This window comes from Netta rufina, assembly GCF_964035555.1.
Source record: "Netta rufina genome assembly, chromosome: 1".
Classification (NCBI taxonomy): Eukaryota; Metazoa; Chordata; class Aves; order Anseriformes; family Anatidae; genus Netta; species Netta rufina.
In genome coordinates, this window is record NC_140123.1 from 164,834,025 (window position 1) to 164,955,920 (window position 121,896).

Genomic DNA, 121,896 nt, shown 5'->3' on the forward strand with positions numbered 1-121,896 from the left:
TATTTCTCCCCAAATTACTGTAGTATATCAAAGCTTATAACATTTAAAAGTCTCCCAAACATTTACATCAGTCCCATATTACAGAATTATTATGCTAACCAAACAAGTAATAGAAAAATTATTCCACTCTTCATGCTCAAAAACATGTAAGGTTTCTAAATAATTCAATAATCTCAGGATTTCAATCTGTTTTCCTTCAATCTTCAGTATAAGACTAATTATAATTATACCAAAATTATTTTTGTGCTACACTACTTACGTGTGTTAAATGATTTTACACCTCGGATATGTCCATTTTTTAGAGATTCTATTGTAACATCATATGTCTTATTTTCCTCCAGAAGAATTGTAGTACTGACAGGTTTTTGTTCAAGTTTAGAAATGTTTCTTACATTCTGTAATTTAAAAGAATTTCTAGATAAGGTGAAAGTAATAAAAATACAATTCATAAATGATCTAAAGGTTTGATAATAAAATGATGATAAATTGTAAAGGTTTTGAAATGGACATCTGATATTGCAGCATGTCACACTTAAGGCTACATTTAAGCTGCAAAATAGCCAATGCATTTATAATACAACCTTTTAGAGATTGTTCAAGCTATTAAGAAACACCTCCGCATGAAAATCCTTATTTTCTTTAAGTTCCGGGACATCTTGTGCGCAAAATAAGAACAATACTCTGACACAAAGATCCGGGGGTAGTTTTGTGCCTCTCCTAGAGAAGCTGGACTCCTCATCAAACCAGAGAACTTTGGAAATTTTACATATTCTGAACTTTGAACATATGGTTATCTATTCTTATTCAAAATACAGAAGGGTATTTTAAGTCCCACTGGCTTCAAAAGGACTCTGTAAAAGTTCACTTATACTATATGAATAACAGAATTCAGTGTAATTTCTCCAAAGTTTCTCTTTATTTGCCATTTCATATTGATCTTAAAAAATACTATTAATTACATATGTACAGCTTAAATACATTTGTAACTACTTCTTGCGTGTATTGATGATATTTACTTTTTGATTGAAAGCATCTGTGAGCTGATAGGTTACAATATAATAGTCTGGATCTTCTCCTTTGGGAAATTCAGTCCACTCCATCAAAACTACTCTATCAGGCTTTTTCACTTGGTCACAGTCTAGACTCTCTGAGCCCTGCAACAGAAATATGCATGAGCGCAACTTAACAGATAATGAAAAAAAAAAAAAAAACAAACAACAACAACAAAAAACTTTTAATTACTTTATTGTCTGTATTAACTACTTTTACCTAAAATTTGTCAGCTAGTTTTAGATTTTATATGGACCAATATTACCAGCCCTACTATGTGACACAGAAGGGCTTCATGATTTTTACACACTTTGCGGCTACAGGTGATATTTTCATTCTGTCTTCTGAGGTGGCCAAACCATGTCAGCTGGGACCCAAACACGTTCTACTAGAAAGAAAGAAATCTATCATCATTTTAGGAACAAGTCTAGAGAGTGCACTTTCAATGTCCATGTTTCAATCACAGTTAATTGTCAGTTGGGAGTAGGAGGCCTCAGCCCTACTCTCATGTTCCACAGTCAAGAATGTAGTTTAGTGGCATCACTTTCACAACTGCCATACATCACAGAAAAAGAAAAAAAAAAAACAACATACAAGGGGTAATAAAATAATTCATCCTACACCTCCTTACCTATCCAATTTAGACATGGCAATACAAATTTCTGAATCACACCTCTAAAATTAACAGAAATTTGGTTGGGCATGTGATGCCAATCCCTACCACATAATAATTATTTAAACATTGTAGTCTTTTCTGTCTTTTAAGTCCTTTTAAGTTCCATTTTCATTTTCTTTATGAATTTGGAAGACAAATAAACACCATCATTTAGCAATGAACTCAAAATGTAGTCAAAAAAACAAAACAAAACACACACTGTGGGAAAAAAAAATAATAAAAAAGCAGAGGATCTTAATGTTCAGTTCATACTTTTTAAAGTATAAAATTTATAAAATTTATAGAGTGTTTAGCCTCTATAAATTTTATAAGCCCCTTCTAAAAGGATACATACTACTTCATGGAAGCCCCTGAAGTGACATACTAGACTAATACTGATGGCATACATAAAAGTGCTTAAACATAATAGATGTTTCCAGGAAAAGTAACAGGCTGTTAATTGATGGATGCATAGCTGGCTTCCATTCCTCTAAAATAATCTGGTCAAGACAATGCAATCCAAAGGGCAGGAAAATCTGCTTTTAAAGTTAATAAAAGAAATGTGCGATTGCCAATAATTGACTTAAGATATTTTTTAATAATTTTCCACTATCGGGATTATTGTATGCCATTTTTTATTACACATACATATTGCTAGACCTAAAACTAACAAAATCTGCAAGTGTACAGTGCATTTTCAGATTTATCAAATAAGATGAGAGGATTAAGAATGCCCCTTTTTCTTGACAACACCTTGCCAGGTGTTGCCAGGTCCCCGTGCAAAGAATGCAGAAATACAAATAAAATAAAATAAAATAAAATAATAATAATAATAATAAAGATCTTAAGTTGACCACAAAGAGCTAAGGTTCAAATCTGTATTCAAATCTATATTTAGGCTAGCTGCATACTAGCTAAACAGGTGTCTTCCTAAGCAAATATCCATCAACCTGTTCTGTAGACCATTTCTTGACAAATGACTAAAGTAAACTTTTGTGTCTGAAAAAGAGGCACAAGGGGAAATATAAAAGAGGTCTATAAAATCTCAAGTAGTCAGAAATGAGAAAGGATTGCCTTTTAGTTGTCTCTTTCAGTACAAGAAGTGTGAAAGACCAAACGTAGCTGGTAGGGTCCAGATCCAAATCAAACAAGGCAACTTCATAGGATAGCGTATTTGTAGATCTCCTTGCCAAAGTCTAAAACAAGTACTAAATGCTTGTATGAGCTTCAGAGGAGGCTGGAGTAGTTAATACAAGAGAACTACGCTAAAGCTCAGTAAATGCACTGAAACTACATCCATCTCAGGAAATCTTTAAGCTACAAATAGTGGGAAAGTAGCACAGTACAGGTCACTCTCATATTATGCTGTTCTTACAGTCCTTGCCAAAGACCCGCTTTTCATTGCTGCTGGAGAGTTGATACCAAGCTAACTGAAGCTTTGATTTCACCCCATATTACCATCCTTAAGAGGCTGGCATTCTCAACTTCTCCTCTTGAAACTTCCCCAGTTGCTGCGGATCACAGACTGCTGCATTATGGACTCCACTAAAAACATCTCTTCTTGAGCTCAAAACTGGCCAGCAAAAATGGAGTATCTGGATACTCTAGAGGAACATACCATGAGGCTAAGTACAGTACAGGCATCTCACCACCCCAAATACACTGCTCTCTTCCCTAAAGGAATGAGTGGTATTCATATGAGAAGCTGACAGGACTTCAAAATCACTTTTGCCACAAAACACAGTAATCTAAATGTAAGAGAAAGATTACATACACAAAACCTAAACATAGATAAACATGAATAAAACTACTGCAAAATGTACTACAGAGGGAAGCAGAAATATAGTAATGTGGTCCTTACATACGCAGTTCTTATATTAATGTTTCTTAAAGCAGTAGCCAGAGCATAACCCTGTGTACCAGAACTATCCTGAATTTTCAGCATCTTAGTGTCCAAAAGCACCATGAGTTAGTTGAGGACTTGAAGATGCTGGGACCTGTTACTTCTTCTGGGGATCAATATAATGCCAGAAGCAGCAGACAACAGAGCAGATTAAGGCTTCCAAAAGAGCTTCCAACAAATTGGGAAGAAAGTAGACTGGGAATATTCAGCAACAATAAATGAGAGCTCCCTGCAACTGTCAGAATGACAAGAAAGCAATCCAAATCAACATTCAATTAGTTACCTTCAAAAAAAGAAAATAGTTTTCTTACCTGAAATACATATTTTAACAAAAGCAGGAGAAAAATTACTTGATCCATAAAGAAATTATATAGTCCCAGTGTCTAATTTGTGTTCCAATCACAACAGCTTCAAAACAACATGAGAAAACTAACATGCATTTATACTGCACATAGGTGTAACTGCAGCCAATGGTGTGCCCTAGATTTGTTTCTACACTCTGGCCCTGCCTCTTCTTCCATGCCCTGATGCAAAGCCTACTGCAATCAGCAAAAGGGTTTCCTTTAACATTAGTAAATTCCAGGTGGGCCTGTTGTTTTATCAGTAAAAAATCCCTGAGTCAAATATGTCTTTTTCTTTTTTCTTTCTTTCTTTTTTTTTTTTTTTGCTACTTTTTTTTTTTTTTTTAAACTACTGATTTCAATCCATTTAAACCCATAGAAGCCCTTACACTTTCTTCAAAAGAAACTATTATCGATAGTACCTATTTCTAACAAGTTGTCCCTCTGACAGCACCCAAAATAAGCCCCTAAGTCCTAGAACCATTTTCAATGGAAGTACCAAGCAGCCCTGCACAACCCTCTAGCAGTACATTCCTAGGATGTTCAAGAAGAATTAATATAAACATTATACATTCATGACAACTTCTGTTAAATCTGTTCATCAAAAGACAGGTGTACACTAATATTTCCTGGGGAATTGCATGAGCACTTATGAAATTCCCTGTGGAAAACCACAAATCCTACTTTTGAGAAACACAGAAGCAGAGCTCACAGATCTGCTACCTCCCGCATAACCTACCTGTTTATTAGAGGACTTCTTAAATTTCGGCTCAGGAACGCACAACTGAGAGAAATCCATGAAACATCAAAAAGCCATAAGCAGGAGAGGCAAATCAGCGGGATGTCACTGCTCTCCCCCGCCTCAGCCGGGGACCCTACGGGTCATTTTACCGCGCCCGTTGCCTCAGGCGGGAGGGGAGCGCATCCCCCGGTGACCCTGGGGAGGACAAGCAGCCTCGGCTGGCCCTGTCGCCGCGCCGGCTGCCTTCTTCTCCGTCCCATCCCTCCCCCCACACACACACACCTGATGCCGACCATTCCTGCCCTCGGCAGGAATGTGGAGCCGAGAGGTCCCCCGGGGCTCTCTTCACGCCGCTCCCCGCGGCGGGGTGGCGGTTGCCCGCCCGCCCCTGCCCCGCTCCCCGCTCTGCGGCTCTGCTGCCCCGGCCTCCAGCCGGGCGCTCATCCTTTGTCATTCCTGTCATGGTTCCGTTATCCGCTGTCCTGGAACACGGACCCTTCTTAAATTCGCCACCAGCAGGCGTTCTTCAACTCTCCTTCTATGCTACAGCAGTGTTTGGGGATTTGTAAATAAGCACCTGCAAGGTGTGATGCTTGCTCACGCCAGTTCTGGCTTTCATTTGCTTTGAGAAGATACTTCCCAGTTCAGTATTATAAAGTTTCAGAGTACATCTGTGGAAAGTATTAGTAACAAATACAATCAAAACAACTATTACTAATTCCTGAGTTTTATCTTTTCAGCTGGCTGGGCTCTAACAATTTTAACTTCTAGGTGGTACTTGAAAAGGGTTAAATCAGACAACTTAGAAACAAAGTTGCTCTCAGAACCCACACATTTCTCCTCAATATAACACTGGCTTCCTACATCATCCTGACTGGAAAACACAGATGCAGATTTCTCCAGAGGAGAGCTAGACATCGAAACCTTGTCACTGTTGTACTCTCTGTAAAGATCCTAATTAAGTTCCATGGGGCAGAATTTCTTTTCTCCATACCAAGTTGTTGACCTCTGTACTGAGATCCTGAGTGAAGATATCAGAGCAAGCATCTGAAAATGTAAACATACAGCAGAAGGCCCAATAGACAGGAGTACATAACATCAGGACCACTGCTTTATTTTCAAAAAGCTACTAAGCAAGGACAGCTCAGACAAAAACTGGATGGTGAAAGCTCTTGATCAAATCTGAAGCAGTGAATTCAGAGGCAAACCACTCAGTATAGATCTCAGTTCCCTAACCTTCCCCAAATTAACCTTTTTAATAGAAAACTAGCTCTCTGCTCTGTCCTTTGAAATTAAATTAATTTAATAAGCTGATAAAAATGTTTATAAACTATTTCCAGACAAAGTAGTCATAGAATACACAAAAATTAGTGCCATTGTGAGTTTGGACCATAAAAAAATGAGCAATGACCATCATATTTTTTACTGTATACTTTTTAGGTAGTATAATGGCACAATATATTCTTTTTCTTGAGATAGCATCTTGTTCTTCAGTGGGCTGCTCTTCATTTTTCCTAAAACCTGTGTGCAACTGAAATTTGAATTGTGAAATAAGGAATAAAATTTTTGATTGGAGCTTTATTTAGAACTTCTAGTAAAAAAGGCAGGCTGAATCACACCAAAATAAATAAATAAATAAATAAATAAATAAATAAATAAATGTATATAATAATAATAATAACAATAACTTTTTATGTAACCCAGGTTCAGAGAAGGTCACAGTAATTCAGAAGTGGCTGCAAAGAAACCCCTTATCTCCAAACATTGAGTCAGTCTGAGACACACACACATAGAGAGCATGCATGGGCATAACACTTGAATGCTGCTTCAGCTATGAATGCCACAAGGAAGCTGCTGCACACTCAGCTGTTTTACAAAGCAGACATACTGAGCTATTTTCCAGAGCACTTTTGTAATCACCAAGCACATGAGGAGGCTTTATTAATGTGGTGATTTTCAGACAACAGTAAGAGTACTCTCTTTTTTTAAACTTACTAAATCAAGTATGTGGCACATTCCACCTTAATCAAATGAACACTCCCCAAAATGTAAACATTTTCCTTTTATTCAGCATTTCTAGTGATTAAGTTTTACGATCATTAACTATTGGTTTTCCCCAGAACACAGTATCAGTACAGATCAGATGCTTCCTATGTTCCTCCTGTTTTTCATACAAAAACTACTTGAGAATTTCCATGATTATATCTTCCAGTTCATTTATGTTTTGTCCCACGTACATCTGTGGGATTTTACCATAGGACATAAACCTGTGAATGATTACATCGGCAGCATAACCTCAAACTAATTTCTGGAAAAGGATTTGATGGGACAGAACTTGAAAAATTCAGTGTGAGTCAGTGTTTCCCACTGTCAGATTGTAGTTACCAATCAGAGTTTCTCTGATTTATTTGGCACCTTTTTCTCACATTTATTTGGCACTAATTTTTTACACAAAGGCTAACCTCTAGATCTGTACATTGGTCTTGTCTTTTAAATTCTTATAAAAAGAAAGAAGGGGGGAAAAGAGAGAGAGAGGTGGAAAAAGCTGCACAGAATTGATGCCCAATAAAAAAAAAAAAAAATCCAGCAGTATAGAAGGTCAAGAGAAAAAAAAATGGATTTGTGTTAGACAGAACTAAGTGCAAAAGGAAGGGGAGGAGATTATCACTTGTAGCAGCATTTTGTGACTGCTTAAGCATTTGTTTTTCTGGAGTGGTTTCTTGTAAATGCCTCCATCTTTTACTGAATTATTTTGTTTGTAATTCTTTTTAAACAATATATTTCAGGCATGATCCTGCTCTCAAAAGAAACTATCTATAAAGACCTCAGTGCTTTTTCACCACTGGTATACAGATGTATTTAGAAAGATGCCTGCAATGTGGAGAAGTAATAACTCATGTAAATGCATTGTTTTACTTTCATTTTTAGTACACAGATATCTACATTCTAGGTCTTTTATTTTATTAATAAAATCAATAAATGACTTAAACACAGTATTAGAAGTTGTGCTTTTAATTCTAATTGTTTAGTTGGGCAAAAATGAACGAGCTGATAATAAGACAATGGTATTATAAAAAAACACATTACAAATAATGTGTCAAAAGTCTTACTGTTTAGTAGAAGCGTATTCACTTACAATTTGGTTCTAAGTGCTGAGAATATTTATCTAAATACCTAAAAAAGACTGCATAGTTTAATGGTAAACACTTTACATGGTGTAATTCCATTTGTAAGCACAAATAGTACAGAACCACAAAAAACTAGGGAAGAAGGAAGGTTTCAAGCAGCTACAGAGGGGAGCAATGACATGGCACACCAGGACAACAGAGTAAGGCATATGGTAGGTCATGCACAAAGCTTCTCTTAGTTCCTTGTGTCTTCTGGTGGAAGTGTGGGAGTCAAAGAAAGGCATGCGTTCCCAGACTTTCTCTTAGGGGAGTAGAAATTGTTCAAGTCTTAGTTTCTGAAGGGGTAGAAGGGAGGGAACTCTGTGGATATTAAAGTTCTTTTAGTCAATAATAAACAAACTAATTAATTTTGGTATTTCACAAGCTTAGATCTGAGTTGGATCAGCTGTCAAAACCAGTTCACAAGATACTTGCACAAACCAGGTTATGTGTAATTCCTGGGTGGGGAAGACTGAAGCAGGAATGCAGAGTTGGAGATGGGGAAACCTAAACAACCATGGAACTGTATCTACACTTATATAAGTTACAGACTGAGAAGGTATTTGGAGCAGAACAGTCCTACCACACTGCAGGCTCATGAAAACCTGATATCCATTCTGAAGGCTGCAATGGTTAATTCATGTACGTATAATATACCACATAATACTAATTTCATCATGGAGATAGTATGGGTGGAGATCTGTCTAGAAAATGATTAATGAGTTTTAATAGACATTCATTCTCTGTCTAGGCCAAATAGAATCTGAATTCTATTTGAAGTATGAATTTGAAGTTTAGCTGTAAAATGAATCTTAGACTCTGTTCAGCTCCACCAAACACATAAATAATTTTTTGTATGGTTCAGGAAGGCCCAGTTACTACCGATTGTAGCACTTAAAAAAAAAAAAGGCTAAGTGACGCATGATATCATGGATTTAATTTTAAGTTTGCCTGTTTTTAATTCCAGGTTAATCTAAGGTTCTGCATTATCATCAGTGACAAAGGTAAATTAAACACATCAACACTGACTTGTTAACATATACATGATTCTGCAAAATAATGTTTATTAATTTCTCTTTAATTACAAATACAGTTCTAAATCTTACAAAAGCATATTGTTTACAAAAAGCAGAGCTGTTCAATCAAAACACTGTAAGTGTTCAGTCACCATGTGTAATAGTGCTATCTTGCAGGAGCTTTCTGAAGTCATTTTTCAAATGCTAAATTCATTAAGAAGTTTGGGGCCAAAATCTCTTGAAGTAAATGTAGAATTCCTATCTCCATGTTAATGAATCAAGAGATCCTAGAGATATATTTTTCTTTGAATAGTTGTCCTTTTATTTTGCTGTACAAGTACTCAAACTTTATAGCTATGACAATTATTTAATTTCCATTTCTGGCCTGTGTGGAAATTTTCTGTACACAAATTCCAACAATAATGTCAAAGAACGTTTTGGTTCTAGGCCCTTGTATATATTCTTGAAATATCCACCATGGAGTCATAAAAAAGTGCAAATAAAGCATATGCTTTCTCAAAAAAAGTACTTTGTCTTGATCGCTAGGTGATAACTATTTCTTTATAATAGCTAAATATTTTAAATAATACAATGGATTTTTCTTTCATTCTTAAACCAAGTCACTATTTTTAAGGAGATGGCTGTGTAGAGGAGAGTCTTCTTAGTAAAGACAAATTTCAGTGTGTATACTATTTTTCTTAATAAGCAATCAAATTGTACACAGCAAAAGTTTCAAGATTTTTCACAAAAACTATCAAAATAGCTTTAGATTTTTTTGAATTTTATGTTGTTTATTTTTCTTTGTATAAAACAATGTATTAATCTAACATTTTGTAATTAAATGATGACAGTCTGCAATAAACATTGTCCACCAAAGAGTTGTCAGAGTTTTAAACAAACATTTTAATTCTGAAATAATTTATGTGTTCAGGATCATACTGACCCCACTGGGTAAGTGGCAAAACTCTCACTGTCATCATTTAAGCCTAGTTTGGTAACTTTATAAAGCAAAATAGTCTTCTAAAAACAAGCCGAAAATTGTATCCTCAGTTTTTAAGATACGGTTACATAGAATCATAGAATCATAGAATATCCTGAGTTGGAAGGGACCCTTAAGGATCATCAAGTCCAACTCTTGACACCGCACAGGTCTACCCAAAAGTTCAGACCATGTGACTAAGTGCACAGTCCAATCTCTTCTTAAATTCAGCCAGGCTCGGTGCAGTGACCACTTCCCTGGGGAGCCTGTTCCAGTGTGCAACCACCCTCTCTGTGAAGAACCCCCTCCTGACGTCCAGCCTAAATTTCCCCTGCCTCAGCTTAACCCCGTTCCCACGGGTCCTGTCACTAGTGTTAATGGAGAAAAGGTCTCCTGCCTCTCGACACCCCCTTACGAGGAAGTTGTAGACTGTGATGAGGTCTCCCCTCAGTCTCCTCTTCTCCAGGCTGAACAGGCCCAGTGACCTCAGCCGTTCCTCGTACGTCTTCCCCTCCAGGCCTTTCACCATCTTCGTAGCCCTCCTCTGGACACTTTCCAACAGTTTCATGTCCTTTTTATACTGTGGTGCCCAGAACTGCACACAGTACTCGAGGTGAGGCCGCACCAGCGCAGAGTAGAGCGGGACAATCACCTCCCTTGACCTACTAGCGATGCCGTGCTTGATGCACCCCAGGACACGGTTGGCCCTCCTGGCTGCCAGGGCACACTGCTGGCTCATATTCAACTTGCTGTCTACCACGACCCCCAGATCCCTCTCTTCCAGGCTGCTCTCCAGCGTCTCATCGCCCAGTCTGTACATGCAGCCAGGGTTTCCCCGTCCCAGGTGCAGGACCCGGCACTTGCTCTTATTGAACTTCATGCGGTTGGTGATCGCCCAGCTCTCCAACCTGTCCAGATCCCTCTGTAAGGCCTTTACGCCCTCATTTGAGTCCACAACTCCTCCAAGTTTGGTGTCATCAGCAAACTTGCTCAAAATACCCTCTATTCCTACATCCAGATCGTTTATAAAAATATTGAAAAGTACCGGCCCTAAAATGGAGCCTTGAGGGACCCCACTGGTGACCGCCCGCCAGCCTGACGCAGCCCCATTTACCATAACCCTTTGGGCCCTGCCCGTTAGCCAATTGCTCACCCATCGTATGATGTTTTTATTTAGCTGTATGGTGGACATTTTGTCCAGTAGGATCCTATGGGAAACCGTGTCAAAAGCCTTGCTGAAGTCCAAAAAAATCACATCAGCTGGTTTCCCTTGGTCCACCATACGGGTGATCTTATCATAAAAGGAAATCAGGTTAGTTAGGCAGGACCTACCCTTCACAAACCCATGCTGGCTGGGACCAATGACTGCTCTGTCCCCCAGGTGCGCCTCAATAAGTCCGAGAACCAACTTCTCCATGATTTTACCAGGCACTGACGTGAGACTGACAGGCCTGTAATTGCTAGGGTCTTCTTTCTGACCCTTCTTGAAAATTGGCACAACATTTGCCAGCTTCCAGTCTACCGGGACCTCTCCAAATTCCCAGGATCGTTGAAAAATAATTGAAAGAGGTTCCGCGATGACATCCGCCAGCTCTTTCAGCACCCGGGGATGAATCCCATCCGGACCCATGGACTTGTAGGGATCCAGGTGGAGTAGCAAATCCCGCACACGTTCAGGGTCAGTTGGGAGTTTGTCATCCCCACCGTCCCGGTCCTCCAGCTCAGGGCACCCTCGGTCCCGAAGCCCATCATCGGCATTGAAGACAGAGGCAAAGAAGGCGTTAAGCGTCTCTGCTTTGCCTATGTCATCGTCTGTGAGGAGACCTTCCCTATCAAGGAGCGGCCCTATGTATTCTTTAGTTCTCCTTTTTCCATTTACATATCTAAAAAAACCCTTTTTATTTTCTCTCACAGACACAGCCAGCTTCAACTCTAGCTGTGCTTTGGCCACTCGAACTTTCTCCCTACAAACACGAACAGCATCCCTGTATTCTTTCCATGACGCCTGGCCCTCCTTCCAGTAGCAAAACACTCTCTGTTTCCGCCTAATCTCCATTAGAACATTCCTGGTCAGCCACGCCGGCCTCCTTCCCCGCCTGCCTGACTTGCGATATTTTGGAATTGCCTGATCTTGTGCTTCTAGGAGGCATCGCTTAAAGAGTGACCAGCACTGGTGGACATCGAGGCCTTCAAGAGCAGTTTCCCAGGGGACCTTGCTGACTAGTTCCCTGAGCAGCCTGAAGTCCGCTTTCCCCATATCTAGGGATGAGGTTTTGGTGGCACTTTTCCTTCTGTCACCATAAATATTGAACTCAACCACTTCATGGTCGCTATGGCCGAGGCGGCCACCAATCACCACATCTCCCACCAGACCCTCTCTGTTTACTAGCAACAGGTCTAGGAGGGCACCTTTCCTAGTTGGCTCCGTTAGCACCTGCACCAAGAAGTTATCATCTAGGTGCTTCATGAACCTCCTGGACTTGCTCGTGTCAGCTGTGTGGCACTCCCAGTTAACGTCCAGCAAGTTGAAGTCCCCCATAAGGACAAGGGGAGTTAATCTCGAGGCCTCTCTTAGTTCTGTAAAGAATAATTTATCGGCGCTATCGTCCTGGCCAGGCGGTCTGTAATAGACTCCCACAACGACATCCCCTTTATTCGTTCGTCCCTTGATCCTTACCCAGAGGCTCTCAACTTTGCCATCGCCGACCTGAAGTTCCACACAGTCCAGCCCCTGCTTCACATACATCGCCACCCCACCACCTCGCCTTCCCTGCCTGTCCCTCCTGAAGAGCCTGTAACCATCTATCGCAACACCCCAGTCACAGGACTCGTCCCACCAGGTTTCGCTTATGCCGATGATGTCGTAGTTGCGGGACTGGGCCAGGACTTCTAGCTCATCTATTTTATTCCTCATACTGCGTGCGTTCGTGTAAAAGCATTTCAAGTGCGTCTCCTTACACTCAGCACCTTGTGGAGCTGACCGAAGGACCTCACTGGCACACAGCCCCTCTGATTCTAGCGTACCATAGTATGCTTAATACAAGTGAGAGAACATATTCAGCTTAAGGTGCTGAATCATGGAGATTTGCAACCTGATTGAACACTCATAGCTCACCTAGGCCCTTCAAAGCATATTTTACATGGATTTTTTTTTCCTGTATAGAAAAATTGTGAAACCTAGATTCAGTCAATAGCCCAAATCTCTGTATATATATATATATATATATATAAGTATATGTATTTATTAAAAATATACTGAACACAAAATTTCAAACTGTCAAAGGAAGAAACTCATTTTGAATAGTTTAAATGTCTAGTTCCCCCCTTTTTTTATAAATATATGCATACATAGAATCTTATTCTACAACTAGTAGACAGCCAATTTCTTATTTGTGAAATCTGAAAAGTGGATATAAAATAGAACCCTTCACATCAGAAACAGCTTTTAGATATTCGTAAAAAAGGCACAAATGCCTGAACTCTTCAGCCTTTGCCTAGTCATGCTTCATGCTTATAATATATACCAAAATTAAACAAATGTCAAAGGTTTAAGGACATTCTTCCTCTATACGATCAGGTGATACATGTACTTACAATCCACAGTCATGGTGTTTCTCAATGATTTCCAGTTTAAGCAGAGTCCAGTCACTGACTACTGCTTAATGGACAAAAGATAGGCCTTTCAGTGAGATAAAAAATGTTTCAGTTGGACTGACTTTTTTTTTTTTTTAAGTAATTCAGTCATTCTCAAAACCACAATATGCATCTTTTCTATTTAAACATTAATTCCAATGATGAAAATTCCTCAAATGAAATTTTCTAACCAAAAGGAAAAGAACCACTCATAAATTCCAAGTTTTGACAGGGAGCCATAAGCCCAAATTTTAAAATACTGGAAACATAGACATCAACAACTCATTGGAAAGCCATTTAAAAGTAAACGATGACTAAATTACACCTTGCTAAAAAGGATTTCTCTCTATACATGTACATGCTAATATTTAAAAAGGAAATATCTGAACAACAACATAATGTCTACTAAATTTGAAAAGTTACATTATAAAACATAACTGGTGCCTTTTTTTTTTTTTTTTTTTTTTTTTCTGCAGAGTAGTATATCCATCCAAGGTGAAAAAATAGTGTGGTGAAATGAAACACATTTCAGTTCTTCAGATAAAATCATATCCATGCAATGCTCAGTTCCATTGGCATGAACATTCTATAGGTTCTTGAATGACATACATAATTTCAGTGCCATTTCCTGCACAGTGTAGTGGCACAGTCAGATTACGTGTTCCATTTTCTCGACAACATTTACAGAATCTTAAATGGCTATCAATATTGACATTGAAAATTGTTGCGGACGGGCATTTTCCATCACAAGAAGCCACATTTATCTATGAGTAAATAAAAAACTGTAGTTAGACATCTCAGGTTTTGTTTTCCAGATTTCAAACTTCTTTCTGATTAAAATCCATTTTTATACTTGAAAAGAACTCTGGTTTTAGAAGTTATCTTCTAAAATTCATTCATTCCAAACGGAGATACATTTTTTAAATAAAGCATTTTGGTTGTATTCTGTCTTAACATTGAGCAATACTTTGTGCTGTGGATACCAAAATTGTATCCCTAGTTTACAAATGAATAATTTCAAAGCAGCAAAACAAAATTCATGCCTGTTTCATGTTCACTGCTGAAAAGTTACATTCTAAGCAAAACAAAGCATAGTCTGTCATTCTTTTTGAAAGTTCAAGAGGAGAAGTATATCAGTGCTAAAGCTTTTCCTTTCTCACTCATACTGCTCACAACTAAGAGCCCAACAATATTAGATGTGTCATCACTGTAACAAATATATTTGCAAAGTAGATTTAGTATCAAACAGCAAGGGGAGAAACAGGCTATAAAATTATTTGTTCTGTAGACTTCATCCGAGCTAGTCTTTCACTATTATATTACGTGAAGTCTTCTTAGGTAATATTGTAAGAGAAAACAAATTAGTATTTTTTAATTAAAACTTCAAACTACATTGATATAGCAGGAAATTGGAAGGAGGCCATATTAGACCTAGTTTTTTTTTTTTTGTTTGCTTGTTTTGTTGTTGTTGTTTTTTCATGGTAGTGTTTCAATCTGATTTCTTATTCAAGCAAAGCCTGTGAAAGGTAAACTGATCCACACCCTATAAACAGTGTCTAAACAAATTAGATCAAAAGGTTAATCTTAAGACTTTCATGAAATTTGACAGGGAAAAAATCATATATATTATAACAATATATATACATATACATAATAATATATATACATATACATATATATATATAATACATAATATGTATATATATTCTATATATAATTTTATATATTTATATATATATATAAGATCTTGTCCAAATCATTAATAATCTCAGTTACTAATTAATTAAATGTAATCATGCTCAGCCATATCAGAAGTTTGACAGCATTAATCTGCTCAAAGAACACAGATGTAGCTCCAAACCAGCAACAGCCACAGCAGATACTGCCATTTGATAGGCCAAAGTCTTGCAATGAAATAAGGTCCCAGGTGTTTTTGTGGTAGGGGAACTGGAAGGGGATGGATCTGAGCTAGCAGCAATAAATTAAATGGGAAAGAAGATGCTGTGGAAAGGGGCTTGTAAGATGGATGGAAGTGAGATAGGGCTTCTTTCTAGACAATGTTTATTAGAAGGTGCTTGAAGGTAGAAGGAAAGATAAAGAACCTACATGTATGGTAGCAAGTCAGAAGAAGCAAGGCTTAATTACTCGTGTCATTTATGGAATGACTCAGTGAACATTCTCATTGTCCTTCCCTGAACCCTCTCTAGTTCTACAGCAATGTAGGGAGACCATAATTGTAGAGGACTCTTTTTTTGCACCATTATTGGACTCTTTTATTGCACCATTGGCTCATAAGAGACACTAGAATGAGCTTGTTGCCATTCCCTGTCCTATTCACTAAATGTTGCAGGAGCAAGGTCCTTTTCAGCTACTTTAAAAACCTATGAGTTTTGACTACATCTTTCTTTTTAATATTATTTGCTTTAGTCAACACTATGTATTTGTTCTGTCATATTGGTGTCCCCTAACCTGGCTTGCTAAAGTAACTGTGAAGGTCTCTACAATCTTCTCTGCTCTTAACTATGGCAAACAATTTTAATTTCATCTATAGACGTATACTCCCTCATTACCTACCTTTTTTCTAAAACTAAATAAATACACCACACACGCTTATTCCTCCAGTTAAACCTTAGGTATGTCACTGTTGTACTTCTGACAGGTTGGAAATTAACCTGCCCATCTTTCAATCTGTGATGCTGTTTCACATCTTCCCTTATGACTAGTTCTTCAGTAGAATCTTATCAGAGCCATTACAGAAGGCTCAAGATATGGTGTCGATTGCTTCTCTTTTAAGTGCTACATGAGAAGCCCATTTGCTCCTCAGACATATCCTGGGTTTTATAGATGGGGCTACATCAAAGCTGAGAAATAAGATACATGAAGCAGACTCATAAATAAACGGGATCATGAATTTATGATATAGAGACAGGCTGTGTGGAGGAGAGGACACACAGAGTAAAGGTCTTCAAGGAGAAATATAGCAGTGTTTCCATCACATCCTAAGTGGAAGCATTTCTACTCTTGAAGAGTGGGATGTTATTTCATGGTGAAGAGTTCAGTGCCTTTGTTAGTTATAAGCAATTATGGTGTGTACTTTTCATTTGAAGACAGATGTTTTTCCAGGTAGGAGGACTCAGTCTTTCAGCGATAGGAACAGCTAACTATTCCATTTATGAGTAGAATAACATTCCTGGGGTCAAAGGTCTGCTTTTGAGAAGATAGCAGCATTTTTTGTTGCTTGTTGATAGGCATAACCCATTTCTAAATACTTGGATTGGTATGCCATAGGCCCAGCATAAAACATGAGTTTTTTTTATGCTTACCGGGCTTTGACTTATACAGTCATTTTTTCTTATAGTTGTCCTTATTGTCATTTTCTGGCAAATTCTTTCTTCCTTTTTACCTGATAAAATACAAAAAGAAGGCATATTGAATCAATACACTTTTTGCATGACATTTTTCTTAATAAAATGTTAATTTATTAAAATAAATTCAATGATTACACATTAGCTTCATTAATGTACACAATGAAACTATTACTTTTATAATTATTATTTTTTTTTAGAAAAAAACTCATATATTAATAAATAATTTCAGGAATTATTGATTTTTTAGCTGGCACATATGAGGCATCCACCTGTGCATTAATCTATAGAGATTTTATAAATACAAAAATATTAATGTGGTTTAAAATTGCCCATATGGCAAGATAAGCATAATACCAGTAACCAAGAGAAAGATCAAGTAATTTTGAATAGTGATAGAATTAATTCTCTTTTTAATGGGAATATGAAAAGTATGATTTTTTTTTCCTGCATTTTAGAAGATATTCAAAACTTGACATTTGAAAAGATAAAGCTGTGAATGTGATTACAACTTTGATGCTACTATGACTGCTTAGAATTTAAATAGAATAATATCCAATATTTTTCTGACAAAGAGGTCCTTGAATGAAGCTTTGAAAGAGAAAGATGCATATATTTCCTAAATACGGTGCAGCTTTTACCATCCAGAACTGAACCTGGTCAGCATATAGATCTAGGATTATGGAAATACTGCATTTTATCAATATGGTCTGGGAGATATTGATAGGAGAGCTTTTATTTGAAAAATAGAGCTGTACAGTGCAAAGCCATTTTTTTTTAACATAATAAAAATCATAATATAATACTGAAATAATTAAACATAAAATCTTCCATGCTGCACTCCATAGCAGACAGTTTGCTATTACTATTTGTGTAACAGAAATTATTTAGCTCTCCAGTTCCAGTAAGCTAAAAAAAAATCATCTATTTGTTTGTCTACGTGGACATTCTAGGCATCCAGTTTATAAAATAATAACCACTATTCAGCAGAGTCTCTTCACCTTTAGCACATGCCTGCATGGTCAGGTATACACCTGACCATAAAAGCATAAGTTTTCTTCTGAGCATTTTTATAAATTAATGAGCTCTGAGTAACCAAGATATTCTGCAATCATAGCTCCAGTGGGTATCTGAAAATTAGTCTGGCTCCATAATACATCTAGTTTTTATTCTAAGCATTGCAGAATCAAACAGTATTCTCTTGTGGAGCTAGAAGATGACTGTAGGACCAAAACTGCAAATTCCTACAGTATCTTGCTTTTCTTTCATCAGCAACACTAGACAAAAAAGTATTCCTATTATTTTTCCCTTAGAAAGCATTTGCCATCATGAACTCATACAGATATATGACGTTTCAGCATATAAGGTGCTTAAGTCTAATGAAAACTTCCCTGCTGCTATATTTTCTCTCTTCCACTTTCAACTGTCAAAAAGGTCTTCATTCAGTATTGGATGTACTTGTTTCACTTGCTCCTTATTTGAGTAAGGAATCTTACTAAAATTTCTGTGACTTATCATTAAAAGCAGAGTTATGACCATAATGCAACAGTTCTGTAACCTCCCACAATTACTGCTGTAGAGTATTTATTAATGCATGATTTTACTTTGAGGATTGTATGGTTTTTTCCCCCAACATTTTCATAACTTTGCAAAACGTGTTATTTGTGACAAAGAAGTACTGTATAAATCCATATCTACAAAGATGAGATAGGGCAGTAATGTGCACTTTTGATCTATTCTAAGGCAAAAACAGTTGAGTTATTAACTTCAGAGACATAAACATGAGATCATTATCTCTTAGTAGCAGTATTAAGGATGATGATGTTTTAAAAAGTAAAATCATTTCTTATTATAACTGTATATTATATAATTATTTCTTATTATGTACTGTACCCTGTACAGTAGGTCCATTTAATAAAACCAATTTTAGAAACAAACAGGAGGAAGAACCATCTTCAGCGTATAACATAAATGAATGAACCTAATTCTGACAGGTGTTGAGCAGTGAACCCTAACCAGGTTTTAAAAAGTCACTGATTTGGGAGGTCAGCAGGGGTTCACCGTCTCTCAGCATCAGGCCAATACCATTAAATACATTTAATGATGATGACAGCTCTATGCATATATACAAGCAGTGCTTACACTACTATTAAAATAAGAAAATACATTATTAAAAATAATACCTGGTTCACAATTAATACTATCAGTAGGCACTACTGGACTAATGGCAAAGGGTAATAGACCCAATCCAGAACCTGGCAGAACCATTAGGAATGTAAGTTTCTCATGAAATAAAAACATATTTATATAAATGACATTTCATTAATTCTTACACTGCCAATTGCAATTTTTCTTTTAGCAAAAGATGATGAGCTTTCCTGTTAGTATTCGAAATTTAGAAACTGTAGCTGCTTCAAGTATCACTAAAGATGTCCTAAACTTTATTACTCTCCTGATTAACACAAAACTGGAATGATGCTTCCTTGTAGACCGAACTTTTGCAATGAGTCTCTCTATGGCAAGGTAAGAATTAAATATATGCACTCACTTTGCATGCACTGAATCAAGCTCTTCCAAAAAGACTATTTGTTCCCATTAAAACCCCAAGGTTTTGCAAGCTCTATTTACACATACTCTTTTTATCTGCTTCACCACTGGGCACATGCTTTTAGTTAAAAACAAAGCAAAAACAAAAATAAAATAGCGTATAAGTGTATGGATCATATATCTTTTTAGCAGCCACCTGAGTAAGAATTTCTGAAGTATAACAACACCTTTCCTGAGGCCACAGAATATGGCCAAAATTATAAATCGTCCTAGTCAACAGAAAGTCAGTAGCCATTAATTCTTTAAGATATTTTTCTAAATAAAGCCAACCCATTTTTTCTCATTTCAGTTAAAGATTTTTCAACATAGCTTATTGCATTGGAGAAAGAATATTGATTCATAAGATTTTAGCAAATTCTGGTGTGTTACTTTTCTCTGCTGATTCTCAGTCAAAAAAAAAAAAAGTATTTTGTTATATTAAAATAACTTCTATTTTCTATGCTATGCATGGTATAGAGCAACAATATTTGCAGATAACTTTCAAAGTTTTACATAATTTGGAAACTGGAGTATTGCTCTGTATTTTATAAATATGAATATTTCCCCTTATATAGCCAAATCATTTAGCATACAAACACATGTGTAGCTACTACATTGCTGAATTTTACTTAATACCAGTGCAGTATACTTACAAGCCTGTGACTTTCTATTCAACATTATTAAAGCCTTGTTTAAAAAAATAAAAATAAAAAAAAAAAAAATCCAAAGATTACTTTTTCTGTACATTTTAACTCTGATATTGAACACAAAAAGATCAAAAAAGGGAGGTAGTAATTTCTGTAGCATTCAACAAGTTCTTGCTCTATGTAATTAATTTCACAGAACAGTGCTTAATTTTTATGTCTAGATGATTATTGAACTTGATCAGAAAACCTTTCCTAAACAAAACTGCAGAGCAAATCAAAGATTGTTCTCAGCCTGCTTTTAAACTTTAAATAATGAAGACTTCATGTGTTCATAAACTTATGTAAACATAGGTAAACATGCATCACAATACATTCATCATATTTTAAAGTTACACACACAGAAAATGTGGATGTATTTCCAGATATTAAAAATTCAATTTTATATAAGAATTGTTAACATCAATACTACTCAACTCCCAATGACTTTTCCTCATTTGGGATTGAAATATATTTTCTACAGCAGAAAGAAATAATTTTCAAGTAAAAAAAATTATTTCAGTATTTTGGCCCTGGAAAATACACAGCAGTGAAACAGAATAAGTAAGTATGTTTGGAAACTTAACATCAAATTAAGTATCAATTTTAGATGGAAAATTATTATATTTTATGGTGAACATAATTTAGGCAATATTTTAGGCAATCTTTTAATTATTTTAATTGAGATAACTTTTTATCTTCTACAGGTTATATTTGGAGAGATTTGGTTATACTCCAGAATATTAACATTAAAAACCACCAAGTCAGCAGCCAAATGAAGCGAGACCATTTAGTAAGAGTAGTTAAGTAACTATAACAATTTTGATTTGTGTAGGGACAGCATGCTTTTTCCTTCTTTGTGTCCCAGCAACAGGTTAAAAAACACAGCCCTCCAAAACCAAAGCCAAACTAGCATTTACTGCAGCCTTCATCACTTACAGGTCTTGCAGCAGCCATCATTATATGTCTGCACAATTCCTCCGTTCTAGAGAAATAAAAGAAGAATATATCAAAAAAGACTGTGCCCAATGCAAAGGTATATTGTATCTCAAGAGATTCCATGTTTTAAAGATGTCCAACTAATAAAAAGTAATATCTAAATCAAGAGAATTGCACAAATATGCATCAAATGTTTGGTTCATAAATTCTTTAGTCTTTAACACTGAAAATGGCTTGTCCCTGGTTATCTGACCTTAACTAGTATCCTTTGAATAAGCCACTTGATTTCTATAAGCTGTTTTTTATATTTCCCATTATCATCTATTTCACCACCAGTGAGATTTAGCAGGAAAGTTTAAAAAATTCATTTATGTAACTTTGTGGATGATGTAAAAAGGTTTACACTGCTTATATACCTAGCAGAAAATTAGTACCTAATAAGGAGCTATTTACAACATTAGAGATATACGTGTATGTGCAAGTACGTATATATACATATACACACTTTTGAAAGAGAACATGAATTGCAGAATTTCATATATGTTGATGTGCTCAATTATTTTTTCTCAAACAATAATAGTCTTTGCTATTTTATTTTCTAAAGTCACTTGTCAGCCAGAAAGTAAAAATGTATCAAAGTGGAGAAAATTTCCTTGTGAAATTAAAACAGAGTGCGAAGGAAAGAAAGACAGAAAGAGAGCCTGCCGTCTCTCAGAATGTGTGCAAGGAAGAAACATGTGCCCACAGTTTTATTGCACAGCCCAGAACTGTGTGTAAAGCAGACAACTGAACATCAACAACACTTTTATAACAAAAGACAAAAGCTTCCATTTGTAAGGTTCCATTGTTTCATGCATACATGCATTTTTTATCTCATTACAGAAAAATTACTAAGTTGTTCAAGAACTTCTTAGATGAGCACTTAAACTCAGCCTCTTAAATCTGTATTTGTTTCAAAGTTATCCTGAGCAGACTGTCAGAAGAGCTTTCTCCTGGCTCAAGTCTACGTTTAGCATCTCTGAAAAAATAGGTCAGTCAGGAAATTAATTTTAGTGCTCTGTTCATTACAATCGCAACTAGAATTATTAAGGAAAGTTCCTAATAGGTAGTGACAAAAGGATTCCAAGGAAGAAACTCAAGGATAAAGTTAAAGTGGAACAGGCATTAATTTTAGATTGAATGCCTTCTTCATGACTGGAAGAAATAAGGAATTTTAAACAAATGCAATGGACACATAAGAGCTGGGCTAAATTTGTAATGTGTAGTCAAGACAGTGATGGTACTTACCCTCTCTACGTGTTTTTTTGTTTGTTTGTTTGATAGCTTATATATGGTTTGGTATACCACAAGTGCAAGAACTAGAAATATGAGAAGTATTATAAAATTAGGGAAGTACCAAATTGCAAATATCAAATTTTCAAACAAATTTGTAATGTAGATGAAGCATCTACAGTCTTTAAAACAGCTTATTGGGCATGCCAAAATTACCTTTTTAGATATATGGTGTAGGTAGATAACCTTTCAAGTATGATAAATACTTTTTGTTATGTCATACAAAGTTTAGTTTAAGAGATAATTAAGTTTGTATACACATGGTCATCCTTCTAATCCTTGCATTGCTTAAGTAATTTTTAATATAGTTTGCATTTATATGCAAGATTTCTGAACTGCTTCATCCAATTTATTTAATATAAACTTAAAAGTATTATTCTGAACTAAGTAAGAACTAGTGATTAACACTTTATATAGCAGTATCTCAAGCGCAACACAAATTCAAGAATATTTCAAAAGCAGTCATTATTAAAGCCCAAAAGGAGTTTCTGTGCTCCTCACAGATATTGTTAGTCAAAATGTAAACAGAAAAATAGCAAACAACACTGATCACATTGATCACTTACATCTTGTAACTTACCACTTTTTTTAAGTTTAAAGAAAGCACACAAAGTATGTGTGCATTTTCAAGTGTAGGCGAAACTCCATACTGACAGATGAGTTATTGTTACTTACCTCACCCAAAGTACAAACCTTTGTACACTCAGTGTCATTGAAAGGGGGGCAAACTACACCAGAGCCCAGTATCATAGCCCCCGCAGCAGTCTTTGTACACTTGTAGTTTGTGCAGTTGGAGCTCCAAGTGCTTCCTTCCTGAACATGTAATACAAAACCGTTGTCAACAAAGAAACACATTTCGGCTATATCTCAACTCCCAGATGTCTGTACAAATCTTGCCTTCACGCTGCAGTATCTACTGGAATGGAAATTTTGTTGCACGCTTACCCACACCAGCAAAGACCATCCTGGAGGTACTGGGTGTACTAGAGCAAAATGAAGGGGGTCTGTGCCAGAAAAAGGGAGTAATTCTTTTGCTCTAAAAGCAATGGAAAGCATGAACCAAGCCATGGCCACGTGTACATTTTCTTGTATGTGGCTGCTGGAATGCAACAGTCAGATTCTGAAACCCAGTCATTCTGTTTGCACACTTGCATGCTGTAGGAACCAGAATGGAGAAAAGAGTGACCCTGAGAAGGGGGGGACACAGGAGTCCTGATGTGGACCCAGAAGCACAAAAGTACTGCCAACTCTTCCCAATCACAGCATATGACTTAGAGTTACAATTCAACCTCTAACTTTCACTTAGAACATATCCAGCCTTAAGTAAATGACTACATTTACCTGTCTTTGTGGGGGATATTACAACCAATAAAATGAAACACAGTATTTATCTGCTGTGAAATGGCAAGTCTATAAATAAACATAATTTTTCCCTGTTATATCATTTACCATAAAGAGCCTCCAAGTGCATTAGCAACAATAAGGAAGTATGAAGCAAGACTCACTGCATGAGTTTACTAAGTGACCATCAGACGTCTGTGCTTATCATGTCATTATACTTCTGTCCCTCTCCAGAGGCACTTACCTCATATACGATTTGTGTGCCATTCTCAGTGTGAAAAAAACAGGACACATTTAGACAGGTACCACAGCAACTATGGTGACTTGGGGAAGGAATATATATTTGATGCTAGAGGAAAAGGGAAAAAAGAAAGAAAAAGACTTTTTTTTTAAAAACATACAACTTATAAAAATTCATTGAATTCTGAAAATAAAAATACCAAGACAAACAATATGTATGTATGGATGAATATATTCACAAACACTATTAAATATCACCTCTTAAAAGAAGCCTGGAGTCACAGAAGATATACATCATCACTGTTAAGTTTTCAAATTCTTTCTGAGTAAACTAGACTAACAAAAATCTGCCCTTTAATTTTTGTCCTAATTGTGAAGTTGTGCTTAAAATTGCATCATTCCATTGTTTAAAGTATACTTACAGCTTCACATTGCTGGGAACAGTTCACTGTTGTAAAACGCATGGCATTGTATCCTGTGTTGTGATCTTTTTCTTGTAAACACTGTACAGTATAACAAAGGTCTCCATCCAAGTACTGAATCACTGATTGTCCAGGATTCAGTACTGTTACTTCTTGGAAGATGCACACATCATCCTTTTCTGACACCAAAAGAAAAACATGTTACAAGTGAGAAAAAAAAAAAAAAAATCATCAAGCAAGTTAAGAGGATCTCTGTGAGGACAAAAGTAGGGCAAAGTCCTATTCACTGCAAAAGGCTTCCAAGTTTTAGATTTGATCAGTTTATGCACTTAGTTACCAAAACAAAGGAGGGAGGGGGTATAATTCAGCTCAAAAAAAAAAAAATGCTACAAAGTGCATAACTGACTAAAATTGACAATATTGCTACTGTGGATTTTTTTTTAAATAATAATAATCTATTGTTCTTTTTTAAAGAATTCTGTTTTTTAACATTGGGACAATTAAATTACATGAATTATTCTGCACATCATAAAATGTAGCACTTTTTTGTCAATTAATAAAGCATTCCTACAATTAAATGTGGGACATTAATATGTTCAATCTGTACTGTAAATTTGTGCTTTGCTACCAGAGGCAGTTTAGCCTGGGCTCCTGTCAGGATTATGGGATGCCTCATGAACTCCCATAGACAGTGGGCTGTAATCTAGTTTGCATAAGGTAAATGAGTTACAGAAGGGAGCAGAAATCTGATCTTAAAATTGGGCTCCTACCTTCATGCTGGCTCATTTGAGGTTAATAGTGTGCAGAAGAAAAGAAAGAAAGAAAGAAAGAAAGAAAGAAAGAAAGAAAGAAAGAAAGAAAGAAAGAAAGAAAGAAAGAAAGAAAGAAAGAGGGAGGGAGGGAGGGAGGGAGGGAGGGAGAGGGAGAGAGGGAGAGAGTGAGACAGAGAGAGAGAGAGAGAGAGAGAGAGAGAGGGAGGGAGGGTGGGAGGGAGTATGGACAGTTTTAATACACTCCCTATGCCTCTCAAGACCAAACACAAAATTGATGAGTTTGCAGATGAAATACAATATTAAGTAATGACAGCATAATTCTATATCTTGGTAGACATCCATAACAGAAGATTGTTAAAATTGAGAAAGTGATTATCACCCTATTTCTTCTTTCTTTGTATGCCCTTTTTAGTAAAATTTAAAATCAAGCAGACATAAATAAAAAGTTACCACAAATGTAGTGAGTGCATCCACAAGCACTGTAAATGTTACTGTCTATTTTTTTAACTTCTCCCTGAGTGTAAAAAAGATAAAAGAATTTGCAGTCATACACAAATGTATATCTCTAAATTTCTCTAAAAATATAAATTATTGCTTTCATCACTTTCACCCATGTTCCATAAAAGAGTAAAACTGCAGTGTCCTCAAGAAACAATAGCATATTCAAAAATATTCAATGTATTTATCTCTTTCAATAAGCGCAAAATACTTCATTTTCTCTAGGAATGAATATAAACACCAGAGTGGTTGTAACAGCAGTTTTTCCTGAGATAAAAAGTTATTTCAATAATGAACATATCAGCAAAAGAACGCCTGCTATGAATTTTCTTCCCAAACATAGGTAAAAGCTATTAAAATTTGCAACTCCTGTTTACATATTACATTATCTTTCTTCACATAAGAGGAAAAGGGGGACAAACTACAAGCATTTAATAGGGAAAATGTCCCTGATATTAGAATTTTGAAGATTCACCTATCATTATTTTCCAGCTCACTGTCCTTGCTGTGGGAGCATACAAGGAGCAAAGTATTTATGACTTTTCATATCTAAGCTAAGATATAGCTAAGTTCAATAATGTTAAATCATCCTAATTTAAAGCATAAATGCTTAACAAAATAACACATTTCTCCAGATGATACATATGATTGTAAGGGTCATCACTCATTAATTATTAACAACAATTAGGAATTATTTAAGTGGGGAAACTTCTAGCATTTTGTTTTGAGTCAACATTGAACAGAATAATATTACAGTTGCTTTTCTTCTTTTGTCATCCTAAAACACACAGAATGAAATTTCCCCAGGGAACAGCTGACAGCACCATATAGAAATTTGATCGAGTTACACGCTTGAGCTGGGAGCTGAAAGGCAGAGTCCTGGCCTGTCCAAGTTCAGACTTATCACCCTTTATAACAAATTAAACAAAGAATGGAAAGGGAGGAGTAAGAGTGCAGTCCATGATTAATAAAAATATTTAAAGGGCAGCTCTTACCAATTTGCAAGTCACCATAGTAGCATTTTCACAGCTACATTCTGAAAAGAGAACAAGAAAAGCCTATCAGTCAGTTACCTAATTGCTTTTATTAACTACAGTGACTAAGGAATAAAGTAATAATTACCACAGTGCCACTCTGGACAACACTGCCCAGGTATTTTTTCCTTCACAAGTTTCATGTCATCTGTACAATTAATAGGAGGATCAGAACAAAGGTTTTCATCACAAACTAAATGGGAAAAAGAGACAGGTATCAGAGTACTAATGAAGAGTACAACAGAGGTACAATGACATAAACGCTGTCTATTTTATTATAGATGTTTTAAATGTATGGATGTATATGAACAATTGTATATTTAAACACTAAGGATCAGATCAGAATCCAGATTAATGTATTGGTATCTAGATAGCCCTGAAAGTAACTTTTTAGTGTTTGGTGAACTAAATAAACTCTTCAGATTCCACTGGCTGTTCTGGTTAGACCACCACTGAGTATACCAAGAACTTTGAGCCTATCTCAAATGTAGACACCCTCACTTAGAGCCCTTAATCTCTAGCTGAAGCACATCCTAAATGCTGCATCAAAGAAACCTCCACACACATTTCCTGTCATTTTTATTAAATTTGGTAACATATTGAACTAACAGTTATACTCACCACAGTAGTAATGAGGACAACAGTAATGTATGGTATTAAGGTCTACAGTGAGAATTTCCCCTTCGTTACACAAAGGAACAGGCTCAATACATGATTCACAAACTAAATGAAAAACAAAACAAATATTTACAAATTTTAGATAATAGAAAGTTAACATGCACATTTTATTTATTACTACAAGTCTTATGCCTCTTACTTGGATAACATAACTTTTATGGACTGGTATTCAAATCCAGAAAGATGCAGTGCATGTAGTAGTGCATACACTTAAGAGTCAGGACTTACACTAAGTTATAGACAGCTTGGTGTTAAGGAACTACTGAGGCTCAGCTGTGATCCATGATATGGCACACTGACAACACAGATCATATAATTCAATGGTGAAGATCACTGTATGATAAAATTATGTTTGAAATGAAAGATCCCCAAACCCAAGTGTAATTCATGCTCCAGTTAGCCTGGCCTGTGTGAAATCCCACTGATGTCTTCAGGAATTCCTGGTTAAGTTATAAGGTTTAAAAATATATACTACTTTTGTAAATACTTAACTATTCCTCGGTTACCCACAAAAATAATAGATTTTTTTTTTACCACAGACATAAGAGAAACAACAGGGATCTTCCTGTTTTGCTTCAACAATGAACTGGTCTTCTCTGCAGTCCAGCTGAGAAGCATTGAAACAAACTGAAGGATCACATTCTGTAGGATATGAAATAACCAGTATTTTAAAAAGAGTCAAAGAAATCATGCTAAAAAGATAAATAAAAAGAAATCTTCTTTTGCTTATTAAAAAAAAAAAAAAAAAAAAAAGACAGTAAATCAAAACTGGCACAAAACACAAATACAAAATAATATTGAGAATTTGAAATAGATATACCATTGCCTGGAGCTATTTACAGTGTCCCATTCTACTAAAAATCAAAACAGCCTGTAAGGCAAACTTTCTTACTACAGACAGTAGAAGCCTGGAAAGTGTCCCAGTAATTGTGTTTTTGTATTTCCCTTACCACATCGGTATTGTGGACAGCAGGACAGAGGGTTGTAGCCTACAACCAATTTTTCATTGGTTTTGCATGTTGGAATAATGGCATCACATAATGACATGTTACATTCTGTGGGATAAAAAAAAAAAAACCTGCTTTAACATTTACAAACAAATACAAGTGTAAATCCTACAGTTCAAGCTATTTATACCATTTACTAGGAGATCCACATACTAACAGCAGTCCAAGGCAGCTTGCAGTGCACTGCACATCGGCACGTAAGCCTCCCGGCTCAACCCAGGGCTGGTATAGCTCTGTTCATGTAGCACTGTGCAAGCACAGTGTACCTAAAGCAGGTACTTACTTTGCCCTGCTTCCTACAAATGGAGCCAGCTAAAGTGTCCCAGTGAAAATGTTCCTTAAACAAATCAACAACACAGTGTTAGTTACAGGTAGCTAAGGAACAAAATCACCAGATCTGCTAGACCATTTGTTCTCTTTTTCCCTGAAGACGTTATGAAGAAGGAAGTATCTTCTGCTTAACATTTTTAGCAGCAATAACTATATTCATTTTGCTACAAACCAGGGCTGGGTAGAATACAATCAATGATCATATCATGGAGTAATGTTTTCTTTGAAATGGCATGAGGTCAGAGGATTTAGCACCAAGACACTCATAAGAAATGCAGATAGGCTTGGGTAACTGCCCCAACTACCAAGCTACTTCTTTCATTGAGTATTTGTTAATTTCTTTTGAAATTCTACTGAGGAGCTTAAAAAATCATTTTTTAACAGAAGGTTTGTTTCACTAATGGGTGTGGAATACAAAATAAATAAATACATATTTCAGTGAATCACTTCTTACATAGAAGAGAACTTTGCTTTGCTGACCCAACCAGCCACAATTACCTAAAAATCACTTCTCAAAAATGTCACCTTGAACCCTGCCTAAAAATAAACCTCTGCCAACAAATACTAAGCACTTAACTTACACTTATGTTACTGAATACGTGTGCAGCTGGGTACATACCACAAACTTTCTTGGGACAGCAAGCCCTTTCTTCAATGACATGGATGATAACTTCTCCTTCTCTTTCACAAGCTGGTGGTGGATCATCATTACATTCAGGTTCTACAGCAACAACACTTCCATTTTCTAAGCAGTTGTATATGCAACAACCTCTCATGGACTCATTCCAGATCTCCCCAGCAGAGTGGGGTTGGCCTCTGTTATCTGTACATGCTGAGAGAAAAATATCATATCCCGTTGACAAGAAGAGAGTGCAGATTTCCTGCAAGCAACTATTAGTTTGTCATCTAGGTGGCCATACTGCACAAAATAAGAGTGCTGCAGAACATTACAATGAAGGAGCCCCCCCCCAAAATGATGACATTAAAAACCCCAAATGAACAAATGATCTGCTAGGGCTGGGAATAATCAGTTGATGCAGGAGAAAGAAGCTGTCCATTCTACTCATTCCTGAGTACTCTAGGAAAGAAAGCCTGGGAACTATGGAAGGAAGAATGATCATCATTTTTCCTGTGCAGGGTGACATCAGCAAGTGGAGTTAAAGTATAGACTGCTATAGCTTGAGATTAAAGATAGGTTCTGCAGAAGGGAACTATACCAGATTCACACCTACTGAGGACTGAAATAGAACTTAAACATCTCTTACACTGGTCGGTGGTCAATATTAGCAAGTATTTGCCTAGCTCTTCTGTCTTGCTGTACTTACTACATTTTTCTTCTGGAATACAGAGGTCAGAGTCTGTTCTATGTAGAATAGTTCCATTTTTACACACACAGTCTTCCCTTAAATAGGAGCAGGGAGAATCTTCATACAACCACTTATTCAAGCATGTCTTTGCTTCACAGGGTTGCACACAAGGCTGGTATTCCTTGCCCTCTGGACAACTCAATGCTGCAAGTCATAAAAAGAGGAAACTGAGTGCTGGTATCATTCTTTCAGAATTTCATTAGGTATACAGGTAGTAGGAACAATAAAGTATATCACAGAAAGCGTATATTTATATTGTTAGTGGTTCTTTAAATAAGCTTCTTGTTCAATCAAGATTAAAATTCTTTCATGACACTAACTGGTGGTACATTTCAAGAGCTTGGACTGTGGCTTACTAATACTGTGATAAAATGAGACAGCACATCCAATAGCAATAGGAAGAAATGTATTTTTTAACTCATCTAAACACTGCAGCAAGATAAAGTCACATCAGAATATAGAACATTGTTGTTTGCTTACAGCAATAATCAGATGTCCTCCATTTAATGCAGATATTGTGCTTGTTGCATAATGCCACATATGCAGAAAGTGCATCACACTCATAATTCCAAAAATGAGTGCTGTTGATCCACATCTTTTCACAAAACTCCTGTGGTGAAACCTAGGGACACATTGTGATTGAGAATTAACAAGTAGAAGAGTTTTCTGTAGTTAAAATTAATCATTAATTACAAGAAATAACAGAGCTGCAGGGGAAATAAAATCACAAGCATTCTCCAAAGTAGAAAATACTTTTTTTTTTTTTTCCAGAACAATCATTTTGCAAAACTCAAATTGCCAGAAACTTATTCTCATTAGTAGGCATGAGACTATAATGCTACTTACAAGAACTTTTGCAGTACTGTCTGATCAGCTAAAAATCAACAATCTCAATTAAACGTTGCTGCTATATCTTCCATAAATTCCTGCTGAGTACTCCTTTTGTGTGTGTATAGGGCCTGATTGCCTATGATTGTCTAAATGCAGGTTCCAAACTATCTTATTTACATTGTTTTTCTTTGCCTAAGTTTACGAAAAAGGTGGGAGAAGTCAGAATTTGTTTTATTCTGCCTATCCACTACTGTGCAACAACCCAGCTCTCCTGGTGGTTTCAGCCAATCTTCAAGCTGTTGTTCACTCCTGCCTTATAGTTTGTTACACAGACGATTCTGTTACCTATCCTTCTCCAGTTGCTTCATGTCTGTGAAGCACACAATATGCACCATCCAGTCTCATTCTGCTACCATAACGTACATGAAAGAAAACAAACTTTGTAACGGATGAACATGCTATGTCAGGTTTTGATATAAGCCAGGAAGATAAGCAATTGCATTGCACCTGAGGATATGACAGTTCTCCTGGAAACATATATGGAGTAAGTTCTGACTATTCAGATTAAATTATTTCAAAATCAGATATGGTAAAACAATTATGAAAAACCTATTGCTGCCCACTGATGCTATTCTCCCTTCTTGATTCCGCAGTTCATTCCTTGCCATTCAGCGTCTGTGGCAGATAGCTATAAAATCTCTTTCAGCCATGTTTTTAGGAAGACTTCCCTCCATTTTTTCTACCTGGGAAAAATGAGGAGAGGACTTGGAATTGCCTACAATCCCTGTAACAGCATTTGTCTATGATGAAGACCACACAGAGTCATACAAAGCAAATTCAGGTTGGAGAGGCAGAAGAGCTAGAATTGAATCAGGAATCTAGACATGTCCATCTCTGAGAAATATAGGGGCACTTGAATAATTAATCCTTTTTATATCGAATTATGTGGAGAAAGTCAGTGCTGAGAGAGATGGGCTTTTTCATTTCCCATTGTGGGAAGCAGCTCTGCTGCTCTAGTGGTAGTCTGCATGCTAGAGATACATCTCTGTTTGAAAGCACAGTTTCCAGAAATAAATTATTGTGATTTCTGTAAGAAAAGCTACCAAACTGTCAACACAATAGTAGCAACATTAAAAGCCATTTAACAGGAAATTTCTTTAGTCCAATCAGTCTTAGACTACATGAGTTGCTGTTGTATACAGAAGAAGCATGAGGCTTTCATTTGTAGTGACTGTTGTCAAGCTTTTATTAAAAAGCTATCACTCTTCAGTAATATACCTGTGTTGACTAATCAGTAATTTAAGACACAGAGTTAAAGCACAAAGATCCATACAGATGCACTTTTCTTTTTATGTTACATCACCTGAGGAATTATTTACAATAGACAAGATGACAAAAGCATTAGAGCCACCCTGTTACAAACTCATGAAAATAAGCAAAACATAAAAAATGTGCATCTCTCTTACTCTTTTCTTAACAATGCAACTTTCATTTAATTTGCACCTGGAATTTCTTTGAAAATTGTACTCACTTTCTTGTGACAAGGAATGAAAACACTTCTGTTTAACAGTTCTATGCAGTATGTGCAGTTATCTTCAGTACAGTTTCTTACTGGCCTCCTAGTTGTTACATCATGTGATTTCTCAATTGCCCAACTCTTAATGAACATTTCAATTTCTTCCATATTTGTAATTATGGTCCTGTTTTGCATTTTCAGGTCATCAGAAGGGTCTCCATTACACACCCCTGGAGTCAGAGCATCACATTCAAAGTAAAAACAAACAAACAAACAAAAAGGTGTGTTACTTCCTTTGAGAAAGAAAAGTGCACTTGGTAAGATTAACATTGCATCAAGTTCAGGTGTGAGACAGACATTTGAATTAATAAATCAGAGCAGCTACATGTTAACTGTAGATCCAACTGTCTAGATATTTTATCATTAGCTTAGCAAGGCAAGCAGATCATATAATACAAGTAATAATGCTTTTCCCAACAAAGAATGAACTTTTAAGAAAAACTGTCACTGAAATATGCTGTTGAGGGGGGGAAAATTCATTGACATGGCACCAAATTCTTTTCTGTTCCACTGAATAGCAATCATCTGCATGGGGGTAAGTGTAAAAGATTTTCAAATTAATTGCACATCGCTGACAATATGATGCTTTATTGAAATTTAATTGGACATTCTAAATGCAAGAAGTTGTGAAAGAAGCCTTTTGATGAACAAATTGCATTCTTAATTGAAAATATTTTTCCTAACCGATTTATTAATACAAAAGCATTCAAAAAAGCACTCCCCAAGCCCCAAACATCCATTGGCTACCTGAATTAGAGTGCAAATAGAGTGTATTTGGTTAGTTAGTTAGTTTGGAAATAGTGTATTTAGTTAATTTATCAATGGAAATACGTATCTGCTATGAACATACAAGAAGTCAATAACTTCTTTCTAACACCTTTTTAATTTTCATAGTAGTGTTTTAAATCTCAGAGACAGAATACCCAAAGTTTCTGTATCCTTTCTCCACTTTGCTTCTACACGGCTAATCATAGCCCAAGTCTTCATGCTTCCAGCCCTGTATATATATATAGCTTCCAGGGAACCTGGTGGGCTAGGCTGGTGTGATTGGTGTGATAGGCCCTGCTATTCTCTCTGACAGCATGGGGAAATACAGGAGATGGTATGTGCATGATAAGAAGCACTTGATGGTAGCACTGCTTCTTCTTGTCCCAATGCCACCCCACAGTCAGTACTGGCATTAGAATTCTGTAAGATCACCCTATAGATCATCAGCAGCAATACAGATGTAAAAATAAAACCAATTTACCACATAGTCCAACATTTTATTCAGTATGAAGGGGAGAGGACAGAATTCCAGATGGAAACAAACATAAGATAACAGAAAAAAAAAAAAAAAAAAAGAAAGAAACAAACAAACTAACTAACTAACTGAGGCTTCATATTTTTTGCAAAATACCAGGTAGAGCAGCACTGTTAAGTTGAAATTGGATTTTTGTGCATATTCATCTTCCTCCTGTCTTTTCATGACACAAAGAGCAACTATTCTATAATACTTTCTACCTGCAATCTCATCTCATCACAACCTTTCAGGTTTGAATAGAGAAGATACTGGGCATGATACTGGGAAAAGGTGCAGTATCTGCCACAGCCAGCATTCCCCTTCCCTCATAAGATGTAGGAGAACTTTCCTTTTGTTCAAGCAGAATACGGAAATTGATTTTAAATACTTAATCTGCTTAGAATGAAAATGTAAACCATACCTGAATTATTTTGTTTGCTTTTAAAACTAAAAGCAGATTGAAATATTTCAAAAAAAAAAAAAAAATCTGATCAATATGGGATAGATTTCAATAAAATAAATACACTAGAAAATGAACATTTATGATGCAATTAATGTTACTCTAGAATACCTGCTTACGTTTTTCCATAAAATTCATACTGGCAGAGTTATAAAGATATTATTAGGGAAGCTTGGAACATGCAAAATTTACTGTCATTGTAATTTAAGTCTGAGATACCTCAAACAGTCTTTGACTCTAGATCCAACTGTAACACGTCTGGATTTGGATTCACCATCCTTAGAGAACTCAGACCCTTCCCAAGTTACACCTTTTATCAGTGTTTGCATAGCACTAGCTGACACTGCCAGCATCCTATAGTTATCCCTTTCTCCTATAATCATTGAAGCATACTCTCTGTATTTGAACTTCAGCAGTCACTTTTCCATATAAAGTTTTGCCCTTTTCTTTGCTTGGCTTCAATGATATTCTTAGCACAGGAAGAGATGAGTACATTTAAAAAAAAAAAAAAAAAAGATAGTTAAATACAGTGTATTGATCATTACTTGTTCTGAAAACTGCTGTTATCAATCATTGCTTTCAAACAGGATTATTGATTTATCCCTGTTAATACAAATTCACAAGCCTACCTCAGATATGATTGTCAGTGTAACTACTGTGAGTCACAAGGAAAGCTATAGGGATAACAGATCACAGACACAAAAGGAAGGTGTAAATTGTAAACATGAAAGTAATTAATTGCGACCATAGCCTCACCACAAAGTCCTTCTGTCTTCATTGATGTGTTAGAGTGTAATCCATACTGTATATCTATGATGCCTGTAACATGAGCCCACTTGATGCTAATACCAGCTGGGGTATTAATTACATACATTGCACCAGTATCCTGAATACTCAGTCCTTCTTTTGAAAATGGTAATGATGGAATTACAGAATCCAGTACTACCTACAATAAACCAAATACATTTTAGGGACAAAAGCAGATTGCAAGGATGTGTTTTATATTTATTTGCATCTTAAAGCAAAAGATAATTTTACAGTGTCTGCCACATACAATAGCAGTAGTCACTGTGTTTATATCACAGTGCTTCCTGTTAGCAACTCTGTAACTGCAGATGAAGTAGGCATGAGAAAAAATAATGACATGGAAGTCTTTTCTAATTAAGGAAGCAATAAATATTATTTATCCTATATCATCTGGTAAAACAAAAAAACAACAACAAAAAAAAATGATTATTCTGATTATTCGAAGTTATCTGTTCTAATCTGTTATTGTCTAGCAGAAATGACAGCCTAAATACTTATCAAATCTTGCAAAAGTATTCTGTTCTAGGTTTTCTGGAAATATTGTCTCAAATATAAATGCCTTTTGTAGCTTCTTTAAAATCTCAAATCACTTTAATCACTTCGTCGGCTGAATATGAGCCAGCAGTGTGCTCAGGTGGCCAAGAAGGCCAACAGCATCCTGGCTTGTATCAGGAACGGTGTGACCAGCAGGGCTAGGGAGGTGATCGTCCCCCTGTACTCAGCTCTGGTGAGGCCGCACCTCGAGTACTGTGTTCAGTTTTGGGCCCCTCGCTACAAGAAGGACATGGAGATGCTTGAGCGGGTGCAGAGAAGGGCAACGAAGCTGGTGAGGGGCCTGGAGAACAAGTCCTACGAGGAGCGGCTGAGGGAGCTGGGCTTGTTCAGCTTGGAGAAGAGGAGGCTCAGGGGCGACCTTATCGCTCTTTATAGGTACCTCAAGGGAGCCTGTAGCGAGGTGGGGGTTGGCCTGTTCTCCCACGTGCCTGGTGACAGGACGAGGGGGAATGGGCTTAAGTTGAGCCAGGGGAGTTTTAGGTTAGATGTTAGGAAGAACTTCTTCACTGAAAGGGTTGTGAGGCACTGGAACAGGCTGCCCAGGGAAGTGGTGGAGTCACCATCCCTGGAGGTCTTTAAAAGACGTTTAGATGTAAAGCTTAGGGAAATGGTTTAGTGGGGACTGTTAGCGTTAGGTCAGAGGTTGGACTCGATGACCTTGAGGTCTCTTCCAACCCAGAAAATTCTGTGATTCTGTGATTCTGTAAAGTGTTGTATAAAAGGCAAGTGAGGCTTAGTATCAGAAATGTAATTTTTTCTTCTAGCATACCATAAATTACCAGGAACATGAACTGCAGAAGTAATCCTAGTCTTGTACTACATTCACTATAAGCCTGACCTACTGTATTCTATAACAGAATAGCTCTCCAGTTATCGCTTAAATGTACACATATATGTTGGTGATATATACTTACTTTTCTTGCTAAACGATTAATAAGTAATTTAGATCTATGTGTTGTTACATTCAACTTCTTAAAACAGAGCCCTGAAGTGCTTGCAGGGGAAACCTTGAAAGAAAAAAAAAAAAAAGTGATAAAAAAGTTTTAAGGAGTAGAACAACTATTTCAATATATGTAATACCCGTACAATTTATAATTAACAAAGGAAAAAACTACTTACTAGATTTCTTATTGAATTTGCACTCTGAAAAATAAAAAGTAGATTAGAAGTGCAATGATAATCAGCAGAATTCTTATTTGGCAAGAATAAGTTGAATGTTCTCTTTTTGTTTAAAAGTTCTTCTACAATCAGCTTCCTAATTTAAATCATCCAATATATTCCTTATAAATAATAATAAATAATAAATAATGATAATAAATAATAAAAAATAATACACATTTCCCAGTAATACACTGCACCTTTCAATTAACTAATTTTAGAAACTTTCTTTACTTATTAAAAAGCTAAATAAAAGGGGTTTATATGGCAAATAATACAGAAAAGACAACCCAACAACCTAGACAAGTTGATTAAAAAAAGAATACTTAGGGATATAATGGTCATCCCAATATAATCCCCTGCCTTAACTCTGATAAAACAATTTTACTAAAACATCTTTCCACACACGATTGCAACTCATGTATACCATAGTTCAGCTGGCTTCCAATGAATCACCTTTAACATTGAGAGCAACTCATTAATAGCCTCATGAATCTCAGCATATGTTATAAAACCCTTTTAGAAAATATTTATTAAATAAATACAACTACAGACTTCTCATTTGCCTATGTAAGCTACAATCACACCTTTAGTCTTCATCCAAGAAACAGTGAAAAGAGTAATTCAAAAGAACACATCTAAAACATTGCAAAGCAAAAGAAACATCTGTGCAGACTCTAAGGATGAGACCGACCTGATGAAAAATGGCAGTCCAAAAATGAAATGTCTGGACTCCCTCTGCAGGCAGAGAGGCAGACAATTGCAAAGTATCTCATCATACTAATCCTGAACTTCTACTACCTTCCTTAAATAAAGACAAAAGATTTCTCCAAGTATTCCAAATATTTCTTCATTTTGACAATACTGTAAAGTATAAATTCAGTTGAATTTATGAAAAATGAATTTGATATTTGAAATGATTTGATATGAAAAAAAATAATATGAAAAAAATATGAAAAATGAATTTTTGAAAAATGAAAGTTTTTAGTGATGCATTTTTGCGCTTTTTCATACCTATAACACCAACATTCAAGACAAATTATTGAGGAAAAGCAAGTATCTTACCTGATTAGAAGGACATTTTTCTATATGAGCAACAATAATTTCTCCTGGTAGCTTGACTAGAATATAGGAAGCCATATTACAGAGGGCTATGTTGTTTCCATCAAATGTAATAACACTCAGTTCAGACAGTACAGAACATTGACCTAAAAAAGAACTGTCATTTATTGAGGTTATCATGAAACAGAATACTAGGAATTTCTAAAAACATTATTAGTTTGAGCAGTAGTTGCTTTCATATGAGGTACATTCATGTATATAATGGTGGCATTTTTCTGTAGATAGCATATTGAGCCACAAGAAGAAGCACCTTGTATTATTCAGTGGACATAGCTTAACCAAGTGCTATATGCCCAGGAAATTTTAAAATGGTAAAAATTTTCACTTACAAGAAGGTTTTACAAGATTAATGAATCTGTACATTGTTAGATGAAATATATACATTAATGTATACAAACATTTGGCATGCTGATAGCAAGATACACATCCATTCTATCTTGAAATAAATATATAAAAATGTGATCTGTGTTTCAGAAATGATGCAAGGCTTTTAATATGACTTCTCTTCAACCTTCTGGTTCCCTTGATAGACAGTCTGCTGCCCATTTCTACAGTTTCTAAATATAATTAAGTACTCCTTTTAGAGCTAAGTGAAGTTTGGGGGGGGGGGGGGAGGGTCTTTCAGAAAAACAAGAATTTAATTTTTCTTCCCAAAAGTGTAAACATCTCAATGTTTTCTAATGATAGAAATTCTGAAGATTTTCAGTTGAAAATGTTGACATTTGATTTGCAGATCTAATTGCAATGTTTTCAGTTCAACAATCTTTTTGACTGTCCTGAATGCTAATTTAAAGATAACAAAGCATTTAATATATTTCATTGTTTTGCCGATGAGGCCCATAAAAATCTCCTTTAAACTCATTTCAGTGTTCAAATTAATCTTCCCACTGTATTAATCCCTTAATTTATTACTTGAAATTTCCGTATTAAGTCTCTGTGTTGTAAGTATATAATAGTAAAATGGTGACTTACAGGGACATTCCCATTCTGGGCAACAACTATCAGTGTTAACTTGAACTGGCATTCCTCGAAAACCACAGTCTGGCTTCTTCACATCCTTAGGACAGTTCCTTGAAAGGTTGTATAACATCCAACCCATATTAACACATATATACTGGCTACATTTGTCGACAGGTTCAAGATATCTTGGCTGTCATATATGGAAAAAACAACCAGAGTCAACTTTACACTCATTGTACTTATGAAGTCCAGGTGATCGCTTGTTTATTGCCCTACTCTGAGACAGAATTAACATATCTATGTGACTCCTCCTATATATTTGACTTTGGGTCTGGAAGCTGGACTGAAATATTCTTTTGTCATGCAACTTTAGATACAGTACAAACACCTGATCTTGCATTTGACTACCATGAGATGCATACGATATCAGCAAGCTAACCATAGGCTTTAGATCTCTCCCAGGCAACCTGGTCACAGGTTAAAAAAAAAAAAAAAAAGAGAGAGAGATAATTAAATTAATATTCTGCGCTGCTAGTACTAGAAAATAAAAGACCCCTAAGTAACCAGAACACTGGGAACAAAAATGTAGCACTTCCTCGGAGAGAATAAATACATACCCACAAAAAAAAAAAAAAAAAAAAAAAAAAAAAGGCATTAAAATAAATTGCATTAAAATAAGCAGAATTCTGAATATAGTTTGGACAGTTAAATTCTTCAGGCTGACAAGCCAAGGAGGCTTGGGTGAGGCAAAAATGTCCTCCAATTTAAATACTGAGTGTCTAACTTTGCTGTATAGACTTAATTATTGTGCAGTTGTTATTTGCATCAGTTATTTTGGAAAAAATTGCTTATTTGTCACATATGACAGTGATGAATGTCAATTCACCTACACCCCTCCTGTTCCAGCTAGTGACAGTGGAATACTCTATATAAACCATTATAATACAAACACATTTAAAAAAATACAGAATCATGCATTCCCATCATTTTATACCCTATCAGAAAGAAAGAAAAGCAAAACAGAAAGGTCCGATTATGCACAAAACTCCCATTTCTATGGACTATGGCTTTTTTCTGCACCTCAGAAATATATTTTGCTGTCTAGAATCAGCATATAGCTTTAGACTTTTTTTTTTTCCTGAGCAACATATTGGGGGGGGGGAGGGGGGGTTGGTCTATTCTCCCATGTGCCTGTTAGTGTTAGGTCAGAGGTTGGATTCAATGATCTTGAGGTCTCTTCCAACCTAGACAATTCTGTGATTCTTTGATTCTGTGATATCTAAGTTGCAAAATATACCAGGGCAGTAAAAGTGCAGTGATACAACAATCCTCTAAGAATAATTCATTTTTACACAATAGAAAAAAAAAAAAAAAAAAAAAAAAAAAAAAAAAAGCACACAAAAAAAGATACTTAAAATCTCTGGTATAACATGCTGAATATCAGTATAGATATCCATACATTAACACATCAAGGCAAGTAAAACTTATCATACCACGCATTCAGAAGATGTATACGACAGTGCATGCATCATTGTGCCAGAAGAAGCCTTGTCAGCTATAGCTGTCAATGTTTCTGTGCTTGCCAGAGAAGTTTGTGTTTCCACAGTCTCTGAAGGGGAAGAAAGCACCATTTCACCAATAGAATGGGATAAATCTATTATAGTTCAGTTCTCCAACTCTGGCCTTTGTTAAATTGAAATAAGGTTTACCTGTTTCCTGTGTTAGAATTTTAGACCAATCTGATGTTGTTACATCTGGAACTTCAGAGAGATTTTTTGCTAAGGTTATATTTCTTTCTCTTGAAAAGGGTGAACTCTGACCTGCAGGTACTGTCAAATAAGGCAGGGAAGATTTCTCTGTTGTGGTTGACTTTGTCTTGGTTACATTTCTTTGCAAATGTGAAGTCTGGCTGCTTTCTAAAGTATCTGAAGTTCTTTCAAATAAGGTTGCATACTTAAATTCTGAAGCTGTAAATGACAAACTCTTTGTCTGTGACAATGGGTTTGTAGTACCAGTTGTTTTCATGATTGTCATTTTTGGAGTTTCTGTACTGCTCTCTGAAACGTGAGATGCTGGAGATGTAAATAAAGACTTGCGTGATACATACATAGGCGTTTCTATGGTAGTAGAAACTGAAGATGAAGCCATATGAAACTTCAAATCAGCAACAAAAGAATCAGATGTTTTTGTAGTAATCCTAGGGGCTACAGTAGTGTCAGAAGCAATTAATAAACTGGCTGAAGAACTAGGTGGTATTTTTACAAAAGTGTAAGATGCTTTTAGGGATGTAGCATTCACTGTTGTGTTCATTATCATTGGTGTAGTGGATTGAGTGATGATTCCAGCTGACATAACTGATATTCTTCCATCTTCTGCTGAAGAACTTACTGAAGAACTCTGTTTTCCTAGAGAAACAGTAGAGATATGAGTGGTCTTAGGAGGAGGTGAAGACATGGAGACCCTACCAGACTGGCTTTCTAAAGTGACCTTAGGAGTTTTAGGCATTAGTAAAGAGGGCATTATACTGGATGTGTTTAGTGCTGCTGAAAGGCAAGTACAACAGCTAACGTTTAAAGCGAATGTAGGAAAATCTGCAGAAGTTGCAAAGTCTGTAACTGGACCTTTTGAGACTCCTTGTGCATCTAGAGATGAAACTGGTATTTGGGTAGCAGTTATATTTTGTGTTAATGAAGATGTCCTGCTGAATATGGGAATCACTGAAAAACTTGTAGTATGAGATGTCACAGAGGATGGTAGTGATGTTGATAAGATTTTAAGTAGAGATGATGGTATTGTGAAAGAAAGATCTTTAGGAAAGAAAGTGCTTGCACTCTGTGCAACAGGCATGACTTTCATCTCTGTGCGAGGACTTATTAGGTACTCTGTAATTTTTTCAGTGGTAATGTTGCATTTGGAGGTAATACCAATGTCCTAATAGGGAAGACTGTAGAACTAAAGATTTTCTTTGGCTTTTTAGAAATGAATGACAGTGAAAAGGAATCAATGAGCCTTATGTATTTATTTTCTGTTGAGGCTAAGCTTGCTAAAAACATATCAGAGATTGTAGGATTGACTAGTAGAGACTAGAGAAGTGGAAGGTTCTTTATAAATACTTTTTGCGACAACAGTGACATCTCTCATAGCTTTGGGCTTCAGGGAAGTAGTCAGAGAATGCACTGGTATTGAGACTGTGTGTGTTATAGAAGGACTTGAAGAAATTTTTATAGGGATTTGAGAAGCAACTTGAGGTAAAGATCTCTATGGGCATTTCACTATGGGCAAAGCAGTAGAAATACTGCGTTTCATTAATGGAGATGTCTGCTTAGAAACAGTCACATAAATTTCCACTGAAGATAAAAATGGCTTTGGAGAAAACCTAGCTAAAGAACTTGTATTTAATGGTACCAGAGAAGTTTTAGACAAGGGTTTGGTTGCTTCCAAAGATGAAGCTGTGATTAATTTTCTCAAATCTAGTTGTTTTAGGAATTTGAGAAGCTGCTGAAGTCAATGCAGAAATGGGTGTTGAGTGAACTACAGGTTGGCCAAAACCAGACATAGTTCTAACAAAGTGGATACAGGAGAAGTAGGTGTACTTAATGTCAGCCGTGAACCTAGAAGAAATATGGATCTTGTGAAAGTTGCTCTGCCAGCCAGCAAAACAGGCAAAGACACTTCAGAAGATACTCCTGTTCCCTTAGAATGACTTACTGAAGGACTCCTACTCCTCACATTCCCTGCTGGCAGCTCAGAAGTGACAGGTGATGGTTTGGAGATCAAATTTGTTGAGGTAGAGGGAACAGTTCCTGTCTGGGCGGTTGATGCTTCAAGTGGAAGTGGAACTACCCCCAGTGAATTGTGTATTAAAAATGTAGAACCTGTTGGAAGAGGACTGGCACTGAGTAAGGTTGTTGAAGTTGTTATTGGAATAGGTAAAGTTATAGATGGGGTAGAACTGACAGTATATGATGTGACTGCTGAAGTTTGAAAAGCAGTTAGAAAATCTGTTGAAGATATGAGTTTGGAAAGGACAGAAGGGCTTGCTGTGCTGTGAGGTACACCAGAAGGCTCCACTGTACTTGATAATGAAAATGTCGAATAGGTGGCTGCATTAGATGCTTCCAGTGAGTAAAAGTCTGTAATGGACTGCGCTGACATATTCATTCCTGCTGATGTTGTGTTTGCCTTCATGGTAATTTCGGTTGTCATATGGGTATGAGTTGACTCAGTCCCTGAAGTAACAAGAATAGGATGTTTCTGAGGAAATGTCGCTCTGGTAGTAATCATGTGAGGATATAACATTGAAGGTTTTGTTTCAATTGCTGATTCCACAGGTGTCACAGGTATACCTAAAATGAAAATGCACATTTCACTGTCTTTTGTGGGTTATTGGTAAAGCAAGATAGCAACATCTATGTATACTCAAGTCCCATTTAAATACTAACAAATCAGAGCATAATTTTGCTGAAAAGATAAGTTACCAAAGGTTCCAGGTTGCCTGATGGCTTTGAGGAACTCAACTCACTCTCAAGAAGATTCTAATTTTCTTTGCAAATGGAGTAGCCAATTTTTATTATTACTGAAAACCTTGAATTTGCAGAGCAGTTTTGAAGCAACAAGGGAACTCTATGGAAAATTCAGTAAATCTAAAATAGTAAAGAAAATTGGCATAAGTAGATTATAGAGTATGTTATCTTCTTTTACATCTTTGGAAGGCAGTGTAATATGTGAGATAACTTTGTACTAGCAAATATCAAAATGCAATTAATTTAAATTTGTAAAGGAAAAAAATAAGTATTAAAATGCAATAGTTGTGTTAAAAGAATGCAATATTCCAAAAATAAGCAAATAGTGGTATCTTCACACACCAGAAGTTATTAAATTGATATAAGGAAGCTGTTAGGGATGGTTCACCTACTGAAAAGTCTGAATTTTTCACCGCAGCAATATTTTTTCCATTTGAGATCTTTCATATACATATGACACTCTAGCATTATATAGTCAAATCACGGTTACAGTAAGTCTAAAAACACCAGAAATGTTGAATTTCATGCTATTAGATAAATGAAGGTATTCAATGTAAATACTCATATGAATGTAGAAGATTTATTTTGGATGACTGGGAATGGAGCCTAGGTCTCAGAGAGAAGCTCTTAAATAGAAAGATATTTTGTTAAAACATTTAATAAAAATAAATAATAATAATAAAATCAAAATACATCTGATTAAATCACTTCTCATTATCTGTAAAACACTTTATAAGATTAGATTAATATCATAAAATATACTTACAATCTTCTGGGTAAACACATTTAAGTGTGACCTCATCAAGGATCATGTTTTTGGGACAGTATGGCAAGCATCCTTCAACCCTTTAAAATATTGTATAGTTACTTCTAAAGCCACAGCAGAAATATAAATCAATTTTTAATTATTTTATTTTGGTAAAATGAAACATTTGAATGTCTTCCACATCAGAGTTCTGAGAACTTTCCGGTGTAAAGATGAACACAGAATTCTGAGTTATATTAAGGTCAATGAGACAGCACAATTCTGTTTCTAAATTGTTAATAATCAATTATTTGCATATACTGATGGATGTGATGGCTTTGGAGCATTCTGCTTCCACAAACAGGTGGAAGTTCAGGTGCCTAAGCTGAACAGATTCCAACAGGACCAAGAACTTAACTTGCAAGAGTGCTGTTTTGCCCAGATATGTTCATTTCAGATATAAAGATATTTAGACTGACTCTATAAAAAGTCTCATTCAAGTCTATATATTATCTTACCTTTTAATTATGGGGGGAATTTTAATAATAAAATTATTTAATAAACAACCAGTCTGCCAATACAGAAAAAAATGTAAAAATAGCAAGACAGGAAATTAGTTATATTAGAAATAACCCTAACTACAGATTGCATAGGCCCATGGAGATAATCTGAAATTCAAAATATCATTTCTTTTCCACCGGATTTTGTGTCTTGAGTTTTTAGACATATTTTCTTTTGGTTTATTTATAAAAATTCACTTTCCATAGATGCTGGGGAGATCCATGGAAACAGGAAAGCTTGTTACTAAGACTAACAAACTAACACCAGCAGGGTAAAATCCCTCCTGTCATGCCAAAGACCATCTTTTAGTATAAAGTTCCACCCTCTCACAGGAGAGGGCGTCATTCACCCTAACTATTCCTCTAGCTTTTGGTCTCAAACTTTTAACCACCAGAAGGATTAAATCAGTTACAGTATCATGAGACACTAGTTTAGGATTTGAATATGTAATATCCATTGAAGGGAACAGAGTTCATTTCATTTATATATGTCAACCTAGCACTACCAGAAGCTAATCCCCTAGGCTAAATACAAACCCTTTTATTCTTTGTTCCTTATGACAAAAGATCGCATGTAAACAAGAATATACAACATGGAAAACAAGTGGCTTGTTGCAAATGTTTTCACACTAATTGTGAGAGTTGCTATTGAAATTTGGATGACTAAAAATTAATGGACATTGCAGCTGAAGTAATTTTCAGAAAACATACTGTATGAACATTAAATGAAAAAATATAGCAGTAATATTGAGCTTAATTTGACTTACGGAGGAAGAAATTTACATGCTATTCCTTCAGGATCACTACATGTTTTAAAACAAGGATTAGCACAAGGTTCATATCTCCATTCACACATCCTTCTATAAGGCACAGAGGCACTGAGTTCTGAGAAAGAAGAAGGTATTATTTATTGGTTTAGTAGTAAAAAACAAACAAACAAACAAACAAACAAAAAAAAACCACATACATTTATAGTATTTTTTATATCCTTGGAATTTTCATAAAAATGTAAAAAAGGAAAACCTGGTATGGAAATATTCAAGAACTTTAACAGGTGAGATTTTGTTCATTTATGTCATTTGAATAAGTATTTTAAATTCAGTCAAGGTAAAAGACACTGAAACATCAAAGATACAAACAACTACTCATTTTTCACAACATATTCTGTTTAAAAAGATCAGTTAAACATAGTTAAACACAGTGAATGTATTCTTTGTTTCAGATGTGATACTGTTACTCCATTTGTTTAAGAAAAAAATAATAAAAGATATCTGTAGCTCAATAACAAGACATTAACATGCACTTTTTGTGACATGCCACATTTATTTTGAAAGAATAAAACAATGACAATATAGTCAAAAGATAAAGTGTCCTTTGTATCTGAAAATAATAATAATAACATTTGGATGTAGAATGGAAGACAAAGACAGAATAGTAATTAAGAATAGGATAAAAATATTTGTTACTATTGCTAATGCATGAGAAATGCTCTGAAGGCAAGCAGAAGAAATCAAACTTATCCCTGCAGGTTATGCAAAATTTACCTTCAATACTAAAGCTACTTAGACGTTTGAATTCTTCCGAGTCATCATACTTCGCCACTTTAACACCAGATGATGTGAGAATGATGAAAAAGCCTTTTTTACTGTGCAGTTCGAAGGCACTGAGCCCTGGACTCCAGAGGCCATGGTGGTGGAAAAACGTGGCTCGTCTCCGAAAGGAGGCACTTGCCTGCCACTGTTCCAGCCCAATGGTTTCATTAGCATGTATGTACAGAAAGTAGTTTGGCCTTTCAGCAGATTCAAGGGAAACAAGAGAGAGAGCTTCGACAAAATAAATAAATAAATAAATAAATAAAAGTAAATTAATTGCAAACTTTTCATAGAAAACAGTCTGAAAGTGAGATTCAATCTATATATTGGCTAAGTGGCTCCTTTCAAACACCTGCTTTATAGAAAAATAAATAAATAATCTATGGTATGGAAAAGGTAGAAATGCAGGTCAAAAAGAAACTTCAAGTGATCGCATAATGCAGAACTCACAAAAGAGCTAATCAGAAAAAAACTACATTCTGCCTACTACTACCAGCCTTCAAAATAATTCATAAGCAGTCTCAGCTTGGGATATGCTCAAATGGAGATAGTTTTTCCTAAGCTTTGGACATCCAACTGTTCAACTGCAATGAAATTTGTTTAGTAAGTAACATTGCAAATTCTGTAAGACCATGCTTTACTTCATCTTCATGTCAAGCTCTTTCTACATGCAGTCATATCCAGAAATACAGTAAGAAAACTCATGGGTAAATAAAAGACTTAACCCTCTGTTTTTTCTACTCCTCCTGAAAATGGAATGTGGAGAAAATTCTCTGAGAGTTTAAGAACTTAGAATAAGGCTGACTTCAGATCTGTTTGTAGCCTTGAATACAATCTAACAATATCTTTAATCTAGATGAGCACTACTTCATCCCTCACAAATATGAAAACTCTGTATTACACAGACATAATGAATATACTTATGTCAAGTACTTATACTTGACACTGGTTGGAAAATTGGACAAGACTGAACTAATTCTTCTATTTTATACACTTTCTGTTTTTAAAATTGTAGCTAAAAACCTACATGGAAAATTGTCCACAGCTTGTGCCTATAGTTTCAAATTTTATAGTAAATACAGCCCTTCTCCATGTTGACTTTTGAGGGTTTAGAATTTTGTCAAAAAATTAAATTCTGTAACTACAGAAAGCAATGAGAAAGTCAGTATTGACTTCAGTGGCACAAACTCAGTGTACATGAAGAAAAGAAAACATATGCAGAAGGCAAAATATTTAAACATCTCTTTTTGGATATATTGGTTGGGTCTGTCTCTGATAAATGAAGAATAGACTTTAGGAATAGCTGTTGACCTAAGAAACTTCCTTCTACGTTATATTGAGATACTGTTCACTAATAATGCAGGAGCCAAATTGGTTGTTCTAATTTGCATGCTTTATGGTGCATTAACAGTCACAAAAAAAAGAATAGAAAAGAAATTATTTTACTGAAGACAAGATTTTCTTCACTGATCTTCAGAATTGTTATTTTTTAGATACATATGCAAATTTTTCTATTTTACAGTAATACAATCTAATGACATTTTTCTCAAGAAGGAATTCTTCACTCATATTTTGCAGCATATCTAAAACAATTTCTGAAAAGTCAGCTTTAGAGCTGGCAGGTATGTTTTTCACTATTTTTTTCCAAAAAGTCAGTATTCGTCCTCAGAAGTCCTCACTTCATTGTTATTACTCTAATAACTAAAAATAACTAGACTATTTTAGGTTTAGAAGGTGCAGCAAAAAACATTCATATAGTTTGAAAAATATGTATTGACATTCACAGTAATGTTGAGAACACTTACATAAATCTTTATCTTTGAAAAGACCTGGAGTTATCATGAAACTGAAAAATACATTTCCATATGCTCCAGTTCTAGGCAGGGGAAATATCCTTCTACTAGATACATTAGCTCCTATAATTATGTCATTTTCTCCAGAACTTGACAAAATATAGGGTCCTTCACCAAGCCCTAAGGGAAGAAAAATCAAATTTTAAAAGAAAAAACAATCCTACTTGCATAACATACAAAACTTAAGCCTTAGCTGACATAATATATTGCCTTAAATGTTTCACCTTACCTGGAATCAAATATTTTATGAACTACAGCTCAATGCCTCAAGGTATTATGCTGGAGTAGGTCTGTATCTATCTGTTCAAGGTACTCCGTTCCTCTTTGCTTGCTTTCCAGAACAGAATCGATACAAAGTGAGCATAAAGTGTGGGAAGCGATCCTCATAAAATGGCACATGCAAGAAAGCAATCTGGGTTGCCTTTGTGTAGTATTTTGTCTTTCATGTGTCCTTATTTCCATATTTTGTAACATCAACAGAGTAACTTTAATATTACTCCCCAAATAGACACTGAAACTACTCCAATATCTACAAGGCAATTAAAAAAGAAGGCTGTAATTGAACTTTTGGCAGCACCCTTGCTTAAGCAGTTGTCTAGTTCATCTTCTCCCACAGACCACTTGCTTCTGTCCCCCTAAAGCCCCATTTGTTATGCCATCCTAAGTACTTCATCAGTAAACTAATCCTACTGAAAAATGACCAGCTAAATTTTCCAGTCTGGTTCAGCACATAGTCATCCAAAAGTTCATGCCAATATAGCGGTGACAACAACTTCAGCTGGTACTGCTGCCAAAATGCTGCTGTCCCAACTATGCCCCAGACATCCTATAACATACCCTTAAAGCTATTTCTGCGGGGCTGGAAAGGCTCACGGGGATATACTGAGATATAACAGCATCAGTCTTTGTCACTATACCCCACTGAAAGAACCAAGAGCAGCATACTTCTAAGACCTTGCTTTGTGAGTAATAAACAAGCTTTGTAAATTTTGAGAAAGCTTTTAATCCTTTAATACCAGTGAGAAGACTGAACCCCTATCCTAACCTAGAACATCTGCTCTCTGATATGACTCTTCTAAGAGGGAAGAACTTATCTTAATAATGAGATTTGGCTTTGCTAGAAGTTAAACACCATTTTCTGAAGAGAACTGCAAGAAAATAACCAGTGTTTTTATAATGAAGCTATGCTAGAGTTTGTATACACTGGAAGCTCACAAACTTGCCACAATGTGATCCCTTTTATGGAAGTGGCAAGTCAATTACCGACTCTACCCTAAATCATGGGATGTTCATCCCCATATACTAACAGACATTTTGCCTGTGACTTCAGCAAAAGCAGGACTAAGCTGTTACTGAGAAAGTTTCCACAAATGTTCAACAGTTTGACATCATGCAGAACTAAAAAGAATCAGAGGAAGAGCCATCCCACACACCAGAAGGTGTTTTGATGGCATTCAATGGTCAACACATACTGCCCTTGATTTTCTTACTACTTTTTAAGTAAGACAAAATTCCACATTGCAAGGAATATTGTAGAAAGCTAGGTATACCTAGCAATATCTAAATTCTGCTAAAGTAGAGGGTTGGACTGCTCTACAGCAGAAAAGCATTGTCTACTGTATGATGCTCATTACAGGCTGCAAATTGCTAAAAAGGATGTATTGAAAGTCACATTTGTGTGATTGCAGTTAGCCAATTTTCCCTTCTTTTTTAATATCTCACTTCCTACAAATGCTTGCACAGTATCCAAATCTATGACAGGATGCCACAGGAAGTTTATTGCATGAATACTACTCTCATTCTAAGGCGTTAGTTACTTTACAGTACAGGAGTTAGTTACTTTACGGTAGAGTACTTGTGAGACCAGTGTAGAAAATCATGTATCTTACCAATTTCAAAATGTAATAGGTCTCATTTCTGCATTCTGGAGCACAAGAACAAGCTAACTTCCTTCTAGAGCTTCTCCCTGACTTCAAAAATGTGCTGCATGGCACAGCAATCCACCCACATGCTGAAAATGTTGAGGTTATGAATTGAGACATTAGGAAACACTAAGATTATTTAACACCTTCACCCTTTAAACATAGAAACAAACCAGTTCTAACTACACTTGCCAAGTCAAAGAATCATCCCATCAGTTGGTTCAACCAAATTCTTGATTGAGTTAGTGCAAACTCTTTTATATTACAATATAAGAAGGAAAATAGAAAGAAAACAAGCCAATTTAGAATAAAAGCCAATAGCATAACTTAATAAGTGTGACAAATATTCATAAAATATGAGGGTTTTCTTTTTCTTTTCTTTTCTTTTCTTTTCTTTTCTTTTCTTTTCTTTTCTTTTCTTTTCTTTTCTTTTCTTTTCTTTTCTTTTCTTTTCTTTTCTTTTCTTTTCTTTTCTTTTCTTTTCTTTTCCTTTCTTTTTCCCCTAAAAATCCTATCAGATTAATTATGATGATGATGATTAATCTTAACTCAGTATCATCAGAGATGCATTATGTCTACACCATTCCTTTCTGGATAAAAAGACTTAAATTTCACAACACCAAAGGCAATTAGTTCAGTGGGGTGAAAATTCAAATGGTAATAACCATATATAACATTGTTAGATGCACAACAATGTGTCAATATCTGAATCCCTTAATAATGTGAGATTATCTGTTTTAATTCACACCAGACAATTCCCAAATAATATATCAGATATTGCACAGAAAACAAACAAACAAACAAACAAATGCAGTATTTTTAGATACCTATAGCAGAACTGAATGGAAGAAACACCAAAAAATAACAGGAATGGTGGGTTTCCTTAATCATCAACCAAATCTTTCATGTTTTAACATCCCACATGCAATATCCAGTTTCCATATATTTTATTTTGTTCTCACAGATATTGTAGCACAACACCAGTAAACAGTGTCAAAAAGTAATTTTGTGCAGATTCATCCTGTGAAACTCAAGAATACAAGGCATGTGTTCAAGTACTTGCCTCCAGTGACACTTTACTGTATCTGCCTAAGCAGAGGAAAACACCTTTGTTACAAATCAGTGGTTATATTGCAAAATATAGTCAGTATAGTGATATAATGATATTAAATGAGCAAGGAATATGTGACAAATTACATATTTGTCACCTATCCTGTCTAATGGATCTGAAGGTCCAGAGAGCTCAAGTGATTGTGACTATGTAACCCTACCCTAGGGAACAGGGAGCACAGAAATGAGATAACCTCCAACACTGCTGCAGCTTATAGAGACTCTTCCCAGCACAAGCAATAGCTGGTTTTGTTTTCTGTGTGCAGTGTATCATATTTCATCTGAGATTCCAGATGTGTGTTTTTACTTACAAGTAAGTTGTTTCCATGCTCCCACTGTCTCTGGACATACAGCAGAAAGACTCATGGAGACTTGCTTTGCTTACTTGCTGAGCTCACTGAACTCATATACTCAAATCAAGAATCCAAACAAATAAATAAATAAACCAATAGATAAATCATAACAACTAAAGAGATATAAACTAAATCATAACAGCTAAAGAGAGATATTACCATATTAAATGTTTTTTTTTCAGGTTTATTCTGAGTGAACCAATATAAGACAAGTGTGTCTTGTTTTTGTTTGTTTGTTTGTTTGTTTGTTTTAAAGAGAAACAAAATAATAGGTGGGGAGAAAAGTATTTCAAAATAGCATAGTACAGAAAGAAAGATGATAGTATGTCCAAAACACCTTCCATATTCTAGAGCGGTCAATGTGAGAAATTACTGGTTTTTAATCAATGGCTTGCAACTGAATGCTTTATAAAAACAGATTTGATGTTGTAATCAGGGAATACAGATTTGTTTCTAGCATATAGCTAGGTGTTATACTAGCAAACATGAAGCCTAAGTGTTTTGAACAAGGTATATAAAAACCAGGATGAATCAAAGAGAGTAATATTAAGTACTACATACCTTGATTGTAATATTCACAGTCATAAGCTAAAACAAAAAGAAAATAAATTATTACTGTAAAGTAACAATAGAGTTCATGCTTACCTTCATCCTAAAAATGTAAAATTCACTTTTGTCAGAGGAAGTTTCATTTTCTGTAATGTATTTCAACTAGTGACTTTATTTCTTCCGGCTTTTATTCAGTGACATAGAGCTATATTTGAATAGCAGACCAGAAGCACTAATTGTTCTATAGCTAAGAACTCTTCCCACTACCAATGAAAAGTAGAACAGATTGAATCTCTTTGCTACACCACACATTGTGGGGCATCCCCCACAATGGTGTGCCTGTGTCTTTCCAACAGCCTCTCAGAAAACCAGTCCTCTTAAGGAAGATGGTATATTCAGGTGTTTAGCAGTTAACACACAGGCTGCTTGAAAAAAAATAAAATAAAAAATGTAAAGTATATCTATTATCCACCTGCTTCTGTCAGATTTTTATTTTTGGGAAGAGAAAAGCCAAAGATGTCCCTTTCTCTGAGTGAGCTCTGGTGTGAGGCCAGCCCAGGTACATACCACAGAGAGAGGGAGATCGCCAGTGTATCACTGCTCCCTGCTGGCAGCACTTGTGGGCATAAGCTGCAATACTGGTACACAAACATTCACAGTCCCCACCAAGATTGCAGTTACATGTATCTGTATGACAGTTTTTGACAAAGGAAGTCACATCAATCTGGAAAAAAAGAAAGGGGTAGGTGGGGAGAGAGAGCAGGTGACTTTATTGCATGAGCTGTACAAATTCCTGTTGCACAATTTTCAGCAGGAGTGCTACATCTGGAAGAAGTCTCTGAAGTAATTTACCACGAATATAAGGCATTTTCTAAGGTTTGGATACAATTCTTTATAAAAAGTGCACTGTGAATGACCATTTTGTACCTACCTTACAGATCAAAAGAAAAATTTAACTGGTGACTATTAACAAGTATGACTGTCTACACTTTCTGTTTGTTCATTCTGAAGAGCATGTTGAATGTGACAGTTCTGTGTTTTCATAAAGCAAATGCTGCCACCTATAGCCATTCTGTTAGTTTTGCATGAAGAACAGCAAAACCAGAGCTGCAACTGATGATCAAGTAATTAAAGTAGTAATTTTTAGAGGGGCTTTTGGTCAGCAAAAGAAAGCTTGAGCACTTGGTGACATTTTACAGAAAAAAAAATATATATTCTGCATTTATCAAGTTTTTAATATAATTTGTCCAAAAATCTTCATTAGATCAGGCACTCACTTTGCTGCTCTAAAATCCTACTGCAGTCCCAAATTTAATAGCATGATACTGATCCAGTATTTCTTGGATTTAAATCACCTTTTTTGTAATATCGAGTTGATCTCGAGTTGATCTCAAGAAGAAAAAAAAAAAAAAAAAAGCGTTCTTACTCAACACATAGGAACTTTAAAACAATGCATTTCTTCAGTTTAGAATCATTTATAGACTCTAATCTAGCTCAGCTGTAGAGCACTCCAATGGCACTCATCAGATTTCAGATTACCCAAATAACGCCACAGCAACAAGGCAGCACTTATGTAACATTGAGACAGCTTCTCAGCTGACAGTTGCTAGACACTGGCAGAGATAAGATGATCATTTTTCTGTCTTTAGTGCTTGGAGAGAGATGCCATTTTGCTTTCAATCTTTTTCTTGTTTTGAAAACCAGTGGGTCAGGGACATGAGCATTAGCTCCATTGAAAATGGATGTAGTAACTTAGCAGGAATCACAAATCAGCAGAGTTCAGCCTGTCTCCCATTCGCAGAACAGCATCTCTCCACTTTTGTGACAAGCTGGGAGGCTAGGGTCAAAGCTCCCGCTGAGTTCAGGAGTTATGAGGAAGACCTTTCTTTCTGCAAGTGTCAGGGCTCCCCTCAGGCCCTGCTTTGCTCAGTGCTCAGCCAGGCAATTGCAATCCATCAGTCGCTGCCAGCCAGAGATGCGAGATTTTGTCTCCCTTAAAATGGGGTTTTCCAGCCTATGCTGAACACACAGGCTGCCTGTCCTAGAGAAGGATCTTGCCCCCATGCACAGTAGTATCCTCCACTGCCCGCACAACAGGAGCAACTGCAAAAGCACAGCTCCATGCACATCCTGAGACTCACAACTACACCTTCTGTTCCTCCCAGGCCTCCAGTGTCTGTCTCTGCCTGTATGTTTTTTTTCCTTGGAACCACTTTCCCTGCCTGTGCTGCCAGTAGTTAGGCAGGTATCTTTGATAGGAAGTCACAGTACCTTTCAAAAGAGCAGTATTTTTCACATGCTAATGAAGAGGTTTTAAAAACACCTGAAAGACGTTTACTTTAAAAGCTGTCTCATACAAGATGGATGTGCGTATGAAAATGCCTGACAATTGATTAAATGCCATGTTTTGCACCTGACATGAATTTCTTAATATCAGTATGCTAAATTCTTGGAATAATAATTGAAAATGTTAATCACAACATGGGTAAGATACGGGAAACGAATGTTCAAAAGAAAATGTCTTTCTTTAAGAGTTATTATAATACAGGTCCTTAAAAACTCTCAAAAGTTCCATTTTTATTTATTGCTTTCCACTTTGAAAATACACTCATCACTGTGTTCTCAGGCACATGCTCAAAAAATTCTTCACATAGTAACGAAAGTCAACATTAATAAATTTCCTGGGTTAAGCTTCTGCAACCTCCTCTTCAGGCAAATTCCTCACCATGTTGATATCAAACTTCAGTCCTGAAAGTCAGGAGGTTCAGCTGAGACACCTAACAATCTCATTTAATATTAATAGTCATAAAGAAAAACAGAGACTGAAACAAAATGTCATAGTGAGTCTTGCCTGCACAGGTGTTAAGAAGCACCTCCAATTACTGAATACCTTTGGGAGGCTAAAATCAGAAAGAGGTATAAATGTAATGAGCACATCACGCGTTGATAAAGGGTGAACTATGATGGAATAAAAGATTCCCACACAAGCTGTTGTCGTCCCCATCTCATTTAGACTGATCTTAAGGACATTCTTGCAACTCAAGTTCCAAGCTCAGCCAGGTATTGGGGAAATAAGGACACCATACTGTGGAGTTTTGATAAAAAGCAGATGATAAGCTGTCAGCCAATTAAAAATACTGATAGCTCTGAAGTTAAAATCTTGCTCTCTCATATTTCTTTCTATATTGAGCAGAACAGTTAACAAAATAAAACCATTTTAGATAAGCTGGAGGCACATTACACAAATGTTTATTTTAGAAACCTATGATATACACAAAAGCCTTTAAAGTGCAGTTACCTATATAAATAAAATATATAAATAAAGCCTAAAGAGAACAGAACTCTGATTGTCCTGTCTACTAACTCATGACTCCCAGTTACCACCATAAAGTTTAGGCTCCAGTTTTGATAGGAACAAGGAGCTCTGCTCAAACATAGCCCACCCACATAGTAGCAGAGCTCTACTAAGTATCCTCCATGGCATTCAGGCAGAGGGGAATGGCAAAAAGAAATTAATTACTGGAATTTTAATGTTTTCCTATTTGAGAGCAAATCTGGGTTATTTAATAAACTTACCACATTGCGACAAGGTGCGAAAACATCACTGTATAAAATTGAGCATTCCTTTTTCGCATAAGGGAACTTGCTCTGATGTACCTCACATGGTCTTAGTGTTTCATTTGGGCTCTTGCACTTAAAAGCAAACAAAACCATCACAAACATTTTACACAAAGATGTGTTTACCATGGACTCAGGTACACTATATGCATCCTACATGTATATTTCAATACTTGCATACTCAGAAAACTCATATAATGTTTACATGCTATTTTCTCCATCTTCTTCTACCCCTGATTTGTTGTTATAATTGAAAACATTTGAACAAAACAGAATCTTTGTGTTTTGTTCTGAAGTACTAAAATGTTCCTGCTGTCTGCTCAGTGTATGAAGACAAAATGTTTTCTTTGTGACACACTATAATCATTACCAGAGCAACCAACTGTAACATCACAAACAAATACATGGTCCAAATCCATCTCTGGTGGTTTTGCACTGACTTTAAATGGAGGCACACTACAGATGGCTTTAGCCCTGTAAGTTCAAATAAAGAAGCAGCGGTAGGAAGAGAGCAACACATAAAAAAATAGAGTCAAAGATTATCATGATAACTCAAAAGTGCTGAGATACAGCTCCCTCTCTTTAAGTCTCTCTTCAAGAAGAAAAACAAAATGAACAGAAAAATATAACCAAAACGACACTCAGCTCACAAGTTCATCCAAAAGCATACTCCCTTGGTGCAGCAGAGAAGCCCAGGAGATGGCAGTGATGGATCTATAGGCAGAGTTGGGGTGTTGTGGCACAGCCTCGGCTGCAGAGCAGTCTCCCAGTGCACTGCCCTCCTGTGCGGGTGTTCTGATAGTGTTGTGTGGGGATGTGCTGCCACTCCCCGGAGGGAGAAACCCTGGAAGCATCCCACACGCCTCATCGTGCCAATGCCGGCATGTTTGCCAGTAGCAGAGTTGGGTTGTAGGCCTCCAGTTACCAAATACGCCTTTCCAGTGTTTAGATTACACAGAAAGGATGACCAGGATACCTCTCTGCAAAGGCCAGAGCTCCTTTCTGAAAAATGTCCTAATGATGCCTACTGACAAGGCAGATACAGTGCCAAGGCTGCCTGAGCACAGGCTGCCTACTAGGCCAGTAATGAATTCAGGTCCTCCATGCTCTGGCAGCCACAGAGACTGGAAGATTATACGAGATTTTACAAAAATATATGGCCTCAAAAAGGCAAGTGCAAGTTTGGGTTGGTTAAGCAAAGGTCATAAAACTCCAGAAGTTCATGTTAGGTTCAAATTGTGCAAACACTGTGCCATTTATTAAAGCAACCACTGAATCCAATGAACAGATAAATTGAAAAAAAAAAAAAATATATATATATATATATATATATATATATATATATATATATACGGGATTGGAACCAAAAAGATATCTTTATTTTTTTTTTATGGAATAAAACCCAAAGCCTCCCAGTTACACTTGCTTCTTCAAGTATTTTTTTCAAAGGGAAGAGAGCAAATGGAGAGCTAGTCTCTGGGACCCCTCCTCGTACCCTGCTAACCCTGGCTATGAGTCATCAACACTCAGTGCTCAGCCAAGATGAACACTTTCAGTGTTCACTGTGTAGGAGCCAACACATTTCCCTTGCTTGGTCACAGGATTAAAAGATTTTATGTGGTGTAATATAGACCCAAAAGGAGAAATTGAGGGAGAAAAACCTCAAAGGCTTTCTTCCAAAGCAGAAGAGAGATCATATTCTTTCATGAGGTGAGAGATTCTGGTTCAATTTCCTTCTCTGGGTCAGGGAGAGAACAGATTAAAAACTGGGTCTTGCAGGCATCCTAAGGGAGTGTTTAACAAATATTGATTTATCAGGAGGTTCACAATGCTATAAAACCTTTCTCCTCAGCACAAATGAATAAAATACCTATTCTCTGTGTTATAAAACACAGTTGCACACTTGCTCTCTCCAGCCTCTTCCCTCCTCCTCTGAAAGCTAATGGGTTGTGCCTGATGCTGTTCTTGCCTTTTCTCTCCCACCACTTCACCACTGCTGCTTCATCAGTTTGCTTTCTGATTACAAACTACAATCAAAAAAGATCACTGATTGAACATGAATGTACATTTTATAGCTTCCTTGGCATAGCTCCTCCTTTGAATTTCTGTCTTGTGCTGTGGAGAAAGCCCCTTCTGCATTCACTTGTATGCAGGCAGCCTTGGAGGGCTGATGACACCTCCTTCTCCAGTTTATTCTTTCAAATCCTATTTGCTTTCATTATTCAACATCCAAAAAATTACAATTGCTTTTAAAATTGGTATGAATCTAAATATCAAAAGCATTTTATCTAAATTTGTAGAAAACTGAAATCCAGACAGCATCATTAGTTATCCAATGATAATTAGTTATCATTAATACAGGGATAAGTGTATCCTTACCTAAAAAGATTGGATTGTTTCATTTAAATTCAGTTTATGTTTCTTTCATTTAAATTCAGAATACATTTCTTACAATATAAGACATTATTAACACATCTCATACCTACAGACATAAAAATAAAAATATCCTCGTGCATACAGATCGTCAGTTTAGAAAATCCCTGTACTTCATGTACTAATAATCTATTCATTTATAAATTAAAATTAATGACTTTTTTTTTCTAAATTTTAACTAGACATGGAACTTACCTGTCCTAATACCCAGCTGTCTCCAAATACCTGTGCATTTCTCACCTCCATGTTGTTGGATGTAGTCAGATCATTTGAAGTGTATTTGTCAAAATTTCCACACAAACCTGCCAGTTTACCCTAAACAAGAAGGATTTATTTTTTACATATACTGATAGTCAATAATCAATATGGACTATATTTGTAAAGTAAAATATTCTTAAACTGTAAAAGGTGAATGCAACTCTGACTTAGACTTGGAAAATATCTGATATTATGTGATGCTTACAGTAACCAATTGCAAATAACTTTCCATAGAAATTTCTTCATGTTTCCCAGAACTTGCTCTAACTACAAAGTAAGAACTTAGTAATATTTTCTTCTGAAAGCTTAGTACTACATACAATCCAGAAGTCAAAAGTTCAGGTGAATTACCTTGTAATTTTGCAGCCTGTCTAGTTGTTATGATTAAAACTCGCTGCCTCTAATTTTAGATCACATAGCAAGAACATTCATAACAGCAGTTATGAAAGAGGCAGCTGCAACATTCTTGTGTTTAGGGAAGTGCTGCTGATGAACATACATATATGCATACATGCACATATAGATACATACAGGAAAAGACACTTCTGCATGATAATACAATGTAGAGCTGGGTTTCTGGGGTGCTCCAGCTCACTCTAATCATTTTTTTCATAATGAATGCTGCAGACCTTATCTTACTAAACTGAAGCCTAAGGAAAAAACAGCTGCTAGAAACAGAAGGAACTTGAAGTATTGCTGCATCTGCGTGCAACTTTTAGATCTTAGCCTCTTGTTAGCTTACTGTAAAATAGGAAAATAATTTTTCATCATCATTATTATGTGTATCGACAGTTGATAAATCTGCAAGCAAGCATCTTATGGCTATTGAGAAAAAAGCCTACAATAATGTTGCTTTAAAATAAGATTAGGTGGTTATTATAACTTTGACCTACGCTTCAAATTACCTGATGTTGTTTTCTAGCATGGTGCACTTTCTCTTCTTTTACTGTAAACTGTTCTCTCTCAGTACATGCACTCATAGCTAAAATGGAGCAGGGATGTAATTATTGAAAGTGCAGATTAAGTTACTCCATTAGAACTCATGGATTGAGCTGCAGATGCACCAAGGCATACAGATGACGATGTAGAAAAGGACTAGAGAAGAACAACTGGAAAGATAAAGAGCCTCATTCTTCCCTGCATCATTACCTAACCGTGTCATGGGATGCTTATGAGGTTTAAGTGCAAGTTCTTGTCTAGATCCTTTCCCATCTCTCTTTTTTTTTTCTTTAATTGATACCCTTGATACCCAAGACAAGACACCATCTGTTCACTATATCTCAGGGTGCAGTTCCACCATCAACCTAACACAATCTGTGGTACAAAACTGCTTTCTTCCATGTTGCTAGCTAAGCATTTCCTGCGTTTCTTTTCCACTATTTTCAGCAATTACAAAAACATACGCTTAACTAGGTAACTCAAAACAAATCCTCTTTTCCCACCCCAAATTAACTTTGAGTCAGAGCTGAATCACTTGCATTGCAAGGCTGCAATGTGTGGAGCATCAGAGTAAACATGCATATAGGAACAACCCCTTCTCTTCAGGACTTCAGTCATTAAATTGCATCCTCAGGCACTTCTTATCTGTGAAATGCTAGCAGCTGAACACCATGTTAAACAGCTATATCACTAGGAAATTTAGTCATGAAGAAAAGGCAATCACAGTAATATAAGAAGATATCACACTAGTAACATTGAGAACTACACAAAATCTCAGTTGATTTTTTTTTATTATTTTTTTATTTTTTTGGCTCACCTTCCATCGAGGTCCAACTTTAATATGCATCATGGTCTTCTTATCCCACAGAATTGTAATGTCCTGTTCTGGAAAGTGTATCACAGTATAATATCCAGCCTTCCACAGCTGATAGTTAGATTTGTTTTCCTGTCCCCTTAAGACATTCTGACAGAAATGAATATTTTTTATTATCTAATAAAGTAACTCTACCAAGGTATGCAGCCAATTAAGAACGTAAAGTGTATAGTGAATAATATTGTACCTGTAGCATATAACTGAATCAATACTATTACTATAAAGGTTGTTTAATATTTTGTTACATGTATTCTGCCTTCTTCGATATTATGCCTTTTGGATCATTCAAGTTTGTTTTTATTAGATACTTTGGTTTCTCTTCAAAAACAAAAACAAAACAAAAACAAAAAAAAAAAAAAACAACAACAAAAAACAAACGGAGAGAAACAAACAAATGCCAGTATGGTTTGACTCCTTGAGGCTTTTGAGCAGTCTTCTTTGTGAGACAAATAGAACTCAGAGAAAAAAAAAAAAAGATAAAGTAAGATTTTTCATGGGAGCTGCTGTGTATTTGAGGCCTAGGCATTTGTGCTTCGTTAACCCAGACTGAGATATTTTCCAAAAATATGCTCCTTTAGAGTTGTAACTTCTATCTTAAAAAGCAACCCAAAAAGGAAAGAAAATAACTAACCTGCTTCTCGGAAGGTTCACTGAAATAAATCTCAATGTCTCCAACAGTGATGAAAATATTCTTTGAGCAAACAATATCATTATCAAAGCACTTTTTGTTCTGAGCAATTATAGATATGTTTGAGTTATCTGTGCTCTGCAACATGAAGAAGAAATCATTTTACTTATAGATACAATTGCATTTCATTCCTGCAGATTTATTCCAGCCTCATAAACACAAAAACAAAAACAAACAAACAAACAAAAAAGTTAAATACCTTAGTGTTCTCACATCTTTGAAATTAAATTCAAGAAAAAAAAAAAAAAAAAAAAAAAACACCAATTAAGGAACTGCATTTTTAAATTCAAAGCTGAACCTTCAAGAAACTTGGACTTTGGATTTTAGCACAAAGAACCATTATGAGTCCTCTTTCTGAGGATCTCAGAAACTCATAGGATCAACCTATCCCTAAACTAAGAATCTAGTTTAGTCTTGCAAAATGTGCTCATACGTGGAATCCAATACTTACTGCACAGTCTGGTTGTCATAATTGAGACATGCTATAAAAAGAGCTGTATTTTTAAACCAAGGTACTTGAGATCAAGCTGTTCATATTTTTAAAGCCAATAAACCTACCATCAGTCAGTAGTAGATAAAACAATTTTCATACAAACATCTATAAAAATGTATGAAGCCGTGAGTCATACTCAACATTACTGGAGTGGGGAATCATTTCTGACAATATTTTTTAAATTATTATTATTTTTTAACATTTAGAGGTATTGTCCAGAGACCAGTGATATTATCAGCATTAATAACACTGCCACAAATAAAAATGAAGTTGTTATTACTGTTACTATTTTTTTTTTCTTTTATTTCAATTCTGTACCAACCCTTGCAGGACAATAAGAAACAGTAGCTGTAGGACAGACTCAAGAGGGTTATCCATAAAGAACATATAACCATTTACAACCATAAAAGCCAGTAACAGTGCTTCTGAAATAAGCTCAATTTATGATCACATTGAGTCCTATAGTCATTACAGACCTGTGACAGACATGAAATAAAAATCTTGGAGGTGGCAAGTTCTATATAAGGGCACTTAGTCATTCAGTCACATATGAGACACTTGGGTAGTGCTGGAAACAAAAAGATGTTTAAACTTCTCTTCTCACTCCCACCCTCCTTTAACCTCTCTCTGAGAACACAACTAGCTAGAACTAATTGCAGATGCTAATGAGCATAGTAGGCAAGATGGGAATGGTGGCTCTCAGCAGCTTGCCAGTGCTGGGAACTCTTGGCTCCCAGCGATGTTCTTGGAGAGCTCCACTCATCCGCAAGGGGAGCGACCCCTGCCCCTGCCCTGGTCTGTGCCCTCAGCACCTCTCCCCAGAGCTTTGCTCCCTCTCTTCGGCAGTGTACCCCAAAATGTGCAGGGAGCATACCCCTAACTACTCCGTATTTGTTCTGCACTCATCAAAGTTCAAAAATAAAAACCATATCAGCAATTTTTCCTTACCAGTGAGAAACTGCATAGAGAAAATATTCCTGCTGCAGGAAGCAGCTTTTTTTCTTTTTTCCTTTAATAAAAATCAAGGTGTTTTAAAGAACACTTTCAATCCAAAACCACAAAACAAACATTTAAAAAAAAAATCCTAGATGATGGTACGTATAGAGGTATTTTTGTTGCCACACAGAGGAGGTGCTCTACAGCTTTGCAGCCCTGAGTCTAGCATGATCCACAAACCAGAGAATGATGCTGCTTGGCACAGAGAAGACTACAGCAAGTGTGAGTGGATGCGATGAATATGAGATCCAGTAGATGCCAGAAAGCTTTTTTACCCTAACACCAGGGTGTAAGAAACAAGCGGGTGGTGTGTGCCAGCAATCAGCTGGGAACACAGTGGTTAAGGTGGGCTAAGCAGGGTCTAGATGCCAGTGGTGAGGGGCTGCAGGAAAGCAGCTCTGCTCTTCACCATTTAGCAAGGGAGCACAGTTCAAAAGTACTGGAAGCTTTGGGGTAGAGAGAGGTTCATCTGTCCTGTCCTGCAGTAAAGTTGTTTTAGGTTGCACTCGGAATAAAATTGGTCGCTACCTTTTTGGGAAATGCACTATGTTTTAATTAAGCCAGGCTTACTGCTGGAGCCCATCCAGTAATTATTCCCCTCCGAGTCAGATAACAGCCCAGAGCATTTTGGGATTTATTGGAGGTGATGTGGTAAATTAAAAAGGAGACAAACTCATTAGTTTGGTAGATAGGATGCAAGTCGATACCTTCTATGCTGGCCAAGGGAAAAGTGAGCAAGGAAGCTACCCCCCTGCCATGAGTCAGTTCAGAAAGGGACTTAGCTTGCAGTCTGCAGATCTAATTGATGCCTGGAACATTACGGGCTGTTTTCATTGCAAAGTTCATTCCTCTTCACTTAGCTTAGCCTCAGCAAAAGGGGGTACTCTGAGTTAATGGGGAAGCAATGTCTTCACTGTAAGGAAAGAGATGGAGGGTTTTATTTTAAATAAGGATTGTTAATTCAGGCTAATTATCCCACAGTAAAAATACACCTTTTTTGGCAATGAAGACAAGTTCTTGGAGCAGCATCGGGTAACTGTACTAGCTATGCTAATCAAAACTGCTGCCTGTGCCTTCTGACAGTCCAGGCCAATCCCTTCAGCAGAACAGCATCAACATACTCGAGACAGAAGTTTTTGTGTATGGTTGGGATTTGAGCCAAGGGCAAAAGTTGAGTTATATTTCAAGTTAACTCTGCAGCAGAGAGAAGCCTGGAGACAGGGAGTGTTTTGCTGACCAAAGCCAGAACAGGGAGTCCTGAAGACATGTGAAGTACTTCCTTACTTGTAGGACTTCATGTTGGTGTTAAATTACTGGAAATGGTGCAGGATGGAAATGCAGTTCAATAGAACTATGTGTAAACAGATGTTTAAGAAAAAAAAAATGTTTACATTAAATACGGAATCTTCTGTACTTTGTCTCTTTCCAATTAAATCTTAGACCTAAAACAAATTTAAGAACAGTTATCTCTTATGGCTCAAACCTTTCAAGACAAGATTTCCTTTACTTACGCACCTCTGCCATTCTCTCCATACAACTCAGTAAAAATGGTTCTTCTCCCACCCATGCAATACCATCTAAATTCAAAGTTGATTACACCATGGCTACAATGGGCTTCAAATTAGTCTGTAGCTGCTGTATGAGCAGCCTCTGCTATCAGCAAGGAAGAAAAGTACGGTTGAAATATAGTGCTTAACTATTGCCAATGCAGAAGAAAGAACAAGGACTAAGATAAAGTGAGGATTGTCTTTTACTATTGAAGACAGAGAGGTCTTGGGGAAATCGCTGGAGCTCTTAGGGACTGCGACATTATAAGTGATAATGATCGATTTCTATCTCTCTAATCTGTGCTGGATCCACACACAGGTATGAAAACCAGCTTTTGTCAATGTTGTTGGAAGAAATGTCTGAGTGGGCACTTGGAGCAGGTCTAATAAATAACAAGGTGTTATTTCCTCCTTTCTTTCTCTCTCTCTCTCTCTTTCTTTCTTTCTCTCTCTTTCTCTTTCTCTCTCTTTCTCTCCTTCTCTCTTCCTCTCTTCTTCTCTTTCTCTTTCTCTCTCTTCTTTCTTTTTTTCTCTTTCTCTCTCCTCTCCCTTTTTTTTTTTTTTTTTTTTTTTTTTTTTTTTTTTTTTTCACAGCCTTTCCAAGGCAGAGTTGCTCTTTACCTTTTTAGGTAAAATGCACCCGACAGGGGATGTACTACAGTTCATCATGTGAAACCTACTTACGCTGACAGAAACTAGAAATAAAATGGTTTTCCCACTGCAAGAGTATCTTCCCACGTAAATTACCATATCCAGCCTGTTCCAACTTAATATCAGTTTCTTTGTGATAACATGGAGTTGCCAAGCAACAAGGAAGACAGAGTCACAGATCTGGGCAGTCAGTCAAGCGCTCATTGTCAGTCCTGCTTCTCAGAACATTCTTTTTCTAGACTTCACTGCACTTTTTTCCATATTTCTTCCTATCCAAAAAAACATGGTCCTTTCGATTTTTTTTTGGTAGCGCTTGGGAATGCTAGGGCTTATTTTTGTTAGAAACTTTCTATTTCAATATCCCAGCAGAAATTTCTATCAACCAACAACAGCACTGTGCAGCATACTTACATAATGAAACTGAAGCCTGGGATGAGATAATTTACGGGGGCTGTATTTATTTCTTTGAAAGGTTCATTAAAATCTCTCTAATTTGTCAGTATGAAGACTTATTTTCTTTTATTGATATGCTGCCTTCTTTTGTTGTTGTTGTTGTTGTTTGTTTGTTTCCTACAATATGCTAACTTGCAAACTAAGTTGCCCACAAAAGCATCTAGGGACATACTGTAAACTAGACAGAGATAGATCAGCCCCATTTTCCTTTTGTTTTCATGACTCATTGGAGATTTTCATATATAGCTGAAAGCACAAATACATGCCAAAAGCTCCAAAACAATGAAAAAAAATACAATTATTCTTAAAAGTATATATATATATATATATATATATATATATATTTCTCTTTCCTGCATATTTTAAGAGAAATGCTATTAGTTCTGTTCAGACAAGCTTTCAGGAAACTCAGAATTAGTCTGATGGTCGTTTAGAGTGTTCTGAATTCCTTCTGAATGAATTTAACATTCAAAAACATTGCTTCAGCAAGCTTGATGCAAGGGGGAGTAAAGCATCTTATCCCAGGTTTAGTGAGCACTTCAGCATAAATATTAAAGTGGTTTTGGAGACCAGCCATATGATTTGGCACCTGACGTGATCTTTCTGTTAGTTTATTGTACCATTTTCTAGGGTGGTTCATATCCAGATAATCTTTAAAAATACATTAGTTATTCAAAATTCATTCACAGATGACAGCAAGAAGCATCTCTGATTGAAAGGCTTCTTTTTGTTTTGCTTGTATGATAATTTCTCCTATACCATTCCAAAATGATACACATACATTCTGTATAACTACATAATACCTGCTTATCCTGAACAAATTTGTACCATCAGTTTTCCCTATAGGTATTCAAATATTGGAGCAATATTATTCAAAGTCAGCAGATGGCACTGATACACACTGTCTCAGTTTAGGAGAAAATCTGCATGAGATTTTGGATACAATATTATAGGAAAGAGAGAAGTTGTCCTCTCACAGGAGAGAGAAAAGGAATAGTAATATTATTTATTTTCCCACTTATGTTATTTCTACATAAGTATACAAAAACACACTTAGGAACTATGAACCTAAAAGAGAGAAATTGCTCATATACATACAAAAAAATTTTAATTCCATCAGTGTCTTCTACAGTGGCAGACCATGTGATTATTTGCACTTAAAATATGGCAAAGAAACTTGCAACGAGTCTGTGCGATATGACACATTCCTGTTACTGTCATACAATTGAGTAAAGATGCAGGAAAGCAACACTAAATAGAATCACTGAAGAAAATTCAAAGGGAGAGAGATTATCCCAGCTACTGACTCACTCTCAAACTACTTCCAGATGTCTGCTAATGCATTCATGATAACTCCTTTCTATTTCTTTAAAAGAGACTTCCCAAAATTATAAACCTCAGGCAACATGAACTCTCAACAACTCTTGAGAAAGATCATTACAAGTATGCGTACATGTATACAAGCAACAGAAAAAATAGATCATCATATCAGTTTTTATTTATTATAGAGATATTTAGTTGTAATTTTATGGCAGTCTAGAGTTGTTGGGTGTTCTTGCATTTTATCAGTAACACTTTTTAAATCCAAATAAATTTCATAATTCTACTGCTAATAATGTAAAGTACGTAATGGGGAAAATTTTACTTGATACACTTCATAACCTTTTCTTCTAAGTCAGCACTTTTGAATTTTTAAAAAATTGATGAAATCAAATAGAGATAGCTAGAATGGGTTTGTTTTTTCTTTTTAATATTTTAAGATAAATGCACTAAAGAGGTTTAAGAAAAGATCCTTTAAAACAGATTTTCTTTTGTTCCACTTATTTAGCTTTGCATGTTTATGCCGGCAGACTTACTTTTGCACAGGTCAGATTACTGCAATCCTTTTCTAATTAAAAATTAGATATTCTGAAGATTGAGGATTTGGGAACATTCAAATATTTGTTTCCAAGTGACACAGTCTGCAGCATAAGCTGTTCTGATATATAAACCAGCAGCACAGTTGGTGATGTTATTTTTACATATCTACATAACTATTTATATGAGACTTATTTGTATTGTACTTGTATTGTTTTATTAATAAGTGCACAATAAATGTAAATATTTTATCACTATTCATTTGCAATGATAAAACATAATAGAACAGAAAACAGAAAAGGACAGGACATAGTGGTGATAAATTTGCCTTTCTGACCTCTAGCAAACTATGGCAGGAACTAGAAAACTGGAAATTGCAAGAAAACTATTTATTTATTTATTTTTAATATAAGGAATGTTAAATGTGCTTACTTACACTGCTATAGGCTTAGGTCTTATATCCATACATTCAGAAACAAAAATACTCATATCCTGAACTAAACCAAAATAAATTTAGGTCACATCTCTCACTGACAACAGCAAGCATCAGAGGCCATAAAATGCTAAGCAGCATCTATGGGTGACAAGCCTGAGCACCTCCTACTTCAAAGATGGCAACAGGTTTCCATTGCACTGCTGACAACGTACCATAGAGCTTCCTGAAACAGCAGCACATGGTGCTATTTTTTCCTCAACTTTTACTGCTCTAACAATAGAATGTGGGCAGCAACAGTCCACAAAGCTTTACCCACCAGAGGTGTCTCAACTGAGACAGCCAATCTTACAGTGATCTGACTTTTCGGGCAACTATCAGATGATAATATTTTAGAGTTGGTATGACCAAAGAGCTGATGGATGCTGAACATAAACAGAAATCCAAGGTGAAAAGGTCACTTTCTTCAAGCTGGGTGGTTACTACATGGCAAGGCCCACAGAAAGAGGATCTAACTTATGAGTCATACCATGCTCCTCCGAATTGCCAAACTCATGGCAAGAAACTTTTCCCCAAGCCTTTCCTGGAAACCTTCCATGCTAATCTGCACAAATTGAAAGAAATCTTTCCTTTGTTGGAGAATAAAAGTGATTCATTCACTGCATAATTTAATGGTCTGAAGAATCAGGTGTTGGAGACAGAAAGGCATGTAGAGGTAATTGAGTCCGAAATCATTGATCTGGAGAAAATGGAACCAGAGCATAAATCCATTGCCAAGTGTAATCAAATCTTCTGCTCACAGAAGGGATAAAACAAATGGAAAAACACAAACAAGCCAACATTATCTGAGCTCTGTGCTGCCCAGCTGAAGAGTAGGATGGAAAGGAATGTCTCCCATGGGAACCTGGCTACTGTCTTTTGCAGGATTTCCATAGACCCAGAAAAAAAGGGGGCATCCAGAATGGTTTCCTCTAAAATAGTAGGACTGATGAAAAGCAAACTGTTGGTGTTCTTTGCAACTAGAGCAAGGCAAACAACTCACAGTAAATAATATTTTCCCTGAATAGTAATGTCCTTTTTCGGACACTAATTTGCACAGAAATTGTCAAGAAACACATTGTTATTTCTATGCAGTTACTGTTGATATAAATTACTTGAAAAGTGGTTTAGGTGGATATATTTTGGTATATCACTTACTCATGAAAGCCTTTGATGGAAAGTAGCTTTGAGGATTATATAGGTTAATTAAAAAAATAAAGATGTTCTGATTACAATCCCATGTTACAATTTTATTCCCTGAATAAAAGAACTTTTAGAGTCAGGTTTCCAATTTAAAACCCCCCAGCCTGTTAAAAGAAAATTATTTTCTTAACTATGAACAGTTCTTTTCACGATGTTGGTTAACTGAATCTGCAGCTGTAATCCTCAATAGGGTGACCAACAGCAAGCAGAATGTGTTAATTTTACCAGCAGGCTATGAGAGAGATCATGAAGATACTACTACATTCTATAGGTTTGCTAATTTAATGGATCTACAGACTGTCTGACACAAATGATGTCAAAAAAAGCCACACAAAAAATATATATACATAAATATTCAATAAGGGGAAGTGGAATAAAGGCTACTTCTGCCTCCTCAGATGTGACAAATGAATAATTGAAAAGTGGTTGCTTTGTGTGTGGTTGCTGCAGTTTATATACAGTCATCATTTAACAAATTTAGTAACCACATATATCAGCAAGTAACAGGTAAAAGATTATCACTGCATCAAACAACTTCTGTATTAAGCATTCTAATAAAGAGAGCATAAACTAGGAGCTTCATAGTTGTCTCAATTTATAAAAGAAGGGATATGTAAAAAAGGAGCTTCCTTACTGTATTCCTGAGGGCAGACCCACTATCTAACACAAGGGACACAGGACAATCATTTGGAAAACTGGGATACTGGCTTAGTTGATCACGTATGTTTTGTTAAATGAACTTCTTTCTCAACAAATGGGCTCCCATGTGGTGACTCTTGAACCTTCTAATTGGTACAACATGCCAATTATTTGATCAAATGTCTGCTTGTTGTTTTCATAATCCTCCAACACATTAAAACCAGTGGCAACTTTGTCTTTAAAAGAGCCTTCATGGTTGCGTCAAAGTGATTTAGAAAGTGACTAACATGGCCAAACCCATGGTCCCTCTAAATTCCCCTTGCAGATTTCACCAAATCAGAGAAAATATAAATCTGCTCCTCAGAAGAGAACAATTCTGAGGGGCTCCGAAGTACAAACATGCTGACCCTACAAGCCTCAATAAAGAATATACTGAAATGCAGGACTGGAAACCAACACAAAGCAAGAAAAAGACCAATGTGTATAATAGAAAGACCACAATATTACTGTAAAAGCAGAAACTCTATGAAACACAACTGGAAGAAATAAATAGCAAGCACAAATAATGCTCAGTAAAAGTTTGCTAGAAAATAAGATCATTTTGTTAGGGAAAGAATGTAGCATCACTGAAGAAAGAAGACAAGAAGGAAAATGTAATAAAACAAGGTATTTACATATTTTTAATTAGGAAATTGGTTGGAATAACTAAATCAATGAAGTATTTGCATGATCCATACTGATAAAAGAGAAATTTATTGGTCTCCTAGGGTTTTCTTTTTTTCCTTTGAAATTACTGAGTCGGGTTTTAAGAAGCAAAAATATTGATATCTTCTCTGTGAATGTCAGCTATTCATACAGAAACTTTACACCTCAGTGTGCATGGTAACTCCTAATTCCTTGTTATCATGTCATGAAACATTAGTGGCCTAATTTTCTTGATTGCATTAATTTTTTTTTTGGTCATTATTTGACTGATGTATATATCTCCTGAACTAATTATAAAGGGCTTTTTCATTCACCTACTGCCACCTTAAACAAAAAGATCTGACAGATGATACTCTTGTTGAAAACAAAGTTTAAAGTTTCATAATTGGCTGAAAGATAATACTTGATTTTCCCCCCATCAGAGCACAGGAGTTCCTTATTAAAAAGTAAGGATGACTACTTTGTTCGGTAGAGTGCAATATAGTGGCAAATTAAAGAATAGTTCAAATATATTAGATTCATAGAGTCTAACAGCCAAATCAAAAGGTGTATGTTTGTAAAGCATGTTGGAACAGAGCGTTATCCTGAAATTGGGGACATGGGATCCAGGTGATAACTCTTACACCCGGTTCTGTCTCAGGGATGAATTAGTGTGCTGACAAATTAATTGTAGTTATGGTTTCCCTTATTGCACTGCTATAGTACCCTTGTTTAAAGTATTTAAGATAGCAGAGATGAAATTGTCTAGTTCTAACAGGAAAAAGATTAATAAAAGGACAAAGTTATTACAGTGTTTTATATATATAAAATATTAGGACCACATCAACTACTTCAGTTTCAGGTGTTTGGTGAGCCCTTTACACACTATTCCTAAAAATCAACTTTATAATAGCACACCAAACTACCAGTAAACCAATTAATTTTTCACTAGTAACTATCAAATCTATGATTCTCTGTAATACCTGTGCATATACTTGAATTTATTTTTAAGTTAAAAAATACTGGTATATTGGTTTGTGGGACAGGTAGTATGGTTTAGGAGACAGCTCTGCCTGCCAGGATGTTAGGCAAGGCACTTAAACATTGGCAACTACATCTTCTTTCCCACCTTTCATCTGGCTTGTTTATCTCAACCTAGAAATTCTGTGATTCTGTGATTCTGTGATCTGGAGAACAGACTGTAAGAGACAGGGCTCTCTAGCATACATTCTACACAAAAAGATGCTCAAGGGGACTCATTATATTAATGTGAGACTACTATAAAAAAACAATGCTGCACATGGTCATTATATAGAGTAGGGCAATGATGAAAATACAGGCATGGAATCCTCTGATCTTTGAACAACAAAGCCTGTTTTGAAAGAGCAGCCTCATCAAGCAAACATGTCTGCTCATATAATGTACTTTAACCACATCACTGCATGGTACACAGCTGCAGTGGAACCATGTACATGGCAATAAAAGCATATGTGAAATTGGAGAATGGATGATGCCTTGTATTATCACTCAGGTTGCTGCTAGTAAGACACCTATTACAACTCTTTCTTATACTTTTGTCACATAAAATTTAATTCCTGCATATTAATAGGCAATTTAGAGTCTATCTTCATGGTAGCACAGTCACAGTTATTTTTTCTAAGTGTGCACTGATCTGTATTTTTCATTGTAGAATTTTATCTTCCATTTTATCTTGCAGTGTTTTCTACTGTAAGATATTCTGAACTTTTTGGTGGTCCATTCCTGTTTCAGCTGTTCAGACTGTTTCTATATGATCAGCACTCTGTTTGCTCAGTCCCAGCAAAACATTTTCAAAATTGTTACTGAAAATGTTAAATAGAGGTTTCAGAATCTTCATGGGATATCACCAAGTTCTCCCCATTCAGAGAACAAGAAAAAAAAAAAAGTAAAAAAAGCCATTTATTCCAATCCTTTACATTGTAACTTTTAAGTTATGTTTGAAAGAATCTTCATTCTCATCCTATTAGAGACTAGTCTATAAAAAATATTTGTTGAAATCTGTCTCCAAAATGTCTTTATGTCTAAGATATACACATATTGACCTGATTATTCTTATCCATATATCTTCACTGAATAAGTCAGAAGATTCATGATATGTGACATTCTTTTACAAAAAGGAGTTCAGTTCTTCCCCAATATCATGTCATTTCTCTTTATTATGATTTCAATTAATTTCCTTCATATGGAAATCAGATGTATTAGTCTATTTCTGCCAAATTCAGCTGAGGAGTCCTCTTAAAATATTTAGTTATACTACAATCTTCCATTCCTCTGATTCCAGGATTACAGATCACATAGTTCATCAATTCTATATTTTAGTTCCTTCAAAGTTCTTGTATATCTGCCATATGATCCCATCTTTTGTTTCTTTTTTTCCCCTAAAACTTCTCCAAACTTTTCACATTTAAAAATGAGCCCACAGATATATAATCTATTCTAGACACAATTACGTGGTGCCTGATTTGTGAAAAACATTCCTTCAATATAGATCAAGTTTTCCATATACTAAAGAGAAATGAAAGATCATGAACAAATTAGGCCATATTTTCTCACATTAGCTAAGTTGGGAGGAGGTGAGATCTGAAAAGTCTGAAAAACAGAACTACACATAGGCACTCCAGTTACCGTGTTCACCTGATGAAAAGACTGTTGGCAGGGTGCCATGTGCCTTAATGATGTCACTGCCAGTGCTATTCTTGGTCTCCAAATGCTCCCCATGGTTTGTTTCCAAATAGGTGTTTTCATATGTAGTAGAGTGGCAGGTGACATTTGATTGTAAAAGCAAAACATTCAAGTATCATATGAAAATTTGAAAAAGCAGCCAAGATTTGCCTTATACATCTCTCTAGCTGGATGGCATATAAAATAAGAAACAGCAACCCACTTTTCTGCCTTGTCATATGGCCAAGATTGTTTCACAGTTAAAGTAATCTCTATTTTTTGCATCTTAAAGGAGGCAGGGTTGTGCAAATACTCATATTCTTCTAAGAGCAAGAGCTCTGTTTTGAGACAATATGATACATGCCAGGAGTTTGTAATGAGGTATTCTTATAGAAAAAAATTCTGGGACCATTACATTTTATTTTGCAGCTGTGAATACTCTGCCAAAGTGTACATGAAATAAACTATTTTCAGTAGCCCTTGTTGAGAAACCATTCTTGTTCTTAAAGTTCAACATTTAGGGTTGACAGAAAATGAATATTCTTCTAAACACATCACTGTAACTCAGAAAACACTCTTAATAATAGCAACAATAATAAACAATAGTGTTGTTAGAAATAGAATATATTTCTAAATGTCAGTAATGGTATTTTTAAACAAAAAAGGCTAGCAATGTACTGTAAATATGTGCTATGAGGAACATTAGCATGTAGCTGCCAGACAATGTCAATGAAGTATTTCATTATTCAATTATGAAATCATCATGCTTGATATTATTACATAAACTCCAGATCTGATGCAGAGTACATTTGAGAGATTCCAAGCAGCCTCTGAGGTCCTCATTAACCCTCTGCCAAGCAGAGTTCACAGATAATTTTTAAATAAATGTAAAGATTGTATCTAGCTGTAGACCAGTTCTATAATATTATTCTTCCCTCATTGTGATGAAAACATGGTTAAGGTAGAACAGAAAACTTTGATTTCTGTTCTTCTCTAGACCACATAGCTACATGTACCATTTTCAAATGAATTAGCACAAAATGTCATTTATGGAATCTTCCTTTAGACACATCTGTTTTACACCTGTTTTCTTGATGTTTGTTTCTCTCTATCATCTTCTGATGATCCAAATATTTGCCCTCTCATGGAAACTTTCAGTTGGACACATGAAAATATATGAACAATCTTCCTACCTTTAGCAAGTAAGCTTGGCAGTCACTGACATAATCGTACTCCAGTCCATCAAAGGTATAATAATGTCGATCACCATAAATAGTGCATACAGCTGGACAAGGGTAACTAGTGCAATTGAATATCCCTCTCCGACAAACACTGTAAGGAAGAGCAACAATCAGTATCATCTCATAGCATTTTCTTTTCTACACAGTGTTGAGTATTTGGCCATCAGCACACAGATACAAGGATCCATAAAAAATTAATACAAAATCTTAAAAATTTTATGACTTACGCAAATATTTTCTATCACTGCCTCCAGTAGAGCTAAAACACTATATCATAACATGCTCATTCATAAAACATCAATATTATATTTTTTCTTAAGAAATTTTGTTACATTTACTAAGATATAAATGGCACATATTCAGTGCAAAGGACCTTCAGTAGCTGCCTGTAAGATTTCAGGGTATCATACAAGTATGGAATGAGTTTAAGAAATAAATGCTTATACTTTGAGGGATTACCTTTCCTGCCAGCTATATTAAGAGACATGCTTGAATTTGTTCAAAAGTAGCAGTACAAAAAATTATGAGAACCTCTGGTTGTGCGTGTCCAAGTTTATAAGCTCAATCAACTTGTCAATAATGCATTCAGCTAATTAAAAATGGATAGGCCAAACTTTTGGTATTTTGATAATTCAATGAATATTGAAGTAAAGACAGCTATTTTGGCTAGCAAATTATAAAGGATGAAAAATTGTTTTGTGTCAACATGAGTCAGGTTTTTCAGAAAAGATGCTGGGCACTATCCCATTTTCCAGTATTAATGTGTTTTTTTGTTGTTGTTTGTTTTTAATTTCCTTTCTATTTTTATTGCCCATTTACTTCCTTTATAGTCCCTCATGCTGAATGGTAAACTCACACTGCAAACAGTCCCATTTCCAAGGTGCAGCCTATTTACCAGTTAGACATTTAATTTTCCTTTTTTTTCTCTCTGGTTCTCTTTCCTGATAATCTATTCACAAGACACCAGATGTCTTTTCTCTAGAGATTACCTGATATGTGTGTAACCAAACATTTGTTCTTGATGCCTTTTCAACTTTCTTATCCACTGCTTCCTTTTCAGACCTGAAGAAGCACTCACCCAAGTCTGTCTATTCTTCCAAGACTATTATTGAGCCTAATAACAGATATTTCTTGCAACTGTCTATAAACAAGCATATACATTTTTGATTTTCAATTTAGTCAACACATTTTCTATGCCAGTTTCATTGCGTGACTAGACTGGGATGATTTGGAAATATGTAAAATGCATGCCACTCACCAAGTGTAACAAGGTGTAGCTATGACTTCTCCTGACAAAAATTCCCTGTCTTTCCAGGTGCATGGACAACTGTCAGGAATATAACATTTCCCTCTGTGTTCAGCCATCCTTTGAAATAAAAGAATTATTAAGATGAAAAAGTAAATTCTTAAGTATATCAACATAGATCAATGCCCAAATCACATCAAGGGCAACTGGCCTTGCATCCAGCCAGGGACAATTTTTCCAGCAGCAAAAGCTGCCCAGATCAAAAAGTGTCCTCTGTGCACCGCTGGAGACCTCACAAAGCTCACAGTTATGGCTCCTCCTTCTACCTCAAAGACAGGATGTTGGTGTGAGGCAGCAGCTCCTCTGCAAGAGCACAGGTAGTGTAAATGCTCCTCCCTGCAAACTGCAACTGCAAAACCAAGTATCTTTCAAGGGCAGTGCCCCACCTAACTATACAAAATCCTTGTGTTATGCACGCTGCTGAGGCTACAGCCAGGCTGCCCTTCTTTCTGTGCTGCTCCATCATTCTCATGTACCAGAGAAACAGTCGGACTGGCATGCCTGCTCCTCTGTCCAGAGCAGCACTCACCCTGTTCTAAGCACAGGAGAGCGAGTCGGGCTATGCTAGCTGTTGCAGAGTTGGCAGAATCAACAAAATACTGCTTACAAAGAGCAGTGCTGAAGGTTACTTGCCTACACCAGGGAAATTGAAACAACTGGCAAGGTTAGACCATTTAATGCAAAAAGTTGCAATTCCAACTAGATCATGAATAAGTGACCCAGAGATGTGGCTAACTACTTTTTGCTGTCTCCTACTTTCCTACTATTTGGCAGCATTAACTTTTTAAAAATGATATACTGCTGGTGTTGCTCTGGAGGGGAGCACTTTCTGCAGTTGTCACTGCAACTGTTAAAAGTAGAAGCAGAGGGGTTTTTTCCTCAAATATGATCTGGAGATTGCTTCACTTGAAGCTAAAGCTGAAATTAAAAGGAATACACAGATTAGAGTTTTCTTCTCCACATAATTAAAGGTTCGTTAAAAATTAATTGGTTTTAAGGAAAGTCAACTTAAATATTCATAAATATGATTAAAATGGGAAAGCACTAGAATGGATGCCTTAGGAAGGTCATTTAGAGTTTCCATGAATGGAAGTGAGTTTAAAATCTGCCACGAATAATATAGGTACTGCTGACACTACCTGAAGGCAGGAGAATGACTTAGGTGGCCCCATGAGGTCCTTTCCATACTACTCTGCTTCTGTGATTCGACAATACCCTTGTAACTCTATCTCAGTGTTAGGATATGTTTAAGGACAGCTTTGGATGATGAAATTACTGGGATTCTCAGCTCACTTCCTCATGAAATTTTGAGCTGTGCTATTTCAGGTTTTATAGAACATTCCAGAGAGCTTCAGCATTTCTTTTTCTTTGCCACCTCTTTAGTTACTAGCTAAAAGAAAAACAAGTTGTGTAAGAGCTTTAAGAATAGAAAATTTAAAGCACTTTTGTTTTAAGAGGACCATTCTTTGCATAACAGAGTTTGTCCTGCCATGTGTTTCCAAAGGAAAGGGCTTCACTACCATTCACAGTAGTGCTTAGTCATCTGGGAACATTACAAGTTTTTGGAAGGGCAATTCTAGCAGTCTCACTACACTGTGATCTGTGCACAACCAGTATACTGTCAAGGGACCATTGACTACTATTCAGGGAAATAAAATCAAATGTTGATTTAAAAAAAAAATGGTGAGCAATCCACTTGAGGTCAAATTGCAGCAAGACTCAAATCTGAAAGTGCACACAGAAGGTATTGGAGGGGGAACAGGCGGGGGAAGGAGTGAGTGGTAGTAGATCCTGACAGAGACTTCACAACAAGTGTTTTTAGCTTTCATACTTTGATTTGACCCCTACAGAGCTCAGCAGACTGTTTCTGGGCAGCAAATAAAAATATGTGAGTGGAGAGAACAAAAACTTTGGCTGAGTTCAAAAGAGCAGAGAGTGAATGAAGAGGAAGTGTGCAGGATACAGCTCATACCCCCTCCCTCCCTCCCTACCCCCATCAATACCATAACCCTGACTAGAAGTCTGGGTGAGACAATTACTTGTGTAGTAGGCAGGAACACAGATAGTTTACTTTATGATTTATGTCATGTTTGCTTCTATACTCATAATAACCTGTACTGAGCAAATGTTGGGAATCGTCCCCTGTCCAGACAGTCCCAAATACCAGTTAATCAGACTGTTTGTGTAAGCTGGGTATCTCATGAGATACTGGAATCATGGTATCAGGATGGAAATACCATGGGACTCCAGGAAAGCATGGAGCCTCATATCAGCAGGAAGGAGAAAAGGACTGTGAGAGACAAAAGAGACAGTCTTTTAAATGTAACTATATTTTCAAAAATAGATAGAGCAATTGATAAAGTTTCAAAATTAGAGGTGTGATGCCAGTGGAATTTAAAAAGAGGAATACACAGAGTCAAACTGTAAAAAATATGCACATAATGTACTGCTGAAGCTTACCCAGGGGGGCAAATACAGCCGCTGGCACAGGGTGGTGAGGGGACACAGGAGAAGTTCATGGCAAGGTTTGCACAGGAGATCCCGCAATTCACACCTGCTGCCGGTAATCCAGGTGCAGGAGATCTGCAGTCATAGTAGATTTTCCCTTCTGGGCATGTGTGAACTTCAACCATAAAATACAGGTTAAATGAGATTAACTGCTCCCTTACACTGACTACTTTCTAGATGTTTTAGTTCAAAATCTATTTATTTTAGTGCACTGTTAGCATACAACATAGTGCATACAGGAATACATTCTGAGTAAAAGTCTATAGATTCATTTTTATTACAGAAATATATAATGATATATGTTTTAATGTAAAACAATAAAACTATTTAATGTTAGGCATCTGTATCTATGCACCCTGGATCTAATACACAGTCCATTCTTAAAGGAATTAATGCCTCATTATGCCTCAGGGTGGGCAGATTCTTTAGAAGTGGCAGTTTTCGGTATACTGAAATCCCTTCTGAATTCACTAGAAATTTCTTTAAAATTTACTTGCTAGAAATCAAGGTCCTAAAATTTGGATACCAAGCCTTAATTTAGGTATTCCTAAACATCCTGACCTACACCTCGCATTTAAAAACAAAAAAATCCCAAGTGACAAAGCAGTACAATTTTTACTATACAAGCAGGAAAAAAAAAAAAAAAAAAAAAAAAAAAGTTATGCTACTAATCTCCTATTTTAAATACGTCAGGACATTAAGTGTATCAAAATTATTGTAGACATGAGGGTAAAAAATGATTATTCAGTGTCAAAAACTTCCTCTGTGCAACTGTAAGAATAGACAAGATGATTTACCTGTATTGTCTGTAGTAGCTTCCATACATCTCACTGTTCCATTCAAACACTGGCTGATTAAAAGAAAAGCGAACCCATCTTTATTCTATGGGAAAATGTACATAGCCACCACGTTTAAAAAATAATAATAATAATAACAAAATACAATTTACCCCCGACTTAAACAACAGAAATCGGGAGGAGAACAGTGATTAAAATCTGAAAGTGCAAGTTCTGACCAACATTTTCTTGGCTCTTCTAAATACTGATGTGTAATGAAGGCCCAGATTCACAAAGGTGGTTAGGTACTATTTAACTGTCTAAGTTTCACCAAAATAAAAAATAAAGTGGGTACTTAAGTCTCTCTGGGAACATAGGACCAGGTGGTTCAGGATGCTGGCAGTGTAACACAAAACCTTATCTGCCCTCGTGAATACAGAAGGCTACATCATGCAAAATTGCTTGTTGCAGAAAAGGTAGGATACATAGCTTTATTCTTTTGCTAGTAAAATGCAGAATAGCAGAAAAACACATTAGACAATAGAACTAGTCTACTTTTTTTTGTTTTTTTCCTCATTAAATAAAATGTAAAAAACAGAGCATAGGAATAACAGAAAGTGAAACCCCCACTCTCACCTCTTCAACTGCATGATAACAAAGCTTCAGTTATAACAACTGCAATATATGAGACCTCACCAAGAGCCAGTCTTGACACTCAGGTCCCAGACATGTTTTTTAATTAGCAGATTGAGAGCACTCCTTGTAAAATGAACAAGTTTGACTGGGAAACCTGGGAGGTTTCCTCACTCATTTCAGTGAGGCCATGATTCCATCACAAATTCATAATACAAAATGACACAAATATAGCTCCCTACAGGCCTTTGTTTGAAAGACTTCCCAAGATAGAATCACATTGTTTATTCTTTGGATACCAGCCTCATTTTGCTATCATAATGCCCCAAGTCTAAGAACAGCACTGCAATCTTGATGCATGTATTTTGAGATACTCTTTAGTCCCTGGCTTACAGAATATTTATGGTATCTTCTTCTTAAAATAACTGAGTATACAATACAATTTATATTAAGCTACCTATCAATAAGTGTCTAAAAGAAATCAAATCTTGATACAAGAGACTTTCATTCTATGTGAAGAAAAAACAAACAAACAAATCTCAGGACTCTTGAGTAGCATCTGAGCTGTAATACACAAAAGATAAAACCCTTGGCACTGAAACCTACCAGGAGCCTGTTGGTGTAGGGAGGATTTCTCCAGGCTGTAGGGCTTTGCCTTTGTAATGACAACGACAGGCAGATCTGTTAAAAGAATATTTATACATATAGATACAAAAGCGAAATGAAATGGGATTTAAAGGCAATTATCAAGCTGTTATGATAAGAAGGCTTTGTAATTAACTAATTCAATCTCTTTGAAGGTCCCTTCATCTGGACTATTCCATTCCATTCCATTCCATTCCATTCCATTCCATTCCATTCCATTCCATTCCATTCCATTCCATTCCATACTATGCTTTTAATTTATATTTACAACATACTTCTAACATTAAAGGATAACACTCTATCTGTATTGAAGTTAATGGCGATACCCCCACCATCTTCAAAAAAGCCAGGCCTTTCCTCAATCTCCATCTTATGTATGTGCTATTTCTGTGCATTACAGTCTTATAGAAAGAAGCGTTCCTCCCTAGTTATGGGAGTAGTGTGGCAACATGTAGTTCCTGTTCAAAGTAGTTTAAAAATCATAGGAGAGAGGAATTGTCATAGAAAAATCCATTAACCCTGACCTTGACAGGGTTCCAGCCAGACAGGACAGAAGTAGTAACAGAATTTCCTAGAAGCCGCCCAGTAATATAGCAATACCTGGTTACCTCACACTCTTCAGTTGTTTGAAGCAGTCCTCATCCCAACAGTATGAACTTTACAGATCTTTCCAAAATATATGTCACAATGAACAGCAGTATCTCTGAATAATCTTGAAATTTGTATAAATATTCATTCTAGTTTTTACTCAGTACCTGAACTCAGTAACCCACAGTTGTAAGCTACAAGCTGTAGGTAGACAATTACAGAAACTATATCCTTTCATTGACTATTTCCTTCCATCTAACTGGAAATTCTTGCATTGTGAGAAAGTAAAAATACCTCTAGCCACTTTCTCCATACTATGACTTCATGGAGTGCTGCTATGTGCATCCCTTCCAATTTTTTCTTAAGTGTTAAAAACAAGCGTTTCATGTGAAAATACTTCCCCATGAATTAAAAAAAGTTTCATCACCCTTCTTTAAAGCAGTATGACATATTTTCTCTGATGTTCCCTAGATGGCTTTACAGACAATAGGGCGTACATAGTGGAAGAAGCTCCACTATTGATTAGTACATAGCAGTGTATGAAATCTTAGAATCAGAATCATTGAATGGTTAAAGATCCCCTAGTCCAAGCCTCCTGCTGCTTGGGGATATCTTCCACCAGATCAGGATATGCAAAGCCCCATCCAACCCAACTTCAAACACTTGCAATAACAGAGCATCCACAACCCCTCTCGGCAACCTGTTCCTGTGTCTTAGCACCCTCATTGTGATTTTTTTCCTTATATCCAATCTAAATCTTCCCTCTTTATGTTGCCCCTTGTCCTGTCACTACAGGTCCTAGTAAAAAATATTCATGTATTGCTTGCTATTCCGTTTCTTAGGCAGTCTACATATTGAGAGAAACAGCAGAAAAACTATTTTCAGTCTTGCTGGAAAGAGAAAAATGTGCCTACGCACATATTCTATTTTAGTATGACTTACATTGATACACAAAAGTTGACCGACTCTTCAAAGTATTTCCCATCAGGACAATTGCATCCTTCTGCACAGTCATCACCACAGATATTTGCCATAGAAAGTGAAGCACAGGAGTGTTTACAAAAAGAAGAGCACTGATGATAAAGCATACCACTGTGACACATCACAGCTGGGGGAGAGAGAGAGGGAGAGAGAAGGGAAAACAGCATACTCTTAAAATGTGAAAAATAAAAAACAAAACAGTATATCATGGGACACCAAAACAGCAGTGCAAAATGGTCCTTTGTTGTTCTGGAGTGAGTTAAAATGCATGAGAAAAATAAACTAGTTAATTGATTTCTAAAGTCAGAAATGTTCAGGATGGCCTTATGTTAGAAAAATCCTTGGCTGGAATTAAGTCTATTTTCTATTTCTGTGTGTGTGTATGTGTGAGTGGTGTGTATCTCCATTCATCCAGTAACTCAGGAGAGGAACAATGGTCCAGTTAAAACTAAGGCATCACTCTATGATTTGGAAATGTCCTCTTTCAAATCCCTGTTCTGCCACAAATATGCTGTATCCCATTTGGTAAATCCATGCCCACCCCAGGGCAGTTCCCACCACCCTGTTTCACCTTCCCTTAGGGAACAGCCCTGCTTCTGCTGCTTCCTGACACTGTTTACTACTGGCTGTAGCCTAATGTGTGCAGCAGAAAGGGACAGACACCTCTGTGAGTCAGCTCAGGGTCCCTGACTCAAATGCCTAACATAAGGCTATCAGCATTCTCCCCCTGAGCAAGATTTTAGCCCTTGGCACAATTCTAGCTTCCACCAAAAAATCATCAATTGCTATATTTCATGAAGCCAGTGACATTTCTAAAATTTAACACATTTTAAAAGAGTGTCTACTTTGCAAACATTACTCACCACAGTAAGAAATATGAGATCTGAAGTCCACGGCAATGCCATGCTTTCCACAGACATAAGCATAGTGTGCAAGAGCATTACACAAACAGCTGCTTCCACATTTGCAGGCATCAAAGCGGCATAGTTGGTAGTATAATGCTGGACTGATGTAGGCATGGCAGGGAGCAAAAACTTCTTGATTTATGATATCACAGTGAGAAGCATACCCAACTAAAATAAAGTGACATTGTTTTAGCCAGATCCATGTTAATGTAGCAATTAATCAAATTAATAGCACAGAATATTAACACCAAACATAATCAGCCAGTTGTACAACAAAATCTTCTATACAATGTATTTCTGAAAAGTTCTGTGGTTTAAGATTGTTATGTTATCTCAACAACAAACTCCACTTAAAACAGTTAATTATTTAAAAATAAGATAAGATAAGATAAGATAAGATAAGATAAGATAAGATAAGATAAGATAATAAAATAAAATAAAATAAAATAAAATAAAATAAAATAAAATAAAATAAAATAAAATAAAATAAAATCTTCCTATAGCAATGAAGGAAATGTAAATGGCAATATAACATATTTCAAGGGAGTTGGCAAAGTCCTCCAAAGCTTGGAATATGTTTTTTCCTACTTAATGTTACATTTAGCTTTGAAATTGGTAACATCCATATTGTTCTTGGCATGTCAACTCAGCAAGCATTGCAAAATGGAACTCAGGAGCATACAAGCCCCAGGCTAGCCATATACCTTCTAGTACCAACAGACCCTACTGCTGCCACTGGAACATGCTATCATTACAATGGTGGAATATCTCAGGAACACCATAGTGTGGGTCATATTTAAACCAATTTTGCTGCTAAAAGAGTGTCCCTAACCTTCCTCCTCTCTGTTCATTCCTATATTACACGCTGACACAAAGGTTTCTGGAGTCCATCTATAAACAAGATTTAAGGAGTGAGTGTATGTGACTTGACTGAAAAATAGCCTGACAAGATAAGTAAACAAACAGATCGTGGCAGGACTGAAAAGATGCTTCTGCTGGCTCAGCACAGGTGATAACATGCAACAGCACCATGTAGCCGAGGAATGTTTTTTCCATAATCACAGGAAAATGCAGGTTAGAAGGGACCTCAGAAGGTTATCTAGTCCACCTTCCTGCTGTAAGCAGCTTAGTTATATGTCAAACTCCATCTCCTCTGAGGAAACACAGAACTGAAGGTAAGGCATAAAGTATCTTGTATAGAGCTAACTTGGCTGACATATACTGCTTTAGAAGACAGACAATGCTGGAGGCATAAACAGTCTTATAATGCCCCAGATTCTTAAAAGTTTATGGTTATTCTGGGCTCACTCCCATTAAATATGGCCAAATCCCACATCCTTACTTCTGAAACATTAAAAACACCAAACTAAATTCTGTCAGAATTGGCAACTGCTCTCTGCTCTATTGTCTGCATTAATTGGAAAGAACAGCAACATGGAAAGGAGACAGTGAAAGTTGAACATAAAATGTGGGCATGTCAACAAGCCAAAAGTAAATCTTCAGTCAGGAATTTGAACAAATCTGCAGATCTCAGATTGTTTGTCTTGGTTTGTGTGAGAGACCATAGATGGAGGATAAGGAAACCTTTAAATACAGCTTAGAAAAGCATGGAGAAGCCAGAGACAGGACTTTTGATCTGAACACTGGTTAGACAAGACACTGTCCCATTACTTTCTTTCTCAATGAGTAAACATGCATTAAAAATATCATTTGGTCTTCTTAACTGGAACAACTTACAAGACTACAGTACAAGACTACTGCACCATTCTGCCTAACGTTCTGCACGTATTCTGGACAGCAAAATTTAGGGCTTGTGGCCAGTATGCCCAGCATAAAATGATCAACTTACTTTTTTTAGTTTATTTGCTAAATGTGTGGAAAAAAATCATCTTTATCAAAACAGAAAAGGAAAATAAAGAGTGTGCATTTAAAACTTAAGTTTTATATGAGTTTTATATTCATAAACATATATTCATTAATGAATAGTAACAGTGAAACTCACTCACAGAGAAAACAAAAATGTCCCGTAGCAATAAGATACAAATAATTCCAGATTGCCCTGTGAAATCATACCATTTTGCTGATTAATGTTGCAGGGATCAACCACGGGAATGTTGATAGGCACAGAACAAGCTGAGGAAACCTTCCATGCGTTGGCATGAAGTTGTGGGGTCCCTTCTATCATCCCTGCTGGAGAACTGAAAATGAAAAGATCAACGCTGCAAGCATCCTGCTCCCCTCACAGACTACACATGAGAACATGTGTACAAGGTACATCAAAAAGCCTTAGATGCATAGAGACATTCAACATTCAACATGTCAAAAGAATTTCTGTCTGTTAAGTATAAAAGAAGAGAGGGTATGTGAAGATTTTTCTCAATATTTTGCTCATGCAAAAATACTCTTAACACCCAAAGTCTGCCCTCCTTTACACTTCATGCAATTACTCTGAAATAAGTTGGATGAGGCATTAATGAGAGAAGGATTTGGTCTTTGTTCAGTGGAATGTCAGAAGATCAACCCTTTAGCTTATTTCAGCATTCTAGAAGGGGGCAGTTTGCATTTTGATTATGTTTTTCACTACATATTTCAAAATAATTCATTATTACTAGAAAAGTTTCAAGATATAATAGCTTGGAGAACTCTGGTGAAAATTAAGTCAAAGAATAAAGAAAACGTACCCTTCTAATTAAACTATTCCTGTGGCTCAGGAATATATTTTTCCATTAGAACTTGATATAGGGAAAACAAAATCAAACAGTAGTAGGTGTTAATTAGGTGAGGATTCTACTAGTACTGTCATCCACTCCTTTTATCAGTGCTCATTTATTTGCTCTGATGCTTAGGGAGCAGCAGGGAGGGAAAAGCGTGCATTCAAGCAATATCATGATCCAATAACCAATCTTCAAGCTTTCTGTAACAACTTAGTTAAATGTCTTAGAATGACTTTTCTAATGAGTTTTATATTTAGAAGTGCCTAAGTTTTAATTAAGATATTTTGTATTGGTTATTTTAATAAAGTACAACAGAATTAATGACATAAAAATATGAGGTGATTACATTCAACAAAACTTTTCACTTGTTTTTAAAAACAGTCTAAATGTATTGTATCTAACTTACAGAAAATCATCTCTTAAATTCCCATTGTAAGTTCCACATAGTCCCAATGTTCTTCTCTTCCAGCTGACATCAACTTGAACATAGATTCTCTCTCCATCTTTAGCAAACAGTATCTTCAAACCAAACGTAGTTTTTAGTTGAACAAACAAGGAAGATATATTCCGAATTTCAATAGCCCCTGCAAATAGCAGAAGAAAAGAAAAGCAGTCACTGAAATCCATTTCCAGATTCTACATTCATCCCTAAAATAAAATAGATTATGTACAACCTCACCTGTAGCCAAATAACTTTGCACATTCTATTCTATTATCAAAAGTTATAAGACTACAAATCTTTTTCATTAACAACACAAATCAGGTATTGCAGCTACTGTCAGCAGTAAAAAAAATCTCACCTTTCTGTACCTGTGAGTTATCCAGAAACGACATGCACTTTTTTTTTTTTCTTTACAAAAAGCAATGCAACAGCATGCCTCTGGTAACAAGAAGACAAGACAAGAAACCACTTGTTCCTTAGCCTTCAGGGATGTTATAAGATAAATTAACAGATGTCTGTAAAGTTCATTGCAATCTTCAGATAGAAGGTTCTCTCTTACTGCTATTGATATGACATCAGTATATCTCATACATACACATACATACTTAGATTGTATGTGAACTAAGGCCCTATCAAATTCCCAGCTCTCCTTCCTAGCACATCCATAATGCGAGGAAATGGAAATTTCACAGTCACAGCATTCATGTGCTACACATTGTTTGGCTACTTGCAGCTGCAGACTTAAATCAGGTCTGTCTTCACAGCAGCCTCTATGCACAGAGACATACAGACAGTGAAGATAAAATGCTTATGTGAGCTGATAAGACTTAACAGATACAGCCAATTATCAAGAATGTGACACTAAAACATTTGTCATAGGTAGTATTTGTCATAGACTGTGAAAAGGGACAAGTCAATAAGGTCTGATTCAGAAGATACAAAATTAAATTACCAGCAAAATTATGAAGCAGAATTTTGATATAATTAAAAGTACATGTATAACTGAGCTGTGAAACTCTTTGTCATAGGATGCTGTGAATGTCAAAAGCAAAACTATGACTAGTAAAATCCAATGAAGTAAAGAAATAGTTGCAGCCAACAGCTCAGAACTCCCTAAGCTCCTGACTGCCAGAGGCTGGGAAAGGACCGGTATTGTATCGCCAGTAAGAAATTATTACTGATCATTTTGAGATACAAAATTTAGCTATATCATTCCCACCTTCAGTGCTTGATTTTATAACATCCTTTCAAGGTAAATTTATCTTACTATCCTTTTCAAAAATGTGAAGAAACCTGCCCAAGATCATCAGTCAGCCTTGAAAGCAATATAGACCCCACTGAGTGCATGGATTCTATTCCATGCAATTCATTCTAAAAAACTTCAGTCAAGCTCCACCTTAACATCAACCTTTCGACTTTCAACCTCTCTTAACTTCTGTTTTGTGTGTGTGTGTTTTTTTTTTTCTTACCTCCTCCCCCCTAAACAGAGACAAACCAGATGAGTAGAATTTCTAGGTGCTCTACGAGATAAGAAATGCAAAGAAAGGAGGGCGTAGTTTCATGAGGTGAAATGGTATATTTCTGGAACCAATACAAAGGTTATTAAAAGTAAGTGATTGTACTTTTCATATGTTATCTTTGAAGAAATTCCTTTTCTGATAAACAGATATAATTAAAAAGCTTTGGAGAATATAAAAGAAATGGGAATCCTGGTAAAACTCTACTCTTTATTTCTTACCATTAAGATTAAAAGCTTGATTAGGACCAGTTTGGACTTGACCATTTCTTGTAAGAGTTACTTGTTTGCTTGCATCATCTTCAAGAACTAGTGTTATAGACTCAATGCAGGCATGATCAAAGTTCTAAGGAGAAACAAATTTCACATCAGAAAGAGAACAAAGGCAATATTAGCATGGAAAGCAAAAGCAAACAGTGGGAGAAAACAGAAAAAGAAAATGAGAGAACTGTCATCATGTAAATCAGGTGTAAACTATTATTCAAAGCATTAAACTGAGTACCCAAAATTAAATGCAGGACTTAATAAAACATTGCTTATGGATGTAAGAATGAGGTGAATGCATTTTAGCTATTATGGCAGTCTAATAGTAGACAGAGCAGACAGAGATCCCCCAAAATTGATACTGGGTTCACAAGACCATACTTGCACGTCCACCCTGGGTTCTCTTCATTGCTGGATTAACCTGTGTCAGCAAAATTCTGACATCTGGGCTAAGCTGGTGCAACCAGAGCCCAAACATAGTACTGCAGTAGAAAGAAACTATTGCAGTTCTGGAGGTGCTTCTCTTCTTCCTTGAAACACAGTCATGACCTCTGACTGCAGACAAAAAGATATAATTTCTCTAGAATTATACTAAAATAATTTATAAATGTGTGACTATCAAAAAATGATGACATGTAAACTAACATCCATTGTTTTAAAGTGCTGTCCAAGCAGAATTTATGAAACCATTTACAGGACAAATGGTGACGCATAGCCAACTAAAACCAACTTATGTTCCCCTGGGCCTCTATGTTTTCACACAGGAACTTTTTAAGTTGCTTGGAGTTGTGCTAAGGGTCATTTTCAGTAGCAGCCTTATCTCTCAGTGGCTACCTAACCAACTGTATCATGCTTGAGGCCAACCTGAAAAGCAGAAACAGGAATCTCAACACCTATGCAGAAGAAGGTATGTACAGAAAATCAGAGACACCAGCACACAGGCTGCTGTGAGGCAGTCTCAGAGTCCTTTCCCCTAACAGCCTAGTTGATTAAAAATGTCTTTAAATCAAGTCTCACAAATAAGTACTTTTTATAAACACCTCTATTCATAAGACCTGTCATTGAATATCTGCCAAAATACTTTCAAAAAAATATGTATGGTGCTTAGTCTTTTCAATAATTTTCTAAAAGGAATGGTTCCAACAATGTAAATATGCTATAACATAACAAATAGATATCTAAAGCTATAAAACAAAAATATCTTGCCTAATTGTCAGTGTATTAAGCACGCTCCATACAGTCAGCAAAAGCTGTACTAAAGCTTCATGCAACTGTTTGTACTGTAAACATAGAAACATATGTTTATTTAATGTATGTAAATTAATAACTCTTTAGACTTAATCCTTTGAAAGTTACCATTGCTTTTACAAAGGACAGTAAAACATGTAGCAATTTGACAACTTAAAAAAAACTGTGAAAAGGTTTCAATGTATGATATTTTTCTGTTACCATAAACTGCTAGTTTACAGTAGCACCTTTACAAAAGTAAATACATATGAAATATATGACCGCATGTTTGTTATGGAAGTTCAATAACAGTGTGACTTACCTGTCCACAAGATGCTTTTTGTAAAGTGATTGTGAATTTGTTTTTCCCAGTGCCTTTTACCAAAATGTACTGGCAAATCCCAAGAAAGGTAAAATGACGTCCATCAAATGTTGTGAAATGAGAGTTACCTGTGATGGAGCATTCAGCTTGAGAGAAAAAGGATAAATAAGAATGTTCACTGACATAAGAAGTTACTGTCCTTCTGTAAATGAGAAATATAATATAATTAAAAAAAAAAAAAAAAACTCTCCCCTTATTTTTTTGGCACATAATCCAGTCTAGCTTTAATCTTTATGGGTGTTACAGCATTTGGAAGTGAAATATATTATAGACACTTATTTCTATTTTAGGTATGTTGCACGTACCCATTTGCAGCTTTGGTTCTAACTAGAGTGAGATATGAGTCACAAATTCTCTAGAATACATGAAAGAGATAATTAAAAAAAACAGAGCTTTTTCTTTGTTACAACTGAAGTTTCCTGGAATCAGCTTCATCTTTTGACGTGATTGAATGTAAAGGAGAGAACAAGCTTCTTTCTCCTCCCTCACAGGGAGCCTGTTACTGCAGGCATGGAGATGCCGTGTCCGAATATGGGGGCTGTCCTGAATTCCAGGTGAGCAGAGGACACTCTCTGTCCTCAGGATGCATCTATATTCATGCTTCAGTTCAGATCAGGAGTGCACTGTTGAAGCAAGTCTCCAGCACATACACGCCAACCTTGGTTCAGTACATGAGGCCACAGCAGAGCACAACTAACCCTCTCCCAATGTTAATAAGCATTCAGTCCCTAGGATAAGACTAATCATAACCAACCCCTCACAGGCACACACAACAAATACGAGACACATATGGAGTGGTTCTATGTCAGCTTTTTTACTCTACAGATCCACCCTGTTAAGGTTTTTTGTTTGTTTGTTTGTTTGTTTTTTTAGCACCAGCTAAGTCTTGTTTACTACTTCATTCAAAAGGGTTTCCTTAATTTGTAATACATATATACATATATATATATATATATATCTTTCAGAAGTTTCATAGCATAATCTTGTGTAAAGTACAGAACTGACAAGGGAGTTTCTCTACTTGACTAATAGATATTTGTCTGAGTAACTCATTACAGAGGCATGCAATCTTTAAAGATGATGATCGAGACATGAACTGCTGTTACAAGGAAGACAAGATAGCATTCTGAGCATTAGAATAATGCTCTTCTTGTTCTCTGCACTACAGCAGCATCTAGAAGCGAGGACATCCTTAAACATGGCCCACCATACAGATAGTGTGGTGCTGGTCTGTGGAATAAGGTGCCTGTCCCCAAGCACTTAGAGTGCAAGTAAGAGATAGAAGAGAAAAGGTGAATGTAACACACTGAGTTATGGAACCAAATAGGAAAAAGCACAGTTAGTACTGTCAGACAGTTAACAGCTTTGCCTCAGCTTGCCCAATGCTGCTGGGCATGCATCTGCTAAATCTTTCTTAAAATCACATCCCAAACTCTTAGACTGTATTTGAATCTGTTGTCTTTTGAAAAGTTTATCTCTTATGTTCACTGAGGAGAGAAAGGAATCTTTAAATATATACCTGGGCAATCATGATCAGTACAGTTCCAAATGCCACCAGTGCAAATACTAAAAAGAAAAATCACAAAACACAGAAATTCACTATTTTGACATTTATCAAAAAGAGGAGCTTTGAGATAGTTAACAGGTCTTGAATTCACTGTTTCCATAAAATAGTCTGTGTATTTTGGTGATACACAGAGCTCAGACTGTAAAGCATAAACACGAACTATTCTTTAAATTTTAAGTGTGACTATCATGTTAAACTAACTACAGACTAGAGTCACAGACAGAGGAAACACAAACATGAGGCTTTTACATACCAATTACTACATTCTTGTTCAATTTTTGAGCCTACAGAGAAGGCAGTTCCATGATAAGTACAAGGACAATTTGACACGGAGATACAAGTTCCATTTTCCATAATGAGACCTATTGGGATGGAGGTTTATATTTGAGATTAAAAACAAGTTAATGGACTCCAGATCACTGCTGTTCCCCCATCTGACTCAAATACTCAAATATGCCAGAAGGTGAGCTCATCAGTCTTAGCCAGGGACCAACATGAAGAGTCACCTAGTGAATGCAGATGGCCCAGAGCAATCAACAACATAGCTCTCTCAAAGCAGTTTTCACTCTGAATGGTTGCTTTATGAAAAATATATGCCTGAAGTGTGTAAAACTGTAGAGTCAAAAATACAAAGATTCTGAGAACAGATAATCTTCAATCCTCCCAGAATAGGACTGTTCATAGTCCAGTCCCTACTTTTTGTTTAGTACAGATCAAAAGAAGGTTTCTTGTACAGAGTGTAAGATACATTCTGTTTAAAGAAAACCTCAGTAGGTTTAGGAGTCATTCAGATAAAGTGGATTAAATTTATGCTATCCCTCATTGTAGAGAGCATTAGTTATGGCTCCAGGTTTTAATTGATATTTCATCCTAAACCACAATGACTAGATAAATGTTTAGAACACAGCAAAAGGCAGATTCACAGTGAGAGTAACAACAGCTAAAGCAGAAATTACAATATTTTTTGGTTTTAACTTTAAGCATAGTCTATTTACACAACTTTATTATTATGCTGCATGGTATCTTTAAACATGTTTTTCACCTAAAAGTAACAGTACTTACCATCTGGACAGTAACAGCCATCTAAGCAGTGCAAGTTGCTGCCAAGACAATCTTTTTCAAAGGTGCAGGTTGGTGGACAACAACTGATACAATCACGGTGTACAAAGCTGTCTTCACACGTCTCAGCTAGGAAAAAAAAAAAAAAAGAACATTATTACATTGCACATTACTGTAATTTCTCTTCCCATACTGGAGAACTCCTATTTATCTGAACAAACAGTTGTGCAACACTTCTGGTATAGGTAATTATTCAGATCAGGTACAGTGTTTGTTTGGAGAAACTGTAGCAGATGAACTGTGACAAATCTCTCATCACAGTATTTCTATGTATTCTAGTATTTCATAGTATACTATGACAACATCATAGTATTGAAATCTATTTATCAAGTTCTTACATCACTTCTCCACTAGAAGTTATAATTTCTGTGACAGGGGAACATGTGTTCATATCTCAACTAGTTCAGAGTTCTGTGGATGAGACTGAACTGCATTTCATGGGTGGTGGTGATGACTAGAAGGAGCTGGATTCACTGTATTCATTCTGTTATAGAGCCAGTAGAGGCTGAAAGGTCAGCTGGGAAGAGGGGCAACATCAGATCTCCACAGATGTTTTTTCTTCCCCCTAGAATATGATCAGCATACATGAAGTTTCAAGCAATCTGCACAAACATGAATTTTGAATGGATCTGCATCAGATCACAATGTAATTAAAATATTCCTCTAGGAAATCATTTACCTCATTTTTCACCAGCAATAGTGAAGCTGGATGATCTACTTTGGTATCAGGTTTGAGTCCGATAGTAACAAATGTCAAGATGGAATTATTTGAAACAGATATGTGGGGTTTTTCAAAGCTCACACGATATGCTTTATTAAAGAGTCTTACTACAGGCAGGAAAATCGTCCCTCCAATCCCTCACAGGGGACCCAGCATGAGAGCATGCTCGAGCGTACTCTGTCACGGCTCTGCAGTATGTTTCATCATCATCCACTCTGAAATGATAAAACGAAGGAGCAATTACCAAACTCAAATCCCATCTACAAATTTCTGCCACCAAACACTGCTCAGGATAGTTCAGTCAGCTGAGGCTGCTCAGCTTTAGAGGCATACTTATTGAAAATACTGTGAAGAAGGATAAACTATACTGAATACAAAAATAGTAATTTATTACAAAATAAGAAAAAAATATATGCTTATGATGAAAGGGAAACATGACGTTGTCATGAAGACGTCAAGATCTATGTCTTGGTCTCTCTCCTTCCTGTATGACATGGAAACTCTGACCTACACTGAATGGCTACATTCTAAGCCAAGTAACAAGTTAAAGTTTCTGATTTATAGTTAGTCCTTGAACTTAGGTGAGGAGAACCCTGTTGGTAACCTCCTGACCTTGTGCTGAAGTGCTTGGCACTAGAAGCATAATCAACCAGTTATTGTAGACAATTACAAGACAGTGTAACCTTGAACAAAGTCATTATCTCCACCTTAGTCTGTACAGAAGAAACCAGACAGTGCAGTTTTGTCAGGGTCAAGTAAAGAGACATTCATCAATATTTCGGTAACCTCAAATTTTATTCAGATTCAAATCACATAAGGCAAGACACCACTATTTTTTTTTACCGTGAAAGTTCAACAACTCCTGTCACTCACTGTGAACCTGATGACAAAATGAACTAGTCACAACAAGACATTTCTAGTAAAGCATGACCAGGACAGATTAGCTGAGTTTGTCTTTCAGCACAAAAGATCAAGCTTCCAAAATTAATGTTCTTGAGAATACAATAAATAGTGTTTGTATTCTGCTTTCAACATGTTATCAAATCAAACAGCACTATATTCTTCATGACAGTGATCAGAATCTCTTCCAATTCTCCTTACCTAATCCAATTAAATGGGTCTTAATAAAAAGAATACTTGGCATATACAGTGGCCCCACAAGAAACATTATAGACTTACACTAAGACACAAGAAGAGAGGTCTCTTTTATAAACAAAATAAGCCTAAATTAATGAGGTTCTCAGACACAGAAACTTTCTTCAAGGTTTTTAACATTCACACAATTCATATCAACACACACATGCAATTTGACAAAAATCAAATCCTCCTTAGCATCATGACACTGATTCAATGCCACATTTGAAAATTTCCTTTTCATTATTCTTCTTTTGCTAAAGAAGAGGCACAATAAACTCCTGAATTATGAAGTGGCAGCTCAGCTCTTCTCTTAGCAAAATCAATGTACAGATCATCAACTTCAGGAAGCACACTTTGGAGACCTGCTTACAAACCCATATTCTTCCATACTGATTTGGTAGCAAAACAGAAAGTCAAAAATTCATTGAAAATGAACTAAAAAGTTGTAATGGATGCTTCTAAATGGTTCTTACTTTTAGTCTTGTGAATTTTTCTGTACGCTCTTGATTAAATCGATGATACTCTGAGAAGGCCATCATAGTATCTGCTATTACTTCTTAGTTATAAAACCTTTTCTAAAAGGAAGTTATACATTGCTCAGTTTTCTGTTCAGTTATGCTCTGGAGAACCTGTTTAGCTTGAACAACTGATATTAACTAAATGGGAGTCTGGAGCTAAGGAAAGAATACCAAGTTGCATAAAACACAAGCGACTGAGGTAATATAACTCCCACCAAAGCCAGTGAGTGCTGAGTTTTTTTAACATCTCTTAATTTATACAAATAAAACAATTTTGAAAAAAGCCTACTAAGTTGAATGACTTAGTAGTTGAAAGGTTACTCTGCTATATTTTTATCAGAAGAATAGTACAACTGTGTCAGACAAATGGACCTACTCTTCCAGTATCATTGACATTTCCCCAGTAGATTTTCCCAATCTCCATCTATTTTTGATTCAAGACTTCCAGATATAGGTATATTGTGTGTGAGTGGTTAGCAGCTCTCTCTTCTATCATTAGTGATTTTCCACAGATTTCTTTCCCAAGCATTTGTCTAGTTTTTCCTTGAATCTATGTAAATCTTTAGCAATCAAACTATTCCTTGGCAGAGACAAAGGTTGTGCGTCCTCTGGTTCCACAGTAAATCACCCACTAAGTGAAACCCCATCTCTTTCACTTTTAACTCATTTCCTACTAACTTCACTCAGTACTGCTCAATTCTTGTCTGAATAGAGAGAGTGAGCATTCATTTCATGCATCAAAAATAAATACACAAGAACTCCATTCTTACCTGCAAAGATCATTCATACAGCTAGAAATATAAGAATATGGATCTATGCTTTCATGACAGCTGAAAAAAGGAAACTGTAGGAATATTTGGCACTTGAAGAATATGTCCTACACATTAAGGAGAAACAGGAAACAATAATTAGCAAATACTTTCTGAATGAGCATAATTGTTTTGATTTGTTGAGCTAATCCAGGATCCCTTATATTCCCATTAAAACCTGAGAATCTCACAGTCTCATTTTATTATGTCTCCTTTACTGTACTTCCTAAGATTTGTCCTCTCTGCAGTGTCTTGATTGCAAACTGCTCCTGCATAGAGCTGAGATGGCAAAGTGAAAACTAACAGAAAGAAAAAAAAAAAAAAAAAAAAAAGCATTTCATGTCATTCCAGGAATATGGTACTTCTGCAATATTTCACAATTTCTAAAATAATGAGGTGTAAGATGCCAGAACTGGTAACTGAACCCAGGAATAATGATAATGCAGCAACAAAGAGCTCTGCCAGTGGACTTGTACCACTTGGCACATCCTATCTGAACATTTGTACTCTTAAGCTAAACTTCAGAAGATCTTCAGATATTCCCTAGCAACAGTCCTGATCTGAATCTTCACAAAGCCTCAATGAATTTGAGTTGTGTTTTTTTTTTTTTTTCAGTATGGTGTATATGGCTAGATTCTTGTACTGTCACTATGCAGTGAAGATGAAAAAAAAAAAAAAAAAAAAAATCACTATATGATTAATTTACCTCAGTGGATTTTTCATCAGCTGAGCAAGGACTGGAAAAATCTGAGGCAGTAGGTACACAAGCTGCATCATCTGGGGTTTGCACAGCCCAGCTATTTGCAAATTCAGCAATGTCTTCTGTATGTTCACCTACTGCATGAAAAGAACACCCAGAAAAAAAGGTTGTCAACACAATCACAAAAGGTATCTTGGAAATTTCTGAAAGTTTTAAAATATATTCATTACTTCAGATACAGATATGTTCAGAGTAATGGGAGTGTAGAAAAAGGTTATTTTTCCTTTTTAACTACAAGTGATATTTTATACCACATTTAAATGAAACAAACAAAAAAAAATTTAATACAATTACTGACATTTTTGTAATAAAAATTCAAAGAAGGACTGCAATGAATACTTAAGAAAGAATGCATTTATTTAAAATAATTTAAAGCTTTCATCATATTTAACAAAGCTCAGTTAGCACTATTATCTCACTCCCTTTCCCCTACTGCAGAAAAGCCCTATGACAAACACAATGCTACATGCCCAGTTCTCTTCATATCATGAGCAAGGGAGAATGAATGAATGAATGAATGAATGTAATGCATAATTGGAAGTCACAGTAACAGGCAAAGACACAAAAACATACAAGAAAGTTGGCAGTAGAGGAACAGACCCCAAATTTCCATATTTTTGCAGCAAGAAATAAATATTACATTTTCTGTATGTTCTTAGATATGATAAAAAGGGTGTATGGCCTCCACTTTGAAGAGCCTTACTGTAATCAGTATCTATACTATGGGTATCTATATCAATGCATGGTTAGGAGATGGGATATTGGAAAGAAATCAGCTACGGTTTGTTTTGTATTGTTTTGTTTTCACAGGGCTGTATTTTCCAAAATTTAATCTAACTTCTTCCAGGACAAGTACAAAATTTGACACTCTAGAATGTGGAAAACCCCAAAACACAATAATCATATGTTTGTACTTGGATCTCCACAAATAAACAAAGCTATTACCCTAACCACCAATCTGATTTACTTAAGAAGCAGGGAGAGTTAAAACTTTTCTTCCTCTCTGACAAAAGAGCTCATTTTACACAGAAAACACTTTGCAAACATAAAAGGCTGTTGCTTTTTGTTTGTTTGTTTGTTTGTTTTTATCAAGAAGTAAACCTGTTGACATAATTCTGGTTCTGCAAGCACATTTTAAAATATTTTATTTTCATTTCAAAATAGCTTGAAAAATCAGTTCTAAGTCTTAAAAAAAAATTGCCACAAAATAAAATATTTGTCTGCTTTATGCTCAGATACAGTCTCATATATTAAAGCAATGCAAAGATACCATTAAAGATGATGATTAAGGAAACAAAAAAAATGAGCTGATTTTTTAAAAACATACTTTGAAATGGAGTATAACATGTCTCAGCACCTTCTTTATTTGCAGCAATGCAAATACAGGGCATTCTGACTGTAAGACTCAGGATAGGTGTACAAAATTCCCTTACACTACTGTGGGAGTAGTTTAGTTGGGGGAGATAAATCATCATCCTGGGTGATTAATGACATTTTGAAACACTTAGAAAAAAGTTGCTGCTTAGAAGCAACTTTAATTAGCAATATATTCTTGTGAAGATAGCAGAACTTCTTGCTTTGTATTTGCACAGAATCAAGGCACCATGTTATACAACTGGTTCAAGGTTTAAGTGATTCACAGCGCTCTGGATGGTACGCTGCAATAATGCTGTCATTTCTGACAATGAAAAATACTAAAGACGTGACAATAGAAAAAAAAATGTGGTTCTGTAAATAAAGAAAGCTAACAGCTGCCCTACTTCAAATCTTTTATAAAATATATTTAAAGACACTGAAATTATTACTTTTGAAGAGATTGTATGAATTCATGTGAATTGTAAATCTTCTCTGAAGTCCATTTTTATTCATTATTTTAGATCAACCCTTTCAGTTAATTATTAAAAATACTATACCCTGGTGTGCAGAAGTTCATGTATGAAACAAGGAACATACTTTTGTCATGGTTGAAGACAAAAGGAATTTATATTGGGAAGATTTTTAAAGACTATGCGAAGATATGTAGTCTGCTTCTTCCCTTAGTAAGAAAGTCAAAAACCTCCTACCCATTAACCACAATGAATAGTGCAAAACAGTGGAGGGAAAACAGTTACTGTGAGATAACCTTTGTGATTTAACGATCTGCAGGGACATGGGACTTGATTTTCTCGGTAACTAACAGTAAAAACAAGACAGTCCTATCTTTATTTCTACCAGACTAAGTAAAGGATTTCTCATATTCCCAAGCTTGCTCTTTTTTCATATTAGTCGTGAGTAGGACAAAGTCTCTATAGAATATTCCCTATATAGAACTACAAAGACTACAGAACACTTTATCAACTTGGCAAATCACCTCTTCCTCAGATACAGCATTAGGCAACTCCTAATCCTACAGGGTAGTAAGAGACTCATAGCACAACATAACAACAGAGAGATATGAGCAACTTTCTGGAAAGAGCTTTAAAGATTTACATATTTCAACTCATATTTTTATGATGGTAATGTAAACGAATGACTCAAGATTGTGTTTTTTCCAAATATTAATATTTTGGCTTTTTGCTCCTTCTCCCTCCATCTTAAACATAGAGAAAACCACAAGTATTTGTTTATTTATTTATAATTTGAAGGCACTTTCATCAGCTAAGATAAACATACCCTGAGTGCTTTGCTGAGCAAGAAAGGCTTAAGCATACATATAAATACTTTCTTGAACTGTTTTTTTCCCCCTTAACATTTTTAATGGCATTGAAGAGTAGAAATATTCTATTTTCTACTGAAATAAGGACTCTGTCTTTTTATATAATAGTTTTAAAGTGAACATTGAACCTGTTTAAACAAAGGTAAGGGTGCATTTCTAAGCTATTTACTTACTATTTTGCAGTATCAGGTCATCATATTTATTGCCATTAAAATTTCCACAGAGGCCACAAGGTTTCCCTTTATGATCTTCTGTCAGCTTAATATAAATACCAGAGTTTCCATCCCAAGCAAGAGAAAAACCAAAGGTAGTTTTCACCAGAATATAGTCAGCCAATCTCTCAACGAAAACATTTCCAACTGTCTGAGGCAACATTAATCTGCAAAAATAAACAGCCTACTTCAAAGAGCTCAGATGAGATGAAGTTAGTGATAGAAAAATACCACATAAAATATCACCTTCTAACTCACTACACTCTTTTTTCCAGTTGTATACAGTCACTTAAAGGCCTCAAGTTGCACCAGGAGAGGTTCATGTTAGAAATTAGGAGACATTTCTTCTCAGAAAGAGTAGTTAAGCATTGGAGTGGGTTGCCCAGGGAGGCAGTGGAGTCACCATCCCTGGGGGAGTTTAAGGAAAGGTTGGACATTATGCTTAGGGATGTGGTTTAGTGGGTGACATTGGTGGCAGGGGGATGGTTAGACCAGATACTCTTGGAGGTCTTTTCCAACCTTAATGATTCTATGATTCTTTGTTACATTTTTACCATGTTCTTTTCTATTTGCTTCTCTGTATTGATCATCAAAAGTGAATGCTTTTCTACTGTATACATCTATCGGTTGTACTAATTCTAAGCCTGAAAGAATCTTCTTTTCAAAGACCAGAAGAGGCATATTAAAGAGCACATGACTTCATGAGCATGCTGTGTTGCACAAGAAGTTCTGTGAAACTACTACCAGTGTTCCTGGTGTGGTGAACACCAGAAGCCCTTCTGGGCAGAAGATGGATCATCAGATTAGACGTATGCCAATAAAGAAACTTTCAGTACAGAAAATACCCTTGACCAAAAAAAAGTATATCCTCCTCCTTCAGCCATTGACCATTGGAAAATAATATTTCAGTACGATTTAGTCCTAATCTTCAAAAATTGTTGTGGTGAAGACAGATGGTACAGTAGCCATCAGTCTCAGATGTTAATAACATTGTTACATCAAAGGTAATCTAATCTAATCGCCTTCAAAGTGATACAAAAAAACAAGTCTTTGAAATTTTCTGCACTTTATCTAACAGTAAAAATAGTTGATAGCCTTGTATTCATTTATTTATTTAGAAAAAAAAAAAAAAAGTATATTTGAGGGTTTGATGTACCTCAGAAATGTGGAGGTTTTGCCCAAAAGGGCCAAAGAAGAATTAAGATCTTTGATTCAATTAGTTCAGGCTTATCTATATGAAGGTTATGTGTTGAATTCAGTATAGCTGCACACCAAGCATAAATAAAGACTACCTTGTTCAAAATGTTATCAGGATGCACCAAAGATTAACCAGATTATTGTGATGTAGACCTTGTCTATACAAAATTTATATGGTTAATCCCAATGTCAGAGCTGAGAAGTTGAACACAAGGCTCATGGGGTGCACATGCTCATTCATGTATTCACGTATTCACTTCATTCACGTATTACATGAACAGCATTACATCTTCTCACACTAGCACTCTATCAGTCCCAATATAGAATATCCAGGGATCAGTAAAAATATATAGCAAGTTATTTTCTCTGGTTGATGTCAAAAGCATCTTCACATTGTCATTCTGCAATAAAATATTTGAAACCATCATTAGAACACTTACCTTTTTCCTTCTTTTCTTACTTCATGTCCTGAAATAATTATTTCTTCTTGGTTTGAAAAGAATAAGCTGACTGACCTCTGACAAGAATATACTGAACCATAACAGTCAGGACTGTTATGAACCTTAGAGGGGAAGAATACACACACAGAATAAATGTTTGTTCTCAACAATTTCGTGCAAGTTTTCATAAAGTCATATATGATAATTTATTTTTCTGAATCACTGAACCACTGAAAGAGTTTTAGAGAGAAATATTTAAAATGTAAAAAGGTCATACTTACAAACATATGCAAAAACAGAAGTTCATGCTACCCAGTACTACTAAGAAATAGAGCAAGTGCCTAACAGCACAAAGCATCACAAGTTAGTGGCTTAAGCACTGTGTGAAATAGGTAGTTTACACAGATGAACTTCATAGACACCATAGTGTGCTGTTTTATCACTGCCAGTGTAGGAGCTTGTTACTTGCACTGAGACACCCCTACTGCTCATTTTCTAGAGGTCTAGAAAGGACTACTGTGCAATACAAAACCTCACCATAGTGCCAGCATTCTCCGAGCCAGCTGAGACTGGCACCACCTGATCCAGCATGCCCTCCTGAACCACTCAGGATTTGTTGAGATTTTGGAGTGCTCCCACAGATTACTGCAGGCATCTAACATAAACACATCTGTTAAAACCCATTTTGCATTAGTTTCTCAGCATTGTCATTGGAGAAGTGTAGGCTCTTCCAAAGTCTGCCTGTCCCCATTGTACATAGATAGGGTAGTGAGTCAGGGTGTTGCCTTGAATCTGACATCAGCTTCCCCAGTTTCAGCACAGAAAGCATCACTCAGACAGAGAGAGATCTGCAAAATAGGGTCTCACAACTATTGGCAATATGTAATTTCCATGACTGCCCACTACTAGAGGTGTTAAACAGATCCCAGATGTGTACTTCTAGAAAAGAAAAATGTGCAATTCTTATCTTAGCGTGCGTACAGATTTATGGCAATGAAGTAATCTCAAAACAAAAATAATGTTTTATCAGAACTTGGAATAGGCATGATATGCCAGCATGCATCCTTTTTATAGTTTGCAGAAAGGATGCTACCTTTGCAGTCAGGCTTCCTTTCCATTCCCAGTCATCAGCCATGGCAGAGCATGACTCCTGCCTTGTAGTAATGTCTGTATCCCCAGAGACAACAGGGCTTTTGTTGGCCAGGGTGCACTCTCAGTACATGAAAAACATTGGTTCAGGTTTACTCTGACTGATGATAAGAATGCAGGTCTCCAACTTTCTGTGTGTATGCTTTACCCAGTTAATCACTACGACACAGTTTTGTATTACTTTGACAGTAGCTTAGGTGAGTCTGAAGAACATACCTTGTCCAAGGGCCTATGCAAAGCTCCCGCTAATCTATGCTATGCTAATCTCAGAGGAGCAGGAATACCCAAACTGGTGTGATGCTCTAGACTATTATGCTTCAAAAGCATATGTGCTGGTTTTAGTAACAACTGAGGAGGCATGGGGATATGCTGTGAATCTTAGCTACCATTACCTAAATTAAAATGTAGACAGAGTTTAGACAGCTCAAGCGTGACTCCTCTGACCATGTGCATCAGCTTTCTGCGAGAAGGATTTGAGCCATGTTACCAATTTACTTGACAGTGCTGTGAAGCTAAATAGATGAGTAACTGTGAAACATTTTGCCAGCATAGTAATGGGGGCTGTAACTAGTAACTAGAGCTATCACTTTTGTAGAAAAGATTTATTGGTAAACACATACAGCACTCACACATACACTAACTAATCTTCCTAGGTTGACAGTTAATGCTGGAAGTGAAAAACAGTTACTGCTTCTCTGAGTGAAATAAACCAAGCCAGTAAAAGCATTAGGGTTTTTACATGTATAAAGAAAGTTATAATTAAAGACATAATAAATGTTACTAGTATTGACAGATGGTTTCTATGTAAGCCTGTCCTAAGACAGAAACACAATCAAGGAAAATCAAAATAGGTCTTGTGTTTTATTCTGCTCTAGAGAGGTGGATTATTAAAACCAGAAGGACCATAATGTGAGCACTTGGCAAGACTTTCAGCTCTCCACTGCCCAGCTGATTGTGACTGTATTGCTTCAGCATTACTTGTGACTTTTCTGAATAAACATTTTAAGTTTTTAACAAAGTATGGCATTTGTTCCAGCAACTGAAAGGTAATTTCTCCCTTTCCAGAGCAACTGGAATACACTGAAATAAAGATTCTAGATTTTTAATATAATCTCGGGGTTTGCTATAGCATTTTCTGAAATCTCCTAAGAGATAATAGCTGCATACAAAGAATTAAAATGAAATAATGGAAGGTAGATGAAACAGCCTATGATCTGAGTGAGTAGAAAGGGCAGATTAATCTTCTCAAGATGCTAGTATTTGGGGGGACAGGAAATCATATGTTTATAAATGAAAACTTGTTCTTGGAGCAGGAATCAGAACCTAGATTTGCCCCTGTGATCACTGTGGCCACCATGGTTGCATTACAGTTAGGACCTCTCTTGTTCCCCCTCCCCTGCCCAACCAGCAGCAAATCCCAACCATTGAAAAAAATACCATAATGAGCTTATGTTCTCTGCCCACAGTAACCTACAGCCTGGTAGTTAGGGCACGTTCCTTCAAAGAGGATATAGGTTTGAACTCTGCCTGATCTCAAAATCATTAACCATGGATACCCATAAATCTGAGGAAATTACTAAAAAGAATGCCCCCTATACATAGGTCAAGATGAAGGCTTTTGAGCTGTTAACCTTCTCTGCATGACACAGGGGTAATCCAAAATTAGAACACAAATCCACAGCAGGGACAAACTTTTTCATGGGCCAGGGGAGGTAGCTCCACATCCTTGCATGTCAATGGCTGCAAGTTGGAGATTGGTACACTTGGGTGCCCAGCTACCAGGCAGGTAACAGCTGTTTTCAATTTACTTGGCAACTCAATTTTTTCTACAATCCGACAGCTAAAGTTTATTGAAGTTTCCAAGGTCTGCCTTAAGACCCAATTTTGCTACACAGGATTTCCCAGAGAGGAGAGAACAGAGATCCTTTTTAGGAGAGAGGGAGTAAGAAACACTATTTTTAATATCCTGACTCTGCTGATTATCATTTCATCGGTGTTTTGAGTTGCTGCACACATGCTTAGACATTTTCCAGCAGCATAGTTTTGTATTTAAGTAAGTAATGCTACAGTTTGATCTATTTATTTTCTCTCTACTTACTTTACTTATGAAATACACGTATACGCAGTATGTTATTTCTAATGTATGCTCACATACTTACCCAAACAGTGTACTGGGGTTCTGGAGTACCGCAGTCTTTTGCAAAAATATAGGAGCAATTTCCCGGAAAGTAGTAGTAGATGCCATCAAATGTTTCAAAGTGATACTGTCCCCATGACTTGCAAATCCCATCTCGGTCCTTACCAGTGTTAGGAACTGGAAAGAACACACTGAGTTTACAACAAGCACGCATGGTATTCAAAAATTGACAGGTGGCAAAGGTGTCCACCGAAGTAAATGCTTAGAAGGGAAATAAGAGCTTATAAACAAAATGGACAACAAGGATGAAAGATAACCTCACTTCTTCAACTTTATTTAAAGTCAGTACTTTTTTTCTTTCTTTCTTTCTTTTTTTAATCTTTAGAATGCAGTTTTAGTCACATGCAATCATTGCAAGTTTTGGATTTGCTTTGGTAGAGGCATTTTAATTCTAAGTAGAAGCAAGAGATTAAGGTCTACTGAAGATCCAGAAAGATGATTCTTGCTAAAGGAGATTCCAGAAACCAGTGCATTGAAAGAGTTAATTATTTTATTTGCAGTAGGTCACTGCTAGAAAAATGCAGTGACTTTTTAGTTGTTCAGTTAACTATAGAAAAGCTGGCCAGCCGCTGACACACTAGACAGTGATCTGTTTCTTATGGCATCTGTGAATCACCATACACCAAATGTTAAAACGTAGGCATTTGTGACGGTGCTCTGTATATTTCCCTAACATATAATTTTAACCCCCGTGTCTTCTAGTGGATAACATCCCTACTACAAAGGAATCATAAAAGTGCTGTTAACAATATTGTTTTTAAAACTTTCCTCTTAAATCTTACTTGAACCCAAAACTTGACTCTTTTGGTCCCAGACTTACCAATTTGGCACCTGCTTCCTTGAGCCTGAAATAACTGACAATCACAGTCACCTGCCTCTGTGCAACCTGCTCCATTAAGGCACTCTGGAGAACATGAACCTGTAAGCAAGGACAGCAGCCTTTTAGCAGATACAGCATTCTGCAAACAAATTGAGACCCACATTAAATTTGTTTATTGTAAAATCATTAGCAGCTGTATTAGCTAAGAAAATTAACCAACAAAAATCTCCAGTTTTTATCATTTACTTAAATTTATCCTTTGTGTTTCTTGGTTAAAAGACAAGGTTCTCTTTTGGTCTGAGACTTGTACACTAACAAAGGAGCAAAAGGTCAACCTCCTCCCAGCAAACAAAAGGTCAAGTTCCCATGTAAAGAAACCAAATCCCAGTCCTCCTGATCTTGAAATACACAGGACACAGATTATTCTAATTGTCCAAATTCAGCACAATTTATGCATATGTTCAACTCCTCCCTCCAAGGCTTTACAGCAAAGGGTATATTCAGCTTATGAACAGTCTGGAATGCATAATTTACAAAGTCAAAAACAGATAAAAATAACCCTCCACGCATGCTAAAACTTTTAAAAGGTTATTTCTGCTTAAGAGGTGACTGGAGTCAGAGACCTAAGATTCCATGGGAATGGCTTGTTTTATGTTATAATTAGTAATTGTTTCTAAATGCAGTTTCATTAATGAGTTATGTGGTCTGCTTGGACGCTAAGACTTCACTGTCTACTAACCATTCACTGAGGTGGGTCTAAATCATAGTTCCCCAAAAGTGAAGGAGAAAGGAAATTTCAAATCTCAGGGTTTGCAGATAGTTGATTTCCTTGTTGGGGAGGAATTAAAACCCTAGATACAAACATTTACAAAGTTGCTTACAGAGATTTAAAAAACATTCCAGAAAGCAGGAAGGCAATGAAATAAATAGGCCCTTCCACACCTAATGGAAGCTACTGTAAGCTACTAGTGATGCTAAATGGGAACAAAACTAGACCTTTACAGTAAAGCTTAGTTTTGAATGCTTAGTTTTGAATTTTTCCCATTTAAGAATTGCTTTCCAAATATGCACAGATACCCTGAAAGTACAAGGCAAAAATACTGTTTATAGAACAGCATTAATGTGGAAAACTTTTTTGCTGTTACAACTATGAACTATGAATTATATATATTCATTGAGATGGAAAAACACACCTACCCAGGCATACATATTTTCCAAGGATACTGAAGTTCAGTTGCATACAAAAAACATTTCTGCAAAATAACTTGGACCTGCTGTAGGTGTTCGGACAGTGCCTGAACCCCTCTAGGAGTAACCCTGTGCTCATTGTCTGGGTACAACTGTACATACACATAACCAGATCATGCCTCTCAGACAAAATTACATCCTCTCATAAGGACAGAAAAAGTGGTAGTAAGAAAATTGTACTAGAAATAAACTTAAAAAAAAAAAAAATCAAAGGATTAGCTTAATTAGCTGTTCAGATTTGGTCATAAATCATTATTTTGAAAGTCTAATTTCAGTGGGAACCATATGCTATTTAACATGGATAAAATGAAGTAATGAGTTAGTGTGTTGTTTTTTTTTTAGGGGACAAAACCACTGGCAACATGGGAAAGTAACAGGAAGGCAGCATATTCAGGGGCATCTCCTCCTGGGACGAGCAGCACTGACCTCCCGGTGGGCTGCGCGTCAAGGCCCCGTGCAGGTGTGACCGAGGAGAGGCAGCTCGAACCTGACAGAAACACAAAAGGAAAATCAGTGTGTTTCTGCTTTATGAATGCAACACTATGAGCCCAGGGACTTGCAGCAGCGTTGAGTGAGGACTTTGAGGGTTATTTTAGCACGGGAGAGAGACTTGTGGCTGGTCCAGCACAGGGCATGGCCTCAAGTGCTGTGATTGGCAGCCCAGACTAGCAGGAAAGGCAGTGACTGCAGCACCTGGCACTGTGGGGAAGGGAAGCATGGTTTCTGGGGGACAGGGAAGGATACATCTGTGCCCTGGGGTCATTGCTGGCCTCCTCTCCATGTTTTCTGCTTCACCAAAGGCAACAAACCAGCAGGGCTCCACTGGGAGAGATTTGTGTTTACATTCGGGAGGAAGAGTGAGGGCTCAGACAAGACTCTTGCCTTTTTTGCTTCCGTCAAATACCAAATGTTTCTCCCCTAACTCATGCCCTGTGCCACTCCCCAGTCATCTAACTGTGGCCACTTCAACTGTGATGGATTTCACATCCCCCTTGAGATCCTTCAGAACTCATTTAAGCTGGTCTCAAACAAAAAAAGGGGGGGGGGGGGGGGGGGGGGGGTGAGAGAGAAGAGATCTGCCTGATCTGCATCCTGTCTTGTATAGGAACAGGGGGACTTGGGACTGTAAGGAAGTCCTGGATCTGACCCAACACTCTGCTATTGCAGTTTGTCGCGTCACATCATCTCTTCCAAGAACTAATCAAGTTCCACGTGACAAGCACTCTGGGGTTTTTGCCCCGACAAGTACGGTTGGGAAGTTTACCAGGATGAAGTGCTGGGCAGTTAAATATTTCCCCTGTACATTTATTCGTGGTCATTTAAAATCTTTTTGTTTTACAAAGCTTAGCCCTTTTTCTTAAATAGCTCTTCATCCCTGCTTTGTTTTGTTGCTTTGTTTTTTAAAAATTCCCTCTCTGATGTATTACAAGAAAGCAGTTACCCTTCCATGCTCCCCACACGTCTAACACCAGCCTTCAGCAGTACAACAGAGCAAAGCAACTTGTTTAAGTCTTCATTTGCAAGATACTCTTTCTTCACTCCTTCTGCTAGTACTTCTCCATGTCTGGAGCTTAAACTAATGGATCTCGGCATAAACACAACTGTACAGTAAATGGTTCAGGTGAAGTCCCACCAATGCCTCATGCAGTGACATAAATACTTCCCTCCTCCAACTGGAAATACTTTGATGCACCCAAGTAGCACAATTTGTCTAAAATCAATCTGAAATGGACTTCACCAGCTCACCAGAAAGCTGTTCCAGGGTCCATCATTAGCCAGAGATGTTCCCCACCACCCCTGCACAAAAACACCCCTCTTCATATTCTCTCTTGGTTACCCTGAGCCAGGCCTCTCAGCAAAGAAGCTTTTTGCTTTTGTGCTGTTTTGGGGAGATAGAGCTTATTTGCTCTCCTATTGAGCACACCTCTGGACCACCATCAGTTCCCAGAGCCCATTTCCCTCAGAAGGTGTCTTCCTAGTGAGGAGAAGAGGTATGACTCACCTCAGTGTTATATTTCATACTGGCTACCTTCTAACTTGGTGAGGAGACACAAAATTCTCCAAGGGACATAGAGAAAATGATTTGTGGTTCTGTTGCAGCCTGCCTGCAAGACCCTGAAAAGAGTCTTTGGGCTCCATGCCTGCCCCTGTAGAAGAGGGCTATAACAGCTGCTTGGGCTCTGTAGCCTAAGATGTCTACCCACAGGGGAATGAGTTTCCCCTTATACTACTAAATTTTACTCAAACATCACCTTTGTGCAGCATAAGGCAGCAGTACAGAGCGTGGAGTGAGGAGGGACAGACCTTAGGCTGCAGTGGTAGGACCCGGGCCTGGGCTGGAACTGCCACCATCACCACACCACATGCAGGCTCCTTGTCTACAGCCATCATTGTGCTTTGCATCAAACACCAACAGCTTTCTAGGGCTTTCTGTTTGCCTTCACAAAAGGCAGAAGAACCACGGTGTTATTTCCCATGGTATGCGTCAGTCGGTCTATCAGGGTGGGTGATTCAGAGAGCGTTTCACCAAGAACAAATGAATGTGTGAGGCCACGGGTCTTGGCTGGAGGTGAGCAGGTAGGGAACAGCAGCTCCTCCTCACTGTCCTCCTGTTACCACAGCCTTGCTCCTTACAAAGGCCCCATTGTAACATCAGCAAAGCCCCAGAGCAGAAAAGGGGGAGGCTTTCCCCACCATCCCCCTTTCAGAGGTATAACCTACCTCTGCTGTTAAGAGATCTCTTTTCTGTCGAGTTGCATTAAACTCATTTCTGGAAGAAAACAAAAAGGAACCTGTTTAATCAAAGGTCCCTGGAACAGCCTGAATAAGCAGCTCCCAAGAGAGAAGTGTTTCTCTCTGATTACCATCACTTTATCAAAGAGGTCTTTCTTGGCTTAACATTTAAAATGGTGATTTTTTTTCATGGTCTCATTTTACAGAATTCAATAGTGCTCCAATCTCTGCTCTCAAACATGGGATGCTTTATTAGGGAGGTACATAGGTCTTATGAGGGAGAGGTAAGCAGGCAAAATAAGCTTTTATGACAGGATACAAAATTGCAAAGCAGTTTCATAGATACCTGGCAGTGTGTGTGGCAGCAAGTTCCCCCAAGTATGATTTGAATATATTGTGATAGGGCTTTAAATAGCAAAAGATGGCTTGCCAGCTATAGCTGACTTAAATTTGCAATTAAGTTTAGAAACAAGGGCAACAGGCTATAAAACATACTTAGTTTTATCAACAGTCCAAGATGGCATATCATTTGATATGCATGTGTGCTCACTAGATACAGAGGTCACTAGACATCCAAAGCTATGTCCAACTGGACACTTCTACTAAAATCGATGGCATAGTTCCCATTTAATTCAATGGGATCAGGAACATTCCCTAGTTTGGGTTTTGTTTGGATTTCAGCTTCTACATGAAAACTTGTATTGAAAATGTTTATTTTATGGCTGTATAGCACTTAGTTTTCTGTGCTTCAAATAGCAGCTAGGATTTTATCATGCAATTAAAATTGTAGAAGGATACTCATTTAATGTATTTTTCCAGACATAAAATAATGATCTCATCCTGGTTTCATTCCATTATTCCACTAAGCTTTCTTGAGACCATAGAAGTATCATTTTTCATAAGTGCCTTCATTTTTCAAATAGAGGATCCATGCCTGTTGTGTAAATTCTTTGAAAAGAGATGTAAACATTCTGAAAGTGTGTTTTACATCCAATGCACATGTACTTGACATCTTACATGTCAAATTCAAGGCTATATTTTACTTTCTAACTTATGCTATATCAGATAAGTCTTATATGTTTTTGTTTTATTTGTAGAACTTGACAAATATGGAATAAAAACTTACCTTGAAGTTCTTCTCAAAAGAGAAAGCTTGCAATAAGATCCTGTAGATTAAAAAGTCATTAAGTTAAATGTTTTTCTACAAACTCACTCTGCATTTGGCAAACAACACTACTGAAATTTATTCTTTAAAAAATAGCTAATGATCCTGAGTTTTCCAGAGCACTTTTACATGAACTTTTTTCTCTTCCTAAGGGACCTAGCAACAGACGCTTTCCTTCCTGATAGCTTGATTCTTTCAAGGGCTTATCAACCCCAGTTTTCCATGGTCTCAACTCTGGTAAATACTACCACCAAAAAGAGAGAAGAGTTCTTAGTTGTTCAGAGGCTCAGACTAAATCTGATAAAATTACGGAAGGTAATTATAAGTACAAGGGATACTCAGAGCTATCCAGAATCAAGCTCCTTCAGCAGTTAGGTGTAATCATTTTCTGAATATTACTTGCAAAATTCAATTGTAATCAGGTTACACTCTTTCTCAGATTATCTTAGAAATCTTCATAATGGCTGCAAAGAAACTATCTGCAAGACCCATCTGAAGTGAATATACCAGTTAAAAATAGGATTGCTTCTATAACCAGAAGAGCAATTATTTATTCTAGCATTCCAAAAATGCTTAAACAAAGTGCAAGTGCAGTCTGATGAAATAAAGTCATACCTCGTTGAAATTCATTACCTGCTTACTCATCTGACAGTAGTGGCAAGAAATAAAAGAAACTTAAACATAGTTCCTTTATAATTATTTTGTAACAAAATTCAGACATAGAAAATGTGTCTTTTTAAAAAATAAGAGCTATATTTTAGCTTCAACACCTGTCAGAGAGAAAGGAGATATGTAAAATGGGTTATTTAACCTATGTTATTCTTTCATGAATTCCAAGAAGGGTTAAAAATATTGTTTGATAATGATAGAAAAAGAAGGAGCTGTATTAATAAAATATTTAGAGAACTCATTTTAAAAGTTAGTATTTCTTCAGAAATGGAATAAAGTTCTTACCTTGCAAAGAGGACAGCAGTGAATAAAGCAAAAATATACTCCACGGTATCATTAAATTCAGCTTTCCCACAATGTTCATTTCAGTATAATTTGGTAATAGGAAATTTATCCAAATTGATGGCTTTGATTATGATGGCATCTTATAACTACGTATTCCTACAGTGTGTTTAAATCCTTTCAAAGATAAACAGTTGGATGCATTATTTGAAATAATACAACACAAAAAGGAAAAAAGAAGACATCAAGCTTGGTAGATACATACAGCTTCAGGAGCTTTGCAAATGTTGCATACAACTTTCCGGCTGCATGTCTCTCATTAGTAATGCATGGTAACTCCTCAGCAGAGTCTGTATTAGTTACACTTTCGCTAGACCTGCAAGTATTACTCCTCTGTTGAGCTCAATCGGCCCTTTATAACACAGAAGACAGTGACAGAAAGAAATTTTGCCATGTCATGATGGTTTGAGAGATCCTTCAGTTGTCATTACACCTTTGTGTGCTTTACAGGTTGCGTTGATCTCTGCCCTTTGCTTCTTATAGTGAAAAAATTTAGCAAGAACCTCCAGTTATGTTAATGCATAAAATATAACCAGATTATTTCAGAGATTAACATATGAATGTTCCTCATCTGTTCCAAAAGGAGAAACACAAAATTCCATCAAACAACACATTTGGATTCTTAAGAATATCTGAGATACATTCTTGTATATAGTTTGCTCCTGTCACAAAATAAAAATTCCCAGAAGATAATTGTACTTCACTTTCATTAAAAAACTTGTTTGGAAATTTTCATACTACCAAAAAGGAGAAAGAAGTCAACGGAGCCAAGGGGCTTTGTTTCTAATTTTCATTAAAATGGAAAAGTGTAAATTAACCAAAATTTAACATGAACATATATTAAAATGGAAAAACCTTACCCACTTTACTCTAAACATTAATAGAATCATTAAAAAGTGCAGTTTTAATGACACATATAACGGTAATTGAAATTACTGCAATTCACTTTCATTTGCAAAGCCTATCTTTTGCCTTATACTTCATTCCTCCTAGCACTTTGTAGGATGCTGGGAGCATTCTGCACAAGGTGGTTGTGGAACAAAATAAAATTCAGAAGTTTTGTGTCTCTCTCAGGTACAAATTTCTCCCATCAGCTCTTTTAGCCCTTTCTCTTCCCCTCTCCCCTGATGGACTGGAAGAGAGGGCAAAGGAAAACACACAACCTTTTCAACCATAGTCAAAGACAAGTCCACACAGCAGTACCCATGCAGGTTTAGGATCACTGGTGGCCTAAGGACAATTATTGCAAACTGATATAATTTATTACAGTACACTATAGTTCCACTATTTCTTAAGTTTTATTACTGACTGTATTTAAGTGACTCTGGATGCAGTTTTCTACAAATACATACATGCACAAAATATTTACCAAACAGCCATTGAAATGGGTTATCTGTCCATCTTGTGTTTCATTATTCTGTAAATCCTAAAGGAAACTTAATTACACAATTCACATTTCAAGGAGATTTTTGCCTTGTTTTTACTTTTGACTAATTCCAGGCTGCTCCCACTCACTGAATATGCAGCCAGTCTGCATTTTCCAGCTTATTTTAATCTGCTCCACAAGATCCCAAACCACTCCAGTCTGCAGACTGAAGTAAAAGGATTGAGCTCCTTATCCAAATTAACACACTAATGTAGTCATAGTCACAGATTGCAAACATTTAATGGGGGCACCTACCCTGTAGGAGGTGGCAAGGGCTAATCAACATTTCATGCTCTCATAAATCTCCTGTTAGAGGATGATGCCTTGAGGTTGCTGTCAAGCTGAGATGAACCCAATACAGCATTAGAGTTTCCAATTTCCATTACCAGTCTCTGAGTTATTTTCCTCTGAAGCTATGTCTGATGTAGAAAACATTTCAAACTCTTGTAAGAAATCTGATCTGGGATTCTTCCACTCCTCAAGATGATATTTCACACCGTGTTTCATATGTGGCATCAAAAATAATAAAACTTTCCATTAATATAAATTAACTCTTTTAATTTAACAGAAGCCATTATAATGATTGTTTGTTTGTTTGATTTCAATTTTTCTATAGTAAAGTTGAGGTAATATACAGTGTTAGTATTTCGTTGTTGTTTGACTTCTAATGTCTTAAAAGTAGAACAAGCCTCTGCAGCTGTAAAGGGTCTTTTTAAGAGTTAGAGCAATAGGTTTCATTAGGTCTGGATATCTCTGCTCAAGGCAGGGTAGGAAATAGCACAGTCCCAAGCACATGAAGGACATTAGCTAATAAGGAAAAAGAATTATTCATCCAAGTATACTGAACTGTAGCTCATAGAACTATATTAAGAGAGAAAAAAAAAAAAGAAAAAGAAAAAGAAAAAAAAAAAAAGAATCAAATTATATTCAAGCAATGACAAATTATCTACACAAGTAGTGGAATACTCACAGATTGGGACTTCTGGACAATGTGATCAGAAACAATACCTTAGAAAATAATCACTTTGGTGAGAAAAAGTACACAGTACAGAACACACGTTGGCCTACACTTAAAAAAATCTGGTGTCATTTTTCAAGTTATAGATTTTTCTTTCAAAATTAAGTCAGAAGTTTTCAACACTAATATTTGCTTATTACCATCAAAATAAATTTGCTCAAGATTTTCCAACATAACATTTGAGATGACTTAATTTTATATACAGCTTATGCATTTTATCATGATTATAAATAACGGCTGAAGAAATAACAGCCTTCAGTTATCTTGGGTTCAAGCTTGCCCTGTTTTGGATTTGGATCCATTATCATCAGTAACAAAACATGGTACTTTTTAGAGCTCACACTCCAGCCTTAATTGAAGTGATAATTGAGCATGGTGTGCAGTTTGGGGCACCAAAGTACAAAAAGGATGTAAAATTATTAGAGAGCATCCAGAGAAGGGCTACAAAGATGGTGAAGGGCCTAGAGGGGAAGATGTATGAGAAGACTGAGGTCACTGGGCCTGTTCTGCCTGGAAAAGAGGAGGCTGAGAGGAGGCCTCATCGCAGCCTACAGATTCTTCACGAAAGGGAGTGAAGGGGCAGGCGCCGATCTATTCTCTTTAGTCACCAGTGATAGGACCCACGGGAATACTGTCAAGCTGTGACAGGGGAGGTTTAGGCTAGACATCAGGAAGAGGTTCTTCACTGAGAGGGTTGTCACACACTGGAACAGGCTTCCCAGGGAAGCAGTCACTGCACCAAGCCTGTCAGAGTTTAAGAAGCGTTTGGACTGTGCACTTAGACACATGGTTTGAATTTTTGGGTAGACCTGTGTGGTGCCAGGAATTGGACTCGATGATCCTTATGGGTCCCTTCCAACTCGTGATATTCTATGATTCAATGGTATTTTCAATGAATAATTAAAGTGGGGACACATTCCAATGTGTGTGCCTGATCTTCCTAAGAATTTATATCAGCGAAGCTCATGAAAGAGCTGGGTGATACGGTTAGGGGCATTTCTTCTGTTCCAAGAACTACCTCCACAGCTGCTCAAAACCTCACTAGGGGCTTGAAATCAAATTGTTTTTATTTCTTTGTGGAAGGGTGTCCTTGGCCAGAGCAAATGCTTAATCATCAGAGCTTGACTGACATCAGAAAAAGGGAGGGAAAGGGGGAAAGAAGAAAAGGGAAAAGGGGAAGGAAGATTTTTATGAAAATGTTTTCTCCTTACATATTCCCACAGTTTAAAACTTCATGTTAATTACCCTTCTGCAATGAAGTTAAGCCCTCTAGTGGTTAATCGGCCAACAACCATTTAGAATAAAGATCTCCAGCCTTCCACCACCCAGGCAGACACTAGTCCAATTCCGCAAACATTTCTCATGTAAAAAACAAGTTTGTGGGAATGACATCACCCTCCAGGATTAATAGGGCATTTTCATAGGATCAGAGTTCAGTTCAGAAAGCATTTTTATTATGTTAAGAGCTTTTTGTCTGAAGAAATAACACACAGATATCATCTCTGGATATATTAGTAGCAATGCAAGTTTTATTTTCAGCCTTTCCATAAAAGAACAACAAAACAAAACCCCCCAGTTGCTACAAGCTGCTCTGTGGGCAGAAAACTGATAAATCAGGTTTCCCCATAACTGTGAAAACACCTCTAAGGTTACTGGCACTGGGTATTCCGTTTCCCCTGCCCCTGAGTTTCACATCCCGGGAACTCTGTATCCCCCCCCTTTTCCCCTGCATCTGACTGGTCTAAGAGCTCAGCAAGAATCAGTTTTGGACAAGTCACAGCATAAGGTACGTATGTGCCAACTGGCAGGCTAGTACACATTTCCTAAGCCCTGAGTGAGCCATTGCTTGTCAGTCACCACACGAGCCTAACAACTAAAAGGCTTATTTTTCCTCAGCTGAAACTAATTAACATCTATCAAGATGCCAGTTTTCACAAAACTCACGGGAATTCAGTAATCAAATTTGAAGTTATCCCTACATAGCATCTTTTCCTTAGAAAGCCAGGCTGCAAGTCAGAACACTGGAGCTCTCAGCAGTCCAAGAGCCAGAGTACTTTGTGAGCAACTCTTACAAGGTACAGACTCTGAGCAACTTGCTGGACAAGAAATGGGTCACACTGAGGATGCAGAAGGAAGGGACTGAGGAAAGCAAACTATTCATCTTGCCAAAGAGACAGCAAGTGTCTGGGATTTAATATATCATTCACTTAGCATAAGACAAAAAATCCTGGTATTTCAATTGGCAATAGAATAGGCAACAGTCCCCTCCAATGAAAGTGTGAAAGGTTTGAATAAGTTTTCTACTTCTATTCAGGTCATGAATTGAAGGATTTTGTGGCAGACACTTGACAGCTAAAATGAGAGATGGATGGAGAATTCTTTTTCAGAAAGAATTTGTTCAAGTTACATGTTTAACTCCTGAGTAACTACACTTCAGTGAGAGTACTTTAAATAAAAGCTTTATCCATAAAAGGCAAAAAGATAACAAGTGCCAATGATTATATATATATAAAAAAAAAAAAAATCTATGAATAATCGCTTTCCTAAACTAGAGCAAAAGGACAATATCGTGCTATATCTCCAGTTCCCCAACTCAACTCAAGGAAGTCAGTTTAACTTTGTATAGACTTACACTGAAATAAAAAAGTTAAGTGAGAGAAGAAATACCACATTTCATAGAAATCCGGACAAAAATCTGGAGTATCAAGATGCTCATATAACAATTTCAGTATTGTCATACAAGCATACAGCAGACAAAAAAAATATCCAGATAGAAGAGAGCAGTAGGGCAGAAGCTAGGCTATTGGTTGATTTGTCCTCAATGTTTCTTCCAGTTCCTCTCCAGATTGGTTTCCAAACAGCAAACAACAGCATAGGGCTGTTTTCATGCCTGTGGGGTCAGCTCATTTCCAAGGTCTCATTCAATCACTTACAACTCTTCCAAGGGACAGAATTAGCCTTTCCAACAGCCTTGACACATCCCAAGTTTTACTCAGAACTTAACTCTTCCTCTTCCTAATCAGACCACATCCAAAATGAAAATCCTCAAAGCTTCAAGAGATGAGAAACTGGAACTTCTCCAACATTTTATGTTTCATAAACACACAAACTAGTTATGCTCTTCCAAACTACTGTCAGATTTTCAGCTCTGAATTTTTCACATGTATTTCCCTAAGGACTTCAATCACCTCACCTAGCTCATGACATGAGCAGTCTGGCTACCAAATGGATTTTATTATCATTAGATACAGTTCTCCATGTCTATATCCACCTGTGTTTGTAATGAGCAAACATGGCCAAAAGATGAAGTGAGCCCCAATGTGTTTTGTAAAACAAAGCCCTTTTTATGTTTTACAATTACAAAAAGCTATTTTTGAAAGTAAGTTGTGTTTACTTCAAAAGTTTCCTATATTTAGACATACTAATCCAGAAAACTGCCTCTTACTGTCTGGTAACAGCTTGTAGGGCAAGAGGTCATTCTCTTCATACATGAACATATATAATTACTTTGGTTTTGACGATGTAAACTTTAAATAGAAATTTTAAAATAGTGTCTGAATATACACTTTAGACTATGCTGAGGGAGTTGCCCTCAAGGTGGTGAATTATTTGCCTCACGCATGCATCAACATAAGCAGTACGTGCAAATGCAGTGCTGTCACTTAATATTCCATGTCCACATTTGGGACTTTAAAAAAGTGGTTATTTCACATTAATATATAATGGCAATAAAATTCCTTTGCAAGAACACTAAATGCCAACCCCAAAGCATTCAGAGATACATAATGCAGTATTACTCTAGAATGGCATACTAAGATCATTTAAGATATGCATTACCAGCTAGGAGTCAGACCCATTCCTACACATTGCATGCCGTCTGCATCTAGGCTTTAACAGACATTTTCACATGGGAAGAACAAGGGTACTTATCTCCCCTCATAACACCAGGACCATCCAGATCCCTGAAAAGGTCCACATGTTTAGACTTAGCAGAAATGCAAAGTCCACTTCAACAAGCTGTTGCATGTACCCACCCCACCAGCCACCCTGCCCCCCCCCCAAAAAAAAAAAAAAAAAAAAGGATGTAAGCCTTTTATGTTCTGGTAATTTATGTTCTGAAGTACACCCACAGCAGAAAACTGCTCTTCCTTCCCAAGACCCTGAAGTCTATCAAGACTTACCATGAAAGGATCAAAGAGAACTGATGAAAGCCCTCTGATTTTACTTTAATATCAATGGATTTGTGAATCAATCTGAACTGAAAATCTATCTACCCATACAGGAAAAAAACAATTTATAAACACGGAATTTATCAAATTCTTATTTTTTATTGACTGTCACATAACTGTTGACCAATTTTAACGGTAAGACTTCTGGTAGCGTGCACGAGCTCCAGGTCCTCCAAATTTCTTGGATTCACAACGGCGAGGATCTGCAACCAGCAGAGTCCTATCGTACTGGATTAGGATATCCTTGATCTCTTTCTTGGAAGCTTCATCAACATCTGTTTAGAAAAAAAAAAAGATTTCAGTTTTAGAAACTTCACAAGGAACAAAATCTTGGCATTTTCACACCTATCAGAAGTAATACATTTCCACTTAAGGCTAATATAACAAACAAAACTCACGAACAAACTAACGAACTCACATTTTTGATAGTAAGCCACCAATGCTTTGGAAATAGCTTGACGGATAGCTGTTAAGAAAGAAGATGGATCAGTAAAGATTGCAAATATATTTAAAACTCAAAATAAACACAAAGTGCCAATTATCTGAGAAACTTGCTGTCTTGTTCTCTGCCAAATTGTCCTTCCCCTCCTTCATCTCCCCTCCCACATACTCCATGTGACCTTTATTTTGGCAAATCTGAAGAAACGTGTGCCAAGAGGCCACCCACAGTTCATTTTCTGATTCAACAACCGCTAACTAGCCAAGGTACATGGGCAGTCCTGATCACCTTCTTTAGACACTTCAGTTTATCTTCTAACAGGCATGATTTTCAAATCCTTAAAAACACAGCTCTCTAAAATGTCTATAATTTTCAGCAAGAATAAGTTTTTGGTGAGTTTAAATACTAAAGAGGCAAAACGCACAACAGGATGGCATGCGTAGTCGTCAGCTTTCCTCTGTAAAACAAGCCTGTAACGTACCCATCAGACCTCAAAACAGGGCTATGGGAGTTACTGTAAACATTTTGTTTAGGATCAGTGTTTTGATGAAAAACTGAATTTTCTGAAAAATTAATGCAATCTACTTAAGAGACTGAAACATGTTCCTGCTCTTTAAGCAGCTTCAACTCCACTGATCTACACCCAAACTGTAACAGCAAAACAAATCTATCATAGGTAAAGAGCAACCCTATCTAATGCAGGTATGTTCTCAATCTACTCTGTAAGAACCACCACCTAGCTCTGCAAGTCAGATTAAAGATGATTCTGGACAACCTAAAAATTTAGGATTAAAGACAATTTCTAATGGTAAGTCCCATTCTCTGCCTTCCAAAAATTTTTGCGTAGAGGCACACTTCCAATTATCATGATGCAACATGCAAGATCCATTCCTCAAATCTCCTCACAATTTCACAAATTTCCTTAGTTCAACTTATTCCAGATGTTACAACTCTGCAAATAAAATATAACCACTATGTCCATACAAAAAACTGTATGAGTAGTGAAACCGAGATGCACAAGCTGCTACTCTCAACTCAGGTCTCTCACATGTGCGGTTTGATCTGTTCTATCCCACAAAGAAGGTTCCACAGAAAGCCTTACCGTAGATTTGCGCTACGTGGCCACCACCCTTCACACGGACTCTGATGTCAACACCAGCAAATCTTTCCTTCCCCAGGAGCAGGACAGGTTCAAGCAGCTAGGAAACAAAACACAACAAAAAAGTTAATTTGTGATCAGAGACTACAAGGACTAGAGCTTGTAGCACGTTTACGAAGTGTGAAGTTACTAAACATTCTGAAAAGCAGAGCCTTAATTTTACAAGTACATGTCCCATGTAAATTGGACTTGTACATCTCTTGCAGCATTCTTTGACATCTACTAATAGTACTGTAAAACTAAGTTGTTGTTGTTTTTTTTTTTTATTTAAGTTTCAAAAGGTTGGACTCGATGATGTGAGGTCTCTTCCAACCTAGACAATTCTGTGATTCTGTGAAAAGGCCAACCAACCGTTTTATTAAGTTTTAACGAATCTTTTGAACAGGAAGTTTTGAAGTTTCCTGTTTCAATGTAAAAAATTGATTATCTCCTGAAAATACTTCTGACAACAAAACGCATGGTAACTGATTTTACATAATTTTGTTCCACAGCACTTCGTATCATTCATGCTCACTTGAGACTCTTTGTGTGTACATATGGATGTTTGCACGTATCAAAGTTAAGTCACCTTATACAGTGTAAATAAGGTATGTTAACCCAATTAAGCAAGAATCCCTCTACCAACACCATAATTATGACAGGAGTTTTCTGCGTTTTCTGCAGTGTTTACATTTCTACACACAAAAAATATTTAGTACTGTCAATAAGGCAATCAACTCTTCCATCCTCAAGTGATTAAGTGAATAAAGGGATTTTAATATCCAAGCAGGTAGGGAGGCTAGGCGGATGCTTACTTTATACTGCAGAGTTCTGGGCTCAATCATTTCCAGAGGTCTTCCATTCACCTTAATGAGGCCATTTCCTCTTTTGCAGTGGGCAACAGCAGTTGCTGTTTTCTAGAAGTCCAAACACATGTTACTGAAGCAGTTCATTTTTCACAATAGCAACATAAAGTGAAACCTTCTGAAACTTTAACAATCTAAAATCTTTAGTTTCGTGCTGAATATTAGCACCCCTCAAAAAACAAGATAGTACCATTTCTTACGTTCCAACATATTAGAGTATTACAGCACCATCTTAACAATATTATATTTATCTGAGTGTGAGAGAAATACCCAATCCGTTCATCAAAACGGTAATTTTGTGGCCTAATTCTTCATAAAAGCTTGCTACCTACGACTTGTGGGGCGATGGGAACCCCCAACGCAAGCTTTATTTCCCAATGTTAAATTAACACGGCTCCCGGGCACCAAAGCAGATGATCCGGGCCCTTTTCCGGGGAGCCCCCATGAGGCTCCCTGAACCGGCGGGGCCGGGCCTGCTCCCTGGCGGCACCATCTCCGGCAGGCCCGCCGCCCCACGACACGTGGATGCTGAGCAGGCCTCTCCAGCGCCGGCCCTGCCGCACGGCAGCTCCGGGGCACCACCCCCGGAGCTGCGCCGGGCTCCGCCACCCCCAAGCAGGGCCCGGGTGGGCGCCGAGCACCCGGAGGCCGCGGCCTAGTCCTGGGGGGGAGGCGGCGGGGGCGGCCCTCACCTTCCTCCCGAAGACCTGGACGCTCTGCAGGGGCCCCTTGGCCGGCATGATGACTCCTGCAAGAGAGAGGGGCGCGGGGTTAGCGCTGTGGGGAGCGGGGGGGGGACAGCGGGGCCCGGCGGCGGGGGGAGCCCGGCAGCGCTCACCCTGCCTCGGCGGCGGCGCGGCGGAAAGGGCGCACGGGGCCGCCCGGCCGCGCCTCAGGGGCGGCCCCGCCGCAAAGTGCGCCGCGCTTCCGGCCGCGCGACGCAACGCCAAGCCTCCGCCAGGCTGCGCTTTACGGCAGCCATGGGGAGGGGGGGGCGCTGGTGTTTTTGTTTTTTTTTTTAATAAATATGAAATAGAAACAAAATTCCTTTGTGAGAACGCTCAGTTCAGAGAGAATTTGTCCCCGGGGGAAGCTGCGCAGACCGTGCCCTGGGAGGGGTGTGGTGGGCTCATTCGCTTTCTGCGCCGAGTGTGAGCCACACGCAAAAGCAGCGTTATTGGTCCTCCAAATCTGTTAAAATGCTGGAGAACATAAACCATTAAACTTTGTACACTGCAGTCACATCACACGCTGAGTCACGTCCAGGCAGTTCTTCGTACCCTCATAAATACTCACCAACCATTACGTCTAAAATCAGAGTTCTGCTTACATTCAGGGATCCAAGCACACAGAACATTGTCAAATTGACATTTTATCACCGTTTTCCTTTTCACTATGTCATAAAACACGGAATTTAAGTCATTTTCAGGCTGTAATATTTTTCTTCTACAGTTTGTATTCAGTATGCAAAATTCTCCAGAAGGACAAAAGCCGAAGCTATCAATTAAGCGAGGTCACGCTTCTTAGGTATTTTAAACAATAGAGATTTAGATTACTGTGATTAATGTGAAAGTTGACTGCTCAAATGAAACAATCGGTTCTTCTGTCTTTGGACAGAATTTTAAATACTGAACATTAGTCATCAGTCATGTGAGGATTTAAACAAGCACTTAGCTTTATGCAATTTGAGTGATTAGTTCTCTCCAAGTGAATAGTGCTGTACAGAGCATGTAAGATTTAGCACATCTCAAACCCTCAATTGTACAAAGCTTCAACATGTGACCTGAAAAGTTGGTGTTCTGTTTTTTTTAAAGCCGTTTCTTAAGGAAAAGTGTTTTTGCAGTCACACACATCTATCATCCATTCTTTCACCATCATCGGGGGGAGGGAAATGGTAGCCAGCTTGTTGGCTAATTTCAGTTAGTTTTCACCAAAGAATGGAAATTTCGAAACCAACTTAGTTTGTGCATATTTGGTGAAAATAGGTGGCTCTGTATAAGAGATCTTTTACTTGCATAATGAAAGCAGCTGCAGGAGCTGAGGTATTAGACATAACAAAACCTGTATTCAGATGAAGAAGGAAATGTATTACCTAGGTACCCAGGTAGACCAAAATATTCAGCTAAGACTTATGATCAACCCAAAGGTGAGCCATTACCAACTGAGCTTTGTTTGGTGTTCAGTATTTTAAAGGAACAGAGAGCAAATCTAAATCAGTTCCTTTTGTGGGTATTATCTGAGGTCTGCTAATGAAGAGCCATGTTTTAATACTAAATGTACCTTTAAAAAGTGTGTGTGTGGGCGGGGGGGGATTCAAATGTCTGCTGTATAAAGCTCAACTTTTGTAGGAATGCTTTCTTAGGTCCTGTAAAATTCATCCTCATTTGGGTATTAGTCTGCTGTACATTCTTTCTACCTAGAACTAAAAAAAAAAAAAAAAAAAAAAAAAAAAAAAAAAAAAAAAAAAAACACTAATCCCAGAAGTCTGTTTACAAAGCTGGTAATGTGTCTACAAATATATACCTTTCCATTACAAAAATAAGTTAACCAGCGTATATTGGTAGCATAGTCTAGAAACAAACAAACAAAAAGGTTAAATGCTTTGTACTG

General features: G+C 36.7%; 3 protein-coding genes across 3 annotated transcripts in view; all 3 read right to left on the reverse strand.

The window, feature by feature from the left end:
• The window catches only part of PTPRQ (protein tyrosine phosphatase receptor type Q), a gene marked incomplete at both ends in the record, with an annotated part of 132,760 nt that extends 128,793 nt beyond the window's left edge, over positions 1-3,967 (reverse strand). The window contains 3 exons of the mRNA XM_084305484.1: positions 260-395; positions 1,017-1,154; positions 3,920-3,967. Of these exons, the coding sequence (XP_084161610.1) occupies positions 260-395; positions 1,017-1,154; positions 3,920-3,967 (322 nt within the window). The remainder of the gene's footprint in view (positions 1-259; positions 396-1,016; positions 1,155-3,919) is intronic.
• Positions 3,968-14,049: 10,082 nt separating this feature from the next.
• OTOGL (otogelin like) lies at positions 14,050-110,213 on the reverse strand (the record flags this gene model as incomplete). The annotated part of the gene is given in 60 exon segments (XM_084305824.1): positions 14,050-14,250; positions 16,810-16,889; positions 19,035-19,106; positions 21,060-21,105; positions 23,085-23,204; positions 23,977-24,081; positions 24,395-24,573; positions 25,618-25,681; positions 26,661-26,701; positions 26,788-26,892; positions 27,321-27,422; positions 27,912-28,019; positions 28,328-28,432; positions 29,334-29,546; positions 30,040-30,225; positions 30,562-30,703; positions 32,444-32,658; positions 34,987-35,176; positions 36,507-36,599; positions 36,712-36,735; positions 37,816-37,958; positions 38,845-39,022; positions 40,326-40,497; positions 40,499-41,237; positions 42,909-43,178; positions 44,122-44,201; positions 45,428-45,545; positions 46,205-46,483; positions 48,058-48,225; positions 52,052-52,078; positions 52,607-52,763; positions 55,616-55,732; positions 58,286-58,405; positions 60,105-60,251; positions 60,793-60,927; positions 73,738-73,876; positions 75,044-75,151; positions 77,552-77,714; positions 78,397-78,449; positions 79,615-79,689; positions 81,184-81,349; positions 82,086-82,295; positions 84,201-84,325; positions 85,248-85,425; positions 87,022-87,145; positions 88,613-88,758; positions 90,192-90,238; positions 90,493-90,601; positions 91,302-91,427; positions 92,188-92,294; positions 94,505-94,611; positions 95,250-95,380; positions 98,172-98,377; positions 99,848-99,969; positions 103,156-103,310; positions 104,014-104,112; positions 105,688-105,748; positions 107,983-108,031; positions 109,121-109,160; positions 110,114-110,213. Coding segments are annotated over 60 exon segments (8,166 nt in total). The 5' UTR covers positions 110,193-110,213.
• Positions 110,214-116,922: 6,709 nt separating this feature from the next.
• On the reverse strand, positions 116,923-120,187 carry RPS16 (ribosomal protein S16). Its single transcript, XM_084287589.1, has 6 exons — positions 120,125-120,187; positions 119,979-120,034; positions 119,236-119,337; positions 118,385-118,481; positions 117,262-117,309; positions 116,923-117,118 (listed from the first exon to the last, which is right to left on the reverse strand). The coding sequence occupies exons 2-6, from the start codon at positions 120,024-120,026 to the stop codon at positions 116,973-116,975; spliced, it is 441 nt and encodes a 146-aa protein (XP_084143715.1). The 5' UTR covers positions 120,027-120,034; positions 120,125-120,187; the 3' UTR covers positions 116,923-116,972.
• Between the last annotated feature and the right edge of the window lie 1,709 nt (positions 120,188-121,896).

Bases quoted from the DNA above. Each gene is read 5' to 3' on its own strand.
- RPS16 (XM_084287589.1), bottom strand. From the start codon at position 120,026: ATGCCGGCCAAGGGGCCCCTGCAGAGCGTCCAGGTCTTCGGGAGGAAG. The intron at 119,338-119,978 runs GTGAGGGCCGCC...TTGGACTTCTAG, and splicing joins TCCAGGTCTTCGGGAGGAAG to AAAACAGCAACTGCTGTTGC. The intron at 118,482-119,235 runs GTAAGCATCCGC...TTTGTTTCCTAG, and splicing joins CCAGAACTCTGCAGTATAAA to CTGCTTGAACCTGTCCTGCT.